The sequence below is a fragment of the Pseudophryne corroboree genome, chromosome 8 (genome assembly GCF_028390025.1).
Source record: "Pseudophryne corroboree isolate aPseCor3 chromosome 8, aPseCor3.hap2, whole genome shotgun sequence".
In the NCBI taxonomy this organism is placed as follows: domain Eukaryota; kingdom Metazoa; phylum Chordata; class Amphibia; order Anura; family Myobatrachidae; genus Pseudophryne; species Pseudophryne corroboree.
The window spans coordinates 163818048-163956429 of record NC_086451.1 but is presented as its reverse complement, the minus strand read 5'-3'; the positions used below and the strand labels follow the sequence as shown (position 1 = coordinate 163956429).

Below are 138382 nucleotides of genomic sequence, written 5' to 3'. Positions count from 1 at the left end.
CCTTGCCAATATCTCTCTTTTGCAAAGAGATAGGCATTGGAAAATTCAGAACTATAACGTGTAGATGAAGCACTAACAGGAGGCTTTAAAATTTTCATTCTAGTGTCCTTCGTTTGGGAGAAAAATGCAAAGGTACAATGCAGCTTTTCCTTGCCGATATCTCTCTTTTGCAAAGAGATAGGCATTGGAAAATTCAGGGCTATAACGTGTAGATGAAGCTCTAACAGGAGGCTTTAAAATTTTCATTCTAGTGTCTTTCGTTTGGGAGAAAAATTCAAAGGTACAATACAGCTTTTCCTTGCCGATATCTCTCTTTTGCAAAGAGATAGGCATTGGAAAATGCAGGGCTATAACGTGTAGATGAAGCACTAACAGGAGGCTTTAAAATTTTAATTCTAATGTCCTTCGTTTGGGAGAAAAATGCAAAGGTTCAATACAGCTTTTCCTTGCCAATATCTCTCTTTTGCAAAGAGATAGGCATTGGAAAATTCAGGGCTATGCCGTGTAGATGATGGCCTAACAGGAGGCTTTAAAATTTTCTTTCTAGTGTCCTTCGTTTGGGAGAAAAATGCAAAGGTACATTGCAGCTTTTCCTTGCCGATATCTCTCTTTTGCAAAGAGATAGGCATTGGAAAATTCAAGGCTATGCCGTGTAGATGATGGCCTAACAGGAGGCTTTAAAATTTTCTTTCTAGTGTCCTTCGTTTGGGAGAAAAATGCAAAGGTACAATACAGCTTTTCCTTGCCAATATCTCTCTTTTGCAAAGAGATAGGCATTGGAAAATTCAGGGCTATGCCGTGTAGATGATGGCCTAACAGGAGGCTTTAAAATTTTCTTTCTAGTGTCCTTCGTTTGGGAGAAAAATGCAAAGGTACATTGCAGCTTTTCCTTGCCGATATCTCTCTTTTGCAAAGAGATAGGCATTGGAAAATTCAGGGCTATAACGTGTAGATGAAGCACTAACAGGAGGCTTTAAAATTTTAATTCTAGTGTCCTTCGTTTGGGAGAAAAATGCAAAGGTTCAATACAGCTTTTCCTTGCCAATATCTCTCTTTTGCAAAGAGATAGGCATTGGAAAATTCAGGGCTATGCCGTGTAGATGATGGCCTAACAGGAGGCTTTAAAATTTTCTTTCTAGTGTCCTTCGTTTGGGAGAAAAATGCAAAGGTACATTGCAGCTTTTCCTTGCCGATATCTCTCTTTTGCAAAGAGATAGGCATTGGAAAATTCAGGGCTATGCCGTGTAGATGATTGCCTAACAGGAGGCTTTAAAATTTTCTTTCTAGTGTCCTTCGTTTGGGAGAAAAATGCAAAGGTACATTGCAGCTTTTCCTTGCCGATATCTCTCTTTTGCAAAGAGATAGGCATTGGAAAATTCAGGGCTATAACGTGTAGACGAAGCACTAACAGGAGGCTTTAAAATTTTCATTCTATTGTCCTTCGTTTGGGAGAAAAATGCAAAGGTACATTGCAGCTTTTCCTTGCCGATATCTCTCTTTTGCAAAGAGATAGGCATTGGAAAATTCAGGGCTATAACGTGTAGACGAAGCACTAACAGGAGGCTTTAAAATTTTCATTCTAGTGTCCTTCGTTTGGGAGAAAAATGCAAAGGTACAATGCAGCTTTTCCTTGCCAATATCTCTCTTTTGCAAAGAGATAGGCATTGGAAAATTCAGGGCTATAACGTGTAGACGAAGCACTAACAGGAGGCTTTAAAATTTTCATTCTAGTGTCCTTCGTTTGGGAGAAAAATGCAAAGGTACAATGCAGCTTTTCCTTGCCGATATCTCTCTTTTGCAAAGAGATAGGCATTGGAAAATTCAGGGCTATAACGTGTAGACGAAGCACTAACAGGAGGCTTTAAAATTTTCATTCTATTGTCCTTCGTTTGGGAGAAAAATGCAAAGGTACATTGCAGCTTTTCCTTGCCGATATCTCTCTTTTGCAAAGAGATAGGCATTGGAAAATTCAGGGCTATGCCGTGTAGATGATGGCCTAACAGGAGGCTTTAAAATTTTCTTTCTAGTGTCCTTCGTTTGGGAGAAAAATGCAAAGGTACATTGCAGCTTTTCCTTGCCGATATCTCTCTTTTGCAAAGAGATAGGCATTGGAAAATGCAGGGCTATAACGTGTAGATGAAGCACTAACAGGAGGCTTTAAAATTTTAATTCTAATGTCCTTCGTTTGGGAGAAAAATGCAAAGGTTCAATACAGCTTTTCCTTGCCAATATCTCTCTTTTGCAAAGAGATAGGCATTGGAAAATTCAGGGCTATGCCGTGTAGATGATGGCCTAACAGGAGGCTTTAAAATTTTCTTTCTAGTGTCCTTCGTTTGGGAGAAAAATGCAAAGGTACATTGCAGCTTTTCCTTGCCGATATCTCTCTTTTGCAAAGAGATAGGCATTGGAAAATTCAAGGCTATGCCGTGTAGATGATGGCCTAACAGGAGGCTTTAAAATTTTCTTTCTAGTGTCCTTCGTTTGGGAGAAAAATGCAAAGGTACAATACAGCTTTTCCTTGCCAATATCTCTCTTTTGCAAAGAGATAGGCATTGGAAAATTCAGGGCTATGCCGTGTAGATGATGGCCTAACAGGAGGCTTTAAAATTTTCTTTCTAGTGTCCTTCGTTTGGGAGAAAAATGCAAAGGTACATTGCAGCTTTTCCTTGCCGATATCTCTCTTTTGCAAAGAGATAGGCATTGGAAAATTCAGGGCTATAACGTGTAGATGAAGCACTAACAGGAGGCTTTAAAATTTTAATTCTAGTGTCCTTCGTTTGGGAGAAAAATGCAAAGGTTCAATACAGCTTTTCCTTGCCAATATCTCTCTTTTGCAAAGAGATAGGCATTGGAAAATTCAGGGCTATGCCGTGTAGATGATGGCCTAACAGGAGGCTTTAAAATTTTCTTTCTAGTGTCCTTCGTTTGGGAGAAAAATGCAAAGGTACATTGCAGCTTTTCCTTGCCGATATCTCTCTTTTGCAAAGAGATAGGCATTGGAAAATTCAGGGCTATGCCGTGTAGATGATTGCCTAACAGGAGGCTTTAAAATTTTCTTTCTAGTGTCCTTCGTTTGGGAGAAAAATGCAAAGGTACATTGCAGCTTTTCCTTGCCGATATCTCTCTTTTGCAAAGAGATAGGCATTGGAAAATTCAGGGCTATAACGTGTAGACGAAGCACTAACAGGAGGCTTTAAAATTTTCATTCTATTGTCCTTCGTTTGGGAGAAAAATGCAAAGGTACATTGCAGCTTTTCCTTGCCGATATCTCTCTTTTGCAAAGAGATAGGCATTGGAAAATTCAGGGCTATAACGTGTAGACGAAGCACTAACAGGAGGCTTTAAAATTTTCATTCTAGTGTCCTTCGTTTGGGAGAAAAATGCAAAGGTACAATGCAGCTTTTCCTTGCCAATATCTCTCTTTTGCAAAGAGATAGGCATTGGAAAATTCAGGGCTATAACGTGTAGACGAAGCACTAACAGGAGGCTTTAAAATTTTCATTCTAGTGTCCTTCGTTTGGGAGAAAAATGCAAAGGTACAATGCAGCTTTTCCTTGCCGATATCTCTCTTTTGCAAAGAGATAGGCATTGGAAAATTCAGGGCTATAACGTGTAGACGAAGCACTAACAGGAGGCTTTAAAATTTTCATTCTATTGTCCTTCGTTTGGGAGAAAAATGCAAAGGTACATTGCAGCTTTTCCTTGCCGATATCTCTCTTTTGCAAAGAGATAGGCATTGGAAAATTCAGGGCTATGCCGTGTAGATGATGGCCTAACAGGAGGCTTTAAAATTTTCTTTCTAGTGTCCTTCGTTTGGGAGAAAAATGCAAAGGTACATTGCAGCTTTTCCTTGCCGATATCTCTCTTTTGCAAAGAGATAGGCATTGGAAAATTCAGGGCTATAACGTGTAGACGAAGCACTAACAGGAGGCTTTAAAATTTTCATTCTATTGTCCTTCGTTTGGGAGAAAAATGCAAAGGTACATTGCAGCTTTTCCTTGCCGATATCTCTCTTTTGCAAAGAGATAGGCATTGGAAAATTCAGGGCTATAACGTGTAGACGAAGCACTAACAGGAGGCTTTAAAATTTTCATTCTAGTGTCCTTCGTTTGGGAGAAAAATGCAAAGGTACAATGCAGCTTTTCCTTGCCAATATCTCTCTTTTGCAAAGAGATAGGCATTGGAAAATTCAGAACTATAACGTGTAGATGAAGCACTAACAGGAGGCTTTAAAATTTTCATTCTAGTGTCCTTCGTTTGGGAGAAAAATGCAAAGGTACAATGCAGCTTTTCCTTGCCGATATCTCTCTTTTGCAAAGAGATAGGCATTGGAAAATTCAGGGCTATAACGTGTAGATGAAGCACTAACAGGAGGCTTTAAAATTTTCATTCTAGTGTCTTTCGTTTGGGAGAAAAATTCAAAGGTACAATACAGCTTTTCCTTGCCGATATCTCTCTTTTGCAAAGAGATAGGCATTGGAAAATGCAGGGCTATAACGTGTAGATGAAGCACTAACAGGAGGCTTTAAAATTTTAATTCTAATGTCCTTCGTTTGGGAGAAAAATGCAAAGGTTCAATACAGCTTTTCCTTGCCAATATCTCTCTTTTGCAAAGAGATAGGCATTGGAAAATTCAGGGCTATGCCGTGTAGATGATGGCCTAACAGGAGGCTTTAAAATTTTCTTTCTAGTGTCCTTCGTTTGGGAGAAAAATGCAAAGGTACATTGCAGCTTTTCCTTGCCGATATCTCTCTTTTGCAAAGAGATAGGCATTGGAAAATTCAGGGCTATGCCGTGTAGATGAAGCACTAACAGGAGGCTTTAAAATTTTCATTCTATTGTCCTTCGTTTGGGAGAAAAATGCAAAGGTACATTGCAGCTTTTCCTTGCCGATATCTCTCTTTTGCAAAGAGATAGGCATTGGAAATTCAGGGCTATGCCGTGTAGATGATGGCCTAACAGGAGGCTTTCAAATTTTCTTTCTAGTGTCCTTCGTTTGGGAGAAAAATGCAAAGGTACAATACAGCTTTTCCTTGCCGATATCTCTATTTTGCAAAGAGATAGGCATTGGAAAATTCAGGGCTATAACGTGTAGATGAAGCACTAACAGGAGGCTTTAAAATTTTCATTCTTGTGTCTTTCGTTTGGGAGAAAAATGCAAAGGTACAATACAGCTTTTCCTTGCCGATATCTCTCTTTTGCAAAGAGATAGGCATTGGAAAATTCAGGGCTATAACGTGTAGATGAAGCACTAACAGGAGGCTTTAAAATTTTCATTCTAGTGTCCTTCGTTTGGGAGAAAAATGCAAAGGTACAATGCAGCTTTTCCTTGCCGATATCTCTCTTTTGCAAAGAGATAGGCATTGGAAAATTCAGAACTATAACGTGTAGATGAAGCACTAACAGGAGGCTTTAAAATTGTCATTCTAGTGTCCTTCGTTTGGGAGAAAAATGCAAAGGTACAATGCAGCTTTTCCTTGCCGATATCTCTCTTTTGCAAAGAGATAGGCATTGGAAAATTCAGGGCTATAACGTGTAGACGAAGCACTAACAGGAGGCTTTAAAATTTTCATTCTATTGTCCTTCGTTTGGGAGAAAAATGCAAAGGTACATTGCAGCTTTTCCTTGCCGATATCTCTCTTTTGCAAAGAGATAGGCATTGGAAATTCAGGGCTATGCCGTGTAGATGATGGCCTAACAGGAGGCTTTCAAATTTTCTTTCTAGTGTCCTTCGTTTGGGAGAAAAATGCAAAGGTACAATACAGCTTTTCCTTGCCGATATCTCTATTTTGCAAAGAGATAGGCATTGGAAAATTCAGGGCTATAACGTGTAGATGAAGCACTAACAGGAGGCTTTAAAATTTTCATTCTTGTGTCTTTCGTTTGGGAGAAAAATGCAAAGGTACAATACAGCTTTTCCTTGCCGATATCTCTCTTTTGCAAAGAGATAGGCATTGGAAAATTCAGGGCTATAACGTGTAGATGAAGCACTAACAGGAGGCTTTAAAATTTTCATTCTAGTGTCCTTCGTTTGGGAGAAAAATGCAAAGGTACAATGCAGCTTTTCCTTGCCGATATCTCTCTTTTGCAAAGAGATAGGCATTGGAAAATTCAGAACTATAACGTGTAGATGAAGCACTAACAGGAGGCTTTAAAATTGTCATTCTAGTGTCCTTCGTTTGGGAGAAAAATGCAAAGGTACAATGCAGCTTTTCCTTGCCGATATCTCTCTTTTGCAAAGAGATAGGCATTGGAAAATTCAGGGCTATAACGTGTAGATGAAGCACTAACAGGAGGCTTTAAAATTTTCATTCTAGTGTCTTTCGTTTGGGAGAAAAATGCAAAGGTACAATACAGCTTTTCCTTGCCGATATCTCTCTTTTGCAAAGAGATAGGCATTGGAAAATTCAGGGCTATAACGTGTAGATGAAGCACTAACAGGAGGCTTTAAAATTTTAATTATAGTGTCCTTCGTTTGGGAGAAAAATGCAAAGGTTCAATACAGCTTTTCCTTGCCAATATCTCTCTTTTGCAAAGAGATAGGCATTGGAAAATTCAGGGCTATGCCGTGTAGATGATGGCCTAACAGGAGGCTTTAAAATTTTCTTTCTAGTGTCCTTCGTTTGGGAGAAAAATGCAAAGGTACATTGCAGCTTTTCCTTGCCGATATCTCTCTTTTGCAAAGAGATAGGCATTGGAAAATTCAGGGCTATGCCGTGTAGATGATGGACTAACAGGAGGCTTTAAAATTTTCTTTCTAGTGTCCTTCGTTTGGGAGAAAAATGCAAAGGTTCAATACAGCTTTTCCTTGCCAATATCTCTCTTTTGCAAAGAGATAGGCATTGGAAAATTCAGGGCTATGCCGTGTAGATGATGGCCTAACAGGAGGCTTTAAAATTTTCTTTCTAGTGTCCTTCGTTTGGGAGAAAAATGCAAAGGTACATTGCAGCTTTTCCTTGCCGATATCTCTCTTTTGCAAAGAGATAGGCATTGGAAAATTCAGGGCTATAACGTGTAGATGAAGCACTAACAGGAGGCTTTAAAATTTTCATTCTATTGTCCTTCGTTTGGGAGAAAAATGCAAAGGTACATTGCAGCTTTTCCTTGCCGATATCTCTCTTTTGCAAAGAGATAGGCATTGGAAAATTCAGGGCTATGCCGTGTAGATGATGGCCTAACAGGAGGCTTTAAAATTTTCTTTCTAGTGTCCTTCGTTTGGGAGAAAAATGCAAAGGTACATTGCAGCTTTTCCTTGCCGATATCTCTCTTTTGCAAAGAGATAGGCATTGGAAAATTCAGGGCTATAACGTGTAGATGAAGCACTAACAGGAGGCTTTAAAATTTTAATTCTAGTGTCCTTCGTTTGGGAGAAAAATGCAAAGGTTCAATACAGCTTTTCCTTGCCAATATCTCTCTTTTGCAAAGAGATAGGCATTGGAAACTTCAGGGCTATGCCGTGTAGATGATGGCCTAACAGGAGGCTTTAACATTTTCTTTCTAGTGTCCTTCGTTTGGGAGAAAAATGCAAAGGTACATTGCAGCTTTTCCTTGCCGATATCTCTCTTTTGCAAAGAGATAGGCATTGGAAAATTCAGGGCTATGCCGTGTAGATGATTGCCTAACAGGAGGCTTTAAAATTTTCTTTCTAGTGTCCTTCGTTTGGGAGAAAAATGCAAAGGTACATTGCAGCTTTTCCTTGCCGATATCTCTCTTTTGCAAAGAGATAGGCATTGGAAAATTCAGGGCTATGCCGTGTAGATGATGGCCTAACAGGAGGCTTTAAAATTTTCTTTCTAGTGTCCTTCGTTTGGGAGAAAAATGCAAAGGTACATTGCAGCTTTTCCTTGCCGATATCTCTCTTTTGCAAAGAGATAGGCATTGGAAAATTCAGGGCTATAACGTGTAGACGAAGCACTAACAGGAGGCTTTAAAATTTTCATTCTATTGTCCTTCGTTTGGGAGAAAAATGCAAAGGTACATTGCAGCTTTTCCTTGCCGATATCTCTCTTTTGCAAAGAGATAGGCATTGGAAAATTCAGGGCTATGCCGTGTAGATGATGGCCTAACAGGAGGCTTTAAAATTTTCTTTCTAGTGTCCTTCGCTTGGGAGAAAAATGCAAAGGTACATTGCAGCTTTTCCTTGCCGATATCTCTCTTTTGCAAAGAGATAGGCATTGGAAAATTCAGGGCTATAACGTGTAGATGAAGCACTAACAGGAGGCTTTAAAATTTTAATTCTAGTGTCCTTCGTTTGGGAGAAAAATGCAAAGGTACATTGCAGCTTTTCCTTGCCGATATCTCTCTTTTGCAAAGAGATAGGCATTGGAAAATTCAGGGCTATGCCGTGTAGATGATGGCCTAACAGGAGGCTTTAAAATTTTCTTTCTAGTGTCCTTCGTTTGGGAGAAAAATGCAAAGGTACATTGCAGCTTTTCCTTGCCGATATCTCTCTTTTGCAAAGAGATAGGCATTGGAAAATTCAGGGCTATGCCGTGTAGATGATTGCCTAACAGGAGGCTTTAAAATTTTCTTTCTAGTGTCCTTCGTTTGGGAGAAAAATGCAAAGGTACATTGCAGCTTTTCCTTGCCGATATCTCTCTTTTGCAAAGAGATAGGCATTGGAAAATTCATGGCTATAACGTGTAGACGAAGCACTAACAGGAGGCTTTAAAATTTTCATTCTATTGTCCTTCGTTTGGGAGAAAAATGCAAAGGTACATTGCAGCTTTTCCTTGCCGATATCTCTCTTTTGCAAAGAGATAGGCATTGGAAAATTCAGGGCTATGCCGTGTAGATGATGGCCTAACAGGAGGCTTTAAAATTTTCTTTCTAGTGTCCTTCGTTTGGGAGAAAAATGCAAAGGTACAATACAGCTTTTCCTTGCCGATATCTCTCTTTTGCAAAGAGATAGGCATTGGAAAATTCAGGGCTATAACGTGTAGATGAAGCACTAACAGGAGGCTTTAAAATTTTCATTCTAGTGTCCTTCGTTTGGGAGAAAAATGCAAAGGTACAATGCAGCTTTTCCTTGCCGATATCTCTCTTTTGCAAAGAGATAGGCATTGGAAAATTCAGAACTATAACGTGTAGATGAAGCACTAACAGGAGGCTTTAAAATTTTCATTCTAGTGTCCTTCGTTTGGGAGAAAAATGCAAAGGTACAATGCAGCTTTTCCTTGCCGATATCTCTCTTTTGCAAAGAGATAGGCATTGGAAAATTCAGGGCTATAACGTGTAGATGAAGCACTAACAGGAGGCTTTAAAATTTTCATTCTAGTGTCTTTCGTTTGGGAGAAAAATGCAAAGGTACAATACAGCTTTTCCTTGCCGATATCTCTCTTTTGCAAAGAGATAGGCATTGGAAAATTCAGGGCTATAACGTGTAGATGAAGCACTAACAGGAGGCTTTAAAATTTTAATTCTAGTGTCCTTCGTTTGGGAGAAAAATGCAAAGGTTCAATACAGCTTTTCCTTGCCAATATCTCTCTTTTGCAAAGAGATAGGCATTGGAAAATTCAGGGCTATGCCGTGTAGATGATGGCCTAACAGGAGGCTTTAAAATTTTCTTTCTAGTGTCCTTCGTTTGGGAGAAAAATGCAAAGGTACATTGCAGCTTTTCCTTGCCGATATCTCTCTTTTGCAAAGAGATAGGCATTGGAAAATTCAGGGCTATGCCGTGTAGATGATGGCCTAACAGGAGGCTTTAAAATTTTCTTTCTAGTGTCCTTCGTTTGGGAGAAAAATGCAAAGGTACAATACAGCTTTTCCTTGCCAATATCTCTCTTTTGCAAAGAGATAGGCATTGGAAAATTCAGGGCTATGCCGTGTAGATGATGGCCTAACAGGAGGCTTTAAAATTTTCTTTCTAGTGTCCTTCGTTTGGGAGAAAAATGCAAAGGTACATTGCAGCTTTTCCTTGCCGATATCTATCTTTTGCAAAGAGATAGGCATTGGAAAATTCAGGGCTATGCCGTGTAGATGAAGCACTAACAGGAGGCTTTAAAATTTTAATTCTAGTGTCCTTCGTTTGGGAGAAAAATGCAAAGGTTCAATACAGCTTTTCCTTGCCAATATCTCTCTTTTGCAAAGAGATAGGCATTGGAAAATTCAGGGCTATGCCGTGTAGATGATGGCCTAACAGGAGGCTTTAAAATTTTCTTTCTAGTGTCCTTCGTTTGGGAGAAAAATGCAAAGGTACATTGCAGCTTTTCCTTGCCGATATCTCTCTTTTGCAAAGAGATAGGCATTGGAAAATTCAGGGCTATGCCGTGTAGATGATTGCCTAACAGGAGGCTTTAAAATTTTCTTTCTAGTGTCCTTCGTTTGGGAGAAAAATGCAAAGGTACATTGCAGCTTTTCCTTGCCGATATCTCTCTTTTGCAAAGAGATAGGCATTGGAAAATTCAGGGCTATGCCGTGTAGATGATGGCCTAACAGGAGGCTTTAAAATTTTCTTTCTAGTGTCCTTCGTTTGGGAGAAAAATGCAAAGGTACATTGCAGCTTTTCCTTGCCGATATCTCTCTTTTGCAAAGAGATAGGCATTGGAAAATTCAGGGCTATAACGTGTAGATGAAGCACTAACAGGAGGCTTTAAAATTTTCATTCTAGTGTCTTTCGTTTGGGAGAAAAATTCAAAGGTACAATACAGCTTTTCCTTGCCGATATCTCTCTTTTGCAAAGAGATAGGCATTGGAAAATTCAGGGCTATAACGTGTAGATGAAGCACTAACAGGAGGCTTTAAAATTTTAATTCTAATGTCCTTCGTTTGGGAGAAAAATGCAAAGGTTCAATACAGCTTTTCCTTGCCAATATCTCTCTTTTGCAAAGAGATAGGCATTGGAAAATTCAGGGCTATGCCGTGTAGATGATGGCCTAACAGGAGGCTTTTAAAATTTTCTTTCTAGTGTCCTTCGTTTGGGAGAAAAATGCAAAGGTACAATACAGCTTTTCCTTGCCAATATCTCTCTTTTGCAAAGAGATAGGCATTGGAAAATTCAGGGCTATGCCGTGTAGATGATGGCCTAACAGGAGGCTTTAAAATTTTCTTTCTAGTGTCCTTCGTTTGGGAGAAAAATGCAAAGGTACATTGCAGCTTTTCCTTGCCGATATCTCTCTTTTGCAAAGAGATATTCATTGGAAAATTCAGGGCTATAACGTGTAGATGAAGCACTAACAGGAGGCTTTAAAATTTTAATTCTAGTGTCCTTCGTTTGGGAGAAAAATGCAAAGGTTCAATACAGCTTTTCCTTGCCAATATCTCTCTTTTGCAAAGAGATAGGCATTGGAAAATTCAGGGCTATGCCGTGTAGATGATGGCCTAACAGGAGGCTTTAAAATTTTCTTTCTAGTGTCCTTCGTTTGGGAGAAAAATGCAAAGGTACATTGCAGCTTTTCCTTGCCGATATCTCTCTTTTGCAAAGAGATAGGCATTGGAAAATTCAGGGCTATGCCGTGTAGATGATGGCCTAACAGGAGGCTTTAAAATTTTCATTCTAGTGTCCTTCGTTTGGGAGAAAAATGCAAAGGTACATTGCAGCTTTTCCTTGCCGATATCTCTCTTTTGCAAAGAGATAGGCATTGGAAAATTCAGGGCTATAACGTGTAGACGAAGCACTAACAGGAGGCTTTAAAATTTTCATTCTATTGTCCTTCGTTTGGGAGAAAAATGCAAAGGTACATTGCAGCTTTTCCTTGCCGATATCTCTCTTTTGCAAAGAGATAGGCATTGGAAAATTCAGGGCTATGCCGTGTAGATGATGGCCTAACAGGAGGCTTTAAAATTTTCTTTCTAGTGTCCTTCGTTTGGGAGAAAAATGCAAAGGTACATTGCAGCTTTTCCTTGCCGATATCTCTCTTTTGCAAAGAGATAGGCATTGGAAAATTCAGGGCTATAACGTGTAGACGAAGCACTAACAGGAGGCTTTAAAATTTTCATTCTATTGTCCTTCGTTTGGGAGAAAAATGCAAAGGTACATTGCAGCTTTTCCTTGCCGATATCTCTCTTTTGCAAAGAGATAGGCATTGGAAAATTCAGGGCTATAACGTGTAGACGAAGCACTAACAGGAGGCTTTAAAATTTTCATTCTAGTGTCCTTCGTTTGGGAGAAAAATGCAAAGGTACAATGCAGCTTTTCCTTGCCGATATCTCTCTTTTGCAAAGAGATAGGCATTGGAAAATTCAGGGCTATAACGTGTAGATGAAGCACTAACAGGAGGCTTTAAAATTTTCATTCTAGTGTCTTTCGTTTGGGAGAAAAATACAAAGGTACAATACAGCTTTTCCTTGCCGATATCTCTCTTTTGCAAAGAGATAGGCATTGGAAAATTCAGGGCTATAACGTGTAGATGAAGCACTAACAGGAGGCTTTAAAATTTTAATTCTAGTGTCCTTCGTTTGGGAGAAAAATGCAAAGGTTCAATACAGCTTTTCCTTGCCAATATCTCTCTTTTGCAAAGAGATAGGCATTGCCGTGTAGATGATGGCCTAACAGGAGGCTTTAAAATTTTCTTTCTAGTGTCCTTCGTTTGGCAGAAAAATACAAAGGTACATTGCAGCTTTTCCTTGCCGATATCTCTCTTTTGCAAAGAGATAGGCATTGGAAAAATCAGTGCTATGCCGTGTAGATGATGGCCTAACAGGAGGCTTTAAAATTTTCTTTCTAGTGTCCTTCGTTTGGGAGAAAAATGCAAAGGTACAATACAGCTTTTCCTTGCCAATATCTCTCTTTTGCAAAGAGATAGGCATTGGAAAATTCAGGGCTATAACGTGTAGACGAAGCACTAACAGGAGGCTTTAAAATTTTCATTCTATTGTCCTTCGTTTGGGAGAAAAATGCAAAGGTACATTGCAGCTTTTCCTTGCCGATATCTCTCTTTTGCAAAGAGATAGGCATTGGAAAATTCAGGGCTATGCCGTGTAGATGATGGCCTAACAGGAGGCTTTAAAATTTTCTTTCTAGTGTCCTTCGTTTGGGAGAAAAATGCAAAGGTACAATACAGCTTTTCCTTGCCGATATCTCTCTTTTGCAAAGAGATAGGCATTGGAAAATTCAGGGCTATAACGTGTAGATGAAGCACTAACAGGAGGCTTTAAAAATTTCATTCTAGTGTCCTTCGTTTGGGAGAAAAATGCAAAGGTACAATGCAGCTTTTCCTTGCCGATATCTCTCTTTTGCAAAGAGATAGGCATTGGAAAATTCAGAACTATAACGTGTAGATGAAGCACTAACAGGAGGCTTTAAAATTTTCATTCTAGTGTCCTTCGTTTGGGAGAAAAATGCAAAGGTACAATGCAGCTTTTCCTTGCCGATATCTCTCTTTTGCAAAGAGATAGGCATTGGAAAATTCAGGGCTATAACGTGTAGATGAAGCACTAACAGGAGGCTTTAAAATTTTCATTCTAGTGTCTTTCGTTTGGGAGAAAAATGCAAAGGTACAATACAGCTTTTCCTTGCCGATATCTCTCTTTTGCAAAGAGATAGGCATTGGAAAATTCAGGGCTATAACGTGTAGATGAAGCACTAACAGGAGGCTTTAAAATTTTAATTCTAGTGTCCTTCGTTTGGGAGAAAAATGCAAAGGTTCAATACAGCTTTTCCTTGCCAATATCTCTCTTTTGCAAAGAGATAGGCATTGGAAAATTCAGGGCTATGCCGTGTAGATGATGGCCTAACAGGAGGCTTTAAAATTTTCTTTCTAGTGTCCTTCGTTTGGGAGAAAAATGCAAAGGTACAATACAGCTTTTCCTTGCCAATATCTCTCTTTTGCAAAGAGATAGGCATTGGAAAATTCAGGGCTATGCCGTGTAGATGAAGCACTAACAGGAGGCTTTAAAATTTTCTTTCTAGTGTCCTTCGTTTGGGAGAAAAATGCAAAGGTACATTGCAGCTTTTCCTTGCCGATATCTCTCTTTTGCAAAGAGATAGGCATTGGAAAATTCAGGGCTATAACGTGTAGATGAAGCACTAACAGGAGGCTTTAAAATTTTAATTCTAGTGTCCTTCGTTTGGGAGAAAAATGCAAAGGTTCAATACAGCTTTTCCTTGCCAATATCTCTCTTTTGCAAAGAGATAGGCATTGGAAAATTCAGGGCTATGCCGTGTAGATGATGGCCTAACAGGAGGCTTTAAAATTTTCTTTCTAGTGTCCTTCGTTTGGGAGAAAAATGCAAAGGTACATTGCAGCTTTTCCTTGCCGATATCTCTCTTTTGCAAAGAGATAGGCATTGGAAAATTCAGGGCTATGCCGTGTAGATGATTGCCTAACAGGAGGCTTTAAAATTTTCTTTCTAGTGTCCTTCGTTTGGGAGAAAAATGCAAAGGTACATTGCAGCTTTTCCTTGCCGATATCTCTCTTTTGCAAAGAGATAGGCATTGGAAAATTCAGGGCTATGCCGTGTAGATGATGGCCTAACAGGAGGCTTTAAAATTTTCTTTCTAGTGTCCTTCGTTTGGGAGAAAAATGCAAAGGTACATTGCAGCTTTTCCTTGCCGATATCTCTCTTTTGCAAAGAGATAGGCATTGGAAAATTCAGGGCTATAACGTGTAGACGAAGCACTAACAGGAGGCTTTAAAATTTTCATTCTATTGTCCTTCGTTTGGGAGAAAAATGCAAAGGTACATTGCAGCTTTTCCTTGCCGATATCTCTCTTTTGCAAAGAGATAGGCATTGGAAAATTCAGGGCTATGCCGTGTAGATGATGGCCTAACAGGAGGCTTTAAAATTTTCTTTCTAGTGTCCTTCGTTTGGGAGAAAAATGCAAAGGTACATTGCAGCTTTTCCTTGCCGATATCTCTCTTTTGCAAAGAGATAGGCATTGGAAAATTCAGGGCTATGCCGTGTAGATGATTGCCTAACAGGAGGCTTTAAAATTTTCTTTCTAGTGTCCTTCGTTTGGGAGAAAAATGCAAAGGTACATTGCAGCTTTTCCTTGCCGATATCTCTCTTTTGCAAAGAGATAGGCATTGGAAAATTCAGGGCTATGCCGTGTAGATGATGGCCTAACAGGAGGCTTTAAAATTTTCTTTCTAGTGTCCTTCGTTTGGGAGAAAAATGCAGAGGTACATTGCAGCTTTTCCTTGCCGATATCTCTCTTTTGCAAAGAGATAGGCATTGGAAAATTCAGGGGTATAACGTGTAGACGAAGCACTAACAGGAGGCTTTAAAATTTTCATTCTATTGTCCTTCGTTTGGGAGAAAAATGCAAAGGTACATTGCAGCTTTTCCTTGCCGATATCTCTCTTTTGCAAAGAGATAGGCATTGGAAAATTCAGGGCTATGCCGTGTAGATGATGGCCTAACAGGAGGCTTTAAAATTTTCTTTCTAGTGTCCTTCGTTTGGGAGAAAAATGCAAAGGTACAATACAGCTTTTCCTTGCCGATATCTCTCTTTTGCAAAGAGATAGGCATTGGAATATTCAGGGCTATAACGTGTAGATGAAGCACTAACAGGAGGCTTTAAAATATTCATTCTAGTGTCCTTCGTTTGGGAGAAAAATGCAAAGGTACAATGCAGCTTTTCCTTGCCGATATCTCTCTTTTGCAAAGAGATAGGCATTGGAAAATTCAGGGCTATAACGTGTAGATGAAGCACTAACAGGAGGCTTTAAAATTTTCATTCTAGTGTCTTTCGTTTGGGAGAAAAATGCAAAGGTACACTACAGCTTTTCCTTGCCGATATCTCTCTTTTGCAAAGAGATAGGCATTGGAAAATTCAGGGCTATAACGTGTAGATGAAGCACTAACAGGAGGCTTTAACATTTTCTTTCTAGTGTCCTTCGTTTGGGAGAAAAATGCAAAGGTACATTGCAGCTTTTCCTTGCCGATATCTCTCTTTTGCAAAGAGATAGGCATTGGAAAATTCAGGGCTATGCCGTGTAGATGATGGCCTAACAGGAGGCTTTAAAATTTTCTTTCTAGTGTCCTTCGTTTGGGAGAAAAATGCAAAGGTACAATACAGCTTTTCCTTGCCAATATCTCTCTTTTGCAAAGAGATAGGCATTGGAAAATTCAGGGCTATGCCGTGTAGATGATAGCCTAACAGGAGGCTTTAAAATTTTCTTTCTAGTGTCCTTCGTTTGGGAGAAAAATGCAAAGGTACATTGCAGCTTTTCCTTGCCGATATCTCTCTTTTGCAAAGAGATAGGCATTGGAAAATTCAGGGCTATAACGTGTAGATGAAGCACTAACAGGAGGCTTTACAATTTTAATTCTAGTGTCCTTCGTTTGGGAGAAAAATGCAAAGGTACATTGCAGCTTTTCCTTGCCGATATCTCTCTTTTGCAAAGAGATAGGCATTGGAAAATTCAGGGCTATGCCGTGTAGATGATGGCCTAACAGGAGGCTTTAAAATTTTATTTCTAGTGTCCTTCGTTTGGGAGAAAAATGCAAAGGTACATTGCAGCTTTTCCTTGCCGATATCTCTCTTTTGCAAAGAGCTGCGCATTGGAAAATTCAGGGCTATGCCGTGTAGATGATGGCCTAACAGGAGGCTTTAGAATTTTCTTTCTAGTGTCCTTCGTTTGGGAGAAAAATGCAAAGGTACAAGACAGCTTTTCCTTGCCAATATCTCTCTTTTGCAAAGAGCTGCGCATTGGAAAATTCAGGGCTATGCCGTGTAGATGATGGCCTAACAGGAGGCTTTAAAATTTTATTTCTAGTGTCCTTCGTTTGGGAGAAAAATGCAAAGGTACAAGACAGCTTTTCCTTGCCAATATCTCTCTTTTGCAAAGAGCTACGCATTGGAAAATTCAGGGCTATACCGTGTAGATGAAGCACTAACAGGAGGCTTTAAAATTTTCATTCTAGTGTCCTTCGTTTGGGAGAAAAATCCAATGGTACAAGACAGCTTTTCCCTTGCCAATATCTCTCTTTTGCACAAAGCTGCGCATTGGAAAATTCAGGGCTATGCCGTGTAGATGATGGCCTAACAGGAGGCTTTAAAATTTTCTTTCTAGTGTCCTTCGTTTGGGAGAAAAATGCAAAGGTACAAGACAGCTTTTCCTTGCCAATATCTCTCTTTTGCAAAGAGATAGGCTTTGGAAAATTCAGGGCTATGCCGTGTAGATGATGGCCTAACAGGAGGCTTTAAATTTTTCTTTCTAGTGTCCTTCGTTTGGGAGAAAAATGCAAAGGTACATTGCAGCTTTTCCTTGCCGATATCTCTCTTTTGCAAAGAGATAGGCATTGGAAAATTCAGGGCTATGCCGTGTAGATGATGGCCTAACAGGAGGCTTTAAAATTTTCTTTCTAGTGTCCTTCGTTTGGGAGAAAAATGCAAAGGTACAAGACAGCTTTTCCTTGCCAATATCTCTCTTTTGCAAAGAGCTGCGCATTGGAAAATTCAGGGCTATGCCGTGTAGATGATAGCCTAACAGGAGGCTTTAAAATTTTATTTCTACTGTCCTTCGTTTGGGAGAAAAATGCAAAGGTACAAGACAGCTTTTCCTTGCCAATATCTCTCTTTTGCAAAGAGCTACGCATTGGAAAATTCAGGGCTATACCGTGTAGATGAAGCACTAACAGGAGGCTTTAAAATTTTCATTCTAGTGTCCTTCGTTTGGGAGAAAAATCCAATGGTACAAGACAGCTTTTCCTTGCCAATATCTCTCTTTTGCACAAAGCTGCGCATTGGAAAATGCAGGGCTATGCCGTGTAGATGATGGCCTAACAGGAGGCTTTAAAATTTTCTTTCTAGTGTCCTTCGTTTGGGAGAAAAATGCAAAGGTACAAGACAGCTTTTCCTTGCCAATATCTCTCTTTTGCTTAGAGCTGCGCATTGGAAAATTCAGGGCTATGCCGTGTAGATGATGGCCTAACAGGAGGCTTTAAAATTTTCTTTCTAGTGTCCTTCGTTTGGGAGAAAAATGCAAAGGTACAAGACAGCTTTTCCTTGCCAATATCTCTCTTTTGCAAAGAGCTGCGCATTGGAAAATTCAGGGCTATGCCGTGTAGATGATGGCCTAACAGGAGGCTTTAAAATTTTCTTTCTAGTGTCCTTCGTTTGGGAGAAAAATGCAAAGGTACAAGACAGCTTTTCCTTGCCAATATCTCTCTTTTGCAAAGAGCTGCGCATTGGAAAATTCAGGGCTATGCCGTGTAGATGATGGCCTAACAGGAGGCTTTAAAATTTTCTTTCTAGTGTCCTTCGTTTGGGAGAAAAATGCAAAGGTACAAGACAGCTTTTCCTTGCCAATATCTCTCTTTTGCAAAGAGCTGCGCATTGGAAAATTCAGGGCTATGCCGTGTAGATGATGGCCTAACAGGAGGCTTTAAAATTTTCTTTCTAGTGTCCTTCGTTTGGGAGAAAAATGCAAAGGTACAAGACAGCTTTTCCTTGCCAATATCTCTCTTTTGCAAAGAGCTGCGCATTGGAAAATTCAGGGCTATGCCGTGTAGATGATGGCCTAACAGGAGGCTTTAAAATTTTCTTTCTAGTGTCCTTCGATTGGGAGAAAAATGCAAAGGTACAAGACAGCTTTTCCTTGCCAATATCTCTCTTTTGCACAAAGCTGCGCATTGGAAAATTCAGGGCTATGCCGTGTAGATGATGGCCTAACAGGAGGCTTTAAAATTTTCTTTCTAGTGTCCTTCGTTTGGGAGAAAAATGCAAAGGTACAAGACCGCTTTTCCTTGCCAATATCTCTCTTTTGCAAAGAGCTGCGCATTGGAAAATTCAGGGCTATGCCGTGTAGATGATGGCCTAACAGGAGGCTTTAAAATTTTCTTTCTAGTGTCCTTCGTTTGGGAGAAAAATGCAAAGGTACAAGACAGCTTTTCCTTGCCAATATCTCTCTTTTGCAAAGAGCTGCGCATTGGAAAATTCAGGGCTATGCCGTGTAGATGATGGCCTAACAGGAGGCTTTAAAATTTTCTTTCTAGTGTCCTTCGTTTGGGAGAAAAATGCAAAGGTACAAGACAGCTTTTCCTTGCCAATATCTCTAATTTGCAAAGAGCTGCGCATTGGAAAATTCAGGGCTATGCCGTGTAGATGATGGCCTAACAGGAGGCTTTAAAATTTTCTTTCTAGTGTCCTTCGTTTGGGAGAAAAATGCAAAGGTTCAAGACAGCTTTTCCTTGCCAATATCTCTCTTTTGCAAAGAGCTGCGCATTGGAAAATTCAGGGCTATGCCGTGTAGATAATGGCCTAACAGGAGGCTTTAAAATTTTATTTCTAGTGTCCTTCGTTTGGGAGAAAAATGCAAAGGTACAAGACAGCTTTTCCTTGCCAATATCTCTCTTTTGCAAAGAGCTACGCATTGGAAAATTCAGGGCTATACCGTGTAGATGAAGCACAAACAGGAGGCTTTAAAATTTTCATTCTAGTGTCCTTCGTTTGGGAGAAAAATCCAATGGTACAAGACAGCTTTTCCTTGCCAATATCTCTCTTTTGCACAAAGCTGCGCATTGGAAAATTCAGGGCTATGCCGTGTAGATGATGGCCTAACAGGAGGCTTTAAAATTTTCTTTCTAGTGTCCTTCGTTTGGGAGAAAAATGCAAAGGTACAAGACAGCTTTTCCTTGCCAATATCTCTCTTTTGCAAAGAGCTGCGCATTGGAAAATTCAGGGCTATGCCGTGTAGATGATGGCCTAACAGGAGGCTTTAAAATTTTCTTTCTAGTGTCCTTCGTTTGGGAGAAAAATGCAAAGGTACAAGACAGCTTTTCCTTGCCAATATCTCTCTTTTGCACAAAGCTGCGCATTGGAAAATTCAGGGCTATGCCGTGTAGATGATGGCCTAACAGGAGGCTTTAAAATTTTCTTTCTAGTGTCCTTCGTTTGGGAGAAAAATGCAAAGGTACAAGACCGCTTTTCCTTGCCAATATCTCTCTTTTGCAAAGAGCTGCGCATTGGAAAATTCAGGGCTATGCCGTGTAGATGATGGCCTAACAGGAGGCTTTAAAATTTTCTTTCTAGTGTCCTTCGTTTGGGAGAAAAATGCAAAGGTACAAGACTGCTTTTCCTTGCCGATATCTCTCTTTTGCAAAGAGATAGGCATTGGAAAATTCAGGGCTATGCCGTGTAGATGATGGCCTAACAGGAGGCTTTAAAATTTTCTTTCTAGTGTCCTTCGTTTGGGAGAAAAATGCAAAGGTACAAGACAGCTTTTCCTTGCCAATATCTCTCTTTTGCAAAGAGCTGCGCATTGGAAAATTCAGGGCTATGCCGTGTAGATGATGGCCTAACAGGAGGCTTTAAAATTTTATTTCTACTGTCCTTCGTTTGGGAGAAAAATGCAAAGGTACAAGACAGCTTTTCCTTGCCAATATCTCTCTTTTGCAAAGAGCTACGCATTGGAAAATTCAGGGCTATACCGTGTAGATGAAGCACTAACAGGAGGCTTTAAAATTTTCATTCTAGTGTCCTTCGTTTGGGAGAAAAATCCAATGGTACAAGACAGCTTTTCCTTGCCAATATCTCTCTTTTGCACAAAGCTGCGCATTGGAAAATGCAGGGCTATGCCGTGTAGATGATGGCCTAACAGGAGGCTTTAAAATTTTCTTTCTAGTGTCCTTCGTTTGGGAGAAAAATGCAAAGGTACAAGACAGCTTTTCCTTGCCAATATCTCTCTTTTGCTTAGAGCTGCGCATTGGAAAATTCAGGGCTATGCCGTGTAGATGATGGCCTAACAGGAGGCTTTAAAATTTTCTTTCTAGTGTCCTTCGTTTGGGAGAAAAATGCAAAGGTACAAGACAGCTTTTCCTTGCCAATATCTCTCTTTTGCAAAGAGCTGCGCATTGGAAAATTCAGGGCTATGCCGTGTAGATGATGGCCTAACAGGAGGCTTTAAAATTTTCTTTCTAGTGTCCTTCGTTTGGGAGAAAAATGCAAAGGTACAAGACAGCTTTTCCTTGCCAATATCTCTCTTTTGCAAAGAGCTGCGCATTGGAAAATTCAGGGCTATGCCGTGTAGATGATGGCCTAACAGGAGGCTTTAAAATTTTCTTTCTAGTGTCCTTCGTTTGGGAGAAAAATGCAAAGGTACAAGACAGCTTTTCCTTGCCAATATCTCTCTTTTGCAAAGAGCTGCGCATTGGAAAATTCAGGGCTATGCCGTGTAGATGATGGCCTAACAGGAGGCTTTAAAATTTTCTTTCTAGTGTCCTTCGTTTGGGAGAAAAATGCAAAGGTACAAGACAGCTTTTCCTTGCCAATATCTCTCTTTTGCAAAGAGCTGCGCATTGGAAAATTCAGGGCTATGCCGTGTAGATGATGGCCTAACAGGAGGCTTTAAAATTTTCTTTCTAGTGTCCTTCGATTGGGAGAAAAATGCAAAGGTACAAGACAGCTTTTCCTTGCCAATATCTCTCTTTTGCACAAAGCTGCGCATTGGAAAATTCAGGGCTATGCCGTGTAGATGATGGCCTAACAGGAGGCTTTAAAATTTTCTTTCTAGTGTCCTTCGTTTGGGAGAAAAATGCAAAGGTACAAGACCGCTTTTCCTTGCCAATATCTCTCTTTTGCAAAGAGCTGCGCATTGGAAAATTCAGGGCTATGCCGTGTAGATGATGGCCTAACAGGAGGCTTTAAAATTTTCTTTCTAGTGTCCTTCGTTTGGGAGAAAAATGCAAAGGTACAAGACAGCTTTTCCTTGCCAATATCTCTCTTTTGCAAAGAGCTGCGCATTGGAAAATTCAGGGCTATGCCGTGTAGATGATGGCCTAACAGGAGGCTTTAAAATTTTCTTTCTAGTGTCCTTCGTTTGGGAGAAAAATGCAAAGGTACAAGACAGCTTTTCCTTGCCAATATCTCTAATTTGCAAAGAGCTGCGCATTGGAAAATTCAGGGCTATGCCGTGTAGATGATGGCCTAACAGGAGGCTTTAAAATTTTCTTTCTAGTGTCCTTCGTTTGGGAGAAAAATGCAAAGGTTCAAGACAGCTTTTCCTTGCCAATATCTCTCTTTTGCAAAGAGCTGCGCATTGGAAAATTCAGGGCTATGCCGTGTAGATAATGGCCTAACAGGAGGCTTTAAAATTTTATTTCTAGTGTCCTTCGTTTGGGAGAAAAATGCAAAGGTACAAGACAGCTTTTCCTTGCCAATATCTCTCTTTTGCAAAGAGCTACGCATTGGAAAATTCAGGGCTATACCGTGTAGATGAAGCACAAACAGGAGGCTTTAAAATTTTCATTCTAGTGTCCTTCGTTTGGGAGAAAAATCCAATGGTACAAGACAGCTTTTCCTTGCCAATATCTCTCTTTTGCACAAAGCTGCGCATTGGAAAATTCAGGGCTATGCCGTGTAGATGATGGCCTAACAGGAGGCTTTAAAATTTTCTTTCTAGTGTCCTTCGTTTGGGAGAAAAATGCAAAGGTACAAGACAGCTTTTCCTTGCCAATATCTCTCTTTTGCAAAGAGCTGCGCATTGGAAAATTCAGGGCTATGCCGTGTAGATGATGGCCTAACAGGAGGCTTTAAAATTTTCTTTCTAGTGTCCTTCGTTTGGGAGAAAAATGCAAAGGTACAAGACAGCTTTTCCTTGCCAATATCTCTCTTTTGCACAAAGCTGCGCATTGGAAAATTCAGGGCTATGCCGTGTAGATGATGGCCTAACAGGAGGCTTTAAAATTTTCTTTCTAGTGTCCTTCGTTTGGGAGAAAAATGCAAAGGTACAAGACCGCTTTTCCTTGCCAATATCTCTCTTTTGCAAAGAGCTGCGCATTGGAAAATTCAGGGCTATGCCGTGTAGATGATGGCCTAACAGGAGGCTTTAAAATTTTCTTTCTAGTGTCCTTCGTTTGGGAGAAAAATGCAAAGGTACAAGACTGCTTTTCCTTGCCAATATCTCTCTTTTGCAAAGAGCTGCGCATTGGAAAATTCAGGGCTATGCCGTGTAGATGATGGCCTAACAGGAGGCTTTAAAATTTTCTTTCTAGTGTCCTTCGTTTGGGAGAAAAATGCAAAGGTACAAGACAGCTTTTCCTTGCCAATATCTCTCTTTTGCAAAGAGCTGCGCATTGGAAAATTCAGGGCTATGCCGTGTAGATGATGGCCTAACAGGAGGCTTTAAAATTTTCTTTCTAGTGTCCTTCGTTTGGGAGAAAAATGCAAAGGTACAAGACAGCTTTTCCTTGCCAATATCTCTCTTTTGCAAAGAGCTGCGCATTGGAAAATTCAGGGCTATGCCGTGTAGATGATGGCCTAACAGGAGGCTTTAAAATTTTCTTTCTAGTGTCCTTCGTTTGGGAGAAAAATGCAAAGGTACAAGACAGCTTTTCCTTGCCAATATCTCTCTTTTGCAAAGAGCTGCGCATTGGAAAATTCAGGGCTATGCCGTGTAGATGATGGCCTAACAGGAGGCTTTAAAATTTTCTTTCTAGTGTCCTTCGTTTGGGAGAAAAATGCAAAGGTACAAGACAGCTTTTCCTTGCCAATATCTCTCTTTTGCAAAGAGCTGCGCATTGGAAAATTCAGGGCTATGCCGTGTAGATAATGGCCTAACAGGAGGCTTTAAAATTTTATTTCTAGTGTCCTTCGTTTGGGAGAAAAATGCAAAGGTACAAGACAGCTTTTCCTTGCCAATATCTCTCTTTTGCAAAGAGCTACGCATTGGAAAATTCAGGGCTATACCGTGTAGATGAAGCACAAACAGGAGGCTTTAAAATTTTCATTCTAGTGTCCTTCGTTTGGGAGAAAAATCCAATGGTACAAGACAGCTTTTCCTTGCCAATATCTCTCTTTAGCACAAAGCTGCGCATTGGAAAATTCAGGGCTATGCCGTGTAGATGATGGCCTAACAGGAGGCTTTAAAATTTTCTTTCTAGTGTCCTTCGTTTGGGAGAAAAATGCAAAGGTACAAGACAGCTTTTCCTTGCCAATATCTCTCTTTTGCAAAGAGCTGCGCATTGGAAAATTCAGGGCTATGCCGTGTAGATGATGGCCTAACAGGAGGCTTTAAAATTTTCTTTCTAGTGTCCTTCGTTTGGGAGAAAAATGCAAAGGTACAAGACAGCTTTTCCTTGCCAATATCTCTCTTTTGCAAAGAGCTGCGCATTGGAAAATTCAGGGCTATGCCGTGTAGATGATGGCCTAACAGGAGGCTTTAAAATTTTCTTTCTAGTGTCCTTCGTTTGGGAGAAAAATGCAAAGGTACAAGACAGCTTTTCCTTGCCAATATCTCTCTTTTGCAAAGAGCTGCGCATTGGAAAATTCAGGGCTATGCCGTGTAGATGATGGCCTAACAGGAGGCATTAAAATTTTCTTTCTAGTGTCCTTCGTTTGGGAGAAAAATGCAAAGGTACAAGACAGCTTTTCCTTGCCAATATCTCTCTTTTGCAAAGAGCTGCGCATTGGAAAATTCAGGGCTATGCCGTGTAGATGATGGCCTAACAGGAGGCTTTACAATTTTCTTTCTAGTGTCCTTCGTTTGGGAGAAAAATGCAAAGGTACAATACAGCTTTTCCTTGCCAATATCTCTCTTTTGCAAAGAGCTGCGCAATGGAAAATTCAGGGCTATGCCGTGTAGATGATGGCCTAACAGGAGGCTTTAAAATTTTCTTTCTAGTGTCCTTCGTTTGGGAGAAAAATGCAAAGGTACAAGACAGCTTTTCCTTGCCAATATCTCTCTTTTGCAAAGAGCTGCGCATTGGAAAATTCAGGGCTATGCCGTGTAGATGATGGCCTAACAGGAGGCTTTAAAATTTTATTTCTACTGTCCTTCGTTTGGGAGAAAAATGCAAAGGTACAAGACAGCTTTTCCTTGCCAATATCTCTCTTTTGCAAAGAGCTACGCATTGGAAAATTCAGGGCTATACCGTGTAGATGAAGCACTAACAGGAGGCTTTAAAATTTTCATTCTAGTGTCCTTCGTTTGGGAGAAAAATCCAATGGTACAAGACAGCTTTTCCTTGCCAATATCTCTCTTTTGCACAAAGCTGCGCATTGGAAAATTCAGGGCTATGCCGTGTAGATGATGGCCTAACAGGAGGCTTTAAAATTTTCTTTCTAGTGTCCTTCGTTTGGGAGAAAAATGCAAAGGTACAAGACAGCTTTTCCTTGCCAATATCTCTCTTTTGCTTAGAGCTGCGCATTGGAAAATTCAGGGCTATGCCGTGTAGATGATGGCCTAACAGGAGGCTTTAAAATTTTCTTTCTAGTGTCCTTCGTTTGGGAGAAAAATGCAAAGGTACAAGACAGCTTTTCCTTGCCAATATCTCTCTTTTGCAAAGAGCTGCGCATTGGAAAATTCAGGGCTATGCCGTGTAGATGATGGCCTAACAGGAGGCTTTAAAATTTTCTTTCTAGTGTCCTTCGTTTGGGAGAAAAATGCAAAGGTACAAGACAGCTTTTCCTTGCCAATATCTCTCTTTTGCAAAGAGCTGCGCATTGGAAAATTCAGGGCTATGCCGTGTAGATGATGGCCTAACAGGAGGCTTTAAAATTTTCTTTCTAGTGTCCTTCGTTTGGGAGAAAAATGCAAAGGTACAAGACAGCTTTTCCTTGCCAATATCTCTCTTTTGCAAAGAGCTGCGCATTGGAAAATTCAGGGCTATGCCGTGTAGATGATGGCCTAACAGGAGGCTTTAAAATTTTCTTTCTAGTGTCCTTCGTTTGGGAGAAAAATGCAAAGGTACATTGCAGCTTTTCCTTGCCGATATCTCTCTTTTGCAAAGAGATAGGCATTGGAAAATTCAGGGCTATGCCGTGTAGATGATGGCCTAACAGGAGGCTTTAAAATTTTCTTTCTAGTGTCCTTCGTTTGGGAGAAAAATGCAAAGGTACATTGCAGCTTTTCCTTGCCGATATCTCTCTTTTGCAAAGAGATAGGCATTGGAAAATTCAGGGCTATGCCGTGTAGATGATTGCCTAACAGGAGGCTTTAAAATTTTCTTTCTAGTGTCCTTCGTTTGGGAGAAAAATGCAAAGGTACATTGCAGCTTTTCCTTGCCGATATCTCTCTTTTGCAAAGAGATAGGCATTGGAAAATTCAGGGCTATGCCGTGTAGATGATGGCCTAACAGGAGGCTTTAAAATTTTCTTTCTAGTGTCCTTCGTTTGGGAGAAAAATGCAAAGGTACATTGCAGCTTTTCCTTGCCGATATCTCTCTTTTGCAAAGAGATAGGCATTGGAAAATTCAGGGGTATAACGTGTAGACGAAGCACTAACAGGAGGCTTTAAAATTTTCATTCTATTGTCCTTCGTTTGGGAGAAAAATGCAAAGGTACATTGCAGCTTTTCCTTGCCGATATCTCTCTTTTGCAAAGAGATAGGCATTGGAAAATTCAGGGCTATGCCGTGTAGATGATGGCCTAACAGGAGGCTTTAAAATTTTCTTTCTAGTGTCCTTCGTTTGGGAGAAAAATGCAAAGGTACAATACAGCTTTTCCTTGCCGATATCTCTCTTTTGCAAAGAGATAGGCATTGGAATATTCAGGGCTATAACGTGTAGATGAAGCACTAACAGGAGGCTTTAAAATATTCATTCTAGTGTCCTTCGTTTGGGAGAAAAATGCAAAGGTACAATGCAGCTTTTCCTTGCCGATATCTCTCTTTTGCAAAGAGATAGGCATTGGAAAATTCAGGGCTATAACGTGTAGATGAAGCACTAACAGGAGGCTTTAAAATTTTCATTCTAGTGTCTTTCGTTTGGGAGAAAAATGCAAAGGTACACTACAGCTTTTCCTTGCCGATATCTCTCTTTTGCAAAGAGATAGGCATTGGAAAATTCAGGGCTATAACGTGTAGATGAAGCACTAACAGGAGGCTTTAACATTTTCTTTCTAGTGTCCTTCGTTTGGGAGAAAAATGCAAAGGTACATTGCAGCTTTTCCTTGCCGATATCTCTCTTTTGCAAAGAGATAGGCATTGGAAAATTCAGGGCTATGCCGTGTAGATGATGGCCTAACAGGAGGCTTTAAAATTTTCTTTCTAGTGTCCTTCGTTTGGGAGAAAAATGCAAAGGTACAATACAGCTTTTCCTTGCCAATATCTCTCTTTTGCAAAGAGATAGGCATTGGAAAATTCAGGGCTATGCCGTGTAGATGATGGCCTAACAGGAGGCTTTAAAATTTTCTTTCTAGTGTCCTTCGTTTGGGAGAAAAATGCAAAGGTACATTGCAGCTTTTCCTTGCCGATATCTCTCTTTTGCAAAGAGATAGGCATTGGAAAATTCAGGGCTATAACGTGTAGATGAAGCACTAACAGGAGGCTTTACAATTTTAATTCTAGTGTCCTTCGTTTGGGAGAAAAATGCAAAGGTACATTGCAGCTTTTCCTTGCCGATATCTCTCTTTTGCAAAGAGATAGGCATTGGAAAATTCAGGGCTATGCCGTGTAGATGATGGCCTAACAGGAGGCTTTAAAATTTTATTTCTAGTGTCCTTCGTTTGGGAGAAAAATGCAAAGGTACATTGCAGCTTTTCCTTGCCGATATCTCTCTTTTGCAAAGAGCTGCGCATTGGAAAATTCAGGGCTATGCCGTGTAGATGATGGCCTAACAGGAGGCTTTAGAATTTTCTTTCTAGTGTCCTTCGTTTGGGAGAAAAATGCAAAGGTACAAGACAGCTTTTCCTTGCCAATATCTCTCTTTTGCAAAGAGCTGCGCATTGGAAAATTCAGGGCTATGCCGTGTAGATGATGGCCTAACAGGAGGCTTTAAAATTTTATTTCTAGTGTCCTTCGTTTGGGAGAAAAATGCAAAGGTACAAGACAGCTTTTCCTTGCCAATATCTCTCTTTTGCAAAGAGCTACGCATTGGAAAATTCAGGGCTATACCGTGTAGATGAAGCACTAACAGGAGGCTTTAAAATTTTCATTCTAGTGTCCTTCGTTTGGGAGAAAAATCCAATGGTACAAGACAGCTTTTCCCTTGCCAATATCTCTCTTTTGCACAAAGCTGCGCATTGGAAAATTCAGGGCTATGCCGTGTAGATGATGGCCTAACAGGAGGCTTTAAAATTTTCTTTCTAGTGTCCTTCGTTTGGGAGAAAAATGCAAAGGTACAAGACAGCTTTTCCTTGCCAATATCTCTCTTTTGCAAAGAGATAGGCTTTGGAAAATTCAGGGCTATGCCGTGTAGATGATGGCCTAACAGGAGGCTTTACATTTTTCTTTCTAGTGTCCTTCGTTTGGGAGAAAAATGCAAAGGTACATTGCAGCTTTTCCTTGCCGATATCTTTTTTTTGCAAAGAGATAGGCATTGGAAAATTCAGGTCTATGCCGTGTAGATGATTGCCTAACAGGAGGCTTTAAAATTTTCTTTCTAGTTTCCTTCGTTTGGGAGAAAAATGCAAAGGTACATTGCAGCTTTTCCTTGCCGATATCTCTCTTTTGCAAAGAGATAGGCATTGGAAAATTCAGGGCTATGCCGTGTAGATGATGGCCTAACAGGAGGCTTTAAAATTTTCTTTCTAGTGTCCTTCGTTTGGGAGAAAAATGCAAAGGTACAAGACAGCTTTTCCTTGCCAATATCTCTCTTTTGCAAAGAGCTGCGCATTGGAAAATTCAGGGCTATGCCGTGTAGATGATGGCCTAACAGGAGGCTTTAAAATTTTATTTCTACTGTCCTTCGTTTGGGAGAAAAATGCAAAGGTACAAGACAGCTTTTCCTTGCCAATATCTCTCTTTTGCAAAGAGCTACGCATTGGAAAATTCAGGGCTATACCGTGTAGATGAAGCACTAACAGGAGGCTTTAAAATTTTCATTCTAGTGTCCTTCGTTTGGGAGAAAAATCCAATGGTACAAGACAGCTTTTCCTTGCCAATATCTCTCTTTTGCACAAAGCTGCGCATTGGAAAATTCAGGGCTATGCCGTGTAGATGATGGCCTAACAGGAGGCTTTAAAATTTTCTTTCTAGTGTCCTTCGTTTGGGAGAAAAATGCAAAGGTACAAGACAGCTTTTCCTTGCCAATATCTCTCTTTTGCTTAGAGCTGCGCATTGGAAAATTCAGGGCTATGCCGTGTAGATGATGGCCTAACAGGAGGCTTTAAAATTTTCTTTCTAGTGTCCTTCGTTTGGGAGAAAAATGCAAAGGTACAAGACAGCTTTTCCTTGCCAATATCTCTCTTTTGCAAAGAGCTGCGCATTGGAAAATTCAGGGCTATGCCGTGTAGATGATGGCCTAACAGGAGGCTTTAAAATTTTCTTTCTAGTGTCCTTCGTTTGGGAGAAAAATGCAAAGGTACAAGACAGCTTTTCCTTGCCAATATCTCTCTTTTGCAAAGAGCTGCGCATTGGAAAATTCAGGGCTATGCCGTGTAGATGATGGCCTAACAGGAGGCTTTAAAATTTTCTTTCTAGTGTCCTTCGTTTGGGAGAAAAATGCAAAGGTACAAGACAGCTTTTCCTTGCCAATATCTCTCTTTTGCAAAGAGCTGCGCATTGGAAAATTCAGGGCTATGCCGTGTAGATGATGGCCTAACAGGAGGCTTTAAAATTTTCTTTCTAGTGTCCTTCGTTTGGGAGAAAAATGCAAAGGTACAAGACAGCTTTTCCTTGCCAATATCTCTCTTTTGCAAAGAGCTGCGCATTGGAAAATTCAGGGCTATGCCGTGTAGATGATGGCCTAACAGGAGGCTTTAAAATTTTCTTTCTAGTGTCCTTCGTTTGGGAGAAAAATGCAAAGGTACAAGACAGCTTTTCCTTGCCAATATCTCTCTTTTGCACAAAGCTGCGCATTGGAAAATTCAGGGCTATGCCGTGTAGATGATGGCCTAACAGGAGGCTTTAAAATTTTCTTTCTAGTGTCCTTCGTTTGGGAGAAAAATGCAAAGGTACAAGACCGCTTTTCCTTGCCAATATCTCTCTTTTGCAAAGAGCTGCGCATTGGAAAATTCAGGGCTATGCCGTGTAGATGATGGCCTAACAGGAGGCTTTAAAATTTTCTTTCTAGTGTCCTTCGTTTGGGAGAAAAATGCAAAGGTACAAGACAGCTTTTCCTTGCCAATATCTCTCTTTTGCAAAGAGCTGCGCATTGGAAAATTCAGGGCTATGCCGTGTAGATGATGGCCTAACAGGAGGCTTTAAAATTTTCTTTCTAGTGTCCTTCGTTTGGGAGAAAAATGCAAAGGTACAAGACAGCTTTTCCTTGCCAATATCTCTCTTTTGCAAAGAGCTGCGCATTGGAAAATTCAGGGCTATGCCGTGTAGATGATGGCCTAACAGGAGGCTTTAAAATTTTCTTTCTAGTGTCCTTCGTTTGGGAGAAAAATGCAAAGTTTCAAGACAGCTTTTCCTTGCCAATATCTCTCTTTTGCAAAGAGCTGCGCATTGGAAAATTCAGGGCTATGCCGTGTAGATAATGGCCTAACAGGAGGCTTTAAAATTTTATTTCTAGTGTCCTTCGTTTGGGAGAAAAATGCAAAGGTACAAGACAGCTTTTCCTTGCCAATATCTCTCTTTTGCAAAGAGCTACGCATTGGAAAATTCAGGGCTATACCGTGTAGATGAAGCACAAACAGGAGGCTTTAAAATTTTCATTCTAGTGTCCTTCGTTTGGGAGAAAAATCCAATGGTACAAGACAGCTTTTCCTTGCCAATATCTCTCTTTTGCACAAAGCTGCGCATTGGAAAATTCAGGGCTATGCCGTGTAGATGATGGCCTAACAGGAGGCTTTAAAATTTTCTTTCTAGTGTCCTTCGTTTGGGAGAAAAATGCAAAGGTACAAGACAGCTTTTCCTTGCCAATATCTCTCTTTTGCAAAGAGCTGCGCATTGGAAAATTCAGGGCTATGCCGTGTAGATGATGGCCTAACAGGAGGCTTTAAAATTTTCTTTCTAGTGTCCTTCGTTTGGGAGAAAAATGCAAAGGTACAAGACAGCTTTTCCTTGCCAATATCTCTCTTTTGCAAAGAGCTGCGCATTGGAAAATTCAGGGCTATGCCGTGTAGATGATGGCCTAACAGGAGGCTTTAAAATTTTCTTTCTAGTGTCCTTCGTTTGGGAGAAAAATGCAAAGGTACAAGACAGCTTTTCCTTGCCAATATCTCTCTTTTGCAAAGAGCTGCGCATTGGAAAATTCAGGGCTATGCCGTGTAGATGATGGCCTAACAGGAGGCATTAAAATTTTCTTTCTAGTGTCCTTCGTTTGGGAGAAAAATGCAAAGGTACAAGACAGCTTTTCCTTGCCAATATCTCTCTTTTGCAAAGAGCTGCGCATTGGAAAATTCAGGGCTATGCCGTGTAGATGATGGCCTAACAGGAGGCTTTACAATTTTCTTTCTAGTGTCCTTCGTTTGGGAGAAAAATGCAAAGGTACAATACAGCTTTTCCTTGCCAATATCTCTCTTTTGCAAAGAGCTGCGCATTGGAAAATTCAGGGCTATGCCGTGTAGATGATGGCCTAACAGGAGGCTTTAAAATTTTCTTTCTAGTGTCCTTCGTTTGGGAGAAAAATGCAAAGGTACAAGACAGCTTTTCCTTGCCAATATCTCTCTTTTGCAAAGAGCTGCGCATTGGAAAATTCAGGGCTATGCCGTGTAGATGATGGCCTAACAGGAGGCTTTAAAATTTTATTTCTACTGTCCTTCGTTTGGGAGAAAAATGCAAAGGTACAAGACAGCTTTTCCTTGCCAATATCTCTCTTTTGCAAAGAGCTACGCATTGGAAAATTCAGGGCTATACCGTGTAGATGAAGCACTAACAGGAGGCTTTAAAATTTTCATTCTAGTGTCCTTCGTTTGGGAGAAAAATCCAATGGTACAAGACAGCTTTTCCTTGCCAATATCTCTCTTTTGCACAAAGCTGCGCATTGGAAAATTCAGGGCTATGCCGTGTAGATGATGGCCTAACAGGAGGCTTTAAAATTTTCTTTCTAGTGTCCTTCGTTTGGGAGAAAAATGCAAAGGTACAAGACAGCTTTTCCTTGCCAATATCTCTCTTTTGCTTAGAGCTGCGCATTGGAAAATTCAGGGCTATGCCGTGTAGATGATGGCCTAACAGGAGGCTTTAAAATTTTCTTTCTAGTGTCCTTCGTTTGGGAGAAAAATGCAAAGGTACAAGACAGCTTTTCCTTGCCAATATCTCTCTTTTGCAAAGAGCTGCGCATTGGAAAATTCAGGGCTATGCCGTGTAGATGATGGCCTAACAGGAGGCTTTAAAATTTTCTTTCTAGTGTCCTTCGTTTGGGAGAAAAATGCAAAGGTACAAGACAGCTTTTCCTTGCCAATATCTCTCTTTTGCAAAGAGCTGCGCATTGGAAAATTCAGGGCTATGCCGTGTAGATGATGGCCTAACAGGAGGCTTTAAAATTTTCTTTCTAGTGTCCTTCGTTTGGGAGAAAAATGCAAAGGTACAAGACAGCTTTTCCTTGCCAATATCTCTCTTTTGCAAAGAGCTGCGCATTGGAAAATTCAGGGCTATGCCGTGTAGATGATGGCCTAACAGGAGGCTTTAAAATTTTCTTTCTAGTGTCCTTCGTTTGGGAGAAAAATGCAAAGGTACAAGACAGCTTTTCCTTGCCAATATCTCTCTTTTGCAAAGAGCTGCGCATTGGAAAATTCAGGGCTATGCCGTGTAGATGATGGCCTAACAGGAGGCTTTAAAATTTTCTTTCTAGTGTCCTTCGTTTGGGAGAAAAATGCAAAGGTACAAGACAGCTTTTCCTTGCCAATATCTCTCTTTTGCAAAGAGCTGCGCATTGGAAAATTCAGGGCTATGCCGTGTAGATGATGGCCTAACAGGAGGCTTTAAAATTTTCTTTCTAGTGTCCTTCGTTTGGGAGAAAAATGCAAAGGTACAAGACAGCTTTTCCTTGCCAATATCTCTCTTTTGCAAAGAGCTGCGCATTGGAAAATTCAGGGCTATGCCGTGTAGATAATGGCCTAACAGGAGGCTTTAAAATTTTATTTCTAGTGTCCTTCGTTTGGGAGAAAAATGCAAAGGTACAAGACAGCTTTTCCTTGCCAATATCTCTCTTTTGCAAAGAGCTACGCATTGGAAAATTCAGGGCTATACCGTGTAGATGAAGCACAAACAGGAGGCTTTAAAATTTTCATTCTAGTGTCCTTCGTTTGGGAGAAAAATCCAATGGTACAAGACAGCTTTTCCTTGCCAATATCTCTCTTTTGCACAAAGCTGCGCATTGGAAAATTCAGGGCTATGCCGTGTAGATGATGGCCTAACAGGAGGCTTTAAAATTTTCTTTCTAGTGTCCTTCGTTTGGGAGAAAAATGCAAAGGTACAAGACAGCTTTTCCTTGCCAATATCTCTCTTTTGCAAAGAGCTGCGCATTGGAAAATTCAGGGCTATGCCGTGTAGATGATGGCCTAACAGGAGGCTTTAAAATTTTCTTTCTAGTGTCCTTCGTTTGGGAGAAAAATGCAAAGGTACAAGACAGCTTTTCCTTGCCAATATCTCTCTTTTGCAAAGAGCTGCGCATTGGAAAATTCAGGGCTATGCCGTGTAGATGATGGCCTAACAGGAGGCTTTAAAATTTTCTTTCTAGTGTCCTTCGTTTGGGAGAAAAATGCAAAGGTACAAGACAGCTTTTCCTTGCCAATATCTCTCTTTTGCAAAGAGCTGCGCATTGGAAAATTCAGGGCTATGCCGTGTAGATGATGGCCTAACAGGAGGCATTAAAATTTTCTTTCTAGTGTCCTTCGTTTGGGAGAAAAATGCAAAGGTACAAGACAGCTTTTCCTTGCCAATATCTCTCTTTTGCAAAGAGCTGCGCATTGGAAAATTCAGGGCTATGCCGTGTAGATGATGGCCTAACAGGAGGCTTTACAATTTTCTTTCTAGTGTCCTTCGTTTGGGAGAAAAATGCAAAGGTACAATACAGCTTTTCCTTGCCAATATCTCTCTTTTGCAAAGAGCTGCGCATTGGAAAATTCAGGGCTATGCCGTGTAGATGATGGCCTAACAGGAGGCTTTAAAATTTTCTTTCTAGTGTCCTTCGTTTGGGAGAAAAATGCAAAGGTACAAGACAGCTTTTCCTTGCCAATATCTCTCTTTTGCACAAAGCTGCGCATTGGAAAATTCAGGGCTATGCCGTGTAGATGATGGCCTAACAGGAGGCTTTAAAATTTTCTTTCTAGTGTCCTTCGTTTGGGAGAAAAATGCAAAGGTACAAGACAGCTTTTCCTTGCCAATATCTCTCTTTTGCTTAGAGCTGCGCATTGGAAAATTCAGGGCTATGCCGTGTAGATGATGGCCTAACAGGAGGCTTTAAAATTTTCTTTCTAGTGTCCTTCGTTTGGGAGAAAAATGCAAAGGTACAAGACAGCTTTTCCTTGCCAATATCTCTCTTTTGCAAAGAGCTGCGCATTGGAAAATTCAGGGCTATGCCGTGTAGATGATGGCCAAACAGGAGGCTTTAAAATTTTCTTTCTAGTGTCCTTCGTTTGGGAGAAAAATGCAAAGGTACAAGACAGCTTTTCCTTGCCAATATCTCTCTTTTGCAAAGAGCTGCGCATTGGAAAATTCAGGGCTATGCCGTGTAGATGATGGCCTAACAGGAGGCTTTAAAATTTTCTTTCTAGTGTCCTTCGTTTGGGAGAAAAATGCAAAGGTACAAGACAGCTTTTCCTTGCCAATATCTCTCTTTTGCAAAGAGCTGCGCATTGGAAAATTCAGGGCTATGCCGTGTAGATGATGGCCTAACAGGAGGCTTTAAAATTTTCTTTCTAGTGTCCTTCGTTTGGGAGAAAAATGCAAAGGTACAAGACAGCTTTTCCTTGCCAATATCTCTCTTTTGCAAAGAGCTGCGCATTGGAAAATTCAGGGCTATGCCGTGTAGATGATGGCCTAACAGGAGGCTTTAAAATTTTCTTTCTAGTGTCCTTCGTTTGGGAGAAAAATGCAAAGGTACAAGACAGCTTTTCCTTGCCAATATCTCTCTTTTGCACAAAGCTGCGCATTGGAAAATTCAGGGCTATGCCGTGTAGATGATGGCCTAACAGGAGGCTTTAAAATTTTCTTTCTAGTGTCCTTCGTTTGGGAGAAAAATGCAAAGGTACAAGACAGCTTTTCCTTGCCAATATCTCTCTTTTGCAAAGAGCTGCGCATTGGAAAATTCAGGGCTATGCCGTGTAGATGATGGCCTAACAGGAGGCTTTAAAATTTTCTTTCTAGTGTCCTTCGTTTGGGAGAAAAATGCAAAGGTACAAGACAGCTTTTCCTTGCCAATATCTCTCTTTTGCAAAGAGCTGCGCATTGGAAAATTCAGGGCTATGCCGTGTAGATGATGGCCTAACAGGAGGCTTTAAAATTTTCTTTCTAGTGTCCTTCGTTTGGGAGAAAAATGCAAAGGTACAAGACAGCTTTTCCTTGCCAATATCTCTCTTTTGCAAAGAGCTGCGCATTGGAAAATTCAGGGCTATGCCGTGTAGATGATGGCCTAACAGGAGGCTTTAAAATTTTCTTTCTAGTGTCCTTCGTTTGGGAGAAAAATGCAAAGGTACAAGACAGCTTTTCCTTGCCAATATCTCTCTTTTGCAAAGAGCTGCGCATTGGAAAATTCAGGGCTATGCCGTGTAGATAATGGCCTAACAGGAGGCTTTAAAATTTTATTTCTAGTGTCCTTCGTTTGGGAGAAAAATGCAAAGGTACAAGACAGCTTTTCCTTGCCAATATCTCTCTTTTGCAAAGAGCTACGCATTGGAAAATTCAGGGCTATACCGTGTAGATGAAGCACAAACAGGAGGCTTTAAAATTTTCATTCTAGTGTCCTTCGTTTGGGAGAAAAATCCAATGGTACAAGACAGCTTTTCCTTGCCAATATCTCTCTTTTGCACAAAGCTGCGCATTGGAAAATTCAGGGCTATGCCGTGTAGATGATGGCCTAACAGGAGGCTTTAAAATTTTCTTTCTAGTGTCCTTCGTTTGGGAGAAAAATGCAAAGGTACAAGACAGCTTTTCCTTGCCAATATCTCTCTTTTGCAAAGAGCTGCGCATTGGAAAATTCAGGGCTATGCCGTGTAGATGATGGCCTAACAGGAGGCTTTAAAATTTTCTTTCTAGTGTCCTTCGTTTGGGAGAAAAATGCAAAGGTACAAGACAGCTTTTCCTTGCCAATATCTCTCTTTTGCAAAGAGCTGTGCATTGGAAAATTCAGGGCTATGCCGTGTAGATGATGGCCTAACAGGAGGCTTTAAAATTTTCTTTCTAGTGTCCTTCGTTTGGGAGAAAAATGCAAAGGTACAAGACAGCTTTTCCTTGCCAATATCTCTCTTTTGCAAAGAGCTGCGCATTGGAAAATTCAGGGCTATGCCGTGTAGATGATGGCCTAACAGGAGGCTTTAAAATTTTCTTTCTAGTGTCCTTCGTTTGGGAGAAAAATGCAAAGGTACAAGACAGCTTTTCCTTGCCAATATCTCTCTTTTGCAAAGAGCTGCGCATTGGAAAATTCAGGGCTATGCCGTGTAGATGATGGCCTAACAGGAGGCTTTAAAATTTTCTTTCTAGTGTCCTTCGTTTGGGAGAAAAATGCAAAGGTACAAGACAGCTTTTCCTTGCCAATATCTCTCTTTTGCTTAGAGCTGCGCATTGGAAAATTCAGGGCTATGCCGTGTAGATGATGGCCTAACAGGAGGCTTTAAAATTTTCTTTCTAGTGTCCTTCGTTTGGGAGAAAAATGCAAAGGTACAAGACAGCTTTTCCTTGCCAATATCTCTCTTTTGCAAAGAGCTGCGCATTGGAAAATTCAGGGCTATGCCGTGTAGATGATGGCCTAACAGGAGGCTTTAAAATTTTCTTTCTAGTGTCCTTCGTTTGGGAGAAAAATGCAAAGGTACAAGACAGCTTTTCCTTGCCAATATCTCTCTTTTGCAAAGAGCTGCGCATTGGAAAATTCAGGGCTATGCCGTGTAGATGATGGCCTAACAGGAGGCTTTAAAATTTTCTTTCTAGTGTCCTTCGTTTGGGAGAAAAATGCAAAGGTACAAGACAGCTTTTCCTTGCCAATATCTCTCTTTTGCAAAGAGCTGCGCATTGGAAAATTCAGGGCTATGCCGTGTAGATGATGGCCTAACAGGAGGCTTTAAAATTTTCTTTCTAGTGTCCTTCGTTTGGGAGAAAAATGCAAAGGTACAAGACAGCTTTTCCTTGCCAATATCTCTCTTTTGCAAAGAGCTGCGCATTGGAAAATTCAGGGCTATGCCGTGTAGATGATGGCCTAACAGGAGGCTTTAAAATTTTCTTTCTAGTGTCCTTCGTTTGGGAGAAAAATGCAAAGGTACAAGACAGCTTTTCCTTGCCAATATCTCTCTTTTGCAAAGAGCTGCGCATTGGAAAATTCAGGGCTATGCCGTGTAGATGATGGCCAAACAGGAGGCTTTAAAATTTTATTTCTACTGTCCTTCGTTTGGGAGAAAAATGCAAAGGTACAAGACAGCTTTTCCTTGCCAATATCTCTCTTTTGCAAAGAGCTACGCATTGGAAAATTCAGGGCTATACCGTGTAGATGAAGCACTAACAGGAGGCTTTAAAATTTTCATTCTAGTGTCCTTCGTTTGGGAGAAAAATCCAATGGTACAATACAGCTTTTCCTTGCCAATATCTCTCTTTTGCAAAGAGCTGCGCATTGGAAAATTCAGGGCTATGCCGTGTAGATGATGGCCTAACAGGAGGCTTTAAAATTTTCTTTCTAGTGTCCTTCGTTTGGGAGAAAAATGCAAAGGCATGGATCTGCTGCGTTGTAATGCTGATACTTTTTTTTTTCAAAGTACCAATAGCTTCATATAATGTTCACAATTTTTATGCAGGATCAAATAGCTCAATAGGTAGGGTGTTTGATTAGAATTCAACAGGTTATAGGTTTGAATCCTGGGTATGGTAGTTTGAGATGTGTTATTTAATAAAGTATGTTGTTCTAACTGCCGGCATCCTATCACCTGGGATATCATACTAAATAAATGGAGTTGATCAATTTTTTTTAATTTTTTTTTTAAACTAGGGACAATTTCCAGATACTTTTCTTTATAACTGAGATTGCCCACTGGAACTTCACATCAGTTGACAACTATGCATGAGTGGGCAGTGCTTGCTCTGGATCTGCCCACCCATTTATGTGCCGTCATAAAAGAAAGCACAACTGACAGTTATCCTGGGCGTACACTACACAATTATCTGTCAGGCTATCTATCCAGTCTGGATGGATGGAATGAAAATCTGGTAATGTATAGGAGCAAATGTCAATTAACCATTTGCTCCCAAACACTAGAAAAGTGGTCAAAAATGGTCATTACACAAATTGGTTAAACCCAAAATGTAACCAATTTGTTTAGGGGACCATTTTTGTCCATTTTCTAGTGTTTGAGAGTAAATCGTTGACGGTCATTTGCTCACATAGATAACCGGATTTCTATTCCAACCAGCCAGTGTTGGAGATATGGTCTGCCAGAATGCATAATGCATACCAGAGCCATAACTAGACTTTTTGGTGCCCTGTGACAGATAATTATATGCCCCCCCCCCCTCCTCCTCCCCATTTTTGCAATATGGACAAAAGGCGCATGCCTTGTGGGGAAGGGGCATAACAAGATTGGTCTCAGAGAAAGCACATGAGATATGAAGATATATCTAGTATACTTGACACTCAATGGTTTGTGGTATTGCCGGGGTGCCCTCCTTAAATGCATATATAGTCACACATGGCGTGTTTGTGCAAATGGCATATCAGCAGTCAGCACTAACTGGTGACATGCCATTTGTACAAGTAAACCATGTGTGACTAATATATAAACATACTTTATTAAATAACACCTCAAACTATCATACCCAGGATTCAAACCTATAACCTGTTGAATTCTAATCAAATACCCTACCCATTGAGCTACTTGATCCTGCATCTATTCTAACCTCCAAAAACAGATTCAGTTGCATTTTCCAGCGTGTTTTGTTTGCGCCTTTGCAAATGTCTTACATCGACAAACTTATTTAGTACTATTTTGCAAATAGGGTTACATTGTCGCAACATTGTGTTCCCTAATTGCTTGATTTTTTTAAATGCAACAATTGATAAAGACACCTGATAATTGCTCTGTGGAGTCTTATTTTGTGTCTACTTCTTATCTACATTTAATTCCCTACCTCTAATCAAGGCATTTTTAAATGCTGGGGGCTGCCAGGACGTGAGGCCTACCTAGACTTTAGATCTGAATTTGAATGTACTTGTGAACTAACTTAATTTCCTACTTCTAAATTCATTCCTAAATTCACTACTTATATTAATCCTGTAGTTGGGCATTTTGAGCCTTCAATTGTGGGCATTGTTTTGTGTCCAGACCAGCAGCTGGTGGTGTGCATTTTGCTGGAAAGGCATCGAAGACCTCCGATATGCTGCATCTCCTGATGTGTGTCTCCCTCAAGTGGCTGTCAGCAAATGCATGCTAGACACCCCATTCCAAGCTGATTGTGACATCACGGAACATGCATCATAGAACAGGCATGCTAGAATATGGGTCTTCAACCTGCGACCCTCCAGCTGCTGTGGAACTACATATACCAGCATGCCCTGCCTCAGTTTTAGCATACCTTAATAGCAAAACTGTGGCAGGGCATGCTGGGATGTGTAGTTTCACAGCAGCTGGAGGGCCACAGGATGAAGACCCATGTGCTAGAGCCAAGCCGCAGGTACATTGAATGCTAGCAAGCTGAATGTTTAAATCATTTTTGTTCCGCAGCATTCCAATGCGGAAGATTCCATGGAACCAGAGATTATTCCATTGAGAAGGACATGCTGCCTGGATGACTGCACTGTGCAAATTAAATCACGGAGGCAGTTGGCTTGTGGGTGGCTCTGGTGACTGGGTGGTTGGGTGGGCGGTGTGTCGGAGGTGGAGCACATGCAAATGAATGTGTATCATCCAGCTAGTGAGAGTGAAAACTCATGCAGGAGTGTGCCTGCTTGTCAGTGGGTTATGCACCTTGCCAGGCGTCAAATCTACATGGAGCAGCTGGAGGGGACAAGAGCAGGTTTGCAAAATATAGATAGAAGAGCATATATGCTGGCGCATTCTCCATGATTGTGTCAGCTTATGTTTTGGTGCACTGCACTTTCCTTCACTAAGTTTTAGCCATTTTGGTTAAACGCAAGTGTAGTTGCTTCTCGCCCTTTTGGCTGTGATCTTGTATCGTGGTTGAAGAGTCTTCTGGAGGGATTGTTTTCTTCATTGGCGAGAGACTGAAGATATTCCAGGATGGAAGGCTTGGGAACACTATCCGTTTTTCAGTTGTGGAAGAGTTGAAAGACCGGATTGGACTACATTCTATAGTAAAGGATATCTTTGTATTTATTAATCCTCCCTTTATATGTGTCTGTCTTTCAATAAAGCTTCGGGCTTGTGATTCCTTCACCCTCTTACACTCCACACCCATAGCCTTATTAACTGTTGTATTATTGTATTGTTTAAATGTATAGTGCAGTTCATGATTTATAGTGTAGGCTGGCCTGTGCTGTAGTTCTTGAACTGTACTATACCGACAGCATTTGTATTGTGTTTTGGCTGTGCTGCAACACGGTACTTATGTGTGTAATGTTTATGTATGTTTTTTTGCTTCTTTATGTCAATAAAGACTGCTTTTTCAATCCAATATCTGAAAACAATCAATGTTTATCTTTGATGGCAATAGAAGTGGTATGATATTTGCTGCTTTTGAAAGGCAATATCTGATATGTCCCCTATCTGGGAACCATATATTAAATGGCTTTTCAGAAAAGGGAGATGGGAGAAGAGCTTTCAGTACTTGTAGGACCAATGCTCATTTCCTATTCTAGCCTCCAAAAACAGATTCAGTTGCATTTTCCAGCGTGTTTTGGATGCGCCTTTGCAAATGTCTTACATCGACAAACTTATTTAGTACTATTTTGCAAATAGGGTTACATTGTTGCAACATTGTGTTCCCTAATTGCTTGATTTTTTAAATGCAACAATTGATAAAGACACCTGATAACTGCTCTGTGGAGTCTTATTTTGTGTCTACTTCTTATCTACATTTAATTCACTACCTCTAATCAAGGCATTTTTAAATGCTGGGGGCTGCCAGGACGTGAGGCCTACCTAGACTTTAGATCTGAATTTGAATGTACAAAGGGAGATGGTAGAAGAGCTTTCAGTACTTGTAGGACCGATGCACATTTCCTATTCTAGCCTCCAAAAACAGACTCAGTTGCATTTTCCAGCGTGTTTTGGATGCGCCTTTGCAAATGTCTTACATCGACAAACTTATTTAGTACTATTTTGCAAATAGGGTTACATTGTTGCAACATTGTGTTCCCTAATTGCTTGATTTTTGAAATGCAACAATTGATAAAGACACCTGATAACTGCTCTGTGGAGTCTTATTTTGTGTCTACTTTTTATCTACATTTAATTCTCTACCTCTAATCAAGGCATTTTTAAGTGCTGGGGGCTGCCAGGACGTGAGGCCTACCTAGACTTTAGATCTGAATTTGAATGTACTTGTGAACTAACTTAATTTCTGTTATGCACACCAGTGCCTGCAGGAAAGTACTGGTGTCAGAACTGTTATGCACTCCAGTGTCTGCAGGAATGTACTGGTGTTTGAACTGTTATGCAAAACAAATGGACTCACAGACAAACTGGGGAATATGACATAACGTACACAGAAGGTAATAGGGTAACAAAATACACACAAAGTGAACAGAGAAGCCCAGAGGCTAAGGAACTGGGTATCTCCCTTGTATTAGAACTGCACAGATGGAAAAAGCAAGATGTTGTGTTTTAATACGTAGAGAACCCGAAATGCTGTTGCTAAGGGCAACAGCAAAACCCTAAAGGGTTACCAACGGGTGTGGCAGTAAACTCCTTGGTCAGAGATGGAATGATAGACACAAGGAGAGTCTCCACAATCCTATTTCTCACTTGCAGTGCACAGGTTTTAGCTTACTGCCACTAAACTGACCCCTGACACCTAGCACAGTGAGACAGGATTAGACAGGCAAGTCTTAGAATACAGCCGCAAACTTGCTAAGTTCACAGAGTAGTAACAGAACCCCAGCAAGCTAAACGACTGACTCCAGTCTTACTGCTAGGTCTGGATTGGCAGAGTGTAATACCAAATCCCCAGGCCTATTTGCAGTAAGCAACAAACAAATACAAAGCTACACAGTACTGGCTAACTTTCATGAACTGACTAACCAACAAAGATTCAGCAGCATCTGCTTACCCTGAAAAGAGGCCTTATAAAGCAGGTGCTGTCCACGCCCCACTCAGACCTCACAGACTGTGAGCACAAAAACCAGCACCGGATCCCCTGCCGTGCACAGAGCCTATAACCACTGCACAGCAAAAGACCCGAACCGGAGTATCAGCTGCGCTCAGGTTACTCCACTAGCACTTGTCTCCCGGTTGCCATGACGACGTGGCAGCACAGGGCAGGAGACCCTAACAGTACCCCCCCTCTGACGAGGGGTCAAAGAACCCCTACCACCGGGTTTATCGGGGAACTGCGAGAAGAAAGAGCGTATCAGTCTGGGGGCATGAAGATCACAACTGCGCACCCACGACCGCTCCTCCGGGCCATACCCCTTCCAGTGCACCAAAAATGACAGCCGACCCCGAACCACCTTGGAGTCAAGAATCCTTTCAACAACAAACTCCCTCTGGCCACGTATCAGAAGAGGGGAAGGTCTTCCACTGGAAGAAGGATTACTAATCGCCCGTTTTAAAAGGGAACAATGAAATGTTTTATTGATACCCAAAGAACGGGGCAGATCTAACTGAAATGCCACCGGATTGATAACCCTGGTGATCTTATAAGGGCCGATGAACCGGGGCCCTAACTTATGAGATGGCTGTCTCAACTTCAAATTCTTGGTAGACAACCAGACGAAGTCTCCTAATTTGAAGCTGCAGGGTCTTTTCCGCTTATCAAAAACCCTTTTGGTCACTAATGACACAGACACAAGGGCTTTCTTCACTTTCCGCCAAATACCTCTAAGGACCGAAACCACAGAGGAACCACCAGGCGTGGAGTCCAGGGGGTCAAAAGAATTGGCCTTAGGATGATGCCCATACACACAAAGGAAGGGAGAGATCCCTGTAGCAGAGTGAGCCGCGTTGTTATAGGCAAACTCCGCCATGGACAGATGAGCAACCCAGTCAGTCTGACACTTGGAGACATAACACCTGAGGAACTGCTCCAAGGACTGGTTCACCCTTTCAGTCTGCCCATTAGACTGCGGATGGTAGCCTGACGACAAGCTGACAGAAATCTGGAGATCGGAACAAAATGCCCTCCAGAATTTGGCCACAAACTGGGATCCGCGGTCAGAGACCACATCAAGTGGCAACCCGTGGAGACGCACAACATGCAGCATAAATAATTCAGACAGGCGTCTGGCTGATGGCAGCCCAACCAGTGGAACGAAGTGCGCCATCTTCGAAAACCTGTCAACGACAACCCAGATGGCTGTCATCCCCGAGGATTTGGGCAAGTCCACCACAAAATCCATTGAAATGTGGGTCCATGGCTTAGATGGGATAGAGAGTGGATGTAATGGGCCAACAGGAACCCCTCTAGGAGTCTTATTTCGGGCACAGATGTCACATGCCCGAACCCACTGATCCACATCCTTAGCCACCGAGGGCCACCACACCGCCCTAGATAGCAACTCCCGAGTTCTGGCAATACCCGGGTGACCTGCCGACTTCTTGGCATGGAATTCCAGGAACACTCGCTGTCTTAACCTAGGAGGCACAAACAAAAGACCTACCGGAAGGTATGGAGGAGCCTGCTCCTGTGCTCTAAGGACTAATGATAAGAGGTCCTGGGTAATGCCCACTTTAATACATGATGGGGAAACAATGGGCAACGGCTCCTCGGTGGTCTCCTGGATTGGAGCAAAACTCCGCGAGAGCGCATCAGCCTTGATGTTTTTTGACCCAGGGCGATATGTTATCAAAAAATTAAAGCGAGCAAAAAACAAAGCCCATCGTGCCTGCCTGGCATTGAGACGCTTCGCTGACTCTAAATATGCCAGATTCTTATGGTCAGTGAGAATTGAGACCACAAACTTAGCCCCCTCAAGCCAGTGTCTCCACTCCTCGAGTGCATCCTTAATAGCCAACAATTCCCGGTTACCCACGTCATAATTCATCTCGGCAGGCGAAAATTTACGGGAAAAGTAAGCACAGGGATGAAGGCGATTATCAGACACTCCCATCTGAGAAAGCACTGCCCCAATACCCATCTCAGAGGCATCCACCTCCACCACAAAAGGACGCTCTGGATCTGGGTGTCGCAGCACCTTGGCCGAAACAAATGCCCTTTTGAGACGGGCAAAAGCCGCTTTAGCCTCACAAGACCAGTGAGCAACATCCGCCCCTTTCTTAGTGAGTGCCACCAAGGGCGCCACTATAGACGAAAATCCAGCGATAAATCGTCTATAAAAATTCGCAAAGCCCAGGAAACGCTGAAGCGCCTTCAAACTAGTGGGCTGCACCCAATCCAGGACTGCCTGTACCTTGGAACCCTCCATTTGGAAACCCTCTGGGGAGATAATATATCCTAGAAATGCGATTTGCTGAACTTCAAATTCGCACTTCTCCAGCTTCGCCCCAAGCCGGTGGTCTCTGAGTTTCTGGAGGACTAAGCGTACATGCTTCCGATGTTCCTCCAGGGAATGGGAGAAGATTAGGATGTCATCTAAGTATACAACTAAGAATCTATCCAAATATTCCCTGAGCACATCATTCATGAAATCCTGGAAGACTGCCGGGGCATTACAGAGCCCAAAAGGCATCACCAAATATTCATAATGCCCTGAGTGGGTATTAAAGGCAGTCTTCCATTCATCCCCCTCTCTTATTCGGATTAGATTGTACGCACCGCGTAGGTCAATCTTAGAAAAAATGGTGGCAGTACGAAGCTGGTCAAACAAGACCGAAATGAGAGGCAGTGGGTATGAGTTTTTAATCGTGATACGGTTCAATTCCCTGAAGTCGATGCAGGGTCGCAACGAACCGTCCTTTTTACCCACGAAGAAGAACCCCGACCCAACTGGAGACTGTGAAGGTCTGATAAATCCCTTAGCCAAGTTCTCCTGAATGTACTCTGCCATAGCCTGAGTCTCAGGACGTGACAGGGAGTACAACCTGCTCTTGGGAAGCTTAGCATTTGGCAACAAATCAATGGCACAGTCATAGGGGCGATGGGGAGGTAGTACCTCTGCAACTTTTTTGGAGAACACGTCCGCAAAATCAGCATAACACCCTGGCAATCCTGGCAAACTTAGCTGCGAGAGCCTGACTGGAAGGCTCAAGCAACTCCTGAAACAATCAGTACCCCAACTAAGAATCTCCCCAGAGACCCAGTCAAATTGAGGATTGTGGGCCCTTAACCAGGGTAACCCCAACACCAATGGGGCAAAAGTACAGACAGTCACATAAAAGGACAATTTTTCAGAGTGTGTGGCTCCAATAAACAAAGAAATCTGGCTAGTGCAAGAGGTAATTTTACCTTGGGATAATGGTTCCCCGTTTAACCCACAAATCTCAATTTCCGATGCCAAGGGTACTAAGGGAACAGAGTGTTTCAGGGCGAATTGGCGGTCCATAAAAACCCCGTCGGCCCCACTGTCCACAAAGGCCTCAGTCTTGACAGTTTGACCGAGGATCTTCAAGGTCACCGGAATGATAAAAGTCTTCTTGGGAAATTCTGACTTCTGGCCTGACAGGATATTTCCCATCACCCTCAGGCCCTGAAGTTTTCCGGCTTTTCTGGGCATGATACTACCACATGACCTTTATTCCCACAGTACAAACACAACCCCTGCTGTCTCCTCCGCGTCTTCTCACGCGAGGAGAGGCGGGTAGCCCCAATCTGCATAGGCTCCTCAGAAAATTCCTTAGAGTCTGAGGTTCCCTTGGGAAGGAAGGAAATCTCAGTCTCCCTTTCAAGCCTACGCTCTCTCAGCCGTCTATCCACCCGGATGGATAACTGCATGAGCTGATCCAAGCTATCAGGCAAGGGATATTGTACCAGTTGGTCCTTTATCTGGTTAGAAAGACCTCTTCGGTACTGGTGTCTCAGGGCTGGGTCATTCCACTGGGTATCATAGCCCAACCTCCGAAACTCCGTACAGTAAACCTCAACTGGCCTTCGCCCTTGCTTAAGGATCGAAATCTGAGCCTCGGCTGAGGCCGTCTTGTCAGGGTCATCATACAACATGCCCAGTGCCGTAAAAAAAGCATCAACACTTTTAAGCGACGGACAGTCAGGCTGCAACCCATATGCCCAGACCTGTGGGTCTCCTTGTAGCAAGGAAATCACTATGCCCACCCGCTGAATCTCCGACCCAGAAGACTGAGGCCTAAGCCGGAAGTATAGCTTGCAGCTCTCCTTGAAACAAAAGAACTGCGAGCGATCTCCAGAAAAACGATCCGGGAGATTTACTTTCGGCTCCTTAACCCCTGCAGGTGCTGCTGCTGCGGGAGCTCCGCCAGCAGCCTGGGAGGTGTGCATTTTAATGGACAAATCATTAAATTGTCGAGTCAGGACCTGCACCTGATCGACCACCTGTTGCAACGTATTTTGAGGGGTATGCTCCATATTCCCACAAAATTTCAACAGGAGTATTAGGCTGCTGAATATGTTATGCACACCAGTGCCTGCAGGAAAGTACTGGTGTCAGAACTGTTATGCACTCCAGTGTCTGCAGGAATGTACTGGTGTTTGAACTGTTATGCAAAACAAATGGACTCACAGACAAACTGGGGAATATGACATAACGTACACAGAAGGTAATAGGGTAACAAAATACACACAAAGTGAACAGAGAAGCCCAGAGGCTAAGGAACTGGGTATCTCCCTTGTATTAGAACTGCACAGATGGAAAAAGCAAGATGTTGTGTTTTAATACGTAGAGAACCCGAAATGCTGTTGCTAAGGGCAACAGCAAAACCCTAAAGGGTTACCAACGGGTGTGGCAGTAAACTCCTTGGTCAGAGATGGAATGATAGACACAAGGAGAGTCTCCACAATCCTATTTCTCACTTGCAGTGCACAGGTTTTAGCTTACTGCCACTAAACTGACCCCTGACACCTAGCACAGTGAGACAGGATTAGACAGGCAAGTCTTAGAATACAGCCGCAAACTTGCTAAGTTCACAGAGTAGTAACAGAACCCCAGCAAGCTAAACGACTGACTCCAGTCTTACTGCTAGGTCTGGATTGGCAGAGTGTAATACCAAATCCCCAGGCCTATTTGCAGTAAGCAACAAACAAATACAAAGCTACACAGTACTGGCTAACTTTCATGAACTGACTAACCAACAAAGATTCAGCAGCATCTGCTTACCCTGAAAAGAGGCCTTATAAAGCAGGTGCTGTCCACGCCCCACTCAGACCTCACAGACTGTGAGCACAAAAACCAGCACCGGATCCCCTGCCGTGCACAGAGCCTATAACCACTGCACAGCAAAAGACCCGAACTGGAGTATCAGCTGCGCTCAGGTTACTCCACTAGCACTTGTCTCCCGGTTGCCATGACGACGTGGCAGCACAGGGCAGGAGACCCTAACAATTTCCTACTTCTAAATTCATTCCTAAATTCACTACTTACATGAATCCTGTAGTTGGGCATTTTGGGACTTCGATTGTGGGCATTGTTTTGTGTCCAGACCAGCAGCAGGTGGTGTGCATTTGCTGGAAAGGCATCGAAGACCTCCGATATGCTGCATCTCCTGATGTGTGTCTCCCTCAAGTGGCTGTCAGCAAATGCCTGCTAGACACCCCATTCCAAGCTGATTGTGACATCACGGTACATGCATCATAGAACAGGCATGCTAGAACATGGGTCTTCAACCTGCGACCCTCCAGCTGCTGTGGAACTACACATCCCAGCATGCCCTGCCTCAGTTTTAGCATACCTTAATAGCAAAACTGTGGCAGGGCATGCTGGGATGTGTAGTTTCACAGCAGCTGGAGGGCCACAGGATGAAGACCCATGTGCTAAAGCCAAGCCGCAGGTACATTGAATGCTAGCAAGCTGAATATTTAAATCCTTTTTATTCCGCAGCATTCCAATGTGGAAGATTCCATGGAACCAGAGATCCTTCCATTGAGAAGGACATGCTGCCTGGATGACTACACTGTGCAAATTAAATCACGGAGCCAGTTGGCTTGTGGGTGGCTCTGGTCACTGGGTGGTTGGGTGGGTGGTGTGTCAGAGGTGGAGCACATGCAAATGATTGTGTATCATCCAGCTAGTGAGAGAGAAAACTCATGCAGGAGTGTGCCTGCTTGTCAGTGGGTTATGCACCTTTCCAGACGTCAAATCTACATGGAGCAGCTGGAGAGGACAAGAGCAGGTTTGCAAAATATAGACAGAAGAGCTCTCCAGCCTAGTTTGCTGTCTGTTTCCACTTCTCTTTTCTTGAGCCGCTCCCTTCTATGCCCTTGCGCACTATCCTGACTTCTCCCATCTGCTTACTTTGTGCCTTCCAACGCACAATGCGAACTACAGGTAGTGCTGCAGGGCCCACACCCTTTTACTTGCCATACAGAGCAGCTCTGGAGCTGTTACAGTGCCCAGCTTCTGCAAGAAATCAGCTTGAATGCTTCAGGGGCTGGGGCATAGCCAACATGAGCCCCACACCGAAGGAGGGTGGAGGTGTTTAATGCGAACTAGGGGTCATCCAAGCGCCGCAAAAGGCCGCCATGCCCTGCACGCCCCTTTTCTCTTTTCATATGCAGACGAGGGTTGAAGCCAACTTTGACCCACTGCTTGGATGACATCACCATATGCAAATCCATCTGCTGCAGGCCTTCCCCCAGGAATGCTTGCACTAGTTGTTGCATTTGGTTTGTTGTTTGGGGGTGCTTCAGTATTAGGCAGCCTTCTGCCCTCCCATGTTCATCTGAAAATATGTGTTCTCCCTGCAGTTGTTGTCCCCAGATGAGAGTTCCCTTGTGCTGCCTCAGTTGAATCTTCTTAACTTGACAGAGATGTGCCTGAGCAGCGGCCCTCCCCAGCCCTATCCCAAATCATACTTATTTTGCATAGGAGATACCATGGTCATGAAGATTGTTCTCCCAGGGTGAGGTTCATTCATTGCATTCTGGGTATGCTGACCCCTGTGATTTCCCCAAATGTGGGAAACTTGACTGCATTATTTGTGGTAGTGGGGGACTGTGTTTGTGCTTTCCTCTGGTCAGCTCTGGTAAAAGTCAGATTTCTTTGTCTCAGATCTTCCTCTAGCCTTGTTCTTCTTTCGAGAGTTCCCTTGTGCTGCCTCAGTTGGATCTCCTTCACTTGACAGGGGGGTGCCCAAGCAGCGACCCTCCCCAGCTCTAGCCCAACTCCTACTTACCTGCCAGGTGAGATACTATGATCATGAAGGTGCTTCTCCCAGGGCAAGGCTCACCCATTGCACTCTGGGTGTGCTGCCCCTGTGATTTCCCCAAATGTGGGAAACTTGACTGCATAATTTGTGTTTCCACTGGTCGGCTTTCATATAATTCAGATCTCTTTGTCTCAGGTCTCTCTCCAGCCTAGTTTGCAGTCTGTTTCCACTTCTTTTTTTTTGAGCCCCTCCCTTCTATACCCTTGTGCACTATCCTGATTTCTCCTCCTGTCTGCTTACTTTGTGCCTTCCAATGCACAATGCAAACTACAGGTAGTGCTGCAGGGCCCACAAACTTTTACTTGCATTACAGAGCAGCTCTGGAGCTGTTACAGTGCCAAGCTGCTGCAAGAAATCAGCTTGAATGCTTCAGGGGCTGGGGCATTGCCAACATGAGCCCCACACCGAAGGAGGGTGGGGGTGTTTAATGCGAACTAAGGGTCATCCAAGCGCCGCAAAAGGCCGCCATTCCCTGCATACCCCTTTTCTCTTTTCATATGCAGATGAGGGTTCCAGCCAACTTTGACCCACTGCTTGGATGACATCACCATATGCAAATCCATCTGCTGCAGGCCTTCCCCCAGGAATGCTTGCACTAGTTGTTGCATTTGGTTTGTTGTTTGGGGGTGCTTCAGTATTAGGCAGCCTTCTGCCCTCCCATGTTCATCTGAAAATATGTGTTCTCCCTGCAGTTGTTGTCCCCAGATGAGAGTTCCCTTGTGCTGCCTCAGTTGAATCTCCTTTACTTGACAGAGATGTGCCTGAGCAGCGGCCCTCCCCAGCTCTATCCCAAATCATACTTATTTTGCATAGGAGATACCATGGTCATGAAGATTGTTCTCCCAGGTTGAGGTTCATTCATTGCATTCTGGGTATGCTGACCCCTGTGATTTCCCCAAATGTGGGAAACTTGACTGCATTATTTGTGGTAGTGGGGGACTGTGTTTGTGCTTTCCTCTGGTCAGCTCTGGTAAAAGTCAGATTTCTTTGTCTCAGATCTTCCTCTAGCCTTGTTCTTCTTTCGAGAGTTCCCTTGTGCTGCCTCAGTTGGATCTCCTTCACTTGACAGGGGGGTGCCCGAGCTGCGACCCTCCCCAGCTCTAGCCCAACTCCTACTTACCTGCCAGGTGAGATACTATGATCATGTAGGTGCTTCTCCCAGGGCAAGGCTCACCCATTGCACTCTGGGTGTGCTGCCCCTGTGATTTCCCCAAATGTGGGAAACTTGACTGCATAATTTGTGTTTCCCCTGGTCGGCTCTCGTATAATTCAGATCTCTTTGTCTCAGGTCTCTCTCCAGCCTAGTTTGCTGTCTGTTTCCACTTCTCTTTTCTTGAGCCGCTCCCTTCTATGCCCTTGCGCACTATTCTGACCTCTCCCGTCTGCTTACTTTGTGCCTTCCAACGCACAATGCAAACTACAGGTAGTGCTGCAGGGCCCACACCCTTTTACATGCTTTACAGAGCAGCTCTGGAGCTGTTACAGTGCCCAGCTGCTGCAAGAAATCAGCTTGAATGCTTCAGGGGCTGGGGCATAGCCAACATGAGCCCCACACCGAAGGAGGGTGGAGATGTTTAATGCGAATTAGGGGTCATCCAAGCGCCGCAAAAGGCCGCCATGCCCTGCACGCCCCTCTTCTCTATTCATATGCAGATGAGTGTTGAAGCCAACTTTGACCCACTGCTTGGATGACATCACCATATGCAAATCCATCTGCTGCAGGCCTTCCCCCAGGAATGCTTGCACTAGTTGTTGCATTTGGTTTGTTGTTTGGGGGTGCTTCAGTATTAGGCAGCCTTCTGCCCTCCCATGTTCATCTGAAAATATGTGTTCTCCCTGCAGTTGTTGTCCCAAGATGAGAGTTCCCTTGTGCTGCCTCAGTTGAATCTTCTTAACTTGACAGAGATGTGCCTGAGCAGCGGCCCTCCCCAGCCCTATCCCAAATCATACTTATTTTGCATAGGAGATACCATGGTCATGAAGATTGTTCTCCCAGGGTGAGGTTCATTCATTGCATTCTGGGTATGCTGACCCCTGTGATTTCCCCAAATGTGGGAAACTTGACTGCATTATTTGTGGTAGTGGGGGACTGTGTTTGTGCTTTCCTCTGGTCAGCTCTGGTAAAAGTCAGATTTCTTTGTCTCAGATCTTCCTCTAGCCTTGTTCTTCTTTCGAGAGTTCCCTTGTGCTGCCTCAGTTGGATCTCCTTCACTTGACAGGGGGGTGCCCAAGCAGCGACCCTCCCCAGCTCTAGCCCAACTCCTACTTACCTGCCAGGTGAGATACTATGATCATGAAGGTGCTTCTCCCAGGGCAAGGCTCACCCATTGCACTCTGGGTGTGCTGCCCCTGTGATTTCCCCAAATGTGGGAAACTTGACTGCATGATTTGTGTTTCCACTGGTCGGCTTTCATATAATTCAGATCTCTTTGTCTCAGGTCTCTCTCCAGCCTAGTTTGCAGTCTGTTTCCACTTCTTTTTTTTTGAGCCCCTCCCTTCTATACCCGTGTGCACTATCCTGATTTCTCCTCCTGTCTGCTTACTTTGTGCCTTCCAATGCACAATGCAAACTACAGGTAGTGCTGCAGGGCCCACAAACTTTTACTTGCATTACAGAGCAGCTCTGGAGCTGTTACAGTGCCAAGCTGCTGCAAGAAATCAGCTTGAATGCTTCAGGGGCTGGGGCATTGCCAACATGAGCCCCACACCGAAGGAGGGTGGGGGTGTTTAATGCGAACTAAGGGTCATCCAAGCGCCGCAAAAGGCCGCCATTCCCTGCATACCCCTTTTCTCTTTTCATATGCAGATGAGGGTTCCAGCCAACTTTGGCCCACTGCTTGGATGACATCACTGTATGCAAATCCGTCTTCTGCAGACCTTCCCACAGGAATGCTTGTACTAGTTGTTGCATTTGGTTTGTTGTTTGGGGGTGCTTCAGTATTAGGCAGCCTTCTGCCCTCCCATGTTCATCTGAAAATATGTGTTCTCCCTGCAGTTGTTGTCCCCAGATGAGAGTTCCCTTGTGCTGCCTCAGTTGAATCTCCTTAACTTGACAGAGATGTGCCTGAGCAGCGGCCCTCCCCAGCCCTATCCCAAATCATACTTATTTTGCATAGGAGATATCATGGTAATGAAGACTGTTATCCCAGGGTGAGGTTCATTCATTGCATTCTGGGTATGCTGACCCCTGTGATTTCCCCAAATGTGGGAAACTCGACTTCATTATTTGTGGTAGTGGGGGACTGTGTTTGTGCTTTCCTCTGGTCAGCTCTGGTAAAAGTCAGATTTATTTGTCTCAGATCTTCCTCTAGCCTTGTTCTTCTTTCGAGAGTTCCCTTGTGCTGACTCAGTTGGATCTCCTTCACTTGACAGGGGGGTGCCCGAGCTGCGACCCTCCCCAGCTCTAGCCCAACTCCTACTTACCTGCCAGGTGAGATATTATGATCATGTAGGTGCTTCTCCCAGGGCAAGGCTCACCCATTGCACTCTGGGTGTGCTGCTCTTGCGATTTCCCCAAATGTGGGAAACTTGACTGCATAATTTGTGTTTCCCCTGGTCGGCTCTCGTATAATTCAGATCTCTTTGTCTCAGGTCTTTCTCCAGCCTAGTTTGCTGTCTGTTTCCACTTCTCTTTTCTTGAGCCGCTCCCTTCTATGCCCTTGCGCACTATCCTGACTTCTCCCGTCTGCTTACTTTGTGCCTTCCAATTCACAATGCAAACTACAGGTAGTGCTGCAGGGCCCACGCCCTTTTACATGCTTTACAGAGCAGCTCTGGAGCTGTTACAGTGCCCAGCTGCTGCAAGAAATCAGCTTGAATGCTTCAGGGGCTGGGGCATAGCCAACATGAGCCCCACACCGAAGGAGGGTGGAGGTGTTTAATGTGAATTAGGGGTCATCCAAGCGCCGCAAAAGGCCGCCATGCCCTGCACATCCCTTTTTTCTTTTCATATGCAGACGAGGGTTGAAGCCAACTTTGACCCACTGCTTGGATGACATCACCATATGCAAATCCATCTGCTGCAGGCCTTCCCCCAGGAATGCTTGCACTAGTTGTTGCATTTGGTTTGTTGTTTGGGGGTGCTTCAGTATTAGGCAGCCTTCTGCCCTCCCATGTTCATCTGAAAATATGTGTTCTCCCTGCAGTTGTTGTCCCCAGATGAGAGTTCCCTTGTGCTGCCTCAGTTGAATCTCCTTTACTTGACAGAGATGTGCCTGAGCAGCGGCCCTCCCCAGCTCTATCCCAAATCATACTTATTTTGCATAGGAGATACCATGGTCATGAAGATTGTTCTCCCAGGTTGAGGTTCATTCATTGCATTCTGGGTATGCTGACCCCTGTGATTTCCCCAAATGTGGGAAACTTGACTGCATTATTTGTGGTAGTGGGGGACTGTGTTTGTGCTTTCCTCTGGTCAGCTCTTGTAAAAGTCAGATTTCTTTGTCTCAGATCTTCCTCTAGCCTTGTTCTTCTTTCGAGAGTTCCCTTGTGCTGCCTCAGTTGGATCTCCTTCACTTGACAGGGGGGTGCCCGAGCTGCGACCCTCCCCAGCTCTAGCCCAACTCCTACTTACCTGCCAGGTGAGATACTATGATCATGTAGGTGCTTCTCCCAGGGCAAGGCTCACCCATTGCACTCTGGGTGTGCTGCCCCTGTGATTTCCCCAAATGTGGGAAACTTGACTGCATAATTTGTGTTTCCTCTGGTCGGCTCTCGTATAATTCAGATCTCTTTGTCTCAGGTCTCTCTCCAGCCTAGTTTGCTGTCTGTTTCCACTTCTCTTTTCTTGAGCCGCTCCCTTCTATGCCCTTGCGCACTATTCTGACCTCTCCTGTCTGCTTACTTTGTGCCTTCCAACGCACAATGCAAACTACAGGTAGTGCTGCAGGGCCCACACCCTTTTACATGCTTTACAGAGCAGCTCTGGAGCTGTTACAGTGCCCAGCTGCTGCAAGAAATCAGCTTGAATGCTTCAGGGGCTGGGGCATAGCCATCATGAGCCCCACACCGAAGGAGGGTGGAGGTGTTTAATGCAAACTAGGGGTCATCCAAGCACCGCAAAAGGCCGCCATGCCCTGCATGCCAATTTTATCTTTTCATATGCAGACGAGGGTTGAAGCCAACTTTGACCCACTGCTTGGATGACATCACCATATGCAAATCCATCTGCTGCAGGCCTTCCCCCAGGAATGCTTGCACTAGTTGTTGCATTTGGTTTGTTGTTTGGGGGTGCTTCAGTATTAAGCAGCCTTCTGCCCTCCCATGTTCATCTGAAAATATGTGTTCTCCCTGCAGTTGTTGTCCCCAGATGAGAGTTCCCTTGTGCTGCCTCAGTTGAATCTCCTTTACTTGACAGAGATGTGCCTGAGCAGTGGCCCTCCCCAGCCCTATCCCAAATCATACTTATTGTGCATAGGCGATACCATGGTCATGAAGATTGTTCTCTCAGGGTGAGGTTCATTCATTGCATTCTGGGTATGCTGACCCCTGTGATTTCCCTAAATGTGGGAAACTCGACTGCATTATTTGTGGTATTGCTTTCCTCTGGTCAGCTCTGGTAAAAGTCAGATTTCTTTGTCTCAGATTTTCCTCTAGCCTTGTTCTTCTTTCGAGAGTTCCCTTGTGCTGCCTCAGTTGGATCTCCTTCACTTGACAGGGGGGTGCCCGAGCAGCGACCCTCCCCAGCTCTAGCCCAACTCCTACTTACCTGCCAGGTGAGATACTATGATCATGAAGTTGCTTCTCCCTGGGCAAGGATCACCCATTGCACTCTGGGTGTGCTGCTCCTGCGATTTCCCCAAATGTGGGAAACTTGACTGCATAATTTGTGTTCCCCTGGTCGGCTCTCGTATAATTCAGATCTCTTTGTCTCAGGTCTCTCTCCAGCCTAGTTTGCTGTCTGTTTCCACTTCTCTTTTCTTGAGCCCCTCCCTTCTATGCCCTTGCGCACTATCCTGACTTCTCCCGTCTGCTTACTTTTTGCCTTCCAACGCACAATGCGAACTACAGGTAGTGCTGCAGGTCCCACACCCTTTTATTTGCCTTACAGAGCAGCTCTGGAGCTGTTACAGTGCCCAGCTGCTGCAAGAAATCAGCTTGAATGCTTCAGGGGCTGGGGCATAGCCAACATGAGCCCCACACCGAAGGAGGGTGGAGGTGTTTAATGCGAGCTAGGGGTCATCCAAGCGCCGCAAAAGGCTGCCATGCCCTGCACGCCCCTTTTCTCTTTTCATATGCAGACGAGGGTTGAAGCCAACTTTGACCCACTGCTTGGATGACATCACCATATGCAAATCCATCTGCTGCAGGCCTTCCCCCAGGAATGCTTGCACTAGTTGTTGCATTTTGTTTGTTGTTTGGGGGTGCTTCAGTATTAGGTAGCCTTCTGCCCTCCCATGTTCATCTGAAAATATGTGTTCTCCCTGCAGTTGTTGTCCCCAGATGAGAGTTCCCTTGTGCTGCCTCAGTTGAATCTCCTTTACTTGACAGAGATGTGCCTGAGCAGCGGCCCTCCCCAGCCCTATCCCAAATCATACTTATTTTGCATAGGAGATACCATGGTCATGAAGATTGTTCTCCCAGGGTGAGGTTCATTCATTGCATTCTGGGTATGCTGACCCCTGTGATTTCCACAAATGTGGGAAACTCGACTGCATTATTTGTGGTAGTGGGGGGCTGTGTTTGTGCTTTCCTCTGGACAGCTCTGGTAAAAGTCAGATTTCTTTGTCTCAGATTTTCCTCTAGCCTTGTTCTTCTTTCGAGAGTTCCCTTGTGCTGCCTCAGTTGGATCTCCTTCACTTGACAGGGGGCTGCCCGAGCAGCGACCCTCCCTAGCTCTAGCACATGTAAGTTTGTTTTTATTTTACTACATTGTGGTTTGTGGCTCTATACCATGTAATGCATGTCTTTTAACAGTAGTCAAGTCTTCCAATGTGCTTGTTAGTGAAACCCAATACATAGCTTTATTTTATTTTGTTTCTTCAAATATTGAATGCATATGTCTTTTTAACTTTTTTTTTCAATATATAAACATTTTTATTATAAGATTTTCAATGACACAAGTACATCCAAGTTGCAGATTATGGGTTGTGAAGGACAAATCAACCATATAAACAATTTAAGCAATTTAAATTGCATGCAGGTAGTAGAATATCAAACTCCTTGGATGAGAGTTGGTCGTAATAAACTAGGATAGAAAAGAATAAAGTAGAAAATAAGATTTTAAACCTACCGGTAAATCTTTTTCTCGTAGTCCGTAGAGGGTGTTGGGGACTCCGAAAGGACCATGGGGATAGACGGGCTCCGCAGGAGACATGGGCACTTTAAGAAAGACTTTAGTTCTGGGTGTGCACTGGCTCCTCCCTCTATGCGCCTCTATGCCACAGTTAGAGAAACTGTGCCCAGAGGAGACTGACAGTATGAGGAAAGGATTTTGTTAATCCAGGGCAAGATTTTTTGTTAATTAAAGTAATCCAAAACTGGGATTGATATGTTGGCTCTTTTATTTTTACTTACAGTACAATAACTTTTACCATTTTAATTTGTTTTAATAGTATATTGACAGTATTGTTTTCTTTCAAAAATCCACTTAATTTTCTTTACCCTATTATTAAAATGGTAATTGACAAAAAAGGGCCAAGGAAAAGTACTTGTAGCCTTCTGCGTGGTAGGAGTCATACTAGGTAGGCAAGTTGTTTTAGCAGTAGCCAGATCAGCTACAATCTTATTGAGGTCTTCTCCAAAGAGAGTGTCTCCCTTGAAAGGAAGCACCTCCAGGGTTTTCTTGGAATCCATATCCACCGACCAGGATCTCAACCAGCTGTATAAAGTATTACCTTGGAACTGGTGATATGCCATTTGCACAAGCAAGCCATGTGTGACTGTATATGCATTTAAGGAGGGCCCCCCGGCAATACCACAAACCATTGAGTGTCAAGTATACTAGATATATCTTCATATCTCATGTGCTTTCTCTGAGACCAATCTTGTTATGCCCCTTCCCCACGAGGCATGCGCCTTTTGTCCATATTGCAAAAATAGTGGGGGGGGGGGCATATAATTCTCTGTCACAGGGCACTAAAAAGTCTAGTTATGGCTCTGGTATGCATTATGTAATCTGGCAGACCATCTCTCCAACACTGGCTGATTGGAATAGAAATCCGGTTATCTATTAGCATTGCAACTCAGCAGATCAATGCAGTGTGCAGCCACACACTCCATATATCTGCTCAGCCACAATGCTGATTATTTCTTCACAAAGTACAAGGTGAGCTCCAAATAGAATTCTCTAGCTTAGATTATACCTTTCTATGCAAGGGTAAATAGCTCAATTGTTTGACTGCAATGCCACAGGAAATGGTTTGGATCCAAGACAGTGTGACTGAATAATAAAGAAACCTTAAGATGAGTTCATGAATGTTGTATAAGTATTAGTGAGAGAAGGGGTCAGGAGCATGCTAGGCTGCAAAAAATAAGGTAGGCTGCAAGTGAAAGTAATGATCTCCTATATATTTTCCCAGATCTGTCACTCTGTGTGGCTAACTCTGGGGGAAGTCACAGCAATGGGCGGAGACGGCATCTGCAGGACGATACACCAGTGCCAGCAGCAGACCGTAACAAAGTGACAGATTAGGGAGAATATATAGGAGGTAGGGAGGTGGCCATGGTACATGGCTGACCAAGGGACACTAGCTCATGTACCCCTTTACCACTGAGGCTAGCCACCAAGGATGGACCTGTCACCAGTGCACATGCAATAACCTCTTCTGCTGCCCTCTTTGCAACTCAGATTGCCCAGTGCTCCCCTTCGCTAACAGTCCACAAAGTTTCCCCATCTCACGATCTGCCTCCTCACCGCCACTTTCATCTCTACAGCACACGCGCATATCATACAAGATCCCATCATGCGTACGTAGGTCTGAAATGCCAGAGGGAGGTTGGGGGGAGATTGGCATGCGCCAGCAACACCACACAGCTCACTGTGACAACAGTGGAGAGGCGCTGCAACAGGACAATACACCAACCTCGGAGCAAGGAACTGCGTCGGTCAGGAGGAGAACTATTTCAATAGCATAAAAAGGTTAGTGCGTCCCACCCTATGAACACCAGACTCATCAAGTCACTGTTGCCAGAGTCTCATACAATGACTCTGAACCTCTAAGCACACTATTTGACTGTCTACACCCTGCTGTGCCTATTACCCATCTCCTCCACCACCCTCAACACTGACCCACACATCATTCACCCACAAAGATACAATAAAGGTAGTTTGGATAAATTAGCTAAATGAAATGGATTTAACCAATTTATCTAAATGACGATCGCGCCCATTACTTTATTCAGGTTTAGGTGCTTTGTGCACCAAAACCAGAGTGTAATGGGCGCAATAATTGAGGGCATTTGAATTTCCCTTATATGTGTGTGTGTGATATACACACAGACACACATACTGTATTTCTTTATATAATGGAGACCTCAGTTTCTATTCATTCATGTCCTGCCCCCTACTCTGTCAGACCCCTTCCCCTCTACTTTTCTGACCCCAAACGCCACTCATTCTTGTTGAGTGCTGGTGGGCCCATTCAGAATTTTGCTATGGGGCCCACAAAGGTCTAGTTACGCCACTGGGCAGGGTTATAGAGGAGGCGGTGCAAGGCATCCTGGGAACAGTCAAAGCTTTAGCCTGTTGGTGCCTTGGATCAACATCCAACTCTACACCCCGATGTTAGTGTAGTGCCTAAGTAACCCCAAAGGGTTAAGGTTTTACAGAAAGTTACAGGTTTTTTTAATTTAGTAAAATATGCCCCATTTTAAAGATAGGGCATTTAAATTTGTTGCACCTGTGCAGTACATAGCAGCCTGCAGGGCATGTACAGTGGCTTCATTTGGGTGCACATACATTGCCGGCTCCTGGTCGCAAACTGAAATTATTGTGTGTAAGTGGAATTAGCGGTGTTTATGTCATACAGGGGGGTGGGGGAGGTTTGTGGTTGGCGGGGGGCACGCTGTGCGATTATTATCCTGCATCTATACATACATGCGCTAACACCTGGACATACACTGATGTACCCACACCTAATATCCATACATACACGCCCTGACACCTGGACATACACCAACATTCCCACACCTGCATCTATACATACACATGCTGACATCTGGACATACACCAACATACAAGCACCTGCATCTATATATACACGCGCTGACAAATGGACATACACCGACGTACCCACACTTGCATCTATACATACATGCACTGACATCTGGACATACAAGCACCTGCATCTATACATACACGCGCTGACACCTGAACCTACACTGACGTTCCCACACCTGCATCTATACATACACATTCTGACACCTGGACATACACAGACGTACCCACACCTGCATCTATACATACACGCGTTGACACCTGGACGTACACTGACGTACACACACCTACATCTATATATGCATGGATGCAAATGTGGGTACGTCTGTATTAGAGATGAGCGGGTTCGGTTCCTCGGAATCCGAACCCGCCCGAACTTCATGTTTTTTTTCACGGGTCCGAGCGACTCGGATCTTCCCGCCTTGCTCGGTTAACCCGAGCGCGCCCGAACGTCATCATGACGCTGTCGGATTCTCGCGAGGCTCGGATTCTATCGCGAGACTCGGATTCTATATAAGGAGCCGCGCGTCGCCGCCATTTTCACTCGTGCATTGAGATTGATAGGGAGAGGACGTGTCTGGCGTCCTCTCCATTAGAATAGAGATAGATAGATTAGATAGAGAGAGATTGTGCAGAGTCGCAGACAGAGTTAGTTTACCACAGTCAGTGACCAGTGCAGTTGCTAGTTAACTTTTATTTAATATAATATATCCGTTCACTTCTCTCTGCTATATCCGTTCTCTGCCTGAAAAAAAAAACGATACACAGCACAGTCAGTCACACAGTGTGACTCAGTCTGTGTGCACTCAGCTCAGCCCAGTGTGCTGCACAGTCATCAATGTATAAATTAAAAGCTTATAATTAATTGTGGGGGAGACTGGGGAGCACTGCAGGTTGTTAGCAGGAGCCAGGAGTACAATTATATTAATTAACAGTGCACACTTTTGCTGCAGGAGTGGTGACCAGTGCCTGACCACCAGTATAGTATTGTTGTATACTACTAATATCTCTTTAAATATCAACCAGTCTATATTAGCAGCAGACACAGTACAGTGCGGTAGTTCACGGCTGTGGCTACCTCTGTGTCGGCACACGGCAGGCAGTCCGTCCGACCAGAATTGTATTATTTATTATTATATACCTACCACCTAACCGTGGTTTTTTTTTCATTCTTTATACCGTCATAGTGTCATCCTAATTGTTACGAGTATACTACTATCTCTTTATCAACCAGTGTACAGTGCGGTAGTTCACGGCTGTGGCTACCTCTGTGTCGGCACACGGCAGGCAGTCCGTCCGACCAGAATTGTATTATTTATTATTATATACCTACCACCTAACCGTGGTTTTTTTTTCATTCTTTATACCGTCATAGTGTCATCCTAATTGTTACGAGTATACTACTATCTCTTTATCAACCAGTGTACAGTGCGGTAGTTCACGGCTGTGGCTACCTCTGTGTCGGCACACGGCAGGCAGTCCGTCCGACCAGAATTGTATTATTTATTATTATATACCTACCACCTAACCGTGGTTTTTTTTTCATTCTTTATACCGTCATAGTGTCATCCTAATTGTTACGAGTATACTACTATCTCTTTATCAACCAGTGTACAGTGCGGTAGTTCACGGCTGTGGCTACCTCTGTGTCGGCACACGGCAGGCAGTCCGTCCGACCAGAATTGTATTATTTATTATTATATACCTACCACCTAACCGTGGTTTTTTTTTCATTCTTTATACCGTCATAGTGTCATCCTAATTGTTACGAGTATACTACTATCTCTTTATCAACCAGTGTACAGTGCGGTAGTTCACGGCTGTGGCTACCTCTGTGTCGGCACACGGCAGGCAGTCCGTCCGACCAGAATTGTATTATTTATTATTATATACCTACCACCTAACCGTGGTTTTTTTTTCATTCTTTATACCGTCATAGTGTCATCCTAATTGTTACGAGTATACTACTATCTCTTTATCAACCAGTGTACAGTGCGGTAGTTCACGGCTGTGGCTACCTCTGTGTCGGCACACGGCAGGCAGTCCGTCCGACCAGAATTGTATTATTTATTATTATATACCTACCACCTAACCGTGGTTTTTTTTTCATTCTTTATACCGTCATAGTGTCATCCTAATTGTTACGAGTATACTACTATCTCTTTATCAACCAGTGTACAGTGCGGTAGTTCACGGCTGTGGCTACCTCTGTGTCGGCACACGGCAGGCAGTCCGTCCGACCAGAATTGTATTATTTATTATTATATACCTACCACCTAACCGTGGTTTTTTTTTCATTCTTTATACCGTCATAGTGTCATCCTAATTGTTACGAGTATACTACTATCTCTTTATCAACCAGTGTACAGTGCGGTAGTTCACGGCTGTGGCTACCTCTGTGTCGGCAGTCGGCAGGCAGTCCGTCCGACCAGAATTGTATTATTTATTATTATATACCTACCACCTAACCGTGGTTTTTTTTTCATTCTTTATACCGTCATAGTGTCATCCTAATTGTTACGAGTATACTACTATCTCTTTATCAACCAGTGTACAGTGCGGTAGTTCACGGCTGTGGCTACCTCTGTGTCGGCACACGGCAGGCAGTCCGTCCGACCAGAATTGTATTATTTATTATTATATACCTACCACCTAACCGTGGTTTTTTTTTCATTCTTTATACCGTCGTCATAGTGTCATACTAGTTGTTACGAGTATACTACTATCTCTTTATCAACCAGTGTATAGTGCGGTAGTTCACGGCTGTGGCTACCTCTGTGTCGGCAGTCGGCAGGCAGTCCGTCCATCCATAATTGTATTATTATTATAATATATACCACCTAACCGTGGTTTTTTTATACCACCTAACCGTGGCAGTCCGTCCATAATTGTATACTAGTATCCAATCCATCCATCTCCATTGTTTACCTGAGGTGCCTTTTAGTTCTGCCTATAAAATATGGAGAACAAAAAAGTTGAGGTTCCAAAATTAGGGAAAGATCAAGATCCACTTCCACCTCGTGCTGAAGCTGCTGCCACTAGTCATGGCCGAGACGATGAAATGCCAGCAACGTCGTCTGCCAAGGCCGATGCCCAATGTCATAGTACAGAGCATGTCAAATCCAAAACACCAAATATCAGAAAAAAAAGGACTCCAAAACCTAAAATAAAATTGTCGGAGGAGAAGCGTAAACTTGCCAATATGCCATTTACCACACGGAGTGGCAAGGAACGGCTGAGGCCCTGGCCTATGTTCATGGCTAGTGGTTCAGCTTCACATGAGGATGGAAGCACTCAGCCTCTCGCTAGAAAACTGAAAAGACTCAAGCTGGCAAAAGCACCGCAAAGAACTGTGCGTTCTTTGAAATCCCAAATCCACAAGGAGAGTCCAATTGTGTCGTTTGCGATGCCTGACCTTCCCAACACTGGACGTGAAGAGCATGCGCCTTCCACTATTTGCATGCCCCCTGCAAGTGCTGGAAGGAGCACCCGCAGTCCAGTTCCTGATAGTCAGATTGAAGATGTCAGTGTTGAAGTACACCAGGATGAGGAGGATATGGGTGTTGCTGGCGCTGGGGAGGAAATTGACCAGGAGGATTCTGATGGTGAGGTGGTTTGTTTAAGTCAGGCACCCGGGGAGACACCTGTTGTCCGTGGGAGGAATATGGCCGTTGACATGCCAGGTGAAAATACCAAAAAAATCAGCTCTTCGGTGTGGAGGTATTTCACCAGAAATGCGGACAACAGGTGTCAAGCCGTGTGTTCCCTTTGTCAAGCTGTAATAAGTAGGGGTAAGGACGTTAACCACCTCGGAACATCCTCCCTTATACGTCACCTGCAGCGCATTCATAATAAGTCAGTGACAAGTTCAAAAACTTTGGGTGACAGCAGAAGCAGTCCACTGACCAGTAAATCCCTTCCTCTTGTAACCAAGCTCACGCAAACCACCCCACCAACTCCCTCAGTGTCAATTTCCTCCTTCCCCAGGAATGCCAATAGTCCTGCAGGCCATGTCACTGGCAAGTCTGACGAGTCCTCTCCTGCCTGGGATTCCTCCGATGCATCCTTGCGTGTAACGCCTACTGCTGCTGGCGCTGCTGTTGTTGCCGCTGGGAGTCGATGGTCATCCCAGAGGGGAAGTCGTAAGCCCACTTGTACTACTTCCAGTAAGCAATTGACTGTTCAACAGTCCTTTGCGAGGAAGATGAAATATCACAGCAGTCATCCTACTGCAAAGCGGATAACTGAGGCCTTGGCATCCTGGGTGGTGAGAAACGTGGTTCCGGTATCCATCATTACTGCAGAGCCAACTAGAGACTTGTTGGAGGTACTGTGTCCCCGGTACCAAATACCATCTAGGTTCCATTTCTCTAGGCAGGCGATACCGAAAATGTACACAGACCTCAGAAAAAGAGTCACCAGTGTCCTAAAAAATGCAGCTGTACCCAATGTCCACTTAACCACGGACATGTGGACAAGTGGAGCAGGGCAGGGTCAGGACTATATGACTGTGACAGCCCACTGGGTAGATGTATGGACTCCCGCCGCAAGAACAGCAGCGGCGGCACCAGTAGCAGCATCTCGCAAACGCCAACTCTTTCCTAGGCAGGCTACGCTTTGTATCACCGCTTTCCAGAATACGCACACAGCTGAAAACCTCTTACGGCAACTGAGGAAGATCATCGCGGAATGGCTTACCCCAATTGGACTCTCCTGTGGATTTGTGGCATCGGACAACGCCAGCAATATTGTGTGTGCATTAAATCTGGGCCAATTCCAGCACGTCCCATGTTTTGCACATACCTTGAATTTGGTGGTGCAGAATTTTTAAAAAAACGACAGGGGCGTGCAAGAGATGCTGTCGGTGGCCAGAAGAATTGCGGGACACTTTCGGCGTACAGGCACCACGTACAGAAAACTGGAGCACCACCAAAAACTACTGAACCTGCCCTGCCATCATCTGAAGCAAGAAGTGGTAACGAGGTGGAATTCAACCCTCTATATGCTTCAGAGGTTGGAGGAGCAGCAAAAGGCCATTCAAGCCTATACAATTGAGCACGATATAGTAGGTGGAATGCACCTGTCTCAAGTGCAGTGGAGAATGATTTCAACGTTGTGCAAGGTTCTGATGCCCTTTGAACTTGCCACACGTGAAGTCAGTTCAGACACTGCCAGCCTGAGTCAGGTCATTCCCCTCATCAGGCTTTTGCAGAAGAAGCTGGAGGCATTGAAGGAGGAGCTAACACGGAGCGATTCCGCTAGGCATGTGGGACTTGTGGATGCAGCCCTTAATTCGCTTAACAAGGATTCACGGGTGGTCAATCTGTTGAAATCAGAGCACTACATTTTGGCCACCGTGCTCGATCCTAGATTTAAAGCCTACCTTGGATCTCTCTTTCCGGCAGACACAGGTCTGCTGGGGTTGAAAGACCTGCTGGTGACAAAATTGTCAAGTCAAGCGGAACGCGACCTGTCAACATCTCCTCCTTCACATTCTCCCGCAACTGGGGGTGCGAGGAAAAGGCTCAGAATTCCGAGCCCACCCGCTGGCGGTGATGCAGGGCAGTCTGGAGCGACTGCTGATGCTGACATCTGGTCCGGACTGAAGGACCTGACAACGATTACGGACATGTCGTCTACTGTCACTGCATATGATTCTCTCAACATTGATAGAATGGTGGAGGATTATATGAGTGACCGCATCCAAGTAGGCACGTCACACAGTCCGTACTTATACTGGCAGGAAAAAGAGGCAATTTGGAGGCCCTTGCACAAACTGGCTTTATTCTACCTAAGTTGCCCTCCCACAAGTGTGTACTCCGAAAGAGTGTTTAGTGCCGCCGCTCACCTTGTCAGCAATCGGCGTACGAGGTTACATCCAGAAAATGTGGAGAAGATGATGTTCATTAAAATGAATTATAATCAATTCCTCCGCGGAGACATTGACCAGCAGCAATTGCCTCCACAAAGTACACAGGGAGCTGAGATGGTGGATTCCAGTGGGGACGAATTGATAATCTGTGAGGAGGGGGATGTACACGGTGATATATCGGAGGGTGAAGATGAGGTGGACATCTTGCCTCTGTAGAGCCAGCTTGTGCAAGGAGAGATTAATTGCTTCTTTTTTGGGGGGGGTCCAAACCAACCCGTCATATCAGTCACAGTCGTGTGGCAGACCCTGTCACTGAAATGATGGGTTGGTTAAAGTGTGCATGTCCTGTTTTGTTTATACAACATAAGGGTGGGTGGGAGGGCCCAAGGATAATTCCATCTTGCACCTCTTTTTTCTTTTCTTTTTCTTTGCATCATGTGCTGATTGGGGAGGGTTTTTTGGAAGGGACATCCTGCGTGACACTGCAGTGCCACTCCTAGATGGGCCCGGTGTTTGTGTCGGCCACTAGGGTCGCTAATCTTACTCACACAGCTACCTCATTGCGCCTCTTTTTTTCTTTGCGTCATGTGCTGTTTGGGGAGGGTTTTTTGGAAGGGACATCCTGCGTGACACTGCAGTGCCACTCCTAGATGTGCCCGGTGTTTGTGTCGGCCACTAGGGTCGCTAATCTTACTCACACAGTCAGCTACCTCATTGCGCCTCTTTTTTTCTTTGCGTCATGTGCTGTTTGGGGAGGGTTTTTTGGAAGGGCCATCCTGCGTGACACTGCAGTGCCACTCCTAGATGGGCCCGGTGTTTGTGTCGGCCACTAGGGTCGCTTATCTTACTCACACAGCGACCTCGGTGCAAATTTTAGGACTAAAAATAATATTGTGAGGTGTGATGTGTTCAGAATAGGCTGAAAATGAGTGTAAATTATGTTTTTTGAGGTTAATAATACTTTGGGATCAAAATTACCCCCAAATTCTATGATTTAAGCTGTTTTTTAGGGTTTTTTGAAAAAAACACCCGAATCCAAAACACACCCGAATCCGACAAAAAATATTCGGTGAGGTTTTGCCAAAACGCGGTCGAACCCAAAACACGGCCGCGGAACCGAACCCAAAACCAAAACACAAAACCCGAAAAATTTCCGGCGCTCATCTCTAGTCTGTATACGTCCAGTTGTTAGCATGTGTATGTATAGATGTTAGGTGTGGGTACATCAGTGTATGTCCAGGTGTCAGCACATGTATGTATAGATTCACATGTGGGTACGTTGGTGTACGTTTAGGGGTCAGCGTGTTTATGTATAGATGTTGGTGTGTGTATGTCAGTGTACGTACAGATATAGGTGTATGTATGTATGTATGTATGTATATGTATAGAGGAAGGTGTGATACATACATATAACACATACATGATAGATACATACATATATCACACACACGATAGATAGATAGATAGATAGATAGATAGATAGATAGATAGATAGAACACATACATACAAGATAGATACATACATACATACATACATACATACATACATGATAGATACATATATACACACACACATACGATAGATAGATAGATAGATAGATAGATAGATAGATAGATAGATAGATAGATAGATAGATAGATATCACAAACATATATGATTCATACATATATCACACACACATACATGATACATACATGAGAAAGACCTGGGATGGTGATGAGGCCCGGGCCCCCTGCTGATGTTGCGTTGAGGAAGGCAGTGTTCCAGGGCGGATGCCAGTCGGGGAGAGCGCCGCGCAGCCCGGGAAAAATACTGCTGAGGAGCTACATCTGGAAGAGCCCCAGGGAGGGAGAGTGTCACATGCCCCATACTTCGCGGCACACTCTGCAGGCCTGCACATGGGAAGGGAGGTCTCTGGCCACACATACTCACCCTGCTGCTGAAGCCCCGCTGCTGTCCTCATCAGCGCTCTCCAGCGGGGAGCGGGGCCAGGATGAACCTCAACCTGTGAGAACTATCTTCATGATCAAGAGATCTCATATGCAAGATAAGTATGTGTTGGGAAAGGGCTGGGGCGGGCGGCTGCTCGGGCACACCCTCGTCAAGTTAAGGAGATTTAACTGAGGAAGCACAAGGGAACTCTCGTCTGGGGACAACAACTGCAGGGAGACCACATCTTTTCAGATGAACATGGGATGGCGGAAGGCTGCCGAATACTGAAGCACCCTCAGACATTAAACCATATGCAACAACTATTGCAAGCATTCCTGGGGGAAGGTCTGCAGCAGACGGATTTGCATTCGGTGATGTCATCCAAGCAGTGGGCCAAAGTTGGCTGGAACCCTCATCTGTATATGAAAAGAGAAAAGGGGCATGCGGGGCATGGCGGTCTTTTGCGGCGCTTGGATAACCCCAAGTTTGCATTAAACACCCCCACCCTCCTTCGGTGTGGGGCTCATGTTGGCCATGCCCAAGCCCCTGAAGCATTCAAGCTGATTTCTTGCAGCAGCTGGGCACTGTAACAGCTTCAGAGCTGCTCTACAAGACAAGTAAAGGGGTGTGGGCCCTGCAGCACCACCGGTAGTTTGCATACACACATATATAGGACAGCATCTCTTATATGCCCCAGGGTCAATAAAATAGTATCCTTGTCTAGGCTATCCATCCCCTCAGATAAGGCATTTGTCCATGCCGCTACAGCACTACACACCCAGGTCGACGCAATTGCCGGTCTGAGTAAGGTACCTGAATGTGTATAAATGGACTTCAGGGTAATCTCCTGTTTGCGGTCAGCACACTCTTTGAGGGTAGCCGTATCCTGGGACGGGAGGGCTACCTTCTTGGATAAGCGTGTTAATGCTTTGTCCACCCTAGGGGAGGATTCCCATCGTAACCTATCCGTTGATGGGAAAGGATACGCCATAAGAATCCTTTTGGAAATCTGCAGTCTTTTATCTGGAGATTTCCAAGCTTTTTTACATAACTCGTTCAGCTCGTGTGAGGGGGGAAAGGTTACCTCAGGCTTCTTTCCCTTGTACATATGTACCCTCTTGTCAGCGACAGGGGGTTACTCTGTGATGTGCAAAACATCTTTTATTGCCATAATCATAAATCGAATGGATTTTGCCAATTTTGGCTGTAACTTTGCATCATCGTAATCGACACTGGAGTCAGAATCCGTGTCGGTATCTGTGTCAACAAACTGGGATAGTGGGCGCTTATGAGACCCTGACAGTCCCTGCAACATAGGATCAGGCATGGGTTGAGACCCTGACTGTCCCAAAGCTTCTGCCTTGTCTAATCTTTTGTGCAATGAGTTTACACTAGCATTTAAAACATTCCACATATCCATCCAATCAGCTGTCGGCGGAGACACCACATTCATTTGCTCCCGCTCCTCTCTAATATAGCCTTCTTCCTCAGACATGTCGACACACGTGTACCGACACACCACACACACAGGGAATGCTTTTTCTGAAGACAGTTTCCCCACAAGGCCCTTTGGAGAGACAGAGAGGGAGTATGCCAGCACACACCCCAGCGCTATATAACCCAGGAATAAAACAGTAACTTAATGTTTGCCCAGTAGTGCTGCTGTATGTAATTTGCGAATTATGTGCCCCCCCCCCCCTCTTTTCAACCCTCTTGTCTAACGTGGTATAAGCAGGGTAGAGTCCGGGGAGCTTCCTCTCAGCGGTGCTGTGGAGAAAAAATGGCGCTGGTGAGTGCTGAGGGAGAAGCCCCGCCCCCTCGGAGGCGGGCTTCTGTCCCGCTTAAACTGTAAAATTGGTGGGGGCTCATACATATATACAGTGCCCAGCTGTATATATGTTATATTTTTGCGAAAGAGGTTTATATTGCTGCCCGGGGCGCCCCCCCTGCGCCCTGCACCCTTACAGTGACCGGAGTATGTGAGGTGTATGGGAGCAAAGGCACGCAGCTGCAGTGCTGTGCGTTACCTCAGTGAAGATCATGAAGTCTTCTGCCGCCTCTGAAGTCTTCTTTTCTTCTCATACTCACCCGGCTTCTATCTTCCGGCTCTGCGAGGGGGACAGAGGCGCGGCTCTGGGACGGACGGCGAGGGTGAGATCCTGCGTACCAATCCCTTTGGAGCTAATGGTGTCCAGTAGCCTAAGAAGCAGGACCTTGCAACTCAGAGAGTAGGGCTGCTTCTCTCCCCTCAGTCCCTCGATGAGGGAGTCTGTTGCCAGCAGTGCTCCCTGAAAATTAAAAACCTAACAAAATACTTTCTGTCAGAAAGCTCAGGAGAGCTCCTGAAAAGCATCCAGTCTCCACTGGGCACAGTATCAAACTGAGGTCTGGAGGAGGGGCATAGAGGGAGGAGCCAGTGCACACCCAGAACTAAAGTCTTTCTTAAAGTGCCCATGTCTCCTGCGGAGCCCGTCTATCCCCATGGTCCTTACGGAGTCCCCAGCATCCTCTAGGACTTTAGAGAAAATAGGATTTTAATACCTACTGGTAAATCCTTTTCTCTTAGTCCGTAGAGGATGCTGGGCACCCGTCCCAGTGCCTACTGTGTCTGCAGTTATTAAATGGCCCTTAACTCCAGAACATTTATGTGGAGACAACTTTCCTGACTTGACCATCTTCCTTGGATGTTTTCCCCCTGTGTGACTGCTCCCCAGCCTCGGAGGGTTGCATCCGTGGTCCCTAGGATCCCGTCCTGGATCCCAAACCATCACCCCTCTAGGTGGTGAGAACTGTGCAGCCACCAATGGAGTGAGATTCTGGTCTTGGAAGACAGGATTATCCTCCGGTGCATGTGTAGGTGGGATCCGGACCACTTGTCCAACAGGTCCCACTGGAACACTCTGGCATGGAGCCTGCCAAACTGAATGGCCTCGTAGGCCGCAACCATCTTCCCCAGCAACCGAATGCATTGATGGATTAACACTCTTGCTGGTTTCAGAATTTGTTTGACCAGACTCTGGATCTCCAGAGCCATTCCACTAGAAGAAAACCTCTTCTGTGTCCAGTATCACTCCCAAAAACAACAACCGCGTCATTAGGACCAACTGCGATTTTGGCAAGTTTAGGAGCCAACCATGTTGTTAAAGAACTGTCAGGGAGAGTAGATGTTTTGCACCAACTGGTACCTGGATCTCGCCTTTATCAGGAGATCATCCAAGTACGGGATAATTGTGACTCCTTGCTTGCGAAGGAGAACCATCATTTCCGCCATCACCCTGGTGAAAATCCTCGGAGCCGTGGACAGACCAAACGGCAACGTCTGAAATTGGTAATGACAATCCTGAATTGCAAACCTCAGGTAGCTTGATGCAGTGGCTAAATGGGAACATGTAAGTAGGCATCCTTTATGTCTACCAAAACCATGAAATCTCCTTTATCCCCCGGACTGGAGATCACTACCCTGAGAGATTCCATCTTGAAATTGAATTTTTTTAGGTAGAAATTAAGGGATTTCAGATTTAAGATTGGTCTGACTGAGCCGTCCGGCTTCGGGACCACGAAGAGGCTTGAATAAAAACCTTCTCCCTGCTGACTAAGGCTGATTTGAACAATCGGTGAGGGGGAACTTCTTGAAACCCCAGTTTGTACCCTTGGGACACTATTTGTAAAACCCACGAGTCCAGGTCCGAATGAATCCAGAACTGACTGAAGAGTTTTAGACGTGCCCCCCAGTGGCGGAACTAGCGAGCAGTGGGCCCATGTGCGACAAAATGGCTTGGGGCCCCCCCCCATCCCATCCCATCCAAGTCCACCCCCTCACCCCTGGAGAGGATCTGGTGAGGGGGGCCTGCTCAGGGAAGTGGATACCTAGCAACAGTGCCGTAACTAGACATTTTAGCAGTGTGTGCAAGAAACGGCATTGGAGCCCCACCCCTGCATGCAAAACAGGGGCAGTGCGTGCCGTAGGCGCGCGCAAAAAAACATAGTGGCGTGGCTTCGTGGTTAAGCGGTGTGGCCACAAAATAATACCAATTCATAACACGGTGCACAGTAGTCTCCATTATTCAAATTACGCCGCACAGTAGCACCACTACACCAGGTAGAGACCCTTTTACACCTTACGGCGGACAGATTCCTCTTTTTACACATTACAGCAGACAGCGTCCTCTTTTTACACATTACAGCAGACAGCGTCCCCTTTTTACACATTACGGCAGACAGCATCCCCCTATTTTACACAACGGCAGACAGCGTGCCCTTGTTACACATAGCGGCAGACAGCGTACATTTTTTTCACATAACGGCAGACAGCCTGCCCTTGTTAAACATAGCGGCAGACAGCGTACACTTTTTACACATAACGGCAGACAGCCTGCCCTTGTTAAACATAGCGGCAGACAGCGTACACTTTTTTCACATAACAGCAGTCAGCCTGCCCTTGTTACACATAATGGCAGACATCGTACACTTTTTACACATTACAGCAGACAGCTTGCCCTTGTTACACATTACAGCAGACAGCTTGCCCTTGTTACACATTATGGCAGACAGCGTGCCCTTGTTACACATTACGGCAGACAGCATCCCCCTTGTTACACATTACGGCAGGCAGATTCCCCCTTGTTACACATTGCGGCAAGCAGATTCCCCCTTTTTACACATTGCGGCAAGCAGATTCCCCCTTTTTACACATTGCGGCAGGCAGATTCCCCCTTTTTACACACTGCGGCAGGCAGTCCCCCTTTTTACACATAGCTGTAGGCAGATTCCCCCTTTTTACACATAGCGGCAGGCAGATTCCCCCTTTTTACACATTGCGGCAGGCAGTCCCCCTTTTTACACATAGCTGCAGGCAGATTCCCCCTTTTAACACATAGCTGCAGGCAGATTCCCCCCTTTTACACATAGCTGCAGGCAGATTCCCCCTTTTTACACATAGCGGCAGGCAGATTCCCCCTTTTTACACATAGCGGCAGGCAGATTCCCCCTTTTTACACATAGCGGCAGGCAGATTCCCCCTTTTTACACATAGCGGCAGGCAGTCCCAACAAAGAAAGAAAGAGACGAAAGAAAGAAAGAAAGAAAGAAAGAAAGAAAGAAAGAAAGAAAGAAAGAAAGAAAGAAAGAAAGAAGAATTATACTTACCCTCTCCGCTGGCTCAGGCTCCTCGTGCAGCTTGACGATTCCCGGGCAGTAGAGAAGGATGAGGAGGGAGGTGGAGGAGGGAGCCGCAGCAGCGCTGTGTTATTGGTGGAGGCGCTGCTGCTGCTGCCCCTCTGCTTCACTATAGGCTGTTCTCGGAAGACAGCCTATAGTGAAGCAGAGGGGCAGCAGCGCCTCCACCAGTAACAAAGCGCTGCTGCGGCTCCTTCCTTCACCTCCCTCCTCCTACTCCTCCCCCCCGTGCCGCTGCTCCTCTCATCTCCAAGCGACCCTCCTCCCTCTTCGTGTGTTACAGAGGCGGCAGCGTGTCTGGTGCTGCGGCTGCTGCCCGTAGTGCCCTGGCCTGATCTGTTCGTTACGACGGGCGGGCGGCGGGAGTCGCAGGACGCAGACCCGACGGGAGCGCTGGTGTGCGGCTGCGGCATGATACAATGAGTCATTGTGACTCATTGTAATGCCGGCGGCTGTGGGCCCTTGAGTGCGGCGGGGCCCCAGTGCAATGCACTGCCTGCCCTGCCAGTAGTTCCGCCCCTGGTGCCCCCCACTGGTGTGGGCTCCTGCAAGAGAGCCCCAGCGTCATGCAGTGGATTTGGCAGAAGCAGAGGACTCTGCTCCTGCGATCTTGAAGAGGCTTCTTGGAGTCAGCATCAGCATTCCCTTGGTGAATCCACAATGCCCTCCTATCCGAGACTGCCATGAAATTGGCCCGTGAGCACTTGTGCCCGGTGTAGGATTTTTAAATATGTGTAGTTTACTGTATGCAAGGGTTTAAAACCTTTTAGGAACTGAGATCTAAGGTGTATTACATGTAGTTTAAAAAAAACAAAAAAGGTTTATTTTATGGCAGTAGTTTCCAAACTGGGGTTCTTGCACTGGTAGCATAGTTTGGTGGTCCAGGACCAATTAAAATTATTTATACTTTATTAAATTGCCAAAACCATTCCCTCACAACATAACTGAACCTGAGGATGACATGCTATAAACACAATTTACTTAATTTTATATTTTTTTCTGAATTTCTCAATAAAAAAAACTTTGGCCTAGGGGTGCCGTGAAACAAATTTTGATACTATTTATTTATATAGTGCTCTTTCTCCAACAGGACTCAAGGCGCTTGAGATATGGCTTCTGGAACTGAACACAGGATTCTAAATGTGGCTGTACCAAGGACCTATACAGTGGCATTACAGGTTGAGTATCCCTTATCCAAAATGCTTGGGACCAGAGGAATTTTGGATATCGGATTTTTCTGTATTTTGGAATAATTGCATACCATAACGAGATATTATGGTGATGGGACCTAAATCTAAGCACAGAATGCATTTATGTTTCATATATACCATATACACACAGCCTGAAGGTCATTTTAGCCAATATTTTTTATAACTTTGTGCATTAAACAAAGTGTGTGTACATTCACAGAATTCATTTATGTGTCATATACACCTTATACACACAGTCTGAAGTTCATTTAATACAATATTTTTAATAACTTTGAGTATTAAACAAAGTTTGTGTACACTGAGCCATCAAAAAACAAAGGTTTCACTATCTCAGTCTCACTCAAAAAAGTCCGTATTTCGGAATATTCCGTATTTCGGAATATTTGGATATGGGATACTCAACCTGTATTACTTTTTTCTGCTACTGGTTCTTTACCTATGCAAACAAGCATCTGACTTGCCTTTCCTATTGCTTTGTTACATTGCTCACCTGAAATAGTAATACTTAGATAGCTTTCCTTTTGCCATTATAATGCCCTTCATATTATAGTTAGCCTTTGTATTTTTGAGACGTGTATGATTTTGCATTTTTTGGCATTAAATGTTGCCATGTTCTTGACCATTCCTCTAGTCCAGGGGCGGAACTGCCAGAGACAACGGAGTCAGTTGCCGCCGGGCTCCAGCCCTAACGGGGCTTCCTCCATTGCCCTCCGGCTGTTACGTGCCCTTCCTATTAAATAGACAAAGGCGCTACCAGCAGGGTCTCGCAGTTTGTACATTCCATGCCGTAACACCCTTCTTTCCACCTTTTTCAAGACCCAGCCCAGCAGCCTCGCCGCTGCCACCACCGCTAGCTGCAGCACTGCCAGCGGTGGGGTGCCCCTGCTTCTTCTCACACCACAGATAGCTGGGCAGCACTGCAACTGCCTGCCTGATTGCTCCGCCCCCTTCCGGCTCCCAAGCACCTCTGCTGCCCAGTGATCCAGGAGCCTGCTGCTAGGAAGAAGTGGCCGAGCTTCAGCAAGCGAGTCTGGACACTGGCGGAGGAAGCCATGATAACCAGATAATGGGGAGTGGAGAGCCAGTTCCAAGGTAATACTTTATACAGCTGGTTGAGATCCTGGTCGGTGGATATGGATTCCAAGAAAACCCTGGAGGTGCTTCCTTTCAAGGGAGACACTCTCTTTGGAGAAGACCTCAATAAGATTGTAGCTGATCTGGCTACTGCTAAAACAGCTTGCCTACCTAGTATGACTCCTACCACGCAGAAGGCTAAAAGTACTTTCCCTTGGCCCTTTCATCCTCAAGGTAAAATGTACCCAAGGTCAGGCATACCCAAAGCAAGCTCATGCTTCCAGACCTGCCAAGCCCAGACTGAAGCAAGCCTGGGCTGCCCATCAGCCTGCTTCCAAAACGGACAAGCCTGCCACATGACGGTGCAGGCCTCCCTCTGGGGGATCCCAGGGTGGGGGGCCCGACTTCTAGGTTTGGCATAATTCTAAGCTAGAGAATTCTGTTTGGAGCTCACCTTGTACTTTGTGAAGAAATAATCAGCATTGTGGCTGAGCAGATACATGTAGTGTGTGGCTGCAAACTGCATGGATCTGCTGCGTTGTACTGCTGATACTTTTTTTTTCAAAGTACCAATAGCTTCATATAATGTTCACAATTTTTATGCAGGATCAAATAGCTCAATAGGTAGGGTGTTTGATTAGAATTCAACAGGTTATAGGTTTGAATCCTGGGTATGGTAGTTTGAGATGTGTTATTTAATAAAGTATGTTGTTCTGACTGCCGGCATCCTATCACCTGGGATATCATACTAAATAAATGGAGTTGATCAATTTTTTTTATTTTTTTTTTAAACTAGGGACAATTTCCAGATACTTTTCTTTATAACTGAGATTGCCCCCTGGAACTTCACATCAGTTGACAACTATGCATGAGTGGGCAGTGCTTGCTCTGGATCTGCCCACCCATTTATGTGCCGTCATAAAAGAAAGCACAACTGACAGTTATCCTGGGCGTACACTACACAATTATCTGTCAGGCTATCAATCCAGTCTGGATGGATGGAATGAAAATCTGGTAATGTATCGGAGCAAATGTCAATTAACCATTTGCTCCCAAACACTAGAAAAGTGGTCAAAAATGGTCATTACACAAATTGGTTAAACCCAAAATTTAACCAATTTGTTTAGGGGACCATTTTTGTCCATTTTCTAGTGTTTGAGAGTAAATCGTTGATGGTCATTTGCTCACATAGATAACCGGATTTCTATTCCAACCAGCCAGTGTTGGAGATATGGTCTGCCAGATTACATAATGCATACCAGAGCCATAACTAGACTTTTTGGTGCCCTGTGACAGATAATTATATGCGCCCCCCCCTCCCCATTTTTGCAATATGGACAAAAGGCGCATGCCTTGTGGGAAAGGGACATAACAAGATTGGTCTCAGAGAAAGCACATGAGATATGAAGATATATCTAGTATACTTGACACTCAATGGTTTGTGGTATTGCCGGGGTGCCCTCCTTAAATGCATATACAGTCACACATGGCGTGTTTGTGCAAATGGCATATCAGCAGTCAGCACTAACTGGTGACATGCCATTTGTACAAGTAAGCCATGTGTGACTAATATATAAACATACTTTATTAAATAACACCTCAAACTATCATACCCAGGATTCAAACCTATAACCTGTTGAATTCTAATCAAATACCCTACCCATTGAGCTACTTGATCCTGCATCTATTCTAACCTCCAAAAACAGATTCAGTTGCATTTTCCAGCGTGTTTTGTTTGCGCCTTTGCAAATGTCTTACATCGACAAACTTATTTAGTACTATTTTGCAAATAGGGTTACATTGTCGCAACATTGTGTTCCCTAATTGCTTGATTTTTTTAAATGCAACAATTGATAAAGACACCTGATAATTGCTCTGTGGAGTCTTATTTTGTGTCTACTTCTTATCTACATTTAATTCCCTACCTCTAATCAATGCATTTTTAAATGCTGGGGGCTGCCAGGACGTGAGGCCTACCTAGACTTTAGATCTGAATTTGAATGTACTTGTGAACTAACTTAATTTCCTACTTCTAAATTCATTCCTAAATTCACTACTTACATTAATCCTGTAGTTGGGCATTTTGAGCCTTCAATTGTGGGCATTGTTTTGTGTCCAGACCAGCAGCTGGTGGTGTGCATTTGCTGGAAAGGCATCGAAGACCTCCGATATGCTGCATCTCCTGATGTGTGTCTCCCTCAAGTGGCTGTCAGCAAATGCATGCTAGACACCCCATTCCAAGCTGATTGTGACATCACGGAACATGCATCATAGAACAGGCATGCTAGAATATGGGTCTTCAACCTGCGACCCTCCAGCTGCTGTGGAACTACATATACCAGCATGCCCTGCCTCAGTTTTAGCATACCTTAATAGCAAAACTGTGGCAGGGCATGCTGGGATGTGTAGTTTCACAGCAGCTGGAGGGCCACAGGATGAAGACCCATGTGCTAAAGCCAAGCCGCAGGTACATTGAATGCTAGCAAGCTGAATATTTAAATCCTTTTTATTCCGCAGCATTCCAATGTGGAAGATTCCATGGAACCAGAGATCCTTCCATTGAGAAGGACATGCTGCCTGGATGACTACACTGTGCAAATTAAATCACGGAGCCAGTTGGCTTGTGGGTGGCTCTGGTCACTGGGTGGTTGGGTGGGTGGTGTGTCAGAGGTGGAGCACATGCAAATGATTGTGTATCATCCAGCTAGTGAGAGAGAAAACTCATGCAGGAGTGTGCCTGCTTGTCAGTGGGTTATGCACCTTTCCAGACGTCAAATCTACATGGAGCAGCTGGAGAGGACAAGAGCAGGTTTGCAAAATATAGACAGAAGAGCTCTCCAGCCTAGTTTGCTGTCTGTTTCCACTTCTCTTTTCTTGAGCCGCTCCCTTCTATGCCCTTGCGCACTATCCTGACTTCTCCCATCTGCTTACTTTGTGCCTTCCAACGCACAATGCGAACTACAGGTAGTGCTGCAGGGCCCACACCCTTTTACTTGCCATACAGAGCAGCTCTGGAGCTGTTACAGTGCCCAGCTTCTGCAAGAAATCAGCTTGAATGCTTCAGGGGCTGGGGCATAGCCAACATGAGCCCCACACCGAAGGAGGGTGGAGGTGTTTAATGCGAACTAGGGGTCATCCAAGCGCCGCAAAAGGCCGCCATGCCCTGCACGCCCCTTTTCTCTTTTCATATGCAGACGAGGGTTGAAGCCAACTTTGACCCACTGCTTGGATGACATCACCATATGCAAATCCATCTGCTGCAGGCCTTCCCCCAGGAATGCTTGCACTAGTTGTTGCATTTGGTTTGTTGTTTGGGGGTGCTTCAGTATTAGGCAGCCTTCTGCCCTCCCATGTTCATCTGAAAATATGTGTTCTCCCTGCAGTTGTTGTCCCCAGATGAGAGTTCCCTTGTGCTGCCTCAGTTGAATCTTCTTAACTTGACAGAGATGTGCCTGAGCAGCGGCCCTCCCCAGCCCTATCCCAAATCATACTTATTTTGCATAGGAGATACCATGGTCATGAAGATTGTTCTCCCAGGGTGAGGTTCATTCATTGCATTCTGGGTATGCTGACCCCTGTGATTTCCCCAAATGTGGGAAACTTGACTGCATTATTTGTGGTAGTGGGGGACTGTGTTTGTGCTTTCCTCTGGTCAGCTCTGGTAAAAGTCAGATTTCTTTGTCTCAGATCTTCCTCTAGCCTTGTTCTTCTTTCGAGAGTTCCCTTGTGCTGCCTCAGTTGGATCTCCTTCACTTGACAGGGGGGTGCCCAAGCAGCGACCCTCCCCAGCTCTAGCCCAACTCCTACTTACCTGCCAGGTGAGATACTATGATCATGTAGGTGCTTCTCTCAGGGCAAGGCTCACCCATTGCACTCTGGGTGTGCTGCCCCAGTGATTTCCCCAAATGTGGGAAACTTGACTGCATAATTTGTGTTTCCACTGGTCGGCTTTCATATAATTCAGATCTCTTTGTCTCAGGTCTCTCTCCAGCCTAGTTTGCAGTCTGTTTCCACTTCTTTTTTTTTGAGCCCCTCCCTTCTATACCCTTGTGCACTATCCTGATTTCTCCTCCTGTCTGCTTACTTTGTGCCTTCCAATGCACAATGCAAACTACAGGTAGTGCTGCAGGGCCCACAAACTTTTACTTGCATTACAGAGCAGCTCTGGAGCTGTTACAGTGCCAAGCTGCTGCAAGAAATCAGCTTGAATGCTTCAGGGGCTGGGGCATGGCCAACATGAGCCCCACACCGAAGGAGGGTGGGGTGTTTAATGCGAACTAAGGGTCATCCAAGCGCCGCAAAAGGCCGCCATTCCCTGCATACCCCTTTTCTCTTTTCATATGCAGATGAGGGTTCCAGCCAACTTTGGCCCACTGCTTGGATGACATCACTGTATGCAAATCCGTCTTCTGCAGACCTTCCCCCAGGAATGCTTGTACTAGTTGTTGCATTTGGTTTGTTGTTTGGGGGTGCTTCAGTATTAGGCAGCCTACTGCCCTCCCATGTTCATCTGAAAATATGTGTTCTCCCTGCAGTTGTTGTCCCCAGATGAGAGTTCCCTTGTGCTGCCTCAGTTGAATCTCCTTAACTTGACAGAGATGTGCCTGAGCAGCGGCCCTCCCCAGCCCTATCCCAAATCATACTTATTTTGCATAGGAGATATCATGGTAATGAAAACTGTTATCCCAGGGTGAGGTTCATTCATTGCATTCTGGGTATGCTGACCCCTGTGATTTCCCCAAATGTGGGAAACTCGACTTCATTATTTGTGGTAGTGGGGGACTGTGTTTGTGCTTTCCTCTGGTCAGCTCTGGTAAAAGTCAGATTTATTTGTCTCAGATCTTCCTCTAGCCTTGTTCTTCTTTCGAGAGTTCCCTTGTGCTGACTCAGTTGGATCTCCTTCACTTGACAGGGAAGTGCCCGAGCAGCGACCCTACCCAGCTCTAGCCCAACTCCTACTTACCTGCCAGGTGAGATACTATGATCATGAAGGTGCTTCTCCCTGGGCAAGGCTCATCCATTGCACTCTGGGTGTGCTGCTCTTGCGATTTCCCCAAATGTGGGAAACTTGACTGCATAATTTGTGTTTCCCCTGGTCGGCTCTCGTATAATTCAGATCTCTTTGTCTCAGGTCTCTCTCCAGCCTAGTTTGCTGTCTGTTTCCACTTCTATTTTCTTGAGCCGCTCCCTTCTATGCCCTTGCGCACTATCCTGACTTCTCCCGTCTGCTTACTTTGTGCCTTCCAACGCACAATGCAAACTACAGGTAGTGCTGCAGGGCCCACGCCCTTTTACATGCTTTACAGAGCAGCTCTGGAGCTGTTACAGTGCCCAGCTGCTGCAAGAAATCAGCTTGAATGCTTCAGGGGCTGGGGCATAGCCAACATGAGCCCCACACCGAAGGAGGGTGGAGGTGTTTAATGTGAATTAGGGGTCATCCAAGCGCCGCAAAAGGCCGCCATGCCCTGCACATCCCTTTTTTCTTTTCATATGCAGACGAGGGTTGAAGCCAACTTTGACCCACTGCTTGGATGACATCACCATATGCAAATCCATCTGCTGCAGGCCTTCCCCCAGGAATGCTTGCACTAGTTGTTGCATTTGGTTTGTTGTTTGGGGGTGCTTCAGTATTAGGCAGCCTTCTGCCCTCCCATGTTCATCTGAAAATATGTGTTCTCCCTGCAGTTGTTGTCCCCAGATGAGAGTTCCCTTGTGCTGCCTCAGTTGAATCTCCTTTACTTGACAGAGATGTGCCTGAGCAGCGGCCCTCCCCAGCTCTATCCCAAATCATACTTATTTTGCATAGGAGATACCATGGTCATGAAGATTGTTCTCCCAGGGTGAGGTTCATTCATTGCATTCTGGGTATGCTGACCCCTGTGATTTCCCCAAATGTGGGAAACTTGACTGCATTATTTGTGGTAGTGGGGGACTGTGTTTGTGCTTTCCTCTGGTCAGCTCTGGTAAAAGTCAGATTTCTTTGTCTCAGATCTTCCTCTAGCCTTGTTCTTCTTTCGAGAGTTCCCTTGTGCTGCCTCAGTTGGATCTCCTTCACTTGACAGGGGGGTGCCCGAGCTGCGACCCTCCCCAGCTCTAGCCCAACTCCTACTTACCTGCCAGGTGAGATACTATGATCATGTAGGTGCTTCTCCCAGGGCAAGGCTCACCCATTGCACTCTGGGTGTGCTGCCCCTGTGATTTCCCCAAATGTGGGAAACTTGACTGCATAATTTGTGTTTCCCCTGGTCGGCTCTCGTATAATTCAGATCTCTTTGTCTCAGGTCTCTCTCCAGCCTAGTTTGCTGTCTGTTTCCACTTCTCTTTTCTTGAGCCGCTCCCTTCTATGCCCTTGCGCACTATTCTGACCTCTCCTGTCTGCTTACTTTGTGCCTTCCAACGCACAATGCAAACTACAGGTAGTGCTGCAGGGCCCACACCCTTTTACATGCTTTACAGAGCAGCTCTGGAGCTGTTACAGTGCCCAGCTGCTGCAAGAAATTAGCTTGAATGCTTCAGGGGCTGGGGCATAGCCAACATGAGCCCCACACCGAAGGAGGGTGGAGATGTTTTATGCGAATTAGGGGTCATCCAAGCGCCGCAAAAGGCCGCCATGCCCTGCACGCCCCTCTTCTCTATTCATATGCAGATGAGTGTTGAAGCCAACTTTGACCCACTGCTTGGATGACATCACCATATGCAAATCCATCTGCTGCAGGCCTTCCCCCAGGAATGCTTGCACTAGTTGTTGCATTTGGTTTGTTGTTTGGGGGTGCTTCAGTATTAGGCAGCCTTCTGCCCTCCCATGTTCATCTGAAAATATGTGTTCTCCCTGCAGTTGTTGTCCCCAGATGAGAGTTCCCTTGTGCTGCCTCAGTTGAATCTCCTTTACTTGACAGAGATGTGCCTGAGCAGCGGCCCTCCCCAGCTCTATCCCAAATCATACTTATTTTGCATAGGAGATACCATGGTCATGAAGATTGTTCTCCCAGGGTGAGGTTCATTCATTGCATTCTGGGTATGCTAACCCTTGTGATTTCCCCAAATGTGGGAAACTGGACTGCATTATTTGTGGTAGTGAGGGACTGTGTTTGTGCTTTCCTTTGGTCAGCTCTGGTAAAAGTCAGATTTCTTTGTCTCAGATCTTCCTCTAGCCTTGTTCTTCTTTCGAGAGTTCCCTTGTGCTGCCTCAGTTGGATCTCCTTCACTTGACAGGGGGGTGCCCGAGCAGCGATCCTCCCCAGCTCTAGCCCAGCTCCTACTTACCTGCCAGGTGAGATACTATGATCATGAAGGTGCTTCTCCTAGGGCAAGGCTCACCCATTGCACTCTGGGTGTGCTACTCCTGCGGTTTCCCCAAATGTTGGACACTTGACTGCATAATTTGTGTTTCACCTGGTCGGCTCTCGTATAATTCAGATCTCTTTGTCTCAGGTCTCTCTCCAGCCTAATTTGCAGTCTGTTTCCACTTCTCTTTTCTTGAGTTGCTCCCTTCTATGCCCTTGCGCACTATCCTGACTTCTCCCGTCTGCTTACTTTGTGCCTTGCAACGCACAATGCAAACTACAGGTAGTGCTGCAGGGCCCACACCCTTTTACTTGCCTTACAGAGCAGCTCTGGAGCTGTTACAGTGCCCAGCTGCTGCAAGAAATCAGCTTGAATGCTTCAGGGGCTGGGGCATAGCCATCATGAGCCCCACACCGAAGGAGGGTGGAGGTGTTTAATGCAAACTAGGGGTCATCCAAGCACCGCAAAAGGCCGCCATGCCCTGCATGCCAATTTTATCTTTTCATATGCAGACGAGGGTTGAAGCCAACTTTGACCCACTGCTTGGATGACATCACCATATGCAAATCCATCTGCTGCAGGCCTTCCCCCAGGAATGCTTGCACTAGTTGTTGCATTTGGTTTGTTGTTTGGGGGTGCTTCAGTATTAAGCAGCCTTCTGCCCTCCCATGTTCATCTGAAAATATGTGTTCTCCCTGCAGTTGTTGTCCCCAGATGAGAGTTCCCTTGTGCTGCCTCAGTTGAATCTCCTTTACTTGACAGAGATGTGCCTGAGCAGCGGCCCTCCCCAGCCCTATCCCAAATCATACTTATTGTGCACAGGTGATACCATGGTCATGAAGATTGTTCTCTCAGGATGAGGTTCATTCATTGCATTCTGGGTATGCTGACCCCTGTGATTTCCCTAAATGTGGGAAACTCGACTGCATTATTTGTGGTAGTGCTTTCCTCTGGTCAGCTCTGGTAAAAGTCAGATTTCTTTGTCTCAGATTTTCCTCTAGCCTTGTTCTTCTTTCGAGAGTTCCCTTGTGCTGCCTCAGTTGGATCTCCTTCACTTGACAGGGGGGTGCCCGAGCAGCGACCCTCCCCAGCTCTAGCCCAACTCCTACTTACCTGCCAGGTGAGATACTATGATCATGAAGTTGCTTCTCCCTGGGCAAGGATCACCCATTGCACTCTGGGTGTGCTGCCCCTGTGATTTCTCCAAATGTGGGAAACTTGACTGCGTAATTTGTGTTTCCCCTGGTCGGCTCTCATATAATTCAGATCTCTTTGTCTCAGGTCTCTCTCCAGCCTAGTTTACTGTCTGTTTCCACTTCTTTTTTCTTGAGCCCCTCCCTTCTATACCCTTGTGCACTATTCTGACTTCTCCTCCCGTCTGCTTACTTTGTGCCTTACAATGCACAATGCAAACTACAGGTAGTGCTGCAGGGCCCACACCCTTTTACTTGCCTTACAGAGCAGCTCTGGAGCTGTTACAGTGCCCAGCTGCTGCAAGAAATCAGCTTGAATGCTTCAGGGGCTGGGGCATGGCCAACATGAGCCCCACACAGAAGGAGGGTGGGGGTATTTAATGCGAACTAGGGGTCATCCAAGCGCCGCAAAAGGCCGCCATGCCCTGCATACCCCTTTTCTCTTTTCATATGCAGATGAGGGTTCCAGCCAACTTTGGCCCACTGCTTGGATGACATCACCGTATGCAAATCCGTCTTCTGCAGACCTTCCCCCAGGAATGCTTGTACTAGTTGTTGCATTTGGTTTGTTGTTTGGGGGTGCTTCAGTATTAGGCAGCCTTCTGCCCTCCCATGTTCATCTGAAAATATGTGTTCTCCCTGCAGTTGTTGTCCCCAGATGAGAGTTCCCTTGTGCTGCCTCAGTTGAATCTCCTTTACTTGACAGAGATGTGCCTGAGCAGAGGCCCTCCCCAGCCCTATCCCAAATCATACTTATTTTGCATAGCAGATACCATGGTCATGAAGATTGTTCTCCCAGGGTGAGGTTCATTCATTGCATTCTGGGTATGCTGACCCCTGTGATTTCCCCAAATGTGGGAAACTTGACTGCATTATTTGTGGTAATGAGTGACTGTGTTTGTGCTTTCCTCTGGTCAGCTCTGGTAAAAGTCAGATTTCTTTGTCTCAGATCTTCCTCTAGCCTTGTTCTTCTTTCGAGAGTTTCCTTGTGCTGACTCAGTTGGATCTCCTTCACTTGACAGGGAAGTGCCCGAGCAGCGACCCTACCCAGCTCTAGCCCAACTCCTACTTACCTGCCAGGTGAGATACTATGATCATGAAGGTGCTTCTCCCTGGGCAAGGCTCATCCATTGCACTCTGGGTGTGCTGCTCTTGCGATTTCCCCAAATGTGGGAAACTTGACTGCATAATTTGTGTTTCCCCTGGTCGGCTCTCGTATAATTCAGATCTCTTTGTCTCAGGTCTCTCTCCAGCCTAGTTTGCTGTCTGTTTCCACTTCTATTTTCTTGAGCCGCTCCCTTCTATGCCCTTGCGCACTATCCTGACTTCTCCCGTCTGCTTACTTTGTGCCTTCCAACGCACAATGCAAACTACAGGTAGTGCTGCAGGGCCCACGCCCTTTTACATGCTTTACAGAGCAGCTCTGGAGCTGTTACAGTGCCCAGCTGCTGCAAGAAATCAGCTTGAATGCTTCAGGGGCTGGGGCATAGCCAACATGAGCCCCACACCGAAGGAGGGTGGAGGTGTTTAATGTGAATTAGGGGTCATCCAAGCGCCGCAAAAGGCCGCCATGCCCTGCACATCCCTTTTTTCTTTTCATATGCAGACGAGGGTTGAAGCCAACTTTGACCCACTGCTTGGATGACATCACCATATGCAAATCCATCTGCTGCAGGCCTTCCCCCAGGAATGCTTGCACTAGTTGTTGCATTTGGTTTGTTGTTTGGGGGTGCTTCAGTATTAGGCAGCCTTCTGCCCTCCCATGTTCATCTGAAAATATGTGTTCTCCCTGCAGTTGTTGTCCCCAGATGAGAGTTCCCTTGTGCTGCCTCAGTTGAATCTCCTTTACTTGACAGAGATGTGCCTGAGCAGCGGCCCTCCCCAGCTCTATCCCAAATCATACTTATTTTGCATAGGAGATACCATGGTCATGAAGATTGTTCTCCCAGGGTGAGGTTCATTCATTGCATTCTGGGTATGCTGACCCCTGTGATTTCCCCAAATGTGGGAAACTTGACTGCATTATTTGTGGTAGTGGGGGACTGTGTTTGTGCTTTCCTCTGGTCAGCTCTGGTAAAAGTCAGATTTCTTTGTCTCAGATCTTCCTCTAGCCTTGTTCTTCTTTCGAGAGTTCCCTTGTGCTGCCTCAGTTGGATCTCCTTCACTTGACAGGGGGGTGCCCGAGCTGCGACCCTCCCCAGCTCTAGCCCAACTCCTACTTACCTGCCAGGTGAGATACTATGATCATGTAGGTGCTTCTCCCAGGGCAAGGCTCACCCATTGCACTCTGGGTGTGCTGCCCCTGTGATTTCCCCAAATGTGGGAAACTTGACTGCATAATTTGTGTTTCCCCTGGTCGGCTCTCGTATAATTCAGATCTCTTTGTCTCAGGTCTCTCTCCAGCCTAGTTTGCTGTCTGTTTCCACTTCTCTTTTCTTGAGCCGCTCCCTTCTATGCCCTTGCGCACTATTCTGACCTCTCCTGTCTGCTTACTTTGTGCCTTCCAACGCACAATGCAAACTACAGGTAGTGCTGCAGGGCCCACACCCTTTTACATGCTTTACAGAGCAGCTCTGGAGCTGTTACAGTGCCCAGCTGCTGCAAGAAATTAGCTTGAATGCTTCAGGGGCTGGGGCATAGCCAACATGAGCCCCACACCGAAGGAGGGTGGAGATGTTTTATGCGAATTAGGGGTCATCCAAGCGCCGCAAAAGGCCGCCATGCCCTGCACGCCCCTCTTCTCTATTCATATGCAGATGAGTGTTGAAGCCAACTTTGACCCACTGCTTGGATGACATCACCATATGCAAATCCATCTGCTGCAGGCCTTCCCCCAGGAATGCTTGCACTAGTTGTTGCATTTGGTTTGTTGTTTGGGGGTGCTTCAGTATTAGGCAGCCTTCTGCCCTCCCATGTTCATCTGAAAATATGTGTTCTCCCTGCAGTTGTTGTCCCCAGATGAGAGTTCCCTTGTGCTGCCTCAGTTGAATCTCCTTTACTTGACAGAGATGTGCCTGAGCAGCGGCCCTCCCCAGCTCTATCCCAAATCATACTTATTTTGCATAGGAGATACCATGGTCATGAAGATTGTTCTCCCAGGGTGAGGTTCATTCATTGCATTCTGGGTATGCTAACCCTTGTGATTTCCCCAAATGTGGGAAACTGGACTGCATTATTTGTGGTAGTGAGGGACTGTGTTTGTGCTTTCCTTTGGTCAGCTCTGGTAAAAGTCAGATTTCTTTGTCTCAGATCTTCCTCTAGCCTTGTTCTTCTTTCGAGAGTTCCCTTGTGCTGCCTCAGTTGGATCTCCTTCACTTGACAGGGGGGTGCCCGAGCAGCGATCCTCCCCAGCTCTAGCCCAGCTCCTACTTACCTGCCAGGTGAGATACTATGATCATGAAGGTGCTTCTCCTAGGGCAAGGCTCACCCATTGCACTCTGGGTGTGCTACTCCTGCGGTTTCCCCAAATGTTGGACACTTGACTGCATAATTTGTGTTTCACCTGGTCGGCTCTCGTATAATTCAGATCTCTTTGTCTCAGGTCTCTCTCCAGCCTAATTTGCAGTCTGTTTCCACTTCTCTTTTCTTGAGTTGCTCCCTTCTATGCCCTTGCGCACTATCCTGACTTCTCCCGTCTGCTTACTTTGTGCCTTGCAACGCACAATGCAAACTACAGGTAGTGCTGCAGGGCCCACACCCTTTTACTTGCCTTACAGAGCAGCTCTGGAGCTGTTACAGTGCCCAGCTGCTGCAAGAAATCAGCTTGAATGCTTCAGGGGCTGGGGCATAGCCATCATGAGCCCCACACCGAAGGAGGGTGGAGGTGTTTAATGCAAACTAGGGGTCATCCAAGCACCGCAAAAGGCCGCCATGCCCTGCATGCCAATTTTATCTTTTCATATGCAGACGAGGGTTGAAGCCAACTTTGACCCACTGCTTGGATGACATCACCATATGCAAATCCATCTGCTGCAGGCCTTCCCCCAGGAATGCTTGCACTAGTTGTTGCATTTGGTTTGTTGTTTGGGGGTGCTTCAGTATTAAGCAGCCTTCTGCCCTCCCATGTTCATCTGAAAATATGTGTTCTCCCTGCAGTTGTTGTCCCCAGATGAGAGTTCCCTTGTGCTGCCTCAGTTGAATCTCCTTTACTTGACAGAGATGTGCCTGAGCAGCGGCCCTCCCCAGCCCTATCCCAAATCATACTTATTGTGCACAGGTGATACCATGGTCATGAAGATTGTTCTCTCAGGATGAGGTTCATTCATTGCATTCTGGGTATGCTGACCCCTGTGATTTCCCTAAATGTGGGAAACTCGACTGCATTATTTGTGGTAGTGCTTTCCTCTGGTCAGCTCTGGTAAAAGTCAGATTTCTTTGTCTCAGATTTTCCTCTAGCCTTGTTCTTCTTTCGAGAGTTCCCTTGTGCTGCCTCAGTTGGATCTCCTTCACTTGACAGGGGGGTGCCCGAGCAGCGACCCTCCCCAGCTCTAGCCCAACTCCTACTTACCTGCCAGGTGAGATACTATGATCATGAAGTTGCTTCTCCCTGGGCAAGGATCACCCATTGCACTCTGGGTGTGCTGCCCCTGTGATTTCTCCAAATGTGGGAAACTTGACTGCGTAATTTGTGTTTCCCCTGGTCGGCTCTCATATAATTCAGATCTCTTTGTCTCAGGTCTCTCTCCAGCCTAGTTTACTGTCTGTTTCCACTTCTTTTTTCTTGAGCCCCTCCCTTCTATACCCTTGTGCACTATTCTGACTTCTCCTCCCGTCTGCTTACTTTGTGCCTTACAATGCACAATGCAAACTACAGGTAGTGCTGCAGGGCCCACACCCTTTTACTTGCCTTACAGAGCAGCTCTGGAGCTGTTACAGTGCCCAGCTGCTGCAAGAAATCAGCTTGAATGCTTCAGGGGCTGGGGCATGGCCAACATGAGCCCCACACAGAAGGAGGGTGGGGGTATTTAATGCGAACTAGGGGTCATCCAAGCGCCGCAAAAGGCCGCCATGCCCTGCATACCCCTTTTCTCTTTTCATATGCAGATGAGGGTTCCAGCCAACTTTGGCCCACTGCTTGGATGACATCACCGTATGCAAATCCGTCTTCTGCAGACCTTCCCCCAGGAATGCTTGTACTAGTTGTTGCATTTGGTTTGTTGTTTGGGGGTGCTTCAGTATTAGGCAGCCTTCTGCCCTCCCATGTTCATCTGAAAATATGTGTTCTCCCTGCAGTTGTTGTCCCCAGATGAGAGTTCCCTTGTGCTGCCTCAGTTGAATCTCCTTTACTTGACAGAGATGTGCCTGAGCAGAGGCCCTCCCCAGCCCTATCCCAAATCATACTTATTTTGCATAGCAGATACCATGGTCATGAAGATTGTTCTCCCAGGGTGAGGTTCATTCATTGCATTCTGGGTATGCTGACCCCTGTGATTTCCCCAAATGTGGGAAACTTGACTGCATTATTTGTGGTAATGAGTGACTGTGTTTGTGCTTTCCTCTGGTCAGCTCTGGTAAAAGTCAGATTTCTTTGTCTCAGATCTTCCTCTAGCCTTGTTCTTCTTTCGAGAGTTTCCTTGTGCTGCCTCAGTTGGATCTCCTTCACTTGAGAAGGGGGTGCCCGAGCAGCGACCCTCCCCAGCTCTAGCCCAACTCCTACTTACCTGCCAGGTGAGATACTATGATCATGAAGGTGCTTCTCCCAGGGCAAGGCTCACCCATTGCACTCTGGGTGTGCTGCTCCTGCGATTTCCCCAAATGTGGGAAACTTTACTGCATAATTTGTGTTCCCCTGGTCGGCTCTCGTATAATTCAGATCTCTTTGTCTCAGGTCTCTCTCCAGCCTAGTTTGCTGTCTGTTTCCACTTCTCTTTTCTTGAGCCCCTCCCTTCTATGCCCTTGCGCACTATCCTGACTTCTCCCGTCTGCTTACTTTTTGCCTTCCAACGCACAATGCGAACTACAGGTAGTGCTGCAGGTCCCACACCCTTTTATTTGCCTTACAGAGCAGCTCTGGAGCTGTTACAGTGCCCAGCTGCTGCAAGAAATCAGCTTGAATGCTTCAGGGGCTGGGGCATAGCCAACATGAGCCCCACACCGAAGGAGGGTGGAGGTGTTTAATGCGAGCTAGGGGTCATCCAAGCGCCGCAAAAGGCTGCCATGCCCTGCACGCCCCTTTTCTCTTTTCATATGCAGACGAGGGTTGAAGCCAACTTTGACCCACTGCTTGGATGACATCACCATATGCAAATCCATCTGCTGCAGGCCTTCCCCCAGGAATGCTTGCACTAGTTGTTGCATTTTGTTTGTTGTTTGGGGGTGCTTCAGTATTAGGTAGCCTTCTGCCCTCCCATGTTCATCTGAAAATATGTGTTCTCCCTGCAGTTGTTGTCCCCAGATGAGAGTTCCCTTGTGCTGCCTCAGTTGAATCTCCTTTACTTGACAGAGATGTGCCTGAGCAGCGGCCCTCCCCAGCCCTATCCCAAATCATACTTATTTTGCATAGGAGATACCATGGTCATGAAGATTGTTCTCCCAGGGTGAGGTTCATTCATTGCATTCTGGGTATGCTGACCCCTGTGATTTCCACAAATGTGGGAAACTCGACTGCATTATTTGTGGTAGTGGGGGGCTGTGTTTGTGCTTTCCTCTGGACAGCTCTGGTAAAAGTCAGATTTCTTTGTCTCAGATTTTCCTCTAGCCTTGTTCTTCTTTCGAGAGTTCACTTGTGCTGCCTCAGTTGGATCTCCTTCACTTGACAGGGGGCTGCCCGTGCAGCGACCCTCCCCAGCTCTAGCACATGTAAGTTTGTTTTTATTTTACTACATTGTGGTTTGTGGCTCTATACCATGTAATGCATGTCTTTTAACAGTAGTCAAGTCTTCCAATGTGCTTGTTAGTGAAACCCAATACATAGCTTTATTTTATTTTGTTTCTTCAAATATTGAATGCATATGTCTTATAACTTTTTTTTTCAATATGTAAACATTTTTATTATAAGATTTTCAATGACACAAGTACATCCAAGTTGCAGATTATGGGTTGTGAAGGACAAATCAACCATATAAACAATTTAAGCAATTTAAATTGCATGCAGGTAGTAGAATATCAAACTCCTTGGATGAGAGTTGGTCGTAATAAACTAGGATAGAAAAGAATAAAGTAGAAAATAAGATTTTAAACCTACCGGTAAATCTTTTTCTCGTAGTCCGTAGAGGGTGTTGGGGACTCCGAAAGGACCATGGGGATAGACGGGCTCCGCAGGAGACATGGGCACTTTAAGAAAGACTTTAGTTCTGGGTGTGCACTGGCTCCTCCCTCTATGCGCCTCTATGCCACAGTTAGAGAAACTGTGCCCAGAGGAGACTGACAGTATGAGGAAAGGATTTTGTTAATCCAGGGCAAGATTCATACCAGCCACACCAATCACACCGTATAACTTGTGATAAACTACCCAGTTATGAGTACGAAAAAACAACATACTGTAGCATCAGTGCAGGACCGATGCAACTATAACATAACCCTTATTGAAGCAATAACTATATACAAGTATTGCAGAAGTAGTCCGCACTTGGGACGGGCGCCCAGCATCCTCTACGGACTACGAGAAAAAGATTTACCGGTAGGTTTAAAATCTTATTTTCTCTAACGTCCTAGAGGATGCTGGGGACTCCGTAAGGACCATGGGGATTATACCAAAGCTCCAAAACGGGCGGGAGAGTGCGGATGACTCTGCAGCACCGATTGAGCAAACATGAGTTCCTCCTCAGCCAGGGTATCAAACTTATAGTATTTTGAAAAGGTGTTTGAACCTGACCAAGTAGCAGCTCGACACAGCTGTAGTGCCGAGACCCCTCGGGCAGCCGCCCAAGAAGAGCCCACTTTCCTCGTGGAATGGGCCTAGACCGATTTCGGTAACTGCAATCCAGCCATAGAATGCGCTTGCTGAATCGTGTTACAAATCCAGCGAGCAATAGCCTGCTTTGAAGCAGGGGCACCAATCTTGTTGGTTGCATACAGGACAAACAGCGCTTCAGTTTTCCTGACTCTAGCCGTCCTGGCCACGTAAATTTTCAAAGCCCTGACCACATCAAGTAACTCGGAATCCTCCAAGTCACGCGTAGCCAAAGGCACCACAATAGATTGGTTCATATGAAAAGATGAGACCACTTTTGGTAGGAATTGAGGATGGGTCCGCAATTCCGCTCTATCCACATGGAACACCAAATATGGGCTTTTATGTGACAAAGCCGCTAATTCCGACACTCGCCTAGCCGAAGCCAAGGCTAATAACATGACCACCTTCCACGTGAGATATGTTAACTCCACCGTTTTAAATAGCGAGCAATCAACTCAGAATGACCCCCATAGTGTATTGCAAAAAAATATCTGTAAATCCAATGGTACCGTAAGTGCGGTATATACTCGCACTTCTTTGCGGGGCGAGAACATCTCCCCTAAGTGAAGTCAGCCCTATGAATAGAGTTTGTGTGATCCCTGTGCAGCAGTCACAGAAAGCTTTCATCTCTGCAGTTTGTCACTCAAATTACATTGTTGCATTTTTTCTAGAAGTGGATCTGAGAGCTGTTACCCGCAGACCAGCTACAATAATTATCCTGGGATAGTGCGCAAGGGCATAGAAGGGAGCGGCTCAAGAAAAGAGAAGTGGAAACAGACAGCAAACTAGGCTGGAGAGAGACCTGAGACAAAGAGATCTGAATTATACGAGAGCCGACCAGGGGAAACACAAATTATGCAGTCAAGTTTCCCACATTTGGGGAAATCGCAGGAGCAGCACACCCAGAGTGCAATGGGTGAGCCTTGCCCTGGGAGAAGCACCTTCATGATCATAGTATCTCACCTGGCAGGTAAGTAGGAGTTGGGCTAGAGCTGGGGAGGGTCGTTGCTCGGGCACCCCCCTGTCAAGTGAAGGAGATCCAACTGAGGCAGCACAAGGAAACTCTCGAAAGAAGAACAAGGCTAGAGGAAGATCTGAGACAAAGAAATCTGACTTTTACCAGAGCTGACCAGAGGAAAGCACAAACACAGTCCCCCACTACCACAAATAATGCTGTCAAGTTTCCCACATTTGGGGAAATCACAGGGGTCAGCATACCCAGAATGTAATGAATGAACCTCACCCTGGGAGAACAATCTTCATGACCATGGTATCTCCTATGCAAAATAAGTATGATTTGGGATAGGGCTTGGGAGGGCCGCTGCTCAGGCACATCTCTGTCAAGTAAAGGAGATTCAACTGAGGCAGCACAAGGGAACTCTCATCTGGGGACAACAACTGCAGGGAGAACACATATTTTCAGATGAACATGGGAGGGCAGAAGGCTACCTAATACTGAAGCACCCCCAAACAACAAACAAAATGCAACAACTAGTGCAAGCATTCCTGGGGGAAGGCCTGCAGCAGATGGATTTGCATATGGTGATGTCATCCAAGCAGTGGGTCAAAGTTGGCTTCAACCCTCGTCTGCATATGAAAAGAGAAAAGGGGCGTGCAGGGCATGGCGGCCTTTTGCGGCGCTTGGATGACCCCTAGTTCGCATTAAACACCTCCACCCTACTTCGGTGTGGGGCTCATGTTGGCTATGCCCCAGCCCCTGAAGCATTCAAGCTGATTACTTGCAGCAGCTGGGCACTGTAATAGCTCCAGAGCTGCTCTGTAAGGCAACTAAAAGGGTGTGGGCCCTGCAGCAATACCTGTAGTTCGAATTGTGCGTTGGAAGGCACAAAGTAAGCAGACAGGAGAAGTCAGAATAGTGGAGATAAGAAGTAGACGCAAAATAAGACTCCACAGAGCAGTTATCAGGTGTCTTTATCAATTGTTGCATTTAAAAAATCAAGCAATTAGGGAACACAATGTTGCAACAATGTAACCCTATTTGCAAAATAGTACTAAATAAGTTTGTCGATGTAAGACATTTGCAAAGGCGCATCCAAAACACGCTGGAAAATGCAACTGAATCTGTTTTTGGAGGCTAGAATAGGAAATGAGCATCGGTCCTACAAGTACTGAAAGCTCTTCTCCCATCTCCCTTTTCTGAAAAGCCATTTAATATATGGTTCCCAGATAGGGGACATATCAGATATTGCCTTTCAAAAGCAGCAAATATCATACCACTTCTATTGCCATCAAAGATAAACATTGATTGTTTTCAGATATTGGATTGAAAAAGCAGTCTTTATTGACATAAAGAAGCAAAAAAACATACATAAACATTACACACATAAGTACCGTTTTGCAGCACAGCCAAAACACAATACAAATGCTGTCGGTATAGTACAGTTCAAGAACTACAGCACAGGCCAGCCTACACTATAAATCATGAACTGCACTATACATTTAAACAATACAATAATACAACAGTTAATAAGGCTATGTGTGTGGAGTGTAAGAGGGTGAGGGAATCACAAGCCCGAAGCTTTATTGAAAGACAGACACATATAAAGGGAGGATTAATAAATACAAAGATATCCTTTACTATAGAATGTAGTCCAATCCGGTCTTTCAACTCTTCCACAACTGAAAAACGGATAGTGTTCCCAAGCCTTCCATCCTGGAATATCTTCAGTCTCTCGCCAATGAAGAAAACAATCCCTCCAGCAGACTCTTCAACCACGATACAAGATCACAGCCAAAAGGGCGAGAAGCAACTACACTTGCATTTAACCAAAATGGCTAAAACTTAGTGAAGGAAAGTGCAGTGCACCAAAACATAAGCTGACACAATCATGGAGAATGCGCCAGCATATATGCTCTTCTATCTATATTTTGCAAACCTGCTCTTGTCCCCTCCAGCTGCTCCATGTAGATTTGACACCTGGCAAGGTGCATAACCCACTGACAAGCAGGCACACTCCTGCATGAGTTTTCACTCTCACTAGCTGGATGATACACATTCATTTGCATGTGCTCCACCTCCGACACACCGCCCACCCAACCACCCAGTCACCAGAGCCACCCACAAGCCAACTGGCTCCGTGATTTAATTTGCACAGTGCAGTCATCCAGGCAGCATGTCCTTCTCAATGGAATAATCTCTGGTTCCATGGAATCTTCCGCATTGGAATGCTGCGGAACAAAAATGATTTAAACATTCAGCTTGCTAGCATTCAATGTACCTGCGGCTTGGCTCTAGCACATGGGTCTTCATCCTGTGGCCCTCCAGCTGCTGTGAAACTACACATCCCAGCATGCCCTGCCACAGTTTTGCTATTAAGGTATGCTAAAACTGAGGCAGGGCATGCTGGTATATGTAGTTCCACAGCAGCTGGAGGGTCGCAGGTTGAAGACCCATATTCTAGCATGCCTGTTCTATGATGCATGTTCCGTGATGTCACAATCAGCTTGGAATGGGGTGTCTAGCATGCATTTGCTGACAGCCACTTGAGGGAGACACACATCAGGAGATGCAGCATATCGGAGGTCTTCGATGCCTTTCCAGCAAATGCACACCACCAGCTGCTGGTTTGGACACAAAACAATGCCCACAATTGAAGGCTCAAAATGCCCAACTACAGGATTAATGTAAGTAGTGAATTTAGGAATGAATTTAGAAGTAGGAAATTAAGTTAGTTCACAAGTACATTCAAATTCAGATCTAAAGTCTAGGTAGGCCTCACGTCCTGGCAGCCCCCAGCATTTAAAAATGCCTTGATTAGAGGTAGGGAATTAAATGTAGATAAGAAGTAGACACAAAATAAGACTCCACAGAGCAATTATCAGGTGTCTTTATCAATTGTTGCATTTAAAAAAATCAAGCAATTAGGGAACACAATGTTGCGACAATGTAACCCTATTTGCAAAATAGTACTAAATAAGTTTGTCGATGTAAGACATTTGCAAAGGCGCAAACAAAACACGCTGGAAAATGCAACTGAATCTGTTTTTGGAGGTTAGAATAGATGCAGGATCAAGTAGCTCAATGGGTAGGGTATTTGATTAGAATTCAACAGGTTATAGGTTTGAATCCTGGGTATGATAGTTTGAGGTGTTATTTAATAAAGTATGTTTATATACTAGTCACACATGGCTTACTTGTACAAATGGCATGTCACCAGTTAGTGCTGACTGCTGATATGCCATTTGCACAAACACGCCATGTGTGACTGTATATGCATTTAAGGAGGGCACCCCGGCAATACCACAAACCATTGAGTGTCAAGTATACTAGATATATCTTCATATCTCATGTGCTTTCTCTGAGACCAATCTTGTTATGCCCCTTCCCCACAAGGCATGCGCCTTTTGTCCATATTGCAAAAATGGGGAGGGGGGGGCATATAATTATCTGTCACAGGGCACCAAAAAGTCTAGTTATGGCTCTGGTATGCATTATGTAATCTGGCAGACCATATCTCCAACACTGGCTGGTTGGAATAGAAATCCGGTTATCTATGTGAGCAAATGACTATCAACGATTTACTCTCAAACACTAGAAAATGGACAAAAATGGTCCCCTAAACAAATTGGTTAAATTTTGGGTTTAACCAATTTGTGTAATGACCATTTTTGACCACTTTTCTAGTGTTTGGGAGCAAATGGTTAATTGACATTTGCTCCTATACATTACCAGATTTTCATTCCATCCATCCAGACTGGATAGATAGCCTGACAGATAATTGTGTAGTGTACGCCCAGGATAACTGTCAGTTGTGCTTTCTTTTATGACGGCACATAAATGGGTGGGCAGATCCAGAGCAAGCACTGCCCACTCATGCATAGTTGTCAACTGATGTGAAGTTCCAGGGGGCAATCTCAGTTATAAAGAAAAGTATCTGGAAATTGTCCCTAGTTTAAAAAAAAAATTAAAAAAAATTGATCAACTCCATTTATTTAGTATGATATCCCAGGTGATAGGATGCCGGCAGTCAGAACAACATACTTTATTAAATAACACATCTCAAACTACCATACCCAGGATTCAAACCTATAACCTGTTGAATTCTAATCAAACACCCTACCTATTGAGCTATTTGATCCTGCATAAAAATTGTGAACATTATATGAAGCTATTGGTACTTTGAAAAAAAAAGTATCAGCATTACAACGCAGCAGATCCATGCAGTTTGCAGCCACACACTACATGTATCTGCTCAGCCACAATGCTGATTATTTCTTCACAAAGTACAAGGTGAGCTCCAAACAGAATTCTCTAGCTTAGAATTATGCCAAACCTAGAAGTCGGGCCCCCCACCCTGGGATCCCCCAGAGGGAGGCCTGCACCGTCATGCGGCAGGCTTGTCCATTTTGGAAGCAGGCTGATGGGCAGCCCAGGCTTGCTTCAGTCTGGGCTTGGCAGGTCTGGAAGCATGAGCTTGCTTTGGGTATGCCTGACCTTGGGTACGCTTTACCTTGAGGATGAAAGGGCCAAGGGAAAGTACTTTTAGCCTTCTGCGTGGTAGGAGTCATACTAGGTAGGCAAGCTGTTTTAGCAGTAGCCAGATCAGCTACAATCTTATTGAGGTCTTCTCCAAAGAGAGTGTCTCCCTTGAAAGGAAGCACCTCCAGGGTTTTCTTGGAATCCATATCCACCGACCAGGATCTCAACCAGCTGTATAAAGTATTACCTTGGAACTGGCTCTCCACTCCCCATTATCTGGTTATCATGGCTTCCTCCGCCAGTGTCCAGACTCGCTTGCTGAAGCTCGGCCACTTCTTCCTAGCAGCAGGCTCCTGGATCACTGGGCAGCAGAGGTGCTTGGGAGCCGGAAGGGGGCGGAGCAATCAGGCAGGCAGTTGCAGTGCTGCCCAGCTATCTGTGGTGTGAGAAGAAGCAGGGGCACCCCACCGCTGGCAGTGCTGCAGCTAGCGGTGGTGGCAGCGGCGAGGCTGCTGGGCTGGGTCTTTAAAAAGGTGGAAAGAAGGGTGTTACGGCATGGAATGTACAAACTGCGAGACCCTGCTGGTAGCGCCTTTGTCTATTTAGTAGGAAGGGCACGTAACAGCCGGAGGGCAATGGAGGAAGCCCCTTTAGGGCTGGAGCCCGGCGGCAACTGACTCCGTTGTCTCTGGCAGTTCCGCCCCTGGACTAGAGGAATGGTTAAGAACATGGCAACATTTAATGCCAAAAAATGCAAAATCATACACGTCTCAAAAATACAAAGGCTAACTATAATATTAAGGGCATTATAATGGCAAGAGGAAAGCTATCTAAGTATTACTATTTCAGGTGAGCAATGTAACAAAGCAATAGGAAAGGCAAGTCAGATGCTTGTTTGCATAGGTAAAGAACCAGTAGCAGAAAAAAGTAATACAGGTTGAGTATCCCATATCCAAATATTCCGAAATACGGAATATTCCGAAATACGGACTTTTTTGAGTGAGACTGAGATAGTGAAACCTTTGTTTTTTGATGGCTCAGTGTACACAAACTTTGTTTAATACTCAAAGTTATTAAAAATATTGTATTAAATGAACTTCAGACTGTGTGTATAAGGTGTATATGACACATAAATTAATTCTGTGAATGTACACACACTTTGTTTAATGCACAAAGTTATAAAAAATATTGGCTAAAATGACCTTCAGGCTGTGTGTATATGGTATATATGAAACATAAATGCATTCTGTGCTTAGATTTAGGTCCCATCACCATAATATCTCGTTATGGTATGCAATTATTCCAAAATACAGAAAAATCCGATATCCAAAATTCCTCTGGTCCCAAGCATTTTGGATAAGGGATACTCAACCTGTAATGCCACTGTATAGGTCCTTGGTACAGCCACATTTAGAATCCTGTGTTCAGTTCCAGAAGCCATATCTCAAGCGCCTTGAGTCCTGTTGGAGAAAGAGCACTATATAAATAAATAGTATCAAAATTTGTTTCACGGCACCCCTAGGCCAAAGTTTTTTTTATTGAGAAATTCAGAAAAAAATATAAAATTAAGTAAATTGTGTTTATAGCATGTCATCCTCAGGTTCAGTTATGTTGTGAGGGAATGGTTTTGCCAATTTAATAAAGTATAAATAATTTTAATTGGTCCTGGACCACCAAACTATGCTACCAGTGCAAGAACCCCAGTTTGGAAACTACTGCCATAAAATAAACCTTTTTTGTTTTTTTTAAACTACATGTAATACACCTTAGATATCAGTTCCTAAAAGGTTTTAAACCCTTGCATACAGTAAACTACACATATTTAAAAATCCTACACCGGGCACAAGTGCTCACGGGCCAATTTCATGGCAGTCTCGGATAGGAGGGCATTGTGGATTCACCAAGGGAATGCTGATGCTGACTCCAAGAAGCCTCTTCAAGATCGCAGGAGCAGAGTCCTCTGCTTCTGCCAAATCCACTGCATGACGCTGGGGCTCTCTTGCAGGAGCCCACACCAGTGGGGGGCACCAGGGGCGGAACTACTGGCAGGGCAGGCAGTGCATTGCACTGGGGCCCCGCCGCACTCAAGGGCCCACAGCCGCCGGCATTACAATGAGTCACAATGACTCATTGTATCATGCCGCAGCCGCACACCAGCGCTCCCGTCGGGTCTGCGTCCTGCGACTCCCGCCGCCCGCCCGTCGTAACGAACAGATCAGGCCAGGGCACTACGGGCAGCAGCCGCAGCACCAGACACGCTGCCACCTCTGTAACACACGAAGAGGGAGGAGGGTCGCTTGGAGATGAGAGGAGCAGCGGCACGGGGGGGAGGAGGAGGAGGAGGGAGGTGAAGGAAGGAGCCGCAGCAGCGCTTTGTTACTGGTGGAGGCGCTGCTGCTGCCCCTCTGCTTCACTATAGGCTGTCTTCCGAGAACAGCCTATAGTGAAGCAGAGGGGCAGCAGCAGCAGCGCCTCCACCAATAACACAGCGCTGCTGCGGCTCCCTCCTCCACCTCCCTCCTCCTCCTTCTCTACTGCCCGGGAATCGTCAAGCTGCACGAGGAGCCTGAGCCAGCGGAGAGGGTAAGTATAATTCTTCTTTCTTTCTTTCTTTCTTTCTTTCTTTCTTTCTTTCTTCTCTTTCTTTGTTGGGACTGCCTGCCGCTATGTGTAAAAAGGGGGAATCTGCCTGCCGCTATGTGTAAAAAGGGGGAATCTGCCTGCCGCTATGTGTAAAAAGGGGGAATCTGCCTGCCGCTATGTGTAAAAAGGGGGAATCTGCCTGCAGCTATGTGTAAAAGGGGGGAATCTGCCTGCAGCTATGTGTTAAAAGGGGGAATCTGCCTGCAGCTATGTGTAAAAAGGGGGACTGCCTGCCGCAATGTGTAAAAAGGGGGAATCTGCCTGCCGCTATGTGTAAAAAGGGGGAATCTGCCTGCAGCTATGTGTAAAAAGGGGGACTGCCTGCCGCAATGTGTAAAAAGGGGGAATCTGCCTGCCGCAATGTGTAAAAAGGGGGAAGCTGCTTGCCGCAATGTGTAAAAAGGGGGAATCTGCTTGCCGCAATGTGTAACAAGGGGGAATCTGCCTGCCGTAATGTGTAACAAGGGGGATGCTGTCTGCCGTAATGTGTAACAAGGGCACGCTGTCTGCCATAATGTGTAACAAGGGCAAGCTGTCTGCTGTAATGTGTAACAAGGGCAAGCTGTCTGCTGTAATGTGTAAAAAGTGTACGATGTCTGCCATTATGTGTAACAAGGGCAGGCTGACTGCTGTTATGTGTAAAAAGTGTACGCTGTCTGCCGCTATGTTTAACAAGGGCAGGCTGTCTGCCGTTATGTGTAAAAAGTGTACGCTGTCTGCCGCTATGTTTAACAAGGGCAGGCTGTCTGCCGTTATGTGAAAAAAATGTACGCTGTCTGCCGCTATGTGTAACAAGGGCACACTGTCTGCCGTTGTGTAAAAAAGGGGGATGCTGTCTGCCGTAATGTGTAAAAAGGGGACGCTGTCTGCTGTAATGTGTAAAAAGAGGACGCTGTCTGCTGTAATGTGTAAAAAGAGGAATCTGTCCGCCGTAAGGTGTAAAAGGGTCTCTACCTGGTGTAGTGGTGCTACTGTGCGGCGTAATTTGAATAATGGAGACTACTGTGCACCGTTTTATGAATTGGTATTATTTTGTGGCCACACCCCTTAACCACGAAGCCACGCCACTATGTTTTTTTGCGCGCGCCTACGGCGCGCACTGCACCTGTTTTGCATGCAGGGGTGGGGCTCCAATGCCGTTTCTTGCACACACTGCTAAAATGTCTAGTTACGGCACTGTTGCTAGGTATCCACTTCCCTGAGCAGGCCCCCCTCACCAGATCCTCTCCAGGGGTGAGGGGGTGGACTTGGATGGGATGGGATGGGGGGGGGGGCCCAAGCCATTTTGTCGCACATGGGCCCACTGCTCGCTAGTTCAGCCACTGGGGGGCACGTCTAAAACTCTTCAGTCAGTTCTGGATTCATTCGGACCTGGACTCGTGGGTTTTACAAATAGTGTCCCAAGGGTACAAACTGGGGTTTCAAGAAGTTCCCCCTCACCGATTGTTCAAATCAGCCTTAGTCAGCAGGGAGAAGGTTTTTATTCAAGCCTCTTCGTGGTCCCGAAGCCGGACGGCTCAGTCAGACCAATCTTAAATCTGAAATCCCTTAATTTCTACCTAAAGAAATTCAATTTCAAGATGGAATCTCTCAGGGTAGTGATCTCCAGTCCGGGGGATAAAGGAGATTTCATGGTTTTGGTAGACATAAAGGATGCCTACTTACATGTTCCCATTTAGCCACTGCATCAAGCTACCTGAGGTTTGCAATTCAGGATTGTCATTACCAATTTCAGACGTTGCCGTTTGGTCTGTCCACGGCTCCGAGGATTTTCACCAGGGTGATGGCGGAAATGATGGTTCTCCTTCGCAAGCAAGGAGTCACAATTATCCCGTACTTGGATGATCTCCTGATAAAGGCGAGATCCCGGTACCAGTTGGTGCAAAACATCTACTCTCCCTGACAGTTCTTTAACAACATGGTTGGCTCCTAAACTTGCCAAAATCGCAGTTGGTCCTAATGACGCGGTTGTTGTTTTTGGGAGTGATACTGGACACAGAAGAGGTTTTCTTCTAGTGGAATGGCTCTGGAGATCCAGAGTCTGGTCAAACAAATTCTGAAACCAGCAAGAGTGTTAATCCATCAATGCATTCGGTTGCTGGGGAAGATGGTTGCGGCCTACGAGGCCATTCAGTTTGGCAGGCTCCATGCCAGAGTGTTCCAGTGGGACCTGTTGGACAAGTGGTCCGGATCCCACCTACACATGCACCGGAGGATAATCCTGTCTTCCAAGACCAGAATCTCACTCCATTGGTGGCTGCACAGTTCTCACCACCTAGAGGGGCGATGGTTTGGGATCCAGGACGGGATCCTAGGGACCACGGATGCAACCCTCCGAGGCTGGGGAGCAGTCACACAGGGGGAAAACATCCAAGGAAGATGGTCAAGTCAGGAAAGTTGTCTCCACATAAATGTTCTGGAGTTAAGGGCCATTTAATAACTGCAGACACAGTACGCACTGGGACGGGTGCCCAGCATCCTCTACGGAATAAGAGAAAAGGATTTACCAGTAGGTATTAAAATCCTATTTTCTCTAACGTCCTAGAGGATGCTGGGGACTCCGTAAGGACCATGGGGATAGACGGGCTCCGCAGGAGACATGGGCACTTTAAGAAAGACTTTAGTTCTGGGTGTGCACTGGCTCCTCCCTCTATGCCCCTCCTCCAGACCTCAGTTTGATACTGTGCCCAGTGGAGACTGGGTGCTTTTCAGGAGCTCTCCTGAGCTTTCTGACAGAAAGTATTTTGTTAGGTTTTTAATTTTCAGGGAGCACTGCTGGCAACAGACTCCCTCATCGAGGGACTGAGGGGAGAGAAGAAGCCCTACTCTCTGAGTTGCAAGGTCCTGCTTCTTAGGCTACTGGACACCATTAGCTCCAGAGGGATTGGTACGCAGGATCTCACCCTCGCCGTCCGTCCCAGAGCCGCGCCGCCGACCCCCTCGCAGAGCCGGAAGATAGAAGCCGGGTGAGTATGAGAAGAAAAGAAGACTTCAGAGGCGGCAGAAGACTTCATGATCTTCACTGAGGTAACGCACAGCACTGCAGCTGTGTGCCTTTGCTCCCATACACCTCACATACTCCGGTCACTGTAAGGGTGCAGGGCGCAGGGGGGGCGCCCTGGGCAGCAATATAAACCTCTTTCGCAAAAATATAACATATATACAGCTGGGCACTGTATAAATGTATGAGCCCCCACCAATTTTACAGTTTAAGCGGGACAGAAGCCCGCCTCCGAGGGGGCGGGGCTTCTCCCTCAGCACTCACCAGCGCCATTTTTTCTCCACAGCACCGCTGAGAGGAAGCTCCCCGGACTCTACCCTGCTTATACCACGTTAGACAAGAGGGTTGAAAAGAGGGGGGGGGGTGGCACATAATTCGCAAATTACATACAGCAGCACTACTGGGCAAACATTAAGTTACTGTTTTATTCCTGGGTTATATAGCGCTGGGGTGTGTGCTGGCATACTCCCTCTCTGTCTCTCCAAAGGGCCTTGTGGGGAAACTGTCTTCAGAAAAAGCATTCCCTGTGTGTGTGGTGTGTCGGTACACGTGTGTCGACATGTCTGAGGAAGAAGGCTATATTAGAGAGGAGCGGGAGCAAATGAATGTGGTGTCTCCGCCGACAGCTGATTGGATGGATATGTGGAATGTTTTAAATGCTAGTGTAAACTCATTGCACAAAAGATTAGACAAGGCAGAAGCTTTGGGACAGTCAGGGTCTCAACCCATGCCTGATCCTATGTTGCAGGGACTGTCAGGGTCTCATAAGCGCCCACTATCCCAGTTTGTTGACACAGATACCGACACGGATTCTGACTCCAGTGTCGATTACGATGATGCAAAGTTACAGCCAAAATTGGCAAAATCCATTCGATTTATGATTATGGCAATAAAAGATGTTTTGCACATCACAGAGTAACCCCCTGTCGCTGACAAGAGGGTACATATGTACAAGGGAAAGAAGCCTGAGGTAACCTTTCCCCCCTCACACGAGCTGAACGAGTTATGTAAAAAAGCTTGGAAATCTCCAGATAAAAGACTGCAGATTTCCAAAAGGAATCTTATGGCGTATCCTTTCCCATCAACGGATAGGTTACGATGGGAATCCTCCCCTAGGGTGGACAAAGCATTAACACGCTTATCCAAGAAGGTAGCCCTCCCGTCCCAGGATACGGCTACCCTCAAAGAATGTGCTGACCGCAAACAGGAGATTACCCTGAAGTCCATTTATACACATTCAGGTACCTTACTCAGACCGGCAATTGCGTCGACCTGGGTGTGTAGTGCTGTAGCGGCATGGACAAATGCCTTATCTGAGGGGATGGATAGCCTAGACAAGGATACTATTTTATTGACCCTGGGGCATATAAGAGATGCTGTCCTATATATGTGTGTATGCAAACTACCGGTGGTGCTGCAGGGCCCACACCCTTTTACTTGTCTTGTAGAGCCCAGCTGCTGCAAGAAATCAGCTTGAATGCTTCAGGGGCTTGGGCATGGCCAACATGAGCCCCACACCGAAGGAGGGTGGGGGTGTTTAATGCAAACTTGGGGTTATCCAAGCGCCGCAAAAGACCGCCATGCCCCGCATGCCCCTTTTCTCTTTTCATATACAGATGAGGGTTCCAGCCAACTTTGGCCCACTGCTTGGATGACATCACTGAATGCAAATCCGTCTGCTGCAGACCTTCCCCCAGGAATGCTTGCAATAGTTGTTGCATATGGTTTAATGTCTGAGGGTGCTTCAGTATTAGGCAGCCTTCCGCCCTCCCATGTTCATCTGAAAAGATGTGGTCTCCCTGCAGTTGTTGTCCCCAGACGAGAGTTCCCTTGTGCTTCCTCAGTTAAATCTCCTTAACTTGACGAGGGTGTGCCCGAGCAGCCGCCCTCCCCAGCCCTTTCCCAACACATACTTATCTTGCATATGAGATCTCTTGATCATGAAGATAGTTCTCACAGGTTGAGATTCATCCTGGCCCCGCTCCCCGCTGGAGAGCGCTGATGGGGACAGCAGCGGGGCTTCAGCAGCAGGGTGAGTATGTGTGGCCAGAGACCTCCCTTCCCATGTGCAGGCCTGCAGAGTGTGCCGCGCAGGATGGGGCATGTGACACTCTCCCTCCCTGGGGCTCTTCCAGATGTAGCTCCTCAGCAGTATTTTTCCCGGGCTGCGCGGCGCTCTCCCCGACTGGCATCCGCCCTGGAACACTGCCTTCCTCAACGCAACATCAGCAGGGGGCCCGGGCCTCATCACCTTCCCAGGTCTTTCTCATGTATGTATCATGTATGTGAGTGTGATATATGTATGAATTATATATGTTTGTGATATATATATCTATGTATCTATCTATCTATCTATCTATCTATCTATCGTATGTGTGTGTATATATGTATCTATCTTGTATGTATGTGTTCTATCTATCTATCTATCTATCTATCTATCGTGTGTGTGATATATGTATGTATCTATCATGTATGTGTTATATGTATGTATCACACCTTCCTCTATACATATACATACATACATACATACATACACACACCTATATCTGTACGTACACTGACATACACACACCAACATCTATACATAAACACGCTGACCCCTAAACGTACACCAACGTACCCACATGTGAATCTATACATACATGTGCTGACACCTGGACATACACTGATGTACCCACACCTAACATCTATACATACACATGCTAACAACTGGACGTATACAGACGTACCCACATTTGCATCCATGCATATATAGATGTAGGTGTGTGTACGTCAGTGTACGTCCAGGTGTCAACGCGTGTATGTATAGATGCAGGTGTGGGTACGTCTGTGTATGTCCAGGTGTCAGAATGTGTATGTATAGATGCAGGTGTGGGAACGTCAGTGTAGGTTCAGGTGTCAGCGCGTGTATGTATAGATGCAGGTGCTTGTATGTCCAGATGTCAGTGCATGTATGTATAGATGCAAGTGTGGGTACGTCGGTGTATGTCCATTTGTCAGCGCGTGTATATATAGATGCAGGTGCTTGTATGTTGGTGTATGTCCAGGTGTCAGCATGTGTATGTATAGATGCAGGTGTGGGAATGTTGGTGTATGTCCAGGTGTCAGGGCGTGTATGTATGGATATTAGGTGTGGGTACATCAGTGTATGCCCAGGTGTTAGCGCATGCATGTATAGATGCATGGTATCTCCTATGCAAAATAAGTATGACTTGGGATAGAGCTGGGGAGGGCCGCTGCTCAGGCACATCTCTGTCAAGTAAAGGAGATTCAACTGAGGCAGCACAAGGGAACTCTCATCTGGGGACAACAACTGCAGGGAGAACACATATTTTCAGATGAACATGGGAGGGCAGAAGGCTGCCTAATACTGAAGCACCCCCAAACAACAAACCAAATGCAACAACTAGTGCAAGCATTCCTGGGGGAAGGCCTGCAGCAGATGGATTTGCATATGGTGATGTCATCCAAGCAGTGGGTCAAAGTTGGCTTCAACCCTCGTCTGCATATGAAAAGAGAAAAGGGGCGTGCAGGGCATGGCGGCCTTTTGCGGCGCTTGGATGACCCCTAGTTCGCATTAAACACCTCCACCCTCCTTCGGTGTGGGGCTATGCCCCAGCCCCTGAAGCATTCAAGCTGATTTCTTGCAGCAGCTGGGCACTGTAACAGCTCCAGAGCTGCTCTGTAAGGCAAGTAAAAGGGTGTGGGCCCTGCAGCACTACCTGTAGTTTGCATTGTGCGTTGGAAGGCACAAAGTAAGCAGACGGGAGAAGTCAGGATAGTGCGCAAGGGCATAGAAGGGAGCAACTCAAGAAAAGAGAAGTGGAAACAGACAGCAAACTAGGCTGGAGAGAGACCTGAGACAAAGAGATCTGAATTATACGAGAGCCGACCAGGGGAAACACAAATTATGCAGTCAAGTGTCCAACATTTGGGGAAACCGCAGGAGCAGCACACCCAGAGTGCAATGGGTGAGCCTTGCCCTGGGAGAAGCACCTTCATGATCATAGTATCTAACCTGGCAGGTAAGTAGGAGTTGGGCTAGAGCTGGGGAGGGTCGCTGCTCGGGCACCCCCCTGTCAAGTGAAGGAGATCCAACTGAGGCAGCACATGGAAACTCTCGAAAGAAGAACAAGGCTAGAGGAAGATCTGAGACAAATAAATCTGACTTTTACCAGAGCTGACCAGAGGAAAGCACAAACACAGTCCCCCACTACCACAAATAATGCAGTCGAGTTTCCCACATTTGGGGAAATCACAGGGGTCAGCATACCCAGAATGCAATGAATGAACCTCACCCTGGGAGAACAATCTTCATGACCATGGTATTGTCATGACTGAGGTTTTTGTGAACCCGGTGTAGTGAAGTCTGTGCGGGCGACTGGAGGATTATGTGAATACTACCACTGACCTGGTTTCTGAAATGCTGTGGACTCTGGGTTTCCTCCGGTGACTGGGAAGAGGAACCGCAGCAGAGATGGCCGAATCTAGGTTCTCCTCATGCAGGATTAGGTCGGCAGACAGGAGGCATGCTGAAGGTCTCCTGAAAGACAGAACTGGAAAGGCACTGATGAATCAGTGAAGAATACCAGGTATAATTGTGCTAACGGGGTGCTTGGAGACACTGAGGTGCTTGCGGACACTGAGGTGCTTGCGGACACTGAGGTGCTTGCGGACACTGAGGTGCTTGCGGACACTGAGGTGCTTGCGGACACTGAGGTGCTTGCGGACACTGAGGTGCTTGCGGACACTGAGGTACTTGCGGACACTGAGGTGCTTGCGGACACTGAGGTGCTTGGAGACACTGAGGTGCTTGGAGGCACTGAGGTGCGTGGAGGCACTGGGGTGCGTGGAGGCACGGAGGTACTGAAGCACGGAGATGCTGGAAGCACGGAGGTACTGAGGCACGGAGGTACTGAGGCACGGAGGTGCTGGAAGCACGGAGGTACTGAGGCACGGAGGTGCTGAGGCACGGAGGTGCTGAGGCACGGAGGTGCTGAGGCACGGAGGTACTGAGGCACAGAGATGCTGGAAGCACGGAGGTGCTGAGGCACGGAGGTACTGAGGCACGGAGGTACTGAGGCACGGAGGTACTGAGGCACGGAGGTACTGAGGCACAGAGATGCTGGAAGCACGGAGGTGCTGAGGCACGGAGGTGCTGAGGCACGGAGGTGCTGAGGCACGGAGGTACTGAGGCACGGAGGTACTGAGGCACGGAGGTACTGAGGCACGGAGGTACTGAGGCACAGAGATGCTGGAAGCACGGAGGTGCTGAGGCACGGAGATGCTGAGGCACGGAGATGCTGAGGCACGGAGGTACTGAGGCACAGAGATGCTGGAAGCACGGATGTACTGAGCTCTGGAGATCCCAACTACAACAGTAGTAAAACTGAAACACGACAACTGTGGTTTTAGTGGAGAACACGGAATTCTGTACTGTGCCTTTAAGACAAAACACTGCAGCTGTGCCTTTACATTGAGACTCAGGGAAATGGTGAAATCAATGGCAACACAAAAGTAAACCATACGGTAACAAGGGAACAGAGTTTCCACAGGAACTTAGGTACAAAGGTTACCTTTAGGGAGCTCAGCTTTTCAGACTCACACAAGGCTGTATGTGACACAAGGAACTGGCCCAGATTGCAACTCAGCCTCCTGATTTATACTTCCTGGTCCTTGATGATTGGTGGGCAGGATTAGGTGATGTCACTGACATGTGACTACTCTAGCCAAGGCTGTGATGTAGAATGAGGCCTAGCAGGCCAAGAGAACACTGAAGCCTGGACTTCTGCAAAACACAGGATGCTTGCTTTTAGATTACTGAATTCAGCCTCACACAGGAGATCACCACAGGTGGAGCTGATTACCTCTCAGGCAGAGAACTCAGGAATACTCATAGTGCTGACAAGCTGTTTAACTCCGTGAGTGAAAAGACACAGGATCCAGGACAGATGGCAGGGGTAAGTCACCAAATATAAACCTACAGTCAGGATTGTGACAGTATCCCCCTCTTCAAGGGTGGACTCCGGACACCCATCTTGAATCTTAGAGGAACTTGATGAATAACTTGTACACAAAGCTTCTAAAAAGTGGAAACCAGAGGGTCCAGAACAAAACTTAAGCTGGATTCTTTAGAAGTCTTCCTGATCTTCATCTTCAGAACAGGTAGACCATCCATCATAGACAAGACTGGAATTTCCTTCATCCGAAAGGACTGAGGAATAAACTGTAGAAGGTTCCAAAGGTTTAGGACTAAATTCTTTAACTACAGCGTTACTAAAAGTCTGTAAGTCATGGAACACAGGATCATTACTCTCAAAGAGCATGTTGGCCCACTCCAAAGCTCTTCCTCTGAATGCCAGGAACAGATATCGAGTAACGTTGGAAGGAGTTATTGCACCTAAAGGATCAGACTCCATCCGAGAGAGAAATTGTTCAACCAGAGCGGCATATTGCAATAAATCTCCATCAAAGTAAATAGGTGGAAAACCATCAGATGAACGCTTAGAGGATGAAACTGAAGAAAGCTTTGGCTGGACGAGTAGGACTGGATTGGATCCGAGGATACTTGGATTGGCTGGAGCCAAAGGAGACGGACCAGGCTGGTCCTGGAGTATTGCTGGACCGGCTGGAACCGGGACGGACTGACCAGGCGGAGCCTGGAGTATTGCTGGACCGGCTGGAACCGGGACGGACTGACCAGGCAGAACCTGGAGTATTGCTGGACCGGATGGAACCGGGACGGACTGACCAGGCTGGGCCTGGAGTATTGCTGGACCGGCTGGAACCGGGACGGACTGACCAGGCAGGGCCTGGAATATTGCTGGACCGGCTGGAACCGGGACGGGCTGAGCCCTTTCTTCACAGGGCTGGGCTGAGGCAAGAGCCCCCTCTTCACGGGGCTGGGCTGAGGCAAGAGCCCCCTCTTCACGGGGCTGGGCAGCACTCTGTAGAATCTCTGGCTGGGCAGCACTCTGTAGAATCTCTGGCTGGGCAGCACTCTGTAGAATCTCTGGCTGGGCAGCACTCTGTAGAATCTCTGGCTGGGCAGCACTCTGTAGAATCTCTGGCTGGGCAGCACTCTGTAGACTCACTGGCTGGGCAGCACTCTGTAGACTCACTGGCTGGGCAGCACTCTGTAGACTCACTGGCTGGGCAGCACTCTGTAGACTCACTGGCTGGGCAGCACTCTGAAGACTCTCTGGGGCTGGACGCTCTGAAGACGCCCCTCCTGGGGCTGGACGCTCTGAAGACGCCCCTCCTGGGGCTGGATGCTCTGAAGACGCCCCTCCTGGGGCTGGACGCTCTGAAAACGCCCCTCCTGGGGCTGGACGCTCTGAAAACGCCCCTCCTGGGGCTGGACGCTCTGAAAACGCCCCTCCTGGGTCTGTGGACACGGACTCCTCTGTGACTGTAAATGGCTTGAACATTCTTCTCTGGACACCCAACTTGGGATAAGGTCTTTTAACCACCGGACCCCAGTCATAAATTTGAGTCTCTCTCAGAAGAGTAGCCTTCTTGATACCCCCGTCAGCAGCAGAAGAATCGGATACTGTGGATGACTTGTAGACATGAGCACTATGATACTGAGATTTGTCACTATTACCTGGCTTGCGAAGAATGCAGTCTTTAACAAAATGACCAGAATTTCCACAGTAAAGACAGAGATGTAGCTCCTTACGCCGCTGACGTTCAGCTTCAGAGAGCTTGGGCCGTGGATAGCTCTGATGAAAAACTTTCCCTTGCGCAGAGGAAGAGACTCTATTAACTGGATGGGACAAAACAGGATCAACAACGTTGGTAGTATTCCTGAGGAGATCAGGCATCACAGAGAGAATACTAGACAAAAGTTCTTGTAACTGTAGTAACATCTGGTAGAAAATCTGCAGTTGGTCAGGAGTCTTAGAGCAGAAGGTCATAGAATCACTGGAGGACGAATTCCGCTGCAGACACTGTGCCAATCGATGCTGAGTCGACTCCAGACCTTCCAAGCGTCCTGCAATATTGCTTAGGAGGTCATGCGTCAGACTAACACTTTCGGCCGGGTCCATGTGGCCAGTTCCTACTGTCATGACTGAGGTTTTTGTGAACCCGGTGTAGTGAAGTCTGTGCGGGCGACTGGAGGATTATGTGAATACTACCACTGACCTGGTTTCTGAAATGCTGTGGACTCTGGGTTTCCTCCGGTGACTGGGAAGAGGAACCGCAGCAGAGATGGCCGAATCTAGGTTCTCCTCATGCAGGATTAGGTCGGCAGACAGGAGGCATGCTGAAGGTCTCCTGAAAGACAGAACTGGAAAGGCACTGATGAATCAGTGAAGAATACCAGGTATAATTGTGCTAACGGGGTGCTTGGAGACACTGAGGTGCTTGCGGACACTGAGGTGCTTGCGGACACTGAGGTGCTTGCGGACACTGAGGTGCTTGCGGACACTGAGGTGCTTGCGGACACTGAGGTGCTTGCGGACACTGAGGTGCTTGCGGACACTGAGGTACTTGCGGACACTGAGGTGCTTGCGGACACTGAGGTGCTTGGAGACACTGAGGTGCTTGGAGGCACTGAGGTGCGTGGAGGCACTGGGGTGCGTGGAGGCACGGAGGTACTGAAGCACGGAGATGCTGGAAGCACGGAGGTACTGAGGCACGGAGGTACTGAGGCACGGAGGTGCTGGAAGCACGGAGGTACTGAGGCACGGAGGTGCTGAGGCACGGAGGTGCTGAGGCACGGAGGTGCTGAGGCACGGAGGTGCTGAGGCACGGAGGTACTGAGGCACAGAGATGCTGGAAGCACGGAGGTGCTGAGGCACGGAGGTACTGAGGCACGGAGGTACTGAGGCACGGAGGTACTGAGGCACGGAGGTACTGAGGCACAGAGATGCTGGAAGCACGGAGGTGCTGAGGCACGGAGGTGCTGAGGCACGGAGGTGCTGAGGCACGGAGGTACTGAGGCACGGAGGTACTGAGGCACGGAGGTACTGAGGCACGGAGGTACTGAGGCACAGAGATGCTGGAAGCACGGAGGTGCTGAGGCACGGAGATGCTGAGGCACGGAGATGCTGAGGCACGGAGGTACTGAGGCACAGAGATGCTGGAAGCACGGATGTACTGAGCTCTGGAGATCCCAACTACAACAGTAGTAAAACTGAAACACGACAACTGTGGTTTTAGTGGAGAACACGGAATTCTGTACTGTGCCTTTAAGACAAAACACTGCAGCTGTGCCTTTACATTGAGACTCAGGGAAATGGTGAAATCAATGGCAACACAAAAGTAAACCATACGGTAACAAGGGAACAGAGTTTCCACAGGAACTTAGGTACAAAGGTTACCTTTAGGGAGCTCAGCTTTTCAGACTCACACAAGGCTGTATGTGACACAAGGAACTGGCCCAGATTGCAACTCAGCCTCCTGATTTATACTTCCTGGTCCTTGATGATTGGTGGGCAGGATTAGGTGATGTCACTGACATGTGACTACTCTAGCCAAGGCTGTGATGTAGAATGAGGCCTAGCAGGCCAAGAGAACACTGAAGCCTGGACTTCTGCAAAACACAGGATGCTTGCTTTTAGATTACTGAATTCAGCCTCACACAGGAGATCACCACAGGTGGAGCTGATTACCTCTCAGGCAGAGAACTCAGGAATACTCATAGTGCTGACAAGCTGTTTAACTCCGTGAGTGAAAAGACACAGGATCCAGGACAGATGGCAGGGGTAAGTCACCAAATATAAACCTACAGTCAGGATTGTGACAGGTATCTCCTATGCAAAATAAGTATGATTTGGGATAGGGCTGGGGAGGGCCGCTGCTCAGGCACATCTCTGTCAAGAATTTATAAAGTCTATACATATATATAACCAAATGTCAATATATATATATATAGAACCCAGCGCTCCTATCAAAACGTATCTATTTCACCAATTTGTTGCTTATTTAATCTTTATACATCTATTAATTTTCACCATATATTATAAAATGCTGCTCCCATAGGTAGTACTGTTCTACCAATAATAAACCAAATTTTAAAGATAATCACACTTGTTATCAATGGAGCGCAAAAAATAAAATGTACAAGCTCTTTATTTTTAAAAAATATATATAGACAGAAGAAACCCACATTCAATAAAATACAATGGAGTCAACATATATAGGCACCACTATCCATATCTAAATGTAATCAGGATCTATTTCATATTGCCCTTGATGACAACGGAATGTTTATTAAAGTGTCCAAAAAATCCTCCTGGATACAGCTGTTGTAATTTAATCGTTACTTTCCAATTGTAATTGATACATTAAATTCCTTCTTGTGGATGAACAGCAACAGTTGTAACCAACGCCTCTTATTTACTGCAGTTAAAGTTCATATGTAACTCACGTGAGTAATGAAAGAAAACAGGGGGAGAGCGCTGTGATGGTTGGTGAAACACAGCGGTATGCTACGACCCCCGTTAACCATGGCTGGATCTTATTGGCACTCGCGGTCGGGATATTTCTCCCTGCCGTGGGGTAGAGACCTCCTTTTGCTCGGTCTCAAATTGCTTTTTCCCCTTCACCGCTGTCTTTACATCAGATGTCCGCCGTGATGTAGCTCGTTCATGAACGGGCTTATATCTCAGCAATCAGAGTGTCCGGTAATCACCTTCCTTACGCGTTTCTCCGCTGTTATCCAAGAGCGGTTTCGTCAGAGGATACATCAGCAGCCTAGCAGGCTCTTTTTAAAATGCACCGGACCAATAGCATTACTAATTAGTTGATTGGATACATACATGTACTAATTGGATGCATACATGTAATGACCCACATATGGAACAACTTTCTAATTGCAATTGCACATATAAAGGCATTTCATAATATAAAAATAAGCAACATGGTGATTAAAAATAATAATAAAATAAGCAACAAGGTGGTTTAAAAAATAACAGAAAATATATAATCTATATACAGATTAACCTATAATCTTTCAATCAATACCTCATATCTATAATCACATATACATAATTCAGAGACTCAGCACTAAGGATCCCCATTTACTTATATAAAACCTTTTAGGGTAACATAAATCCATGTCACTACTAAAGCAGTTCTTGTGGCGCAGGGGAAACATCAAATGCACTCTATGCAGCTAGTCCCATGTTCGAATCCAACCCGCTCAGCTTAACATCCATATTATTTATTTACTTTTAATGGGATCATTCTATCAATTCATTTTTACCTTTAATTTTTGTTAATATTATTTCTATATTTCATTATTTTAACCCCTGGAATAATTACATTGCTGTTTAAACAACAAAAAGAAATGAAGAAAAAATAAATATTAAACAGACAATTTAAGGATTCGAAGATTTAAATATTTAAAGATTTTAAAATTTAAAACAGGGAGGGGGGGGGAGGGGGGCCTTTTGGGAGAAGGAGGGAAAAAAAATAGAAAAAAAAAATATATATATAGAACCAAGAGAAAGTGTAAAAAGAGGATGGAGGAAGAAATCTGATGTTCATCATTACTAGTGGATTTTACTAAAGAACTTTAAAGGAACACACACAACAGGATTATACAGTTTCATCCTAAGAGGAAAGCTGTTTCCAAAATAGCTACTTCTAATAATTTTGTTTATTTATTAAACATACAATAAATGGATATTCAATAAATAATATATTAGGTAAATCAATAGATAAAATCTTCAGAGACTGCCAATGTTGTTCAGTTCGATGCTCTCATTCAGACCATCAGGTGTAAGGGTACCCAAAGAAAAAATCCAAAATGCCTCCCTTGTCAAGTAAAGGAGATTCAACTGAGGCAGCACAAGGGAACTCTCATCTGGGGACAACAACTGCAGGGAGAACACATATTTTCAGATGAACATGGGAGGGCAGAAGGCTGCCTAATACTGAAGCACCCCCAAACAACAAACCAAATGCAACAACTAGTACAAGCATTCCTGGGGGAAGGCCTGCAGCAGATGGATTTGCATATGGTGATGTCATCCAAGCAGTGGGTCAAAGTTGGCTTCAACCCTCGTCTGCATATGAAAAGAGAAAAGGGGCGTGCAGGGCATGGCGGCCTTTTGCGGCGCTTGGATGACCCCTAGTTCGCATTAAACACCTCCACCCTACTTCGGTGTGGGGTTCATGTTGGCTATGCCCCAGCCCCTGAAGCATTCAAGCTGATTACTTGCAGCAGCTGGGCACTGTAATAGCTCCAGAGCTGCTCTGTAAGGCAACTAAAAGGGTGTGGGCCCTGCAGCACTACCTGTAGTTCGCATTGTGCGTTGGAAGGCACAAAGTAAGCAGACGGGAGAAGTCAAGATAGTGCGCAAGGGCATAGAAGGTAGTGGCTCAAGAAAAGAGAAGTGTAAACAGACAGCAAACTAGGCTGGAGAGAGACATGAGACAAAGAGATCTGAATTATACGAGAGCCGACCAGGGGAAACACAAATTATGCAGTCAAGTTTCCCACATTTGGGGATATCGCAGGAGCAGCACACCCAGAGTGCAATTGGTGAGCCTTGCCCTGGGAGAAGCACCTTCATGATCATAGTATCTCACCTGGCAGGTAAGTAGGAGTTGGGCTAGAGCTGGGGAGGGTCGCTGCTCGGGCACCCCCCTGTCAAGTGAAGGAGATCCAACTGAGGCAGCACAAGGGAACTCTCGAAAGAAGAACAAGGCTAGAGGAAGATCTGAGACAAAGAAATCTGACTTTTACCAGAGCTGACCAGAGGAAAGCACAAACACAGTCCCCCACTACCACAAATAATGCTGTCAAGTTTACCACATTTGGGGAAATAACAGGGGTCAGCATACCCAGAATGCAATGAATGAACCTCACCCTGGGAGAACAATCTTCATGACCATGGTATCTCCTATGCAAAATAAGTATGATTTGGGATAGGGCTGGAGAGGGCCGCTGCTCAGGCACATCTCTGTCAAGTAAAGGAGATTCAACTGAGGCAGCACAAGGGAACTCTCATCTGGGGACAACAACTGCAGGAGGTACACATATTTTCAGATGAACATGGGAGGGCAGAAGGCTGCCTAATACTGAAGCACCCCCAAACAACAAACCAAATGCAACAACTAGTGCAAGCATTCCTGGGGGAAGGCCTGCAGCAGATGGATTTGCATATGGTGATGTCATCCAAGCAGTGGGTCAAAGTTGGCTTCAACCCTCGTCTGCATATGAAAAGATAAAATTGGCATGCAGGGCATGGCGGCCTTTTGCGGTGCTTGGATGACCCCTAGTTCGCATTAAACACCTCCACCCTCCTTCGGTGTGGGGCTCATGATGGCTATGCCCCAGCCCCTGAAGCATTCAAGCTGATTTCTTGCAGCAGCTGGGCACTGTAACAGCTCCAGAGCTGCTCTGTAAGGCAAGTAAAAGGGTGTGGGCCCTGCAGCACTACCTGTAGTTTGCATTGTGCGTTGGAAGGCACAAAGTAAGCAGACGGGAGAAGTCAGGATAGTGCGCAAGGGCATAGAAGGGAGCAACTCAAGAAAAGAGAAGTGTAAACAGACAGCAAATTAGGCTGGAGAGAGACCTGAGACAAAGAGATCTGAATTATACGAGAGCCGACCAGGTGAAACACAAATTATGCAGTCAAGTGTCCAACATTTGGGGAAACCGCAGGAGTAGCACACCCAGAGTGCAATGGGTGAGCCTTGCCCTGGGAGAACAATCTTCATGACCATGGTATCTCCTATGCAAAATAAGTATGATTTGGGATAGGGCTGGGGAGGGCCGCTGCTCAGGCACATCTCTGTCAAGTAAAGGCGATTCAACTGAGGCAGCACAAGGGAACTCTCATCTTGGGACAACAATTGCAGGGAGAACACATATTTTCAGATGAACATGGGAGGGCAGAAGGCTGCCTAATACTGAAGCACCCCCAAACAACAAACCAAATGCAACAACTAGTGCAAGCATTCCTGGGGAAGGCCTGCAGTAGATGGATTTGCATATGGTGATGTCATCCAAGCAGTGGGTCAAAGTTGGCTTCAACCCTCGTCTGCATATGAAAAGAAAAAAGGGATGTGCAGGGAATGGCGGCCTTTTGCGGCGCTTGGATGACCCCTAATTCGCATTAAACATCTCCACCCTCCTTCGGTGTGGGGCTCATGTTGGCTATGCCCCAGCCCCTGAAGCATTCAAGCTGATTTCTTGCAGCAGCTGGGCACTGTAACAGCTCCAGAGCTGCTCTGTAAAGCATGTAAAAGGGTGTGGGCCCTGCAGCACTACCTGTAGTTTGCATTGTGCGTTGGAAGGCACAAAGTAAGCAGACAGGAGAGGTCAGAATAGTGCGCAAGGGCATAGAAGGGAGCGGCTCAAGAAAAGAGAAGTGGAAACAGACAGCAAACTAGGCTGGAGAGAGACCTGAGACAAAGAGATCTGAATTATACGAGAGCCGACCAGGGGAAACACAAATTATGCAGTCAAGTTTCCCACATTTGGGGAAATCACAGGGGCAGCACACCCAGAGTGCAATGGGTGAGCCTTGCCCTGGGAGAAGCACCTACATGATCATAGTATCTCACCTGGCAGGTAAGTAGGAGTTGGGCTAGAGCTGGGGAGGGTTGCAGCTCGGGCACCCCCCTGTCAAGTGAAGGAGATCCAACTGAGTCAGCACAAGGGAACTCTCGAAAGAAGAACAAGGCTAGAGGAAGATCTGAGACAAAGAAATCTGACTTTTACCAGAGCTGACCAGAGGAAAGCACAAACACAGTCCCCCACTACCACAAATAATGCAGCCAAGTTTCCCACATTTGGGGAAATCACAGGGGTCAGCATACCCAGAATGCAATGAATGAACCTCAACCTGGGAGAACAATCTTCATGACCATGGTATCTCCTATGCAAAATAAGTATGATTTGGGATAGAGCTGGGGAGGGCCGCTGCACAGGCACATCTCTGTCAAGTAAAGGAGATTCAACTGAGGCAGCACAAGGGAACTCTCATCTGGGGACAACAACTGCAGGGAGAACACATATTTTCAGATGAACATGGGAGGGCAGAAGGCTGCCTAATACTGAAGCACCCCCAAACAACAGACCAAATGCAACAACTAGTGCAAGCATTCCTGGGGGGAAGGCCTGCAGCAGATGGATTTGCATATGGTGATGTCATCCAAGCAGTGGGTCAAAGTTGGCTTCAACCCTCGTCTGCATATGAAAAGAAAAAAGGGATGTGCAGGGCATGGCGGCCTTTTGCGGCGCTTGGATGACCCCTAATTCACATTAAACACCTCCACCCTCCTTCGGTGTGGGGCTCATGTTGGCTATGCCCCAGCCCCTGAAGCATTCAAGCTGATTTCTTGCAGCAGCTGGGCACTGTAACAGCTCCAGAGCTGCTCTGTAAAGCATGTAAAAGGGTGTGGGCCCTGCAGCACTACCTGTAGTTTGCATTGACGTTGGAAGGCACAAAGTAAGCAGACAGGAGAGGTCATAATAGTGCGCAAGGGCATAGAAGGTAGCGGCTCAAGAAAAGAGAAGTGGAAACAGACAGCAAACTAGGCTGGAGAGAGACCTGAGACAAAGAGATCTGAATTATACGAGAGCCGACCAGGGGAAACACAAATTATGCAGTCAAGTTTCCCACATTTGAGGAAATCGCAAGAGCAGCACACCCAGAGTGCAATGGGTGAGCCTTGCCCTGGGAGAAGCACCTTCATGATCATAGTATCTCACCTGGCAGGTAAGTAGGAGTTGGGCTAGAGCTGGGTAGGGTCGCTGCTCGGGCACTTCCCTGTCAAGTGAAGGAGATCCAACTGAGTCAGCACAAGGGAACTCTCGAAAGAAGAACAAGGCTAGAGGAAGATCTGAGACAAATAAATCTGACTTTTACCAGAGCTGACCAGAGGAAAGCACAAACACAGTCCCCCACTACCACAAATAATGAAGTCGAGTTTCCCACATTTGGGGAATTCACAGGGGTCAGCATACCCAGAATGCAATGAATGAACCTCACCCTGGGATAACAGTCTTCATTACCATGATATCTCCTATGCAAAATAAGTATGATTTGGGATAGGGCTGGGGAGGGCCGCTGCTCAGGCACATCTCTGTCAAGTAAAGGAGATTCAACTGAGGCAGCACAAGGGAACTCTCATCTGGGGACAACAACTGCAGGGAGAACACATATTTTCAGATGAACATGGGAGGGCAGAAGGCTGCCTAATACTGAAGCACCCCCAAACAACAAACCAAATGCAACAACTAGTACAAGCATTCCTGGGGGAAGGTCTGCAGAAGACGGATTTGCATACAGTGATGTCATCCAAGCAGTGGGCCAAAGTTGGCTGGAACCCTCATCTGCATATGAAAAGAGAAAAGGGGTATGCAGTGAATGGCGGCCTTTTGCGGCGCTTGGATGACCCTTAGTTCGCATTAAACACCCCCACCCTCCTTCGGTGTGGGGCTCATGTTGGCAATGCCCCAGCCCCTGAAGCATTCAAGCTGATTTCTTGCAGCAGCTTGGCACTGTAACAGCTCCAGAGCTGCTCTGTAATGCAAGTAAAAGTTTGTGGGCCCTGCAGCACTACCTGTAGTTTGCATTGTGCATTGGAAGGCACAAAGTAAGCAGACAGGAGGAGAAGTCAGGATAGTGCACAAGGGTATAGAAGGGTGGGGCTCAAAAAAAAAGAAGTGGAAACAGACTGCAAACTAGGCTGGAGAGAGACCTGAGACAAAGAGATCTGAATTATATGAAAGCCGACCAGTGGAAACACAAATTATGCAGTCAAGTTTCCCACATTTGGGGAAATCACAGGGGCAGCACACCCAGAGTGCAATGGGTGAGCCTTGCCCTGGGAGAAGCACCTTCATGATCATAGTATCTCACCTGGCAGGTAAGTAGGAGTTGGGCTAGAGCTGGGGAGGGTCGCTGCTTGGGCACCCCCCTGTCAAGTAAAGGAGATCCAACTGAGGCAGCACAAGGGAACTCTCGAAAGAAGAACAAGGCTAGAGGAAGATCTGAGACAAATAAATCTGACTTTTACCAGAGCTGACCAGAGGAAAGCACAAACACAGTCCCCCACTACCACAAATAATGAAGTCGAGTTTCCCACATTTGGGGAAATCACAGGGGTCAGCATACCCAGAATGCAATGAATGAACCTCACCCTGGGATAACAGTCTTCATTACCATGATATCTCCTATGCAAAATAAGTATGATTTGGGATAGGGCTGGGGAGGGCCGCTGCTCAGGCACATCTCTGTCAAGTAAAGGAGATTCAACTGAGGCAGCACAAGGGAACTCTCATCTGGGGACAACAACTGCAGGGAGAACACATATTTTCAGATGAACATGGGAGGGCAGAAGGCTGCCTAATACTGAAGCACCCCCAAACAACAAACCAAATGCAACAACTAGTACAAGCATTCCTGGGGGAAGGTCTGCAGAAGACGGATTTGCATACAGTGATGTCATCCAAGCAGTGGGCCAAAGTTGGCTGGAACCCTCATCTGCATATGAAAAGAGAAAAGGGGTATGCAGTGAATGGCGGCCTTTTGCGGCGCTTGGATGACCCTTAGTTCGCATTAAACACCCCCACCCTCCTTCGGTGTGGGGCTCATGTTGGCAATGCCCCAGCCCCTGAAGCATTCAAGCTGATTTCTTGCAGCAGCTTGGCACTGTAACAGCTCCAGAGCTGCTCTGTAATGCAAGTAAAAGTTTGTGGGCCCTGCAGCACTACCTGTAGTTTGCATTGTGCATTGGAAGGCACAAAGTAAGCAGACAGGAGGAGAAGTCAGGATAGTGCACAAGGGTATAGAAGGGAGGGGCTCAAAAAAAAAGAAGTGGAAACAGACTGCAAACTAGGCTGGAGAGAGACCTGAGACAAAGAGATCTGAATTATATGAAAGCCGACCAGTGGAAACACAAATTATGCAGTCAAGTTTCCCACATTTGGGGAAATCACAGGGGCAGCACACCCAGAGTGCAATGGGTGAGCCTTGCCCTGGGAGAAGCACCTTCATGATCATAGTATCTCACCTGGCAGGTAAGGAGGAGTTGGGCTAGAGCTGGGGAGGGTCGCTGCTTGGGCACCCCCCTGTCAAGTAAAGGAGATCCAACTGAGGCAGCACAAGGGAACTCTCGAAAGAAGAACAAGGCTAGAGGAAGATCTGAGACAAAGAAATCTGACTTTTACCAGAGCTGACCAGAGGAAAGCACAAACACAGTCCCCCACTACCACAAATAATGCAGTCAAGTTTCCCACATTTGGGGAAATCACAGGGGTCAGCATACCCAGAATGCAATGAATGAACCTCACCCTGGGAGAACAATCTTCATGACCATGGTATCTCCTATGCAAAATAAGTATGATTTAGGATAGGGCTGGGGAGGGCCGCTGCTCAGGCACATCTCTGTCAAGTAAAGAAGATTCAACTGAGGCAGCACAAGGGAACTCTCATCTGGGGACAACAACTGCAGGGAGAACACATATTTTCAGATTAACATGGGAGGGCAGAAGGCTGCCTAATACTGAAGCACCCCCAAACAACAAACCAAATGCAACAACTAGTGCAAGCATTCCTGGGGGAAGGCCTGCAGCAGATGGATTTGCATATGGTGATATCATCCAAGCAGTGGGTCAAAGTTGGCTTCAACCCTCGTCTGCATATGAAAAGAGAAAAGGGGTGTGCAGGGCATGGCGGCCTTTTGCGGTGCTTGGATGACCCCTAGCTCGCATTAAACACCTCCACCCTCCTTCGGTGTGGGGCTCATGTTGGCTATGCCCCAGCCCCTGAAGCATTCAAGCTGATTTCTTGCAGAAGCTGGGCACTGTAACAGCTCCAGAGCTGCTCTGTATGGCAAGTAAAAGGGTGTGGGCCCTGCAGCACTACCTGTAGTTCGCATTGTGCGTTGGAAGGCACAAAGTAAGCAGATGGGAGAAGTCAGGATAGTGCGCTAGGGCATAGAAGGGAGCGGCTCAAGAAAAGAGAAGTGGAAACAGACAGCAAACTAGGCTGGAGAGCTCTTCTGTCTATATTTTGCAAACCTGCTCTTGTCCTCTCCAGCTGCTCCATGTAGATTTGACGTCTGGAAAGGTGCAAAACCCACTGACAAGCAGGCACACTCCTGCATGAGTTTTCTCTCTCACTAGCTGGATGATACACAATCATTTGCATGTGCTCCACCTCCGACACACCACCCACCCAACCACCCAGTGACCAGAGCCACCCACAAGCCAACTGGCTCCGTGATTTAATTTGCACAGTGTAGTCATCCAGGCAGCATGTCCTTCTCAATGGAAGGATCTCTGGTTCCATGGAATCTTCCACATTGGAATGCTGCGGAATAAAAAGGATTTAAATATTCAGCTTGCTAGCATTCAATGTACCTGCGGCTTGGCTTTAGCACATGGGTCTTCATCCTGTGGCCCTCCAGCTGCTGTGAAACTACACATCCCAGCATGCCCTGCCACAGTTTTGCTATTAAGGTATGTTAAAACTGAGGCAGGGCATGCTGGGATGTGTAGTTCCACAGCAGCTGGAGGGTCGCAGGTTGAAGACCCATGTTCTAGCATGCCTGTTCTATGATGCATGTACCGTGATGTCACAATCAGCTTGAAATGGGGTGTCTAGCAGGCATTTGCCGACAGCCACTTGAGGGAGATGCAGCATATCGGAGGTCTTCGATGCCTTTCCAGCAAATGCACACCACCTGCTGCTGGTCTGGACACAAAACAATGCCCACAATCGAAGTCCCAAAATGCCCAACTACAGGATTCATGTAAGTAGTGAATTTAGGAATGAATTTAGAAGTAGGAAATTAAGTTAGTTCACAAGTACATTCAAATTCAGATCTAAAGTCTAGGTAGGCCTCACGTCCTGGCAGCCCCCAGCACTTAAAAATGCCTTGATTAGAGGTAGAGAATTAAATGTAGATAAAAAGTAGACACAAAATAAGACTCCACAGAGCAGTTATCAGGTGTCTTTATCAATTGTTGCATTTAAAAAATCAAGCAATTAGGGAACACAATGTTGCAACAATGTAACCCTATTTGCAAAATAGTACTAAATAAGTTTGTCGATGTAAGACATTTGCAAAGGCGCATCCAAAACACGCTGGAAAATGCAACTGAATCTGTTTTTGGAGGCTAGAATAGGAAATGTGCATCGGTCCTACAAGTACTGAAAGCTCTTCTACCATCTCCCTTTTCTGAAAAGCCATTTAATATATGGTTTCCAGATAGGGGACATATCAGATATTGCCTTTCAAAAGCAGCAAATATCATACCACTTCTATTGCCATCAAAGATAAACATTGATTGTTTTCAGATATTGGATTGAAAAAGCAGTCTTTATTGACATAAAGAAGCAAAAAAACATACATAAACATTACACACATAAGTACTGTGTGGCAGCACAGCCAAAACACAATACAAATGCTGTCGGTATAGTACAGTTCAAGAACTACAGCACAGGCCAGCCTACACTATAAATCATGAACTGCACTATACATTTAAACTATACAATAATACAACAGTTAATAAGGCTATGTGTGTGGAGTGTAAGAGGGTGAGGGAATCACAAGACCAAAGCTTTATTGTAACACAGACACATATAAGGGGAGGGGCAATAAATAGAAAGGTATCCTTTACTATAGAATGTAGTCCAATCCGACCTCTGTGCTCTTCCACAACTGAAAAACGGATAGTGTTCCCAAGCCTTCCATCCTGGAATATCTTTGGTCTTTCGCCAATGAAGAAAACAATCCCTCCCTCCAGCAGACCCTTCAACCACGATACAAGATCACAGCCAAAAGGCCGAGAAGCAACTACACTTGAGCTTAACAAAAATGGCTAAAACTTAGTGGAGGAAAGTGCAGTGCACCAAAACATAAGCTGACACAATCATGGAGAATGCGCCAGCATATATGCTCTTCTATCTATATTTTGCAAACCTGCTCTTGTCTACTCCAGCTGCTCTATGTAGATTTGACGTCTGGCAAGGTGCATAACCCACTGACAAGCAGGCACACTCCTGCATGAGTTTTCTCTCTCACTAGCTGGATGATACACAATCATTTGCATGTGCTCCACCTCAGACACACCACCCACCCAACCACCCAGTCACCAGAGCCACCCACAAACCAACTGGCTCCGTGATTTAATTTGCACAGTGTAGTCATCCAGGCAGCATGTCCTTCTCAATGGAATAATCTCTGGTTCCATGGAATCTTCCGCATTGGAATGCTGCGGAACAAAAATGATTTAAACATTCAGCTTGCTAGCATTCAATATACCTGCGGCTTGGCTCTAGCACATGGGTCTTCATCCTGTGGCCCTCCAGCTGCTGTGAAACTACACATCCCAGCATGCCCTGCCACAGTTTTGCTATTAAGGTATGCTAAAACTGAGGCAGGGCATGCTGGTATATGTAGTTCCACAGCAGCTGGAGGGTCGCAGGTTGAAGACCCATATTCTAGCATGCCTGTTCTATGATGCATGTTCCGTGATGTCACAATCAGCTTGGAATGGGGTGTCTAGCATGCATTTGCTGACAGCCACTTGAGGGAGACACACATCAGGAGATGCAGCATATCGGAGGTCTTCGATGCCTTTCCAGCAAATGCACACCACCAGCTGCTGGTCTGGACACAAAACAATGCCCACAATTGAAGGCTCAAAATGCCCAACTACAGGATTAATGTAAGTAGTGAATTTAGGAATGAATTTAGAAGTAGGAAATTAAGTTAGTTCACAAGTACATTCAAATTCAGATCTAAAGTCTAGGTAGGCCTCACGTCCTGGCAGCCCCCAGCATTTAAAAATGCCTTGATTAGAGGTAGGGAATTAAATGTAGATAAGAAGTAGACACAAAATAAGACTCCACAGAGCAATTATCAGGTGTCTTTATCAATTGTTGCATTTAAAAAAATCAAGCAATTAGGGAACACAATGTTGCGACAATGTAACCCTATTTGCAAAATAGTACTAAATAAGTTTGTCGATGTAAGACATTTGCAAAGGCGCAAACAAAACACGCTGGAAAATGCAACTGAATCTGTTTTTGGAGGTTAGAATAGATGCAGGATCAAGTAGCTCAATGGGTAGGGTATTTGATTAGAATTCAACAGGTTATAGGTTTGAATCCTGGGTATGATAGTTTGAGGTGTTATTTAATAAAGTATGTTTATATATTAGTCACACATGGCTTACTTGTACAAATGGCATGTCACCAGTTAGTGCTGACTGCTGATATGCCATTTGCACAAACACGCCATGTGTGACTGTATATGCATTTAAGGAGGGCACCCCGGCAATACCACAAACCATTGAGTGTCAAGTATACTAGATATATCTTCATATCTCATGTGCTTTCTCTGAGACCAATCTTGTTATGTCCCTTCCCCACAAGGCATGCGCCTTTTGTCCATATTGCAAAAATGGGGAGGGGGGGGCGCATATAATTATCTGTCACAGGGCACCAAAAAGTCTAGTTATGGCTCTGGTATGCATTATGTAATCTGGCAGACCATATCTCCAACACTGGCTGGTTGGAATAGAAATCCGGTTATCTATGTGAGCAAATGACCATCAACGATTTACTCTCAAACACTAGAAAATGGACAAAAATGGTCCCCTAAACAAATTGGTTAAATTTTGGGTTTAACCAATTTGTGTAATGACCATTTTTGACCACTTTTCTAGTGTTTGGGAGCAAATGGTTAATTGACATTTGCTCCGATACATTACCAGATTTTCATTCCATCCATCCAGACTGGATAGATAGCCTGACAGATAATTGTGTAGTGTACGCCCAGGATAACTGTCAGTTGTGCTTTCTTTTATGACGGCACATAAATGGGTGGGCAGATCCAGAGCAAGCACTGCCCACTCATGCATAGTTGTCAACTGATGTGAAGTTCCAGGGGGCAATCTCAGTTATAAAGAAAAGTATCTGGAAATTGTCCCTAGTTTAAAAAATAAATAAAAAAAATTGATCAACTCCATTTATTTAGTATGATATCCCAGGTGATAGGATGCCGGCAGTCAGAACAACATACTTTATTAAATAACACATCTCAAACTACCATACCCAGGATTCAAACCTATAACCTGTTGAATTCTAATCAAACACCCTACCTATTGAGCTATTTGATCCTGCATAAAAATTGTGAACATTATATGAAGCTATTGGTACTTTGAAAAAAAAAGTATCAGCATTACAACGCAGCAGATCCATGCAGTTTGCAGCCACACACTACATGTATCTGCTCAGCCACAATGCTGATTATTTCTTCACAAAGTACAAGGTGAGCTCCAAACAGAATTCTCTAGCTTAGAATTATGCCAAACCTAGAAGTCGGGCCCCCCACCCTGGGATCCCCCAGAGGGAGGCCTGCACCGTCATGCGGCAGGCTTGTCCGTTTTGGAAGCAGGCTGATGGGCAGCCCAGGCTTGCTTCAGTCTGGGCTTGGCAGGTCTGGAAGCATGAGCTTGCTTTGGGTATGCCTGACCTTGGGTACGCTTTACCTTGAGGATGAAAGGGCCAAGGGAAAGTACTTTTAGCCTTCTGCGTGGTAGGAGTCATACTAGGTAGGCAAGCTGTTTTAGCAGTAGCCAGATCAGCTACAATCTTATTGAGGTCTTCTCCAAAGAGAGTGTCTCCCTTGAAAGGAAGCACCTCCAGGGTTTTCTTGGAATCCATATCCACCGACCAGGATCTCAACCAGCTGTATAAAGTATTACCTTGGAACTGGCTCTCCACTCCCCATTATCTGGTTATCATGGCTTCCTCCGCCAGTGTCCAGACTCGCTTGCTGAAGCTCGGCCACTTCTTCCTAGCAGCAGGCTCCTGGATCACTGGGCAGCAGAGGTGCTTGGGAGCCGGAAGGGGGCGGAGCAATCAGGCAGGCAGTTGCAGTGCTGCCCAGCTATCTGTGGTGTGAGAAGAAGCAGGGGCACCCCACCGCTGGCAGTGCTGCAGCTAGCGGTGGTGGCAGCGGCGAGGCTGCTGGGCTGGGTCTTGAAAAAGGTGGAAAGAAGGGTGTTACGGCATGGAATGTACAAACTGCGAGACCCTGCTGGTAGCGCCTTTGTCTATTTAATAGGAAGGGCACGTAACAGCCGGAGGGCAATGGAGGAAGCCCCTTTAGGGCTGGAGCCCGGCGGCAACTGACTCCGTTGTCTCTGGCAGTTCCGCCCCTGGACTAGAGGAATGGTCAAGAACATGGCAACATTTAATGCCAAAAAATGCAAAATCATACACGTCTCAAAAATACAAAGGCTAACTATAATATTAAGGGCATTATAATGGCAAGAGGAAAGCTATCTAAGTATTACTATTTCAGGTGAGCAATGTAACAAAGCAATAGGAAAGGCAAGTCAGATGCTTGTTTGCATAGGTAAAGAACCAGTAGCAGAAAAAAGTAATACAGGTTGAGTATCCCATATCCAAATATTCCGAAATACGGAATATTCCGAAATACGGACTTTTTTGAGTGAGACTGAGATAGTGAAACCTTTGTTTTTTGATGGCTCAGTGTACACAAACTTTGTTTAATACTCAAAGTTATTAAAAATATTGTATTAAATGAACTTCAGACTGTGTGTATAAGGTGTATATGACACATAAATGAATTCTGTGAATGTACACACACTTTGTTTAATGCACAAAGTTATAAAAAATATTGGCTAAAATGACCTTCAGGCTGTGTGTATATGGTATATATGAAACATAAATGCATTCTGTGCTTAGATTTAGGTCCCATCACCATAATATCTCGTTATGGTATGCAATTATTCCAAAATACAGAAAAATCCGATATCCAAAATTCCTCTGGTCCCAAGCATTTTGGATAAGGGATACTCAACCTGTAATGCCACTGTATAGGTCCTTGGTACAGCCACATTTAGAATCCTGTGTTCAGTTCCAGAAGCCATATCTCAAGCGCCTTGAGTCCTGTTGGAGAAAGAGCACTATATAAATAAATAGTATCAAAATTTGTTTCACGGCACCCCTAGGCCAAAGTTTTTTTTATTCAGAAATTCAGAAAAAAATATAAAATTAAGTAAATTGTGTTTATAGCATGTCATCCTCAGGTTCAGTTATGTTGTGAGGGAATGGTTTTGGCAATTTAATAAAGTATAAATAATTTTAATTGGTCCTGGACCACCAAACTATGCTACCAGTGCAAGAACCCCAGTTTGGAAACTACTGCCATAAAATAAACCTTTTTTGTTTTTTTTAAACTACATGTAATACACCTTAGATCTCAGTTCCTAAAAGGTTTTAAACCCTTGCATACAGTAAACTACACATATTTAAAAATCCTACACCGGGCACAAGTGCTCACGGGCCAATTTCATGGCAGTCTCGGATAGGAGGGCATTGTGGATTCACCAAGGGAATGCTGATGCTGACTCCAAGAAGCCTCTTCAAGATCGCAGGAGCAGAGTCCTCTGCTTCTGCCAAATCCACTGCATGACGCTGGGGCTCTCTTGCAGGAGCCCACATCAGTGGGGGGCACCAGGGCGGAACTACTGGCAGGGCAGGCAGTGCATTGCACTGGGGCCCCGCCGCACTCAAGGGCCCACAGCCGCCGGCATTACAATGAGTCACAATGACTCATTGTATCATGCCGCAGCCGCACACCAGCGCTCCCGTCGGGTCTGCGTCCTGCGACTCCCGCCGCCCGCCCGTCGTAACGAACAGATCAGGCCAGGGAACTACGGGCAGCAGCCGCAGCACCAGACACGCTGCCGCCTCTGTAACACACGAAGAGGGAGGAGGGTCGCTTGGAGATGAGAGGAGCAGCGGCACGGGGGGGAGGAGTAGGAGGAGGGAGGTGAAGGAAGGAGCCGCAGCAGCGCTTTGTTACTGGTGGAGGCGCTGCTGCTGCTGCCCCTCTGCTTCACTATAGGCTGTCTTCCGAGAACAGCCTATAGTGAAGCAGAGGGGCAGCAGCAGCAGCGCCTCCACCAATAACACAGCGCTGCTGCGGCTCCCTCCTCCACCTCCCTCCTCCTCCTTCTCTACTGCCCGGGAATCGTCAAGCTGCACGAGGAGCTTGAGCCAGCGGAGAGGGTAAGTATAATTCTTTCTTCTTTCTTTCTTTCTTTCTTTCTTTCTTTCTTTCTTTCTTTCTTTCTTTCTTTCTTTCTTTCTTTCTTTCGTCTCTTTCTTTCTTTGTTGGGACTGCCTGCCGCTATGTGTAAAAAGGGGGAATCTGCCTGCCGCTATGTGTAAAAAGGGGGAATCTGCCTGCCGCTATGTGTAAAAAGGGGGAATCTGCCTGCCGCTATGTGTAAAAAGGGGGAATCTGCCTGCAGCTATGTGTAAAAGGGGGGAATCTGCCTGCAGCTATGTGTTAAAAGGGGGAATCTGCCTGCAGCTATGTGTAAAAAGGGGGACTGCCTGCCGCAATGTGTAAAAAGGGGGAATCTGCCTGCCGCTATGTGTAAAAAGGGGGAATCTGCCTACAGCTATGTGTAAAAAGGGGGACTGCCTGCCGCAGTGTGTAAAAAGGGGGAATCTGCCTGCCGCAATGTGTAAAAAGGGGGAAGCTGCTTGCCGCAATGTGTAAAAAGGGGGAATCTGCTTGCCGCAATGTGTAACAAGGGGGAATCTGCCTGCCGTAATGTGTAACAAGGGGGATGCTGTCTGCCGTAATGTGTAACAAGGGCACGCTGTCTGCCATAATGTGTAACAAGGGCAAGCTGTCTGCTGTAATGTGTAACAAGGGCAAGCTGTCTGCTGTAATGTGTAAAAAGTGTACGATGTCTGCCATTATGTGTAACAAGGGCAGGCTGACTGCTGTTATGTGAAAAAAGTGTACGCTGTCTGCCGCTATGTTTAACAAGGGCAGGCTGTCTGCCGTTATGTGTAAAAAGTGTACGCTGTCTGCCGCTATGTTTAACAAGGGCAGGCTGTCTGCCGATATGTGAAAAAAATGTACGCTGTCTGCCGCTATGTGTAACAAGGGCACGCTGTCTGCCGTTGTGTAAAATAGGGGGATGCTGTCTGCCGTAATGTGTAAAAAGGGGACGCTGTCTGCTGTAATGTGTAAAAAGAGGACGCTGTCTGCTGTAATGTGTAAAAAGAGGAATCTGTCCGCCGTAAGGTGTAAAAGGGTCTCTACCTGGTGTAGTGGTGCTACTGTGCGGCGTAATTTGAATAATGTAGACTACTGTGCACCGTGTTATGAATTGGTATTATTTTGTGGCCACACCGCTTAACCACGAAGCCACGCCACTATGTTTTTTTGCGCGCGCCTACGGCGCGCACTGCCCCTGTTTTGCATGCAGGGGTGGGGCTCCAATGCCGTTTCTTGCACACACTGCTAAAATGTCTAGTTACGGCACTGTTGCTAGGTATCCACTTCCCTGAGCAGGCCCCCCTCACCAGATCCTCTCCAGGGGTGAGGGGGTGGACTTGGATGGGATGGGATGGGGGGGGCCCCAAGCCATTTTGTCGCACATGGGCCCACTGCTCGCTAGTTACGCCACTGGGGGGCACGTCTAAAACTCTTCAGTCAGTTCTGGATTCATTCGGACCTGGACTCGTGGGTTTTACAAATAGTGTCCCAAGGGTACAAACTGGGGTTTCAAGAAGTTCCCCCTCACCGATTGTTCAAATCAGCCTTAGTCAGCAGGGAGAAGGTTTTTATTCAAGCCTCTTCGTGGTCCCGAAGCCGGACGGCTCAGTCAGACCAATCTTAAATCTGAAATCCCTTAATTTCTACCTAAAGAAATTCAATTTCAAGATGGAATCTCTCAGGGTAGTGATCTCCAGTCCGGGGGATAAAGGAGATTTCATGGTTTTGGTAGACATAAAGGATGCCTACTTACATGTTCCCATTTAGCCACTGCATCAAGCTACCTGAGGTTTGCAATTCAGGATTGTCATTACCAATTTCAGACGTTGCCGTTTGGTCTGTCCACGGCTCCGAGGATTTTCACCAGGGTGATGGCGGAAATGATGGTTCTCCTTCGCAAGCAAGGAGTCACAATTATCCCGTACTTGGATGATCTCCTGATAAAGGCGAGATCCAGGTACCAGTTGGTGCAAAACATCTACTCTCCCTGACAGTTCTTTAACAACATGGTTGGCTCCTAAACTTGCCAAAATCGCAGTTGGTCCTAATGACGCGGTTGTTGTTTTTGGGAGTGATACTGGACACAGAAGAGGTTTTCTTCTAGTGGAATGGCTCTGGAGATCCAGAGTCTGGTCAAACAAATTCTGAAACCAGCAAGAGTGTTAATCCATCAATGCATTCAGTTGCTGGGGAAGATGGTTGCGGCCTACGAGGCCATTCAGTTTGGCAGGCTCCATGCCAGAGTGTTCCAGTGGGACCTGTTGGACAAGTGGTCCGGATCCCACCTACACATGCACCGGAGGATAATCCTGTCTTCCAAGACCAGAATCTCACTCCATTGGTGGCTGCACAGTTCTCACCACCTAGAGGGGTGATGGTTTGGGATCCAGGACGGGATCCTAGGGACCACGGATGCAACCCTCCGAGGCTGGGGAGCAGTCACACAGGGGGAAAACATCCAAGGAAGATGGTCAAGTCAGGAAAGTTGTCTCCACATAAATGTTCTGGAGTTAAGGGCCATTTAATAACTGCAGACACAGTACGCACTGGGACGGGTGCCCAGCATCCTCTACGGACTAAGAGAAAAGGATTTACCAGTAGGTATTAAAATCCTATTTTCTCTAAAGTCCTAGAGGATGCTGGGGACTCCGTAAGGACCATGGGGATAGACGGGCTCCGCAGGAGACATGGGCACTTTAAGAAAGACTTTAGTTCTGGGTGTGCACTGGCTCCTCCCTCTATGCCCCTCCTCCAGACCTCAGTTTGATACTGTGCCCAGTGGAGACTGGGTGCTTTTCAGGAGCTCTCCTGAGCTTTCTGACAGAAAGTATTTTGTTAGGTTTTTAATTTTCAGGGAGCACTGCTGGCAACAGACTCCCTCATCGAGGGACTGAGGGGAGAGAAGCAGCCCTACTCTCTGAGTTGCAAGGTCCTGCTTCTTAGGCTACTGGACACCATTAGCTCCAGAGGGATTGGTACGCAGGATCTCACCCTCGCCGTCCGTCCCAGAGCCGCGCCTCCGTCCCCCTCGCAGAGCCGGAAGATAGAAGCCGGGTGAGTATGAGAAGAAAAGAAGACTTCAGAGGCGGCAGAAGACTTCATGATCTTCACTGAGGTTACGCACAGCACTGCAGCTGTGTGCCTTTGCTCCCATACACCTCACATACTCCGGTCACTGTAAGGGTGCAGGGCGCAGGGGGGGCGCCCCGGGCAGCAATATAAACCTCTTTCGCAAAAATATAACATATATACAGCTGGGCACTGTATATATGTATGAGCCCCCACCAATTTTACAGTTTAAGCGGGACAGAAGCCCGCCTCCAAGGGGGCGGGGCTTCTCCCTCAGCACTCACCAGCGCCATTTTTTCTCCACAGCACCGCTGAGAGGAAGCTCCCCGGACTCTACCCTGCTTATACCACGTTAGACAAGAGGGTTGAAAAGAGGGGGGGGGGCACATAATTCGCAAATTACATACAGCAGCACTACTGGGCAAACATTAAGTTACTGTTTTATTCCTGGGTTATATAGCGCTGGGGTGTGTGCTGGCATACTCCCTCTCTGTCTCTCCAAAGGGCCTTGTGGGGAAACTGTCTTCAGAAAAAGCATTCCCTGTGTGTGTGGTGTGTCGGTACACGTGTGTCGACATGTCTGAGGAAGAAGGCTATATTAGAGAGGAGCGGGAGCAAATGAATGTGGCGTCTCCGCCGACAGCTGATTGGATGGATATGTGGAATGTTTTAAATGCTAGTGTAAACTCATTGCACAAAAGATTAGACAAGGCAGAAGCTTTGGGACAGTCAGGGTCTCATCCCATGCCTGATCCTATGTTGCAGGGACTGTCAGGGTCTCATAAGCGCCCACTATCCCAGTTTGTTGACACAGATACCGACACGGATTCTGACTCCAGTGTCGATTACGATGATGCAAAGTTACAGCCAAAATTGGCAAAATCCATTCGATTTATGATTATGGCAATAAAAGATGTTTTGCACATCACAGAGTAACCCCCTGTCGCTGACAAGAGGGTACATATGTACAAGGGAAAGAAGCCTGAGGTAACCTTTCCCCCCTCACACGAGCTGAACGAGTTATGTAAAAAAGCTTGGAAATCTCCAGATAAAAGACTGCAGATTTCCAAAAGGATTCTTATGGCGTATCCTTTCCCATCAACGGATAGGTTACGATGGGAATCCTCCCCTAGGGTGGACAAAGCATTAACACGCTTATCCAAGAAGGTAGCCCTCCCGTCCCAGGATACGGCTACCCTCAAAGAGTGTGCTGACCGCAAACAGGAGATTACCCTGAAGTCCATTTATACACATTCAGGTACCTTACTCAGACCGGCAATTGCGTCGACCTGGGTGTGTAGTGCTGTAGCGGCATGGACAAATGCCTTATCTGAGGGGATGGATAGCCTAGACAAGGATACTATTTTATTGACCCTGGGGCATATAAGAGATGCTGTCCTATATATGTGTGTATGCAAACTACCGGTGGTGCTGCAGGGCCCACACCCCTTTACTTGTCTTGTAGAGCAGCTCTGAAGCTGTTACAGTGCCCAGCTGCTGCAAGAAATCAGCTTGAATGCTTCAGGGGCTTGGGCATGGCCAACATGAGCCCCACACCGAAGGAGGGTGGGGGTGTTTAATGCAAACTTGGGGTTATCCAAGCGCCGCAAAAGACCGCCATGCCCCGCATGCCCCTTTTCTCTTTTCATATACAGATGAGGGTTCCAGCCAACTTTGGCCCACTGCTTGGATGACATCACCGAATGCAAATCCGTCTGCTGCAGACCTTCCCCCAGGAATGCTTGCAATAGTTGTTGCATATGGTTTAATGTCTGAGGGTGCTTCAGTATTCGGCAGCCTTCCGCCCTCCCATGTTCATCTGAAAAGATGTGGTCTCCCTGCAGTTGTTGTCCCCAGACGAGAGTTCCCTTGTGCTTCCTCAGTTAAATCTCCTTAACTTGACGAGGGTGTGCCCGAGCAGCCGCCCTCCCCAGCCCTTTCCCAACACATACTTATCTTGCATATGAGATCTCTTGATCATGAAGATAGTTCTCACAGGTTGAGGTTCATCCTGGCCCCGCTCCCCGCTGGAGAGCGCGCTGATGAGGACAGCAGCGGGGTGAGTATGTGTGGCCAGAGACCTCCCTTCCCATGTGCAGGCCTGCAGAGTGTGCCGCGAAGTATGGGGCATGTGACACTCTCCCTCCCTGGGGCTCTTCCAGATGTAGCTCCTCAGCAGTATTTTTCCCGGGCTGCGCGGCGCTCTCCCCGACTGGCATCCGCCCTGGAACACTGCCTTCCTCAACGCAACATCAGCAGGGTGTTAGGTTCCTGGTGCTCAGAACAAGGGAGATGTTATGAAGCGAGTCCAGAGCACCAGGACGTAATGCTGGGAAAGGGGAATGGAAAGGGAATAGCCCCTGGCGCCCTAACTCCGTTGTCTCGCCCGTGTGGTCAGAAATCCCCTGCGAGACTATGGTTGCTTGAGCCCATGGCAGCCGCGTTTGAAGGGCGGATTATGTCTGCCCAACTCCGATGCCCCCTCAGGTCTTAATGGGAGACAAAGGGAAATCCGAGACAGGGTGATAACAAGGGGCCCTCTGACTAAACAACCAGGCCAGGGGCTACAAGCTAACTGACTAAACCTGAGGTATGTGCGGTAACCCGCCAGGGAAAAGGACAACCAAAATCCACTAGTCCGTACTCCTACCCAGCACCGCTGGATACCAGAGTGGATCTGTGGGAGCGGAATCCTCCGCAAAAGCTCCGGAACACAAATAATAAAAGATAAATAATTAAGCGGCCCAAGCCGCAACACACGGCTACGCCGTGACTCACGAACACCACTGGATGTTCAAAGGTGCTCAGTCAGGACTCCAGGAACAGATGACGACTTCCGAGTACAGGACAACTGAGAACAGGAACGACCGGATACAGCAGGACTGGAAACACTTTCAGCAAACAGATTCAGCATTCAGGAAGCTCAGGAACTAGCAGGAACCAAGCTCAGAACTCAAGCAGACTGAAAACCCAGAAATATCACCAGCATCTGCGAACTGCAATCAGCCAGCATATAACAGAGAGGCCTAATTAATAATCCAGTGCAGCTGGCCTATTGCAGGACTCCAAGCTGACAAGATGCAATTAGCAGCCAGATGAGGCTGAACACATGGGAACAAGCTGCAATTGCACAGACTCACCAGCGGCAGCAGACAAGAGTAATCTAAAACAGAGCAATGGGAAATCCTGGCATGCAAGACAACTAAATAAACATAAAATAGAAATGAACCACTACCTGTGGTTCATAACACAGGGGGCCCGGGCCTCATCACCATCCCAGGTCTTTCTCATGTATGTATCATGTATGTGTGTGTGATATATGTATGAATCATATATGTTTGTGATATCTATCTATCTATCTATCTATCTATCTATCTATCTATCTATCTATCTATCTATCTATCGTATGTGTGTGTGTATATATGTATCTATCATGTATGTATGTATGTATGTATGTATGTATGTATCAATCTTGTATGTATGTGTTCTATCTATCTATCTATCTATCTATCTATCTATCTATCTATCTATCTATCTATCGTGTGTGTGATATATGTATGTATCTATCATGTATGTGTTATATGTATGTATCACACCTTCCTCTATACATATACATACATACATACATACATACATACATACACACACCTATATCTGTACGTACACTGACATACACACACCAACATCTATACATAAACACGCTGACCCCTAAACGTACACCAACGTACCCACATGTGAATCTATACATACATGTGCTGACACCTGGACATACACTGATGTACCCACACCTAACATCTATACATACACATGCTAACAACTGGACGTATACAGACGTACCCACATTTGCATCCATGCATATATAGATGTAGGTGTGTGTACGTCAGTGTACGTCCAGGTGTCAACGCGTGTATGTATAGATGCAGGTGTGGGTACGTCTGTGTATGTCCAGGTGTCAGAATGTGTATGTATAGATGCAGGTGTGGGAACGTCAGTGTAGGTTCAGGTGTCAGCGCGTGTATGTATAGATGCAGGTGCTTGTATGTCCAGATGTCAGTGCATGTATGTATAGATGCAAGTGTGGGTACGTCGGTGTATGTCCATTTGTCAGCGCGTGTATATATAGATGCAGGTGCTTGTATGTTGGTGTATGTCCAGGTGTCAGCATGTGTATGTATAGATGCAGGTGTGGGAATGTTGGTGTATGTCCAGGTGTCAGGGCGTGTATGTATGGATATTAGGTGTGGGTACATCAGTGTATGTCCAGGTGTTAGCGCATGTATGTATAGATGCAGGATAATAATCGCACAGCGTGCCCCCCGCCAACCACAAACCTCCCCCACCCCCCTGTATGACATAAACACCGCTAATTCCACTTACACACAATAATTTCAGTTTGCGACCAGGAGCCGGCAATGTATGTGCACCCAAATGAAGCCACTGTACATGCCCTGCAGGCTGCTATGTACTGCACAGGTGCAACAAATTTAAATGCCCTATCTTTAAAATGGGGCATATTTTACTAAATTAAAAAAACCTGTAACTTTCTGTAAAACCTTAACCCCAAAAGGCACTACACTAACATCGGGGTGTAGAGTTGGATGTTGATCCAAGGCACCAACAGGCTAAAGCTTTGACTGTTCCCAGGATGCCTTGCACCGCCTCCTCTATAACCCTGCCCAGTGGCGTAACTAGACCTTTGTGGGCCCCATAGCAAAAATCTGAATGGGCCCACCAGCACTCAACAAGAATGAGTGGCGTTTGGGGTCAGAAAAGTAGAGGGGAAGGGGTCTGACAGAGTAGGGGGCAGGACATGAATGAATAGAAACTGAGGTCTCCATTATATAAAGAAATACAGTATGTGTGTCTGTGTGTATATCACACACACACATATAAGGGAAATTCAAATGCCCTCAATTATTGCGCCCATTACACTCTGGTTTAGGTGCACAAAGCACCTAAACCTGAATAAAGTAATGGGCGCGATCGTGAAAAGACACCGTTTGGTTGCCCAAATGGGTCTCTTTGCACACATTTCAGCTTGTTTCCCCTGGGGGTAGCGAGCTGAAATAAACATGTCGCACCCGTTGGCAGCAACATTAGAATAGCTGCTGACGGGCACGATTGAGGGAGGAAAGGGACATTTGAATCCAGCCCATAGATGCAATGTGAATATGTAATTTGGCATACCCTCCAACATGACCCGCCCCACTAGGTACAAAATGCTCTGTTTCTGGACTTCCCTCTTAATTTACTATTGCAATCACCTGTGAAGAAACAGCTTTCTTATCATTTAACTAGTTTAACACAGGTGATGGAAATCATAAATTAAGAGGGAAGTCCAGGAACAGAGCATTTTGTACCTAGTGGGACGGGTCATGTTGGAGGGTCTGATTTGTACCTTCCTATCTTAAAATGTATATAGTAGTGTATACACTAGAGGTCTTTCCGAACCCCCTAATCCTAACATTGTAATTTGCTTTAGGGCGCACCTCCAATTAGTCTAGTGTTTCGTATTTTCACATTAAATACTTTCTTGCATTGGTTGGTTAAAGATTAGATCGTATATTTTTCTAGATATAGCTGTGCATAGTCTACAAGGCTACATGCTTCTCCCCTAACTAGAGATGTGCAGCGGGCATTTTTCGTGTTTCATGTTTTGGTTTTGGTTTCGGATCCGCAGTTGTGTTTTAGATACGGACGCGTTTTGGCAAAACCACCCTTTCGGGTTTTGGATTCGGGTGATTTTTTTTTAAAACCTTAAACAGCTAAAATCATAGAATTTGGGGGTAATTTTGATCCTATAGTATTAAGCTCAATAACCATAATTTCTACTCCTTTCCAGTCTATTCTGAACACCTCACACCTCCCAATATTATTTTTAGTCCTAAAATTTGCACCAAGGTCCCTGGATGACTAAGCTAAGCGACCCAAGTGGGCAGCACAAACACCTGGCCCATCTAGGAGTGGCACTGCAGTGTCAGACAGGATGGCACTTAAAAAAATAGCCCCAAACAGCACATGATGCAAAGATAAATAAAAAAAGAGGCGCAAGATGAAATTGTAGTGTGTCTCTCCTGCTCAGTGTCAGTTCTCAGTAGTATCCTCATCAGTGCTCAGTATCACTGCTCATTGTCTTGTGCTGCATTGTGGTGCAGTATACTAGAGTACATTACTAATAGTCCAGTGCTGCATCTTGCTGCTCAGTGTCAGTTCTAGTATCCTCATCTATGAGGGGCCGTTCAAGTCAAAATTACAGCTTTCTGGATATAACATATAGCTAATTTTTGCTTTATGGATATGATGTATGCTGAGATGGATATGCCGTATGCTGAGATGGATATGCCGTATGCTGAGATGGATATGATGTATGCTGAGATGGATATGACGTGTACTGAGATGGATATGACATATGCCGAGATGGATATGATGTGTGCTGAGATGGATATGACGTATTCTGAGATGGATATGACATATGCCGAGATGGATATGACATATGCCAAGATGGATATGACATATGCCGAGATGGATATGATATGTGCTGAGATGGATATGACATATGCCGAGATGGATATGACGTATGCCAAGATGGATATGACGTATGCTGAGATGGATATGACGTATGCTGAGATAGATATGGGATATGACATATGCTGAGATGGATATGACATATGACAAGATGGATATGGACTATGCTGAGATGGATATGACATATGGTGAGATGGATATGACATATGCCGAGATGGATATGACGTATGCCGAGATGGATATGACATATGGTGAGATGGATATGACATATGCTGAGATGGATATGACATATGCTGAGATGGATATGACATATGCTGAGATGGATATGACATCTGTTGAGATGAATATGATGTATGCTGAGATGGATATGACATATGCTGAGATGGATATGGATTATGCTGAAATGCATATGACATATGGTGAGATGGATATGACATATGGTGAGATGGATATGATGTATGGTGAGATGGATATGACATATGGTGAGATGGATATGACATATGGTGAGATGGATATAACATATGGTGAGATGGATATGACATATGGTGAGATGGATATAACATATGGTGAGATGGATATGACATATGGTGAGATGGATATGACATATGGTGAGATGGCTA

The 138382-nt window shown here is 45.5% G+C and overlaps 44 non-coding genes and 5 pseudogenes across 44 annotated transcripts; 34 read left to right on the top strand and 15 right to left on the bottom strand.

Annotated features, from left to right (window-relative positions):
- The first annotated feature begins 48895 nt into the window (after window positions 1–48895).
- On the top strand, window positions 48896–49059 carry LOC134950493 (U1 spliceosomal RNA). The gene has a single exon (XR_010183403.1). It is a non-coding gene; the product is annotated as a U1 spliceosomal RNA (small nuclear RNA).
- Window positions 49060–49211: 152 nt separating this feature from the next.
- LOC134952196 (U1 spliceosomal RNA) lies at window positions 49212–49374 on the top strand. The gene has a single exon (XR_010184771.1). It is a non-coding gene; the product is annotated as a U1 spliceosomal RNA (small nuclear RNA).
- A 674-nt stretch (window positions 49375–50048) lies between these two features.
- LOC134951086 (U1 spliceosomal RNA) lies at window positions 50049–50212 on the top strand. Its single transcript, XR_010183890.1, has one exon. It is a non-coding gene; the product is annotated as a U1 spliceosomal RNA (small nuclear RNA).
- Window positions 50213–50364: 152 nt separating this feature from the next.
- Window positions 50365–50527, top strand: LOC134952517 (U1 spliceosomal RNA). Its single transcript, XR_010185023.1, has one exon. It is a non-coding gene; the product is annotated as a U1 spliceosomal RNA (small nuclear RNA).
- A 671-nt stretch (window positions 50528–51198) lies between these two features.
- Window positions 51199–51362, top strand: LOC134950492 (U1 spliceosomal RNA). The gene has a single exon (XR_010183402.1). It is a non-coding gene; the product is annotated as a U1 spliceosomal RNA (small nuclear RNA).
- A 152-nt stretch (window positions 51363–51514) lies between these two features.
- Window positions 51515–51677, top strand: LOC134952651 (U1 spliceosomal RNA). Its single transcript, XR_010185129.1, has one exon. It is a non-coding gene; the product is annotated as a U1 spliceosomal RNA (small nuclear RNA).
- Window positions 51678–52351: 674 nt separating this feature from the next.
- LOC134951861 (U1 spliceosomal RNA) lies at window positions 52352–52515 on the top strand. The gene has a single exon (XR_010184522.1). It is a non-coding gene; the product is annotated as a U1 spliceosomal RNA (small nuclear RNA).
- Window positions 52516–52667: 152 nt separating this feature from the next.
- Window positions 52668–52830, top strand: LOC134952457 (U1 spliceosomal RNA). The gene has a single exon (XR_010184973.1). It is a non-coding gene; the product is annotated as a U1 spliceosomal RNA (small nuclear RNA).
- Window positions 52831–53501: 671 nt separating this feature from the next.
- On the top strand, window positions 53502–53665 carry LOC134951084 (U1 spliceosomal RNA). The gene has a single exon (XR_010183889.1). It is a non-coding gene; the product is annotated as a U1 spliceosomal RNA (small nuclear RNA).
- A 152-nt stretch (window positions 53666–53817) lies between these two features.
- Window positions 53818–53980, top strand: LOC134952310 (U1 spliceosomal RNA). The gene has a single exon (XR_010184864.1). It is a non-coding gene; the product is annotated as a U1 spliceosomal RNA (small nuclear RNA).
- A 671-nt stretch (window positions 53981–54651) lies between these two features.
- LOC134953399 (U1 spliceosomal RNA) lies at window positions 54652–54806 on the top strand (annotated as a pseudogene).
- Window positions 54807–54951: 145 nt separating this feature from the next.
- Window positions 54952–55112, top strand: LOC134952671 (U1 spliceosomal RNA). The gene has a single exon (XR_010185145.1). It is a non-coding gene; the product is annotated as a U1 spliceosomal RNA (small nuclear RNA).
- A 672-nt stretch (window positions 55113–55784) lies between these two features.
- On the top strand, window positions 55785–55948 carry LOC134950897 (U1 spliceosomal RNA). The gene has a single exon (XR_010183734.1). It is a non-coding gene; the product is annotated as a U1 spliceosomal RNA (small nuclear RNA).
- A 22212-nt stretch (window positions 55949–78160) lies between these two features.
- Window positions 78161–78324, top strand: LOC134950491 (U1 spliceosomal RNA). Its single transcript, XR_010183401.1, has one exon. It is a non-coding gene; the product is annotated as a U1 spliceosomal RNA (small nuclear RNA).
- Window positions 78325–78476: 152 nt separating this feature from the next.
- LOC134952767 (U1 spliceosomal RNA) lies at window positions 78477–78639 on the top strand. The gene has a single exon (XR_010185197.1). It is a non-coding gene; the product is annotated as a U1 spliceosomal RNA (small nuclear RNA).
- A 673-nt stretch (window positions 78640–79312) lies between these two features.
- Window positions 79313–79476, top strand: LOC134951922 (U1 spliceosomal RNA). Its single transcript, XR_010184568.1, has one exon. It is a non-coding gene; the product is annotated as a U1 spliceosomal RNA (small nuclear RNA).
- Window positions 79477–79628: 152 nt separating this feature from the next.
- LOC134952325 (U1 spliceosomal RNA) lies at window positions 79629–79791 on the top strand. The gene has a single exon (XR_010184875.1). It is a non-coding gene; the product is annotated as a U1 spliceosomal RNA (small nuclear RNA).
- Window positions 79792–80462: 671 nt separating this feature from the next.
- On the top strand, window positions 80463–80626 carry LOC134950490 (U1 spliceosomal RNA). The gene has a single exon (XR_010183400.1). It is a non-coding gene; the product is annotated as a U1 spliceosomal RNA (small nuclear RNA).
- A 152-nt stretch (window positions 80627–80778) lies between these two features.
- Window positions 80779–80941, top strand: LOC134952516 (U1 spliceosomal RNA). Its single transcript, XR_010185022.1, has one exon. It is a non-coding gene; the product is annotated as a U1 spliceosomal RNA (small nuclear RNA).
- A 671-nt stretch (window positions 80942–81612) lies between these two features.
- Window positions 81613–81776, top strand: LOC134951599 (U1 spliceosomal RNA). Its single transcript, XR_010184309.1, has one exon. It is a non-coding gene; the product is annotated as a U1 spliceosomal RNA (small nuclear RNA).
- A 152-nt stretch (window positions 81777–81928) lies between these two features.
- LOC134953097 (U1 spliceosomal RNA) lies at window positions 81929–82091 on the top strand. Its single transcript, XR_010185427.1, has one exon. It is a non-coding gene; the product is annotated as a U1 spliceosomal RNA (small nuclear RNA).
- A 671-nt stretch (window positions 82092–82762) lies between these two features.
- LOC134953432 (U1 spliceosomal RNA) lies at window positions 82763–82917 on the top strand (annotated as a pseudogene).
- Window positions 82918–83062: 145 nt separating this feature from the next.
- Window positions 83063–83204, top strand: LOC134953487 (U1 spliceosomal RNA; annotated as a pseudogene).
- A 695-nt stretch (window positions 83205–83899) lies between these two features.
- On the top strand, window positions 83900–84063 carry LOC134951916 (U1 spliceosomal RNA). Its single transcript, XR_010184564.1, has one exon. It is a non-coding gene; the product is annotated as a U1 spliceosomal RNA (small nuclear RNA).
- Window positions 84064–84215: 152 nt separating this feature from the next.
- On the top strand, window positions 84216–84378 carry LOC134952324 (U1 spliceosomal RNA). The gene has a single exon (XR_010184874.1). It is a non-coding gene; the product is annotated as a U1 spliceosomal RNA (small nuclear RNA).
- Window positions 84379–85049: 671 nt separating this feature from the next.
- LOC134950489 (U1 spliceosomal RNA) lies at window positions 85050–85213 on the top strand. Its single transcript, XR_010183399.1, has one exon. It is a non-coding gene; the product is annotated as a U1 spliceosomal RNA (small nuclear RNA).
- A 152-nt stretch (window positions 85214–85365) lies between these two features.
- LOC134952514 (U1 spliceosomal RNA) lies at window positions 85366–85528 on the top strand. The gene has a single exon (XR_010185021.1). It is a non-coding gene; the product is annotated as a U1 spliceosomal RNA (small nuclear RNA).
- A 671-nt stretch (window positions 85529–86199) lies between these two features.
- LOC134951598 (U1 spliceosomal RNA) lies at window positions 86200–86363 on the top strand. Its single transcript, XR_010184308.1, has one exon. It is a non-coding gene; the product is annotated as a U1 spliceosomal RNA (small nuclear RNA).
- Window positions 86364–86515: 152 nt separating this feature from the next.
- On the top strand, window positions 86516–86678 carry LOC134953095 (U1 spliceosomal RNA). Its single transcript, XR_010185426.1, has one exon. It is a non-coding gene; the product is annotated as a U1 spliceosomal RNA (small nuclear RNA).
- A 671-nt stretch (window positions 86679–87349) lies between these two features.
- LOC134953431 (U1 spliceosomal RNA) lies at window positions 87350–87504 on the top strand (annotated as a pseudogene).
- A 145-nt stretch (window positions 87505–87649) lies between these two features.
- Window positions 87650–87791, top strand: LOC134953486 (U1 spliceosomal RNA; annotated as a pseudogene).
- A 695-nt stretch (window positions 87792–88486) lies between these two features.
- LOC134951915 (U1 spliceosomal RNA) lies at window positions 88487–88650 on the top strand. The gene has a single exon (XR_010184563.1). It is a non-coding gene; the product is annotated as a U1 spliceosomal RNA (small nuclear RNA).
- A 152-nt stretch (window positions 88651–88802) lies between these two features.
- LOC134952678 (U1 spliceosomal RNA) lies at window positions 88803–88963 on the top strand. The gene has a single exon (XR_010185150.1). It is a non-coding gene; the product is annotated as a U1 spliceosomal RNA (small nuclear RNA).
- A 672-nt stretch (window positions 88964–89635) lies between these two features.
- On the top strand, window positions 89636–89799 carry LOC134950896 (U1 spliceosomal RNA). Its single transcript, XR_010183733.1, has one exon. It is a non-coding gene; the product is annotated as a U1 spliceosomal RNA (small nuclear RNA).
- Window positions 89800–91859: 2060 nt separating this feature from the next.
- On the bottom strand, window positions 91860–92022 carry LOC134952005 (U1 spliceosomal RNA). Its single transcript, XR_010184632.1, has one exon. It is a non-coding gene; the product is annotated as a U1 spliceosomal RNA (small nuclear RNA).
- A 152-nt stretch (window positions 92023–92174) lies between these two features.
- Window positions 92175–92338, bottom strand: LOC134951628 (U1 spliceosomal RNA). Its single transcript, XR_010184333.1, has one exon. It is a non-coding gene; the product is annotated as a U1 spliceosomal RNA (small nuclear RNA).
- Window positions 92339–105998: 13660 nt separating this feature from the next.
- LOC134953433 (U1 spliceosomal RNA) lies at window positions 105999–106161 on the bottom strand. The gene has a single exon (XR_010185574.1). It is a non-coding gene; the product is annotated as a U1 spliceosomal RNA (small nuclear RNA).
- Window positions 106162–106313: 152 nt separating this feature from the next.
- LOC134952774 (U1 spliceosomal RNA) lies at window positions 106314–106474 on the bottom strand. The gene has a single exon (XR_010185203.1). It is a non-coding gene; the product is annotated as a U1 spliceosomal RNA (small nuclear RNA).
- Window positions 106475–114526: 8052 nt separating this feature from the next.
- Window positions 114527–114689, bottom strand: LOC134952946 (U1 spliceosomal RNA). Its single transcript, XR_010185312.1, has one exon. It is a non-coding gene; the product is annotated as a U1 spliceosomal RNA (small nuclear RNA).
- A 152-nt stretch (window positions 114690–114841) lies between these two features.
- Window positions 114842–115005, bottom strand: LOC134951236 (U1 spliceosomal RNA). The gene has a single exon (XR_010184014.1). It is a non-coding gene; the product is annotated as a U1 spliceosomal RNA (small nuclear RNA).
- A 671-nt stretch (window positions 115006–115676) lies between these two features.
- On the bottom strand, window positions 115677–115839 carry LOC134953078 (U1 spliceosomal RNA). The gene has a single exon (XR_010185414.1). It is a non-coding gene; the product is annotated as a U1 spliceosomal RNA (small nuclear RNA).
- Window positions 115840–116509: 670 nt separating this feature from the next.
- On the bottom strand, window positions 116510–116672 carry LOC134952513 (U1 spliceosomal RNA). The gene has a single exon (XR_010185020.1). It is a non-coding gene; the product is annotated as a U1 spliceosomal RNA (small nuclear RNA).
- Window positions 116673–116824: 152 nt separating this feature from the next.
- Window positions 116825–116988, bottom strand: LOC134951424 (U1 spliceosomal RNA). Its single transcript, XR_010184167.1, has one exon. It is a non-coding gene; the product is annotated as a U1 spliceosomal RNA (small nuclear RNA).
- Window positions 116989–117659: 671 nt separating this feature from the next.
- On the bottom strand, window positions 117660–117822 carry LOC134952491 (U1 spliceosomal RNA). Its single transcript, XR_010185002.1, has one exon. It is a non-coding gene; the product is annotated as a U1 spliceosomal RNA (small nuclear RNA).
- Window positions 117823–117974: 152 nt separating this feature from the next.
- LOC134951950 (U1 spliceosomal RNA) lies at window positions 117975–118138 on the bottom strand. Its single transcript, XR_010184587.1, has one exon. It is a non-coding gene; the product is annotated as a U1 spliceosomal RNA (small nuclear RNA).
- A 674-nt stretch (window positions 118139–118812) lies between these two features.
- LOC134952195 (U1 spliceosomal RNA) lies at window positions 118813–118975 on the bottom strand. The gene has a single exon (XR_010184770.1). It is a non-coding gene; the product is annotated as a U1 spliceosomal RNA (small nuclear RNA).
- A 152-nt stretch (window positions 118976–119127) lies between these two features.
- On the bottom strand, window positions 119128–119291 carry LOC134951860 (U1 spliceosomal RNA). Its single transcript, XR_010184521.1, has one exon. It is a non-coding gene; the product is annotated as a U1 spliceosomal RNA (small nuclear RNA).
- Window positions 119292–119965: 674 nt separating this feature from the next.
- On the bottom strand, window positions 119966–120128 carry LOC134952730 (U1 spliceosomal RNA). The gene has a single exon (XR_010185170.1). It is a non-coding gene; the product is annotated as a U1 spliceosomal RNA (small nuclear RNA).
- A 152-nt stretch (window positions 120129–120280) lies between these two features.
- LOC134950486 (U1 spliceosomal RNA) lies at window positions 120281–120444 on the bottom strand. The gene has a single exon (XR_010183398.1). It is a non-coding gene; the product is annotated as a U1 spliceosomal RNA (small nuclear RNA).
- Between the last annotated feature and the right edge of the window lie 17938 nt (window positions 120445–138382).